The sequence below is a fragment of the Mobula birostris genome, chromosome 17 (genome assembly GCF_030028105.1).
Source record: "Mobula birostris isolate sMobBir1 chromosome 17, sMobBir1.hap1, whole genome shotgun sequence".
Taxonomy (NCBI): Eukaryota; Metazoa; Chordata; class Chondrichthyes; order Myliobatiformes; family Myliobatidae; genus Mobula; species Mobula birostris.
Window position 1 is genome coordinate 46,385,674 of NC_092386.1, and position 144,179 is coordinate 46,529,852.

Consider the following 144,179-nt stretch of genomic DNA (forward strand, 5'->3'; position numbering starts at 1 on the left):
GAGCTTTACAGCACATGTGGGGATTATAAACATTATTCAATGCCAAAGCCTCAGATGGAGTTTAGCAAAGCACGCAAGCAATATGTAATAAGGGAGTTATGTTTGAGCTTTTATTTTTAAGGGTATACCTACTGATTTGAAAAAAAAATTGTTTATAAATGTGGAAACCATTTTGAAACCTGATGTCTTTGTTACATCAACCCAGTCACTAGAAGATACAACTTGGACCACTGCGTTACTATTTGGTACACAGTTTTATGTAATGCCAGTTTGACTGAGGTGATATTGGGCATTTATGAATTATTTTCATCAGTATAAAGTTAAAGCTATTTTGACATGTGCAGTAAATAGTTGAGCCAGTGATTGAACTGGGAACATCAATCCTTCAGGGCAAAAAGAGATTTTCATTTTAGACAATTCTGTATTGTGTTGGGATGTAAAGACCTTGACTTGTGTGTAGAAGAATAATTCAGGAGAAACTTCAAATGGTAAACTGGAGAAAATGTAATGGTCCAGAACTAATTGCCTTTGCAGAGTAGAGGCAGGTTCAAAGCAAATTTTATTTCTGCTTAAATTACAGGGCTTTTTGGAGTGGATTGATTGAATGCCGTGTTAAAACAGTGCAGCTAATGCAAAGTTCAGTACTTCAAGATGCACCAAAGTTAATCTACAAGGGGTGTGTAATAACAGAGATTTTAATACTTCTGGTGAATTGTTCACTCATAACCTTGAGTGTATTCTCTTCATTCAGTAACCACAGCTCCTAGTTTTTTTTTCTGGAATAAGATTTCACTCACATTCTTTAAATGAATAACAACTATTACCTGTAAGGTTTATTTATATACTGCATACATATTATTCTGTACAAAAGTGGTATATAGTCTCTTAATTCCAGTTTTGCATTGCAACAGCTCAGTTACACAAACCAGAGAAAAGATATTTCCAGTTTAAAAATACCCTCCACCCAAAAGCTGTAAAATAAAAATAAAATGCTGGATCAAGGTTGTAAGACCATCACAAGCAGACAAAATACCATGAGTTTGCCAGGCTCTGAAGTTATTTGACATGGAAGAAAAACACCACATCTGACTGCTACAAATTGATGTCTAGTACTGTATTTCTTTAGCTGTAGAATACAAGCTTTTTGTAATGCTACAAATAATACTTGACCAATGCTGTTACGGTACTGTAGCAAATAAACTGCACATTTTAATTCACAGAACATAATTATTTTTTAGCTGAGCAAGATCCATTCTAAGGTCACAAAAAATTAAAACCAGACTCAAAATACAGCTTATCCATGCGTATAAAAATATTATTCTTGTACCCCAATTTGGGTCAAATTTTTATTACATCTCTCCCCTGACAGCATTCCCATTCCTCCAACTCAACTCTACCCCACAAGGTAGAACATGTCTAGTTGTAACTGATTACAAGGCCACTTGACTTTCCAGATTTTGTAATTTAATTCCCTTAACATTTAATATTTTAAGATAGTGATCATTTTTACCATTTTGTCTTGTAATGCATAATTAGTAGTTTGACAGCTAGCAAATTGAACAATTTTAAATCTTTTAACTTTTAAAACCCAAAGTTTAGCATTATTTTTCTTGCCACGGCTGGTGATCTACATGGAAGAGGGATCAAGGTGTTTGTAGCTAGATCAGTGAGTTTTAATGAACATTTTGTAAAAAAAAAATAAAGTTAACACAAAGCAAGGAAAACTGTTCCATCTGGACTTCACTGGCTCTGGTGCACACCTTGGTCTGAAATTAATCTGGTATTTTTGAAATGTATTTATTTTTGGAAGGGGAAACAATAAAGGATCAAATTAGCAACTTTTGTAGTTGTAATTTTTTGATTTAATTCAAACTTCCTTCAATAGCTAGATCCTTACTTTACCATGATCTAGAAAACAACTAAAATGAAAATTGGCATGAGGATTTCGGTTTGCAGCTTGCTACCTGGGTGCTGCAGAAGCCTGACTTTAACCAGGAACTCAAGTACAAATATTGTACTAAAGGCCTTGTTTGCAGTCAAAAATGCTTTTTTTTATTCCTTCCCTTTTGCAGTAGCTTGCAGATGTCTTTCTCTACTGACCATTGCCATAATTAATTATTTCTCAAGAAGATATTCAAGTCTGTTATTTTGTCCAAGTTCAAGAATCCTTCTGAATGAAGTTATGCTGCTCTCCAACAAATTCTAAGTTCCATACACAATACAGGGAAATTGTATTTTCCAGGCTCCTCTTCAAATTTCCGAAGGTGTTACTTTAGAATGAACGTTAACGAAGCAATGGTACTTTAGTACTAATACTGGAGTGACTTAAAACAAATTTAAAGAAAAGTTAGTGGATAATTAAACTTTTAATATAACAGAACAAGTTCAACAAAGTGACTTTTCATCACACAGCTCAATCTTCCAATATACTAACATGTACTGGTTGAAATCGTTCAGGCTAAAATGTGAAATGCACAAGGAAAGTAGTAGTTGATGGGTGCAAAAGCAGGCCACATAGCTCAGGAAACATCTACTATTCACGGAGATCATGATTGTGTGACTAACTCCATATACTTTTAACAGCTGTACTTAACAAATGTCATTGAGATTAACGTAACAGTATCATCTGTATCTTAAAGATTTACAAACTGCCTTTGCTCTTAAATGACCCAATTTTATCCTTTAGCTTTAATTTTGGATGAATTGTTTCTTTAACTATATCAGATTGAAGTTTTTAAAATTTGTTTTTTTAAAAGTCTCAAAAATTCAAAAAATTAAATCACTTGGTAAACCTAGTGCTCTTGCAAACTATAAAAGATTGTGGGACACTTTTTTGGGGAGGACCAGTCGCTGATCTGATTATACCATTGTATTGTAGTTAGATAGTCTATACATAATCCAGGTATGTAATGGATGTGTTGAAACAAGTGGTGCAGTGGCAAGAGGTTCCTTAGTGTTGTCATAGTTAGGGCTGGTAGTGGGGATAAACTCCCATCGCAAATTAAATGCTCCCAGTGGTGTGCATCTCAACTAGCCTCTGATGATCAAGTCCAGCTCATGGCCTTCGCTTGGGGGTTTAGCTATTAAGCCCGCTGGAATAGTTTCCCGTTTCTACTAACAAAAGGGGCAAATATAGGTTACTAATGCCTTAAAACCAGTTATTTCATGCAGATGGGGCTTGCCAGCTGTGACTGGAAGCTTATCTAAGAGAAGGAAAACTGGCCTCAAACCTCTGCTGCTATACCCACTGATGGGAAGGCTTCGGGAGTAAACCCCAAGGATAAATCCAGACCTGCAGTCTGATGTTGAGTTCAACATCGTCACAGGAGTTGCCAGACACTGCTAGTGCCAAAATATATCCGCCTCATGTTCCTTTGGATTCATCAACTGCGGGAAGAGCGGGTAGCCTCCTGTGTGGGCAACAGCTTGCTCCCCCATCATACTGCCCTGGCTTGCATATCATGGACAACTAGGATGCAATATCTGTGGTCGACCCTGGCCAATGGAGGGCCTCAATGGCAAGGGGAACAAATCAACATCTCGTCTGATGTATCGGAACAAGTTATGAACTCAAAAATGGCAGAAATAATTTGAAATATGAATATTTAAACTCCTTGTTAAAATACAACATGAGTCTTTGTGAATTGATCAATTATTTGGTGTAAGACAAGCTGAAAACACAACTTAAGTACTTAATATAAAAATGAATTTAAATGAAAGGTGAGGGCTGATTATATTAAAGGCCAGGAAATTGTTTTTGACATGCGGACACGTCTAATGGCTTGAGAGAAAATCTGATTTATCTAAGTCCTAAATGGCCAACAGCTATCCCGACACTGATCCTGGATCTAGGTTCTCCAGCTAGAAGAAGCTACTTGTAATCATCTATTTTAGTTAAAATGTGTGAGAAGCTTACAGACTATCCAAACCATGGCTCTGACTGCATACCCCACTTGTACTCTGGGTCATTGCACTCAAATTCCAGACTAATAAGTAAGCCAGGTGCCATTTTCACTTCCAAACATTTGTATGCTGAATTATGATTGTTCTACTGTAATGTGAATGAATATTGTTTATATCTGCTAGGCTATTTAATCTTAGTTTCACACTACTTTCCGGCTCATTACATTTGTTCAAACAAGCTTCTCTATCTGCATTTCAACTATAGTTGAAAAATGAAGTTTATTTGAAAACCAATTTTTAAATATTTTGAGGAGGCAACTTTTTTCAGGGATTAAAGTTTAAATATGTTCCTGTCAAATTATGGACGCCTTCAGTGGTGGAGATTAACAGACATATTCTAGAGGGAAAAAAATCCAAACTATATTCAGATAGTACACAAATTCAAGGCATTATGCAAGGAAGGGGAACAAGTTGCCTGTGTTTTTAAATACAGATTGTTGGGATTGTGGTAATCTCAGGATTGCTACCTGTGCTAGGTGCCAGTGAGGGTAGGAATAGGATGCTCTGGAGGAGGAACAAGTGGCTGAGGAACTGGTGTAGGGGGCAGGGTTTCAGATTTCAGGATCATTGGGACCTCTTCTGGGGCAGGTGGGACCTGTACAAGAGAGACGGGTTACACTTGAACCACAGGAGGACCAATACCCTTTCAGGGAGGTTTGTTAGTGCTATTGGGGAGGCTTTAAACTAGATTTGCAGGGGGATGGGAACCAGAGTGCCAGAGCTGACAATGTGGCTTGGGTGAAAATAAATGATGTTGAAAGTTTAAGCAAATCCGCTGATAGAAAGGTTGTGAGTGGTGGTAAAAATCTTCTGAGGTGTATATATTTCAATGCTAGGAGTATTGCGGGGAAGGCGGATGAGTTGAGGGCGTGGATTGACACGTGGAATTATGATGTTGTAGCAATTAGTGAAACTTGGCTACAGGAGAGGCAGGACTGGCAGCTTAATATTCCAGGGTTCTGATGTTTCAGCTGTGATCGAGGCAGAGGAATGAAAGGTGGGGGAGTAGCATTGCTTGTTAGGGAAAATATTACAGCAGTGCTCAGGCAGGACAGATTAGAGGGCTTGTCTACTGAGTCCTTATGGGTGGAGCTGACAAACAGGAAAGGTATGGCCACATTAGTGGGATTGTACTACAGACCACCCAATAGTCAACGAGACTTGGAAGAGCAAATCTGCAGAGAGATAGCAGGCAACTGCAGGAAACAAAGTTGTGGTGGTAGGGGATTTTAATTTTCCATACATTGATTGGGACTCCCATACTGTTAGGGGTCTAGATGGTTTAGAGTTTGTAAAATGTGTTCAGGAAAGTGTTCTAAATCAATATATAGAGGGACCAACTAGAGGGGATGCAATATTGGATCTCCTGTTAGGTAACGAATTAGGGCAAGTGACAGAAGTCTGTGTAGGGGAGCACTTTGGTTCCAGTGATCATAACACCATTAGTTTCAATTTGATCATGGACAAGGATAGATCTGGTCCTAGGGTTGAGGTTCTGAACTGGAAGGCGGCCAAATTTGAAGAGATGAGAAAGGATCTAAAAAGCGTGGATTGGGACAGGTTGTTCTCTGGCAAAGATGTGATTGGTAGGTGAGAAGCCTTCAAAGGGGAAATTTTGAGAGTGCAGAGTTTGTATGTTCCTGTCAGGATTAAAGACAAATTGAATAGGAATAAGGAACCTTGGTTCTCAAGGGATATTGCAACTCTGATAAGAAGAGGGAGTTGTATGAAATGTATAGGAAACGGGGTAAATCAGGTGCTTGAGGAGTATAAGAAGTGCAAGAAAATACTTAAGAAAGAAATCAGGAGGGCTAAAAGAAGACATGAGGTTGCCTTGGCAGTCAAAGTGAAGGATAATCCAAAGAGCTTTTACAAGTATATTAAGAGCAAAAGGATTGTAAGGGATAAAATTGGTCCTCTTGAAGATCAGAGTGGTCGGCTTTGTGCGGAACCAAAGGAAATGGGGGAGATCTTAAATAGGTTTTTTGCGTCTGTATTTACTAAGGAAGCTGGCATGAAATCTATGGAATTGAGGGAATCAAGTAGTGAGACCATGGAAACTGTACAGATTGAAAAGGAGGAGGTGCTTGCTATCTTGAGGAAAATTAAAGTGGATAAATCCCCAGGACCTGACAGAATGTTCCCTCGGACCTTGAAGGAGACTAGTGTTGAAATTGCGGGGGCCCTGGCAGAAATATTTAAAATGTCGCTGTCTACGGGTGAAGTGCCGGAGGATTGGAGAGTGGCTCATGTTGTTCCGTTGTTTAAAAAAGGACCGAAAAGTAATCCAGGAAATTATAGGCCGGTGAGTTTAACGTCAGTAGTAGGTAAGTTATTGGAGGGAGTACTAAGAGACAGAATCTACAAGCATTTGGATAGACGGGCTTATTAGAGCGAGTCAACATGGCTTTGTGCGTGGTAGGTCATGTTTGACCAATCTGTTGGAGTTTTTCGAGGAGGTTACCAGGAAAGTGGATGAAGGGAAGGCAGTGGATATTGTCTACATGGACTTCAGTAAGGCCTTTGACAAGGTCCCGCATGGGAGGTTAGTTAGGAAAATTCAGTCACTAGGTATACCTGGAGAGGTGGTAAATTGGATTAGACATTGGCTCGATGGAAGAAGCCAGAGAGTGGTGATAGAGAATTGCTTCTCTGAGTGGAGGCCTGTGACTAGTGGTGTGCCACAGGGATCAGTGCTGGGTCCATTGTTATTTGTCATCTATATCAATGATCTGGATGATAATGTGGTAAATTGGATCAGCAAGTTTGCTGATGATACAAAGATTGGAGGTGTAGTAGACAGTGAGGAAGGTTTTCAGAGCCTGCAGAGGGACTTGGACCAGCTGGAAAAATGGGCTGAAAAATGGCTATGTAGCACTGAAAGGTCCCATCAACCTCAAATTATGGATGGGAGGTTATGTTGGAACTTTACAAAACACTGGTTAGACCAGATTTGAGTATTGTGTGTAGTTCTGATCTTTATACTATAGGAAGCGGGTGGTTGTATTGGAAAGAGTGTGGAGGAGATTCACTGGCATGTTGCAGAAGTACTGTTATGTGGAGCTTGTTTCCATGGAGCAAAGGAGGTGTCCTGCTGGAGATACAGACCAGGTACACAATCAATTCCCTACCCCTTCCTAAAGCTTAATCTTTTGTTTCCTTCGCAGTCTTGACAAGGGGTACGTGGGTACGTGGCCTGCAACCTTAACTTTTGTTGTTATTCCCCTAGAAGCAGCCTGACCACCTGAACTGAATAGCTTTTGCTATTTGTTTTTGGTTTTCACCAGATTCTTGCCCCCACTCCCCTCCCCAGTGGTAAGCAGATTTAAATCAAAATACAGTACAGGTTTAAGATGGGAGGAGAGTTTTATAGGGAATTTGAGGAGAAAGGTTGTTCAAACAAGAGTGATTGATATATGGAACTTGCTGCAGAGGAGATGGTGGAGTAAGACACAATCACTATATTTGAAATGTATAGAAAGGCAAGTCATAGAAGGACATGGACCCCAATGCAGGCAAATTGGATTGATGTTGATGGGCAAAAGATGGGAATAAATACGGTGGACTGAAAAGCATATCTGTGACGCAACTCCTTGACTGACTAATTTAAAACACATTATTTACCTCATCCAGAACCTGCTCAATCCAGTACACAGTCAGATAGAGTACTTATTAATTGTCCATCTGACTTCATAGCTGACATCAATAAGCACCTTCTCAAACTCATGCTTCCTCAATCATGCTTTTGCTTAATTTCTGATTAAAAACAGTGCTAAATATTTTCTTTATTGTATTAAAGACATTAATTTTGCCTTACCTCCTTAAATTACTGTTTGTCGCCATGGATCTGGTTGTGCGTTTGCTTGCAAGGCTGACGCCAGCAATGGCACATGGTTTAGAAGCCGGCTTACAACTCTGTTTGCTAGACTGCAGTATTATCCTACAGATATTTGCAATTAAAATGATATTTCTTTTTAAAATGCACTTTATAAAACTCACCATATAAAAACAGATTACCTAGTTTAAGCTTATCACTACTGGCAAATGTAGCCTCTTATCAGATAATCTTTTTGTCCTATCCATCGTCCCCTCATTGCCTTTGAAATTTAACCAACTTGATTGCTCTTTCTACATATGCTTCCCAACCTGCAGAGTTTCAGCATGTTCAGTTTTAATGTCAGATTTCCAGCACCTGTGCATTTTAATTTTGAAAAGAAATGATTTGTATTCACATGCAACTTCATCTTTAGTGTCTAAGAGTGAAAGATGTTTATAATTTTGTTTTGTCCTGAACCTTATGCCATTGCAACTTGACAAATCAATATAATAATGAGCAAGCTGATGTAATTTTTTTTAATCTTAATTTGAGTTAACATTCATTAAGTCAGATGCCCTTTAAATATTTCATTTCATTTGGACATCTTTGAATACCAATTTTAGAATCATTAGTAACAATGCACTCCAGTTCTCCCTTCTGCTCCAGCCTTTGTTTGTAGAAAGGGAGGAGGGGTAGAAGGAAGAATGGTAGTTATAATTTTCACAACCACTATGCCTGCTATCAAACAGTGACAGAAGATTTTTTTTAAATATTACACACAGCTTTCAGCTGAGATTACAATCAACTGAATCATTACTGCCACACCAAAAGGTAAAACTGCTTAGTGTTTAAATCCATACAGTAGGACTGAATGGACGAGCATTTGCTTCAAGGAGTATAACATCGTGCACTTTCTGTTACATCAAAATTTGTTCAATTATCCATGGCCCACCACTTACAGTGCAGTGCTGTGTCATTTGTTATATCAATTTTGGTCTTTTCAATTTCAACATACTGCTCATGTTATTTGAAAATTTAACTGTGGCAGCTGACCATTAGTCTGGATTATGGCTGACATGTTGGACACCTCACCTAGGCTGTACCAACCATTTGTGGCTGCAGTTGAGGTTAATGTTCCTGTGTTATGGCCATCCAATAAAGCAGAGTGCTCTTTGAGAGGTGACCAGACCTCAAACAGTGGAGCCTGGGCTCTAGATCACTGACAGTCATCGCTGCCAAAGACCTTTTAATGTTTTTTTAAAAAATGAAATTGATTTATTTTAAAGCTCATTTAATTGAAAATATCAATGCTAATTAAAGATAAAGGGAAAAAATGTGTCTATCCACATCATTAACCCCATTCAAATGGATGGAACCACATCAGCTATGTCAAAAGCATCTCACTGTATCTGGCTCCACCACTCCATTTGCCTGAACTTCAGTCTGGATTTGATGTTGAGGAATGTGCTGATTTGTATAACACTGTTATATGGTGGTTCTTGGTGCATGACCAAGGCCATTATTTTACTAACTTATAATAATTATAATATAGCTAGGCTATCTAACACTTAGTACTGTAATAATTTTATGTAGTGCACTGTACTGTTGCAAAAAAATCAAGTGATTTGATGATAAACTGAGTCTGATATTGGTCGCTATTGTCAACTGAGAGAGGGAAGGGGGAAGGGATAAGGAGAGGGATAGGAGTGGCCTGCACCAGGGAAATGTTCTGTAATGATCAATAAACCAATTGCTTAGATTCAAGTGACCTTGCCTGGTGTCTCAGGGCTGGGAATGTCTGCACCCATCCCACCACCCCGCATCCCCAAACTGGTGCTCTACCCTCGCCATTCTCAACATCCTCTGCTCCCACCAGATTTACAAACTTGCTCTCCACTGCATGTTGACAAACACAGTACTGTGCAAAAGTCTTAGACACCCCAGCTATATACGTATTCCTAAAATGTTTGCACAGTACTGCAATTCAGCCTGTTGTAATTTATTACATTCTAATTTTCACTCTGCAGGATATTTAGTTCATCTTTAATTTAAAGAAAACTGAACTTTAACTGAACGCTAGCTATAAGGCTGTAATAACATAAATTTTCAAATCGCTAATCTTGAAATAACTTTTACTGGCTCAGGGCACAATTATCAAATTACATACTATGCAAAAGTAATTTGACTAAATACAAATCAGAATTTACACAACTCATTTAAAAACTTAACTACCACAATTAAAAGCTACTCCAAAAAGAAAAGAGATTTACCTGAATGCCTGCGATGATGATCTCGTGTGCATTTTGTTCTCCTCCAATCTAAAGTAAATAATTCAACATTAATTCATTAGGCAAGTGATTGATTCTAATACATTTTGTTAGCATGATAGCTCTCATCTTGAAGGAATATCACTGCTAATGGTATAAGGCAAGCAGTCAAAAGTGAGTATGTATATTGGAGATGATAGAGTGACAGTCTAATAAGGTGAAACTGAGGATTAGATTAGAATGAAACAATTCACCGTTTGTACATTTTAACAGTCATTCATTATATCACATCAAAAGTGCAACAATCTCAAAAAAGTGGAATATCTGCTGCCCTTCATTACAAAATTGATTTCTGAAATTGAAGTTTAGCAGTTAAGTGATCCAAAAATGGATATCAATTACCAACTTTTGAAGGCACTACACGTAGTATACATTATCAAAGAATATACATATAGATCAGTATGAATAAGAAATAACCACAGTGGATTCCAGTTAATTGGGCCATTAGTTAATCGGGGCAGCTGCTAATTTGGAACAACTCAAAAAACAAAATCCAAATCGAGGAAATAGTCGGATTCCCTTCGTTTATGTGGGACACTATGCCGCTTAATTGGGATAGGAGACTTGCTGAACAGTTTTTAACTAATGTCAGTTGTGTGCACTTTTGTGGGCATTAGACACTACACCATACTTAGAGTGAACAGTTGTGTACGCTGTGTTATGTTATCCATTTGGGCCAATGGACACTGATTCTAAAAGCAATGATTTTTGATCATTTTGTTTTTTTATATTTTGACTTTAAAAATTTTCAGATCTTTGCCAAGATACTATGAAAAGATTTAACACTAGCTAAAAAAAAAAATTACTCTAGGTGTTGGTGCTGATTTTGGTCATTTACAGTCAAAAGAACACAAGTGTACATGTGATAAATTCCTCTGATAACTACTAGAAACACAGTTTTATTGTACTGTAGTAGTATTAGTGGTGTTTAATTTGTTCTGTATTTTATTTAAAAATTTGTTACTCAGTTAAATGCTAGTTTTTCTTTTCTGTATCTTTAACTTTTTATGAAACTTTGGCTAATTGAGGCAGCTGCTTAATTAGGCCAAAATGTACTGGTCCTGACACGTCCCAATTAACCGGAATCCACTGTACTCTTAAAGTTTACAAAATTTAGTTGCAGAGCTGTCCAACACTAGATAAAACCAGGGAATCGTCTGCAGCAATAAAAGTTTAAAGAACAGTAAAATTAAGTACTAGAAAACAGACTGTTTTTTTGGATTATGAAGTGCAACACAAAACTTAACCAAATAAGAGAATGCACTGTTTATGGAGAGCAAGAAAAAATTAACAACTAATCTTGGCTGATTTTATGCTTCAATGAAACGTTTGGTTTGATAACCCAACACCACCAGAAATCTGCCTCAGGATTGAAGAGTAACCAGTACAACCTACTGGCTTGAGAGTGAAACTCTGAACAGTATGCTGCATTCAGGTTGTTCTTAACACAACAAAAGAACAACAGAAGCCATTGAAGCCGATTAATATATACTGATCTGGGACCATAAATTTATGTAGGAACTGTTTCTATATTTTATACTTCTTTTTACTTAGAGATGCAGTATAGTAACAGGCCCTTCCAGCCCAACAAGCCTGCACCATCCAATTACACCTATGTGACCAATTAACCCACTAACCCGCATATCTTTGGAATGTGGAAGGAAGTGCACACGTATGGGGGGAAATAAACAAACTCCTTTCAGATAGTAGTGAACATGAACCTCGTCGCTGGTGCTGCATTAGTGTTATGCCACCCACTGGGTTACCATGCCACCTCCTAAATAACATACCTGTGGACTGGAAGAACTTAAGGACAAACTAACCAGTCAGTCAAGTCCGTTCTGCTTATAATACCAATTTGTCAAATGTAGTTTCTTGAAATGAGCAGTCGGTGTGCAGTCTAATTTCCCAATTAAACTTGGGCTGCCATTGCCTTATATTATTCTAGTGCTCTAAACTATATACTGTAATTCAATTTTCCAGATGTTCTGGAAAGGGTCTTTTAAACTGTAACAGTACAAACTGATCTATGATTCTGTTCAGTGAGTGGAATGTTAATGTTGAAATGAGAATTGTAGTGGAAACTGTAGTGGGAAGTATGCATTGAGCAAAGATTGCAAGAAAAGTTAGAAATTCCATGAACCTGAAAAAAGATGAGGAACATTTTAAATGAAATCTATAGATGTGTAAGAAGAAAATGAAGTAGATCAGAACTGAAACAGGTAGGCCTCTGGAGGGGGCTGGGAAGATGACTGATGAATTTGTAAGATGTGGGTAAGTTTTGTGAAGTCTAAGAATTTAAATTTTGATTATATGGTACAAAATCTTCTCTTTATGCCCGATCAGAATAAATTATTGCACTTCAAAGTAACTTGTTTACACTATTTTGAAATATAATGTAAACATTCTCAATGGGAATATGCATTTTGTGTACTATACTTAAATGTTATGTTTCTCTGTAGTTTTCTAAAACAGAAGAGTCTATAACTTTTCTCAACTTACAGTAGAGCTTCTGAATAATAGTTTGAGTAAAGCTCTTTCTGCTGCCGATCTCTCACTCCAACACCATGGCTTACTTCCTAAGTCACTTCATTACCCCTTCCCCCATCTACTTTAGATCAGAGAACAAAGTGACCAGAGCGCCCTTTCTACACGTTCGTTTCTGTCATGTAATGATGCTGAAAAATTAATTCACACCATTATATCAAATAGTCTGGCGTTCCAAAGCAATGTATTGATAAACTTCAACTCATTAAGAATGCTGCTGCTAGACTTTTAACCAAAACCACAATGAGAGAATATATCACTCCCATCCTAGCCACTCTGCTTTGGCTTCCTGTATCTTTTGGAATAGATTTTAAAGTTCTTTCTTGTTTTTAAAGCTCTTAGTGGTCTGGGACCACAGAATCATTTTCGTTTTATAATCCTGGTCAAGCTATCCGGTCTCTTAAATTTAAACAATCTCCCTCAAAAGATAAATAGCATTGTCAGCTTTTTGAGCTACGCTCCTAAACTGTGGTATTCAATACCTAAAACAATAAGGGGATGCAGACTCAGTTAACACTTAAACACCAGCTCAAAATCTATTTATTTAATCTTGTGTTTAACTAACATCTTTTTGTCTTTTATTTTCCTGTTTGTAATTTTATCCCATTGTAAAGCATTTTGAATTCCATCTATATGAAAACTACTCTAAAAATAAAGTTATTACTACTTCACTGCAAAGGGCATTACATAAAGTGTAGAGTTCCTTTTGCAAAATACTGAAACCACATTTATATTGAAAGCTCAGACATGTTCAGTATTCTGTCTACTTTGATTATTTATAAAAAAGTTTTCTTTTTTCTCTTTTCCATTCTTGACAGACTAGCACAAATCAAAACCATGGCAGCACATTCTGAAGTAACAGAGAAAGTGTAATTTGATGAGAAAGAAATAAGATGTGGGAGTGGGGGTAAACAAAAAAAAGGAGCCTCAAGAAAAACACATACTAAATACAGAAAGAAATAGTCTACATTCTGCAAAGTGTAGGTACCAACTCAGACAAATATATCTCTAGAAACGAACATACTCACAAATACCAGAACATACACACAATTTGATACAATGGAGAATTTGGTGTAGACATGGGAGGTAAATAATAACATGGCACATCATATGAACAAGGATGATGATAACCTGTGCTCCCAAAAACATGAAGCTGTACTGTAGCTCTCTGCAGGGAAATCTGGCGTGGAGTGTTAACCAAATAACAATGGCACTAACAAACAACGTGGCTCAGGAGGATGCTGATGGAAAGGCAAGAATGTAGGAGTTAAGAAATTAGAGCAATATGTAGAACTGCAACTGTATTAGAAGAGCCTACATGGCCTTTTCCAAATTTCTTGACCATTCTGTTGACTTCTGATGAAGGATCTTTGACCTTAAAACATTACTCTGTTTCCCTTTCCTTTCACTAGAACAGGTTAATGCTTTCAGTATTATTTTCATTTCAGAATTGCAGCATCTACAGATTATCCTAGATGTTTTGTTGCCTCCTGGTGCCAAGGTGAGAAACAGTAATTTGCTATCCATGGGATTAAGACCAATTAATGGTGCAGAGCTTGTAACCCAATGCTGCAGCTAAAGACAGACATGATTTAGCATGATTAACATGATGATTTTAATAGATTAGTAAAAGCACACAGGTGGTGTAAGCTTTATGATGGGACGTGAGCTTCCTGTGGTGAGAATGGGAACTTTTACAGGGAAATGTAGATTAAGGTACATTTACAAATACAAGGATAACAAATGTTCAGCTTTAAGTTAAAAAGGGAAAATACTATTTTTAAAATGCAATATAAAATCAATTAAAATTGAAGATCTAGGTCTATATTGACATTTTGTACTGACGATTACTCAATTCTCTTTTCTCTGTACCACGTTTGTCCCATGCTTTCTTCAGTTCTTTTTTTTGTGGTAAAAACCATCTTCCTTTCACCTTCCATCTATCCTTTCAGTATTTCATCCTCTCAGTGTATGTCCAATCTTGACCTTTTGATATCAAATAACCCTTTTATTTGTTCACTTTACCTTCTTTATTTTTCCCCAAATCTACACTCCAGTGCTTTCTGGAAGACAGGCACCACACTTTCTTTGACATTTGTCTGCCAGGAATATGCACGATCACATTCTATTTAGAAAACTTTTCTAATCAGTTCTTAATTTGGTTATCTAGTCAATAAATCTCTCACCTATTAAATGTATCTGAAATAATTGAAATCCTACTTCCCACCTATTTAACGTAACTCATAACTTCAATAATACAGAAGCTATTTAGTCTGTTTCACTAGAACCATCACTTACCCCATTATTAAAATATTCAATCTTCCGCTTGTATCTGTAGCAACATCCAACAATTTGATATTACACCTTGACCTTCATTCAGAAATTTATTATTGCAGCATTCAGCTATTTGGAAACTTGAAGTTTATCTGCACAACTAAACTTCCAGCAGGTCTCTCTTCAATCCTCAACAAAATTTCACTGTTACTTCAGTAGAATCAAAGAATGCTGAACCAAGATCTTAAAAGCAAATCTATGATCTCCAAATTTCAAATCTATTTCTTTACAGGCATCAAGAAAAAGTTGAGCATAAACTCAATAATTTTAAATAGGATATATGGCCTACAGCTGACTATCAAATATGTTGTAGATATTTAGTACTTTGGCATTTACTAAAAAAATCTGAAAGAAACTGAATTTTAAATAGCAACATTATGTTTGTAAGAATCAGTATTATGAGGAGGAAGTTGCTGAGATTCTCAGAATTATATTTTCAAGGATTAATGGTGAGGTCTAATGGAACACTGAGACGTGATCTACAAGTTGTAATTAAACAATATTACACTTTTAGAAAAAAGACAATCGTTATAGTACTGCATGGAAAATAAAATTGCAAACATTGATTGGCAAGAGGACTGCTGTTACCACAATACTTAAACTGATAGGCAAACATACTGTGATGTACATAATAAAACTTACAATTGAGAAGATAGTATTTTGTCTAGTAGATACAACAGAGTGCAAAGGAAGATTAGAGTTCTGACAAAGGAATGACTCTTCAGCTCATCACAGCTGTTGGATGGGCAAAGGTTTTGTTTTTGAGAAAGCGCTAGAAATTCACTCATAAACAGACATGCTAAAAGCAGTACTGTCTGAGGAAGTTATGACCATTTTTTCCTGCAATGATTTCTTTGTCCAAATACAGTCCTTATGGCTGTACTCAAACATGGAACACATTGTTTTCCATATCACTGCACATTAAGCTCACCCCACAAGCCTTGCAAATCGCAGTTGTGTATCCAAATCCCACCCTAATGCACGTGTGGATTCCAGCTATTGGAGACAAACTGGATCAGTCAAAGAGTTATTGTGGGATAAACTACTTTGAAGCTTTTCACTGAACCCTGTGGAGTAACAGAAAACCCAAAAATCCAGGAGAACAGCCTATCGCTATGTCTGCTATTCTTAAACAATGGCATGGCTACGACAAAAGATGGGCATTGCTCAAGTAGAAGAGGATGAAAACCTTGCTTCTTGATAAGAATTAGAGATGTATCTAATACAACAGCAACTAGAAAAACTATAGGCCAGAAAAGCTCAAGTCCAAATTAATTTGGAGGTTATCAACTCAGGAAGGCTGTAGTCTAAGCTGGAGTGAAGTTCTGACAGAAGATGATCAGCCCCTATTGCCACAGCCTTTGGAATTGTTAGGTACTTGACATAGTGGAGGGTCAATGAGAATTGTGGTTCCCTGCAAATCGTTCGGGGATTTGCTACGTGAGCACCAGCCCTCGTGCCCTCTTCCTTTGGCAGATCTGGTCCCTCTCCAGCTCTTCAGCAGAATCACCCAAAGTGCAACATAAAATAAATAAATGATTGTACATCTCATTCAAATTTAAAACACCCAAAGAGATCGCAACTGGAAAAATGATGGAGTTTAGCACAAGTTATTTTGTAGCTTGGATCCCATTCCCACGGACTCTAGCAGCTTCAAAACGCAAGGACAACCACCACATTGCTTAACATAACACAACTGAGAAGGATAATACTGCAGATGTTAGAAATCTGGAATCAGAACGTGCTGGAGATACCAAGCAGCATTAATGAGCATCTTCAGCATTTTAGTAAAAGTGATACAATTCCAGCAAAGGGGAATTACAAAATGATCACTGCACAAGGGCCGATATCATCCATGCACCACCACTGACATTGTCCTACCCAAAGGTGCTTAATGTGGTAGGTGCATGCAGCTCAATTTTGTACCCAAAATATAAGCTTACCGCATGTGATGCACTCCCTAAAACATTGCAATTCATTTCTGTGACAGGTAAAAATACTGAATGACATCCCAATATTTTTTTGTTGGATGACTTTAGGAATTACTTTTACAGGCAACAATTTAAAATTTTGCCATAAGGGATAACAGAGAGGTACTTTCAAGTAACATATTCCCAGGTTAAATTTACCTACATAATATTCAAGACTCATAATTATTATAATTTGCTTCCTCGTTTCTGCTATAAAAAATAACTTGTAGTCCCTAGTAAGATTTTTAAAAGAAACACAATATTTCTGTTTGAGCTACCTATTTCTTTTCTTGGTAAGGTGCCACATTCCAATTACATAACCTAAAAGAGAACAATAATAAAGCAGACAAATACAAACACAAGCTTCGTGAATCAGATCTTCCCATCATCAGCAGCAAGCAGCAGATGTCATATGGCATGCAGACGGTGATTAATTTCAAATACTGTACTGTTTTTATTATCTGGGTTAGATTTGCATACCACTAAACCTCCAGTACAGTACTAAATAGTGCAATTGGTTTCACTGGTCAGAAATAACTACTGATGCATTTGAAACTTTGTGCAATTTATGCAATTACTATGCTCCAGTTTTAACATGCAATTAAAGAACGAGTTAGCGCAGGAATTCAACCATTACAATGGAGCATTTGCTAAGAAGAACTCTACAGTAAGTGATGTAATTAAGTTAATGACTGTTAGTAGAGGGTACTAAATACATGTACATGCACACATACATTACTTACTAAAAAACAAGGCAATGACTTAATTTAATTAACTAGTGAAGGTAGGTTCTAGTAGCTATAAAACCTAATAAACAAAGCATATTACACTTTCACATAATTTAAGAAATAGTGATAATAGATTTTAGCATGCACTGGAAGAAACTTGGAAAATGGAATGCATTGTCCAGTGATTATTTTTTTTGTTTTTTTAAAAAAAAAGAAATGGAAGTGGCACACTTACAGTGCTACCTGCCTGGGTCCTGAAGGGTACTAGTTTTCTAACCCATCTAGACAGATTAGCAGGATGGGAGAAGGGTAGGCACAAACCATCCACCAGATGACAATGCTACACACTGTAGATACCAGCATAGCTAGGAGCCATCTAGAAGGGGAAAAGAGATGAATAAAAATGCAAATGGAAGAGCAGAAAATTTAAGCTAAAATGCCATAGGCAAAATAACTGCAGTAAAGCTATTATTTCTGAAACAAAAAAATGCAAGCAAGTGCCATGCAGAATGTAGAAAGTATTTGATAACATTTGATAATATGACATGCTGATATTTCGCAGACCTCCGTGTACAAAGTAGGAACCAGTTTTCAAAGACCATTGTAGTGATAAACTAAAAAACCTCTTTATATCATTGAGTTAAGTTCTTTAAAAAAAAAACAAAATCTGTGGTGTAAGTGTTTGAATCTGCTGTTGTTAAGATAGTAATATATTAATTTGGGCTGCTCCCCAGTTCCTATGCTCAAGGATATAGCTTTAAGGTGAACCTTTCAAACACTGGCCCATAAAATAGAACAAAACAACAATAATGATAAAACACATATGAAAATGAAAATTCCTGCAAAATACAAGTTGCCCTTCTAATATCCTGAATGGGGCATGGGTACATTCGTCTGTTCAAAAGTACTAACTCCCTGAGTTTTGTGACAGTTTGGAAGAGGACAAGGTAACTGGGGAGTCATAATGAGCTGTACCCAGGAAGGCATGACTGAGTACACGAAAGTACAAAGCATGTGAGGAATTTTCAGGGCTTCCCAGTATTCACAATAGGGATGATGCAGTATTCCTGAAAATGTTAAAAGGGGGCCTTTACTAGACGATAATCATCCAGGTGACCGATTACTTGGGCTTTGCACAGTGAATAGACAGGAGGAGATGAAGGAAATCCACTGGCTGCTATAATGGCTGCAGAAGACAGTGTAAGGAGCAATTATTTTAACTGCACTAAGTCAGGACACAGGGCCTGATACTGTCCTTGTGAAAAAGTAGAGGAAAGGAAAATAAGTTCACAACATAATGAAAGATTGTAGTAATCTCAGACACAAAATAATTGACAGTATTTGCATAAAAGGACTCCATTCATATACTGACTTCCTCAATGAGGATGTTGTCTGTACTGAAGTTAAAATTATATTTACACTTTTAAATACTGTATTAAATTCTGGATGCTTAAGGTAAATGTTGTGTGAACTTTAAAAGTCAAAAGCAGAGTAGTTCCATATTTATGACACAGAAAAAGTCTATTTTATTCCACTGAGTTTCTGCCAGCTCTCAAAGCAATCCCTTTTCCCACCAATTTCCCTGCAACCCCTTCTCCTCACGATCCAATCTCTGGATTCTAACTCTCACCTACATTAGGAGTAATTTGTAGTGGACAATTAAGCTACCATGCAATAGGTCTTTGGAATACGGAAGCAAAATTGGAGCCCTTGGCGAAAATCCATGTAATACAGGGGAAAAGTGCTTATTCCACACAGCTTGAAACTGAGTCACTGGTGCTGTGAGGCAAAGCTGGTGAAATTTATTCTTTACATACTGCTGTGAGATGCTGGTTGAAATTCTGCCAAAAAAGATAAGCCTACAGGGATGTTTTATTATATTTACAAAACCGATTTCAAGCTCAACTTGTTTAAGTTTTAACTGAACCTTTTTCTTACAATGAAACAATTAAACCTGTGAGTTCTTAGGTGGAGTCAAAGTAGATAAATGATTTTTTTTTAAAACTAAGTCTTGAGAATGATCAAGTTATGATAGCAACTAAATTGAAAATAGTTTCTGGATATTACAGTGTACGTGTGCAAATATTCCTGTTCTCAAGATGGTTCTATAACTAGCAACTCTTTTGAGTGGAGCTCATTGATTGATGTCAATCACCAAGTATTCCCATTTAGGACTACTACAGCTGAAATTCAGAGTCAGAGCCACAGATACTTCAGTCTGTCAAGGATTGACAGACCACAGATGCAGACTCAGATCATGAGTGCAGTAGTGCCCCTCTAAGAAAACTGAAGTGGGGAAGGTGCACTGGGCTACAGGTACGATTGAAACACAGAGGCTTTAGACCTGCACTCCCAGCTATCTTGCTGGCAAATGTACCATCTTTGGAAAATAAAAATGAAGACCTCAGAGCAAGATTACAGTACCTAAGGGACATCAGGAACTAATGTGTACTTAGCTTCATGGAAACGTGGCTAATCCCCACCACTTTGGATTCAGCGATGGCTTCAGCATTCACTGTAAAGACAGATCAGTTGAGTCTTTCCAAGGTAGAGGAAAGGGGATTCTGCTTCATGATTAATTTATCGCAGTGCACAGACGTGATGGTTCTGTCTCAGTTCTTCTCAACCCGACCTGGAACATCTGGTGGTCATAGGTCATCCATTTTATCTGCAAGGGAATTTTCCGCCATTGTCCTGGTAGCCTTCTACATTCCATCCTCAGGCCAACATCAGGCAGGTATGGACGAGCTGAGCACCATGATCAGCAGTCACGAAACAGTGCACCCTGATGCATTCCCTGTCATTGCATAGGAATTTCAACCAAGCCAGCTTGAAAAAGTCTCTAACCAATTACAAACAACATTTTATCTGTGGAACCAGAGGAGTCAACACACTTGACCATGGTTACACCCCATCATGAATGCTTACCATGCCAATCCATGCTCGCACTTTGGTAAGTCTGATCACCTGGCTGTACTTCTACTCCTGGCATATCAACAGAGACTAAAGACTGCAGATTCAGTGTGAAGACCAAGAAGGTATGGTCAAGGGAGACAGAGGAGATCTTTCATAATTGGTTTAAGTCAGTGGACCGGACAATATTCAGGAATTCATCTTTGAATCTGAATGAATACACCACAGTTGTCAACGACTTCATCAAGACCTGTGTGAATGAGGGTATGCCTTCAAAAACACACCAGAGATATGCAAACCAAAATCTGCGGATGAACCGGAGATCTGTAGTTCTGCTAAGAGCTAGATCTGTGTCATTTGAGACTGGCAATCCAGAACTATTCAAGAAATCCAAGTACGACCTACAGAAGGTAATTTTAAGAGTGAAAGAACAATTCCAATTGAAGTTAGAGATGGGATCGGATGCATGTCAGCACTGGCAGGGTTTGCAGGCCATTACTTCCTACAAAGTGAAACCTAACATCATGAATGGTGGTGATGCTTCACTCCCAGATGAGCTTTTCATCTTTTATGCATGCTTTGAAAGGGTGAATTAAACTACACCTGTGCGAATTCCTGCAGCATCTGGTGACCCTGTAATCTCTATCTTGGAAGCTCAGGTCAGGACATCTTTCATAAGCATGAAACCTTGCAAAAAATCGGGCCCTGATGGTGTATCTGGTAGGGCGCCGAAAACCTGTGCCAACCAACTGGTGGGAGTGTTCAAGGATACCTTCAACCTTTCACTGTTGGATTCGGAGGTTCCCACCTGCTTCAAAGGTGCAATAATTATACCAGAACCCAAGAAAGGTGAGCTGCCTCAAAAATCTATGGTCCAGATGCACACACACATCTACTGTGATGAAGTGCTTCAAGAGGTTGGTCATGGCCAGGATCAAGTCCTGCCTAAGCAAGGACCTGGACCCACTGCAATTTTCCTGTCACCACAATTATATCTACAGAGGATGCAATCTCACCAGCTCTCCACTGGCCTTGGATCACCTTGTCAGGCTGCTGTTTATTGGTTACAGCTCAGTACAAATCAACAAGCTCCAAAACCAGGGCCCTTGCATCTCCCTCTGCAACAGAATCCTTGATTTCCTCATCGGGAGACCACTGTCAGTGCAGATTAGAAGTAACATCTCCTCTTCACTGACAATCAACACAGGTGCATGCTCAGCCCACTGCTCTACTCTCTCTTCACTCATGGTGGTGCAACCAGGCACAGCTCAAACACCACCTATAAATTTGCTGATGACACATCTGTTCTTAGCAGAATTTCAAATGGTGACAAGGAGGCAAAAAGGAGTGAGACTGATCACCTGGTTGAGTGGTGTCGCAACAACCTTGCACTCAATATCAGGAAGACCAAAGGATTGATTGTGGACTTAAGGAATAGGAAGTTAAGGAAACACACACCAGTCCTCATCAAGGGATCGTCAGTGGTAAGGGTGAGTAGTTTCAAGTTCCTGGGTGTCAATATCTCTGAACATCTATCCTGGGCCTGATATTTTGACGTAATTACAAAAAAGGCATGTCAGTGGCTATATTTCATTTGGAGTTTCAGGAGAATTGGTATGTCACCAAAGACTTTTGCAAATTTCAACAGTTGTACCTGGAGAGCATTCTAACTGTTTGCATCACCATTGGGTATAGAGGGGCCACTGCACAGGACTGGAAAAAGCTGCAGGAGATTGCAAACTCAACCAGCTCCATCATGGGCACTAGCACGGAGGATATCTTCAAAATGCAATGCCTTAAAAAGGTGGCATCTATCATTAAGGATCCCCATCACCCAGGACATGCCCTCTTCTCATTGCTAACATCAAAGTACAGAAGCCTGAATACGAACACTCAATGTTTTGGGAACAGCTTCTTCCCCACTGCCACAGATTTCTGATTGGACAATGAATCCATGAACATTACCTCACTATCTTTAGCTCTATTTTTGCACTACTTACACATCTTACTGTTATTTATATTTTTTGTTGTTATGTATTACGATGTAATGCTGCCACAAGACAATATTTTACAACATATACCAGTGATAGTAAACCTGATTCCAATCAATTCAAATGCAATTGTTTGTGAGGAAGCCAACAAGCCAGTGGAAAGGCATGGGAAATGCACAGAACAAGTCTCAGACGTGTAGATATTTGAGAACAGCACATGTTCAACAGCAACAGCTCAAATTTATGGTGCAACTGTAATGAAAACCAATTTCCCTCGGGATTAATAAAGTATGACTATGTTGAAGCAACTTAGGTAGATAGACAAGATAGATCAGACAGCAATTTAAAGAATAATATTTAAATTGGGGATATAAGACTGAACTTTCTTAAAACTTGCCTGTCCAATCATATGGTTTGTTTATAAAAAATAGAAATATGGACAAAGGCACAATATATCAGGCATTTCTGAAATTTAAATAATCACAGACAACAATGCTAGTAATTTAGTATTTTAAAGAAAATGTAAATAGTGTATTGCACCAGGATGCTTTTCTCGCATTCCTGAGTAAGAGCACAGCAGCATCTTCAATCAAATGATCTTAATCATACAGATTATTCCAGCAAATGCTTAGTTTCCAAATTTATTTTTAAAAGCAATTAAATTTGTCTGTTGAATTTTTATTATTTTTAGGAAAGGATTAAGAAAGGTTAATGACAAAATGTAAATACTAGATAATCTGAAATGAAAACAAAGTGCTGAAAACACAGCAGGTCAGGCAGCATCTGCAATAAGAGAAGGAGAATTAATGCTTTGGGTCAGAGATCCTCTAAGAACTGAGAAAGAGAAAATCAAGTTACTTTTAAATTGCAAAGAAGGTGGAGGGAGGGATAGATAGGACAAAAGGAATATTTGGGATAGAGATACAAAGGAATAAAATGTCTGGTTGTTAGGTGCAGACAGAGTTAGAATATGCAAAATGCTGGGCTGTCACACATGGGTATCAGATCAAACTATGCTAAAAGGTGTGAGAAAACCTGAGCCTATTGAAAAATGGATGGCCTACAGCAGAATTGGCAAACAAGAGGAAGTCAGTTACCAGAGGATGTCAAATTCAATAACAGAGTCTAGAACAGTGGTCCCCAACCTCTAGCTTGTTTATTTCGGCTTTTTTCTTAAAGATGTGCTGGGTGCGCTCTGGCTACTGCTGCAGCCCTGCACGCTTTGCAGCCTGGTATTGGTCCACGGCTCGGAGGTTGGGGACCACTGGTCTAGAAAACTACAACATGCTTTGACAGAAGACGAGATGCTGCTCCTCAAAATTGCATTGGGCCAGTGCGGGTCACACACAGATAGGTCAAAGTGAAAACAAGATAGGGAATTAAAAGTGGCAAGAAACAGGAAGATCAAGATAGCCCCTGCGGACTGATCTCAGGTGCACTGCAAAGTGCAAAGATGACCACAAGTTGAAAACCAAATGTAACACAATGCACTGGTAGATATGCAAGTGAATCACTGCTTCACCTGGAAAGATTGATTTGGATCTGTGGATTATGGCAAGGGAAGAGGTCAAAGGACAGGTGTTGTATGCTTGGAATATTGTCAGCAATTTTGGGCCCCTTACCTAAGAAAAGATGTGCTGGCATTAAAGATGGTCCAGAGGAGATTCACAAGACTGTTTCTGGGAATGAAAAGGTTAATGCCTGAGGAGCATTTGATGGCTCAGGGCCTGTAGTCACTGGAGTATAGAAGAATGAGGAGGGATCTCATTGAAACCTATCGAATATTGAAAAGCTTAGACAGAGCGACTGTGGAAAGTATGTTTCCTTTTGTGGGTGAGTCTAGGAGAGGGTACAGCCTCAGAATAGAGGGATGCGAATTTAGAACAGAGATGAGAAGGATGTTCTTTTGCCAGAGGGTGATAAATTTGGAATTCATTACCACAGAAAGTTGTGGAGGCCAAGGAATTGAGAATATTTGAAGCAGAGGTTGATAGGTTCTTGATCAGTCAGGGCGTCAAGGGTTATGGGGTTGAGAAATAAGTCAGCCATAGTTAATTCAGAAACAAAGGTTCTGAACTTAAAGAGGGGTAACTTTGAAGGTATGAGACGTGAATTAGCTAAGATAGACTGGCAAATGACACTTAAAGGATTGATGGTGGATATGCAATGGCAAGCATTTAAAGGTTGCATGGATGAACTACAACAATTGTTCATCCCAGTTTGGCAAAAGAATAAATCAAGGAAGGTAGTGCACCCGTGGCTGACAAGAGAAATTAGGGATAGTATCAATTCCAAAGAAGAAGCATACAAATTAGCCAGAGAAAGTGGCTCACCTGAGGACTGGGAGAAATTCAGAGTTCAGCAGAGGAGGACAAAGGGCTTAATTAGGAAGGGGAAAAAAGATTATGACAGAAAACTGCCAGGGAACATAAAAACTGACTGTAAAAGCTTTTATAGATATGTAAAAAGGAAAAGACTGGTAAAGACAAATGTAGGTCCCCTACAGACAGAAACAGGTGAATTGATTATGGGGAGCAAGGACATGGCAGACCAATTGAATAATTACTTTGGTTCTGTCTTCACTAAGGAGGACATAAATAATCTTCCAGAAATAGTAGGGGACAGAGGGTCCAGTGAGATGGAGGAACTGAGTGAAATACATGTTAGTAGGGAAGTGGTATTAGGTAAATTGAAGGGATTGAAGGCAGATAAATCCCCAGGGCCAGATGGTCTGCATCCTAGAGTGCTTAAGGAAGTAGCCCAAGAAATAGTGGATGCATTAGTGATAATTTTTCAAAACTCGTTAGATTCTGGACTAGTTCCTGAGGATTGGAGGGTGGCTAATGTAACCCCACTTTTTAAAAAAGGAGGGAGAGAGAAACTGGGGAATTATAGACCAGTTAGCCTAACGTCGGTGGTGGGGAAACTGCTGGAGTCAGTTATCAAAGATGTGATAACAGCACATTTGGAAAGCGGTGAAATCATCAGACAAAGTCAGCATGGATTTGTGAAAGGAAAATCATGTCTGACGAATCTCATAGAATTTTTTGAGGATGTAACTAGTAGAGTGGATAGGGGAGAACCAGTGGATGTGGTATATTTGGATTTTCAAAAGGCTTTTGACAAGGTCCCACACAGGAGATTAGTGTGCAAACTTAAAGCACACGGTATTGGGGGTAAGGTATTGATGTGGATAGAGAATTGGTTAGCAGACAGGAAGCAAAGAGTGGGAATAAACGGGACCTTTTCAGAATGGCAGGCAGTGACTAGTGGGGTACCGCAAGGCTCAGTGCTGGGACCCCAGTTGTTAACAATATATATTAATGACTTGGATGAGGGAATTAAATGCAGCTTCTCCAAGTTTGCGGATGACACGAAGCTGGGTGGCAGTGTTAGCTGTGAGGAGGATGCTAAGAGGATGCAGAGTGACTTGGATAGGTTGGGTAAGTGGGCAAATTCATGGCAGATGCAATTTAATGTGGATAAATGTGAAGTTATCCACTTTGGTGGCAAAGATAGGAAAACAGATTATTATCTGAATGGTGGCCGATTAGGAAAAGGGGAGGTGCAACGAGACCTGGGTGTCATTATACACCAGTCATTGAAAGTGGGCATGCAGGTACAGCAGGCGGTGAAAAAGGCGAATGGTATGCTGGCATTTATAGCGAGAGGATTCGAGTACAGGAGCAGGGAGGTACTACTGCAGTTGTACAAGGCCTTGGTGAGACCACACCCGGAGTATTGTGTGCAGTTTTGGTCCCCTAATCTGAGGAAAGACATCCTTGCCATAGAGGGAGTACAAAGAAGGTTCACCAGATTGATTCCTGGGATGGCAGGACTTTCATATGAAGAAAGACTGGATGAACTGGGCTTGTACTCGTTGGAATTTAGAAGATTGAGGGGGGATCTGATTGAAACGGATAAAATCCTAAAGGGATTGGACAGGCTAGATGCAGGAAGATTGTTCCCGATGTTGGGGAAGTCCAGAACAAGGGGTCACAGTTCGAAGATAAAGGGGAAGCCTTTTAGGACCGAGATTAGGAAAAACTTCTTCACACAGAGAGTGGTGAATCTGTGGAATTGTCTGCCACAGGAAACAGTTGAGGCCAGTTCATTGGCTATATTTAAGAGGGAGTTAGACATGGCCCTTGTGGCTACGGGGGTCAGGGGGTATGGAGGGAAGGCTGGGGCGGGGTTCTGAGTTGGATGATCAGCCATGATCATAATAAATGGCGGTGCAGGCTCGAAGGGCCAAATGGCCTACTCCAGCACCTATTTTCTATGTTTCTATGTTTCTATACTATATTTGATGGGCCCATGGCCCAGTTCTGCTCCTATATCTTATGCTCTTATGATGAAATAATTTAGATGGAAAGATGTGATGATAGCTAAGAGAGAGAGGAAAAAAGAGATAACCGTTTAAAAGCATCAAGGCACTGAAATACATTCGATGGAGGAAGTGACTTTAAAATAATCAAGACACAGTTAAAACACAAGGCTACCTTTGAAACAAATAACAATAATACAAATCATAGACTTAGTTGGGGACAGCTGGAGGGTTTGGAGAGGTGATACTTGCAATAATCATTTGAGGGGTGGCTATATTTGAAAAAAAGCACTATTAAAACTTGTATGTCCATTTTTCCAATGAGGTAATTTGGTCATATTTAATTGAGAAATTAAGGAAACAAGCATATGATCCAGAAATAGCTAAACAACACTGCTGTTAACAGATTTTGAGTTTTACACAAATGGCAATGATGTCCAAAATAAGATACACCCTGGTCCCACAATATCACTTCAGGAATAATGAACCAATACATCATTTAGAGTATCCAATTTGATCTATTTTCTCTAGTTAGGCATTAATTGCAAAAGTCTTTTTGCACCTTTGCCATGAATTCTTAATGTGCTTACTGAAAGACCCAAGCTAGAAAGTGCACAAAAACAAAAACAAGCACACAATTCCTGATCAGCGCTTGCACGAATGTTACTGCTGTAGCTGATGAGTGCAATAGATTTGTTATACTGAAGGCAAACTCTGCATGCTTGTAATAAAGCTTCTCAATTCCAGCTTGCTCCTGACTGCTATTGTTTATGTTCTACAACATGCTCTATGTTGATAATGTGGAATTTGTACTACTTTTTCCCCCAAATTTAATCATTTTTGGAGTTTGAACAACAATGACAAGGGCAGCATTTATTACCCACTGCTAACTACCCTGGAGAAATTGCCAGCAAAGCATCTGAAACCCTTTTCCTCTGGTGATAAGGTCATGGGTTTGAAAGGTATGGTCAGAATGCCCTAAATGGCCATTTGTGGATGATATACAGAGTTGTCACTGTGTGCAGTAAATTATTGTTCAGAGTACCAATCAAATGGACATTTTATTTTGATTTATGTTAAATTCCTAGTGTTCTTGGAACTGCACTTATCCATAAAGATGAAGAATTTTCCAGCATTCTTGTGAAATGCACGTTATAGGTTATGGAACAGATTCAGCTGTCAGTACATGAATCACTTCCCATATTATACCAAGTCTCCAAATTGCTCTTGTAGACAAAGTATTTCTGCAATTGTTCTGCTTGAGTTTCTAGTCAGTGGTAACTGCACTCCACTCTCCCAAAGATGCTGATGGTGGGAGGCACAGAGATACAGTAAAGCTATTAAATGCCATGGGCAGAATATCAATTGCCATCATCAACCCATGTCTGAATGTTATCCAAGTCTAGCTATACTCAGATGTTCTTGTGACTACTTCATTTGCTGAGGAGTTGCAAATACAACTGTGTATTATGCAATCACAAGCATACAACTCCACTGCCCATCTTGTGATGAACAAAAGTGACTGATGAAGCAATTGAAAGCGATTGTGCCCAGGAAACTGCCCCAAGGACATCCTGAGGCTACAAGGTCTGCAATAACCTCAGTTACTCTTGATGATGCTCCTTTCATGCCCATTGAGTTCAGTTTTATCAAGGCTTCTCAATGAATACTGAATTGCTCTCACTTCACCTCTGGAATTTACCCCTATAGTCCTCGTTTAGACTGAAACTGTAATGTGATTTGGAACTTGTTCTTTGTAAAGAAGATTCTTTTGAAATCTTACTTGATTTATGACTATATTGGGCATATGAACCCTAGTTTTCTTTAAGCCTTCACAGTTAAGAGCCATTACTTCTAGCAAACCCCATCATGATTTTAAATACAAAAGCAAACCATTCCTGAGCCTTGCATTCCCAAGAAATAAAAACTTCCAACCTATAAAAGGTCTTTACTAATGGCTCTAACATCTCTGGTATCAGCCTTATTAATTTTAGTTCTGTTCCTATCCTTTCTCTAAGATGAAGATCAGAATCATCCATACCAAAATTTTAAACACGACTTGGCACAAATAGAAGTGTACAACCACTTATTAATCTCACAGAGAATAATCTCTCCCCTTGGTTTCCTCTGCCAAGAGTAGTATTTTGCAAATTATTAACTGATGATTTTTGTTTGGTATTTTCCAGCTGCTACTTTCTAAATGAAGCAACCAACTGCCTGGATCACCAAATTCACATGTGTACTACCAAGAAAAATTGAGGGTTGATATCTCTTCTTGTCTTAACTTCTTGTGTAAAAAGAATTGTACCTTGCCAACATTAGTACAAGAATTGTATACAGAACTATCAAATTGTGCAATAAGGACAAGATTATAAAGCAAAATAACTGAAGTTACAGAAACCTTATGTCAAATACACCTTCACCAGAAAATGAAAATCCAAATTGTAGTAACATGAGAAATACAAACATTAGACTACACATACCATGAGAAATTCTGCAGCGCTGGAAATCCAAAGCACCACATACAAAATGCTGGAGGAACTCAGCAGGTCAGGCAGCATCTATGGAAGTGAATAAACAGTCGACTTTTTGGGCTGAGACCCTTCTTCAAGACTGGAAAGGGTTGGGGGGTAAGAGGACATAATAAAAGGTTGGGGGAGTGGAAGGAGGACAGCTAGAAGGTTATAGTTGAAGTCAGGTGGGTAGGAACTGTAAAGAACTGGAGAGGAGGGATCTGGTCGGACAGGAGAGCAGACCACAGGAGAAAGGGAAGGCTGAAGGGGCCTCCTTCCCTACAGATTACATATGTTTCATGAATCAGAAAGACAAAGAGAACTGTCGAACATCTGGAGAAATGAGCCAGACACTTATCTGGGGAGTTCAGGGATGGGTGGTCTTGGATCAGGAGCTTACCACCTTAAATTTGGGCTAAGGGGGCAATAGGGAAGGGAAATGCCTTGGAAATGGAGGATCAGTGATGCTACTTGTGCTTGGAGGCGGGTTTGGAGACAGCTTGTGTAGGGTAGATGAGGATGGAGTGACGGAGAGATGAGAGTCAGTGCTCATGTTGGGGGCAGTGGACAGTGAGAAGGAGATGAATATGGTCAGGTATGGGGAGCAAAGCATTAAGGGGGAAAAAAAAAACAAATTGCAGATTCAGGGTTGCTGGTAGATAGATTGTTTTATTGTATGCCAAGGGTTAATTTGGTCAACTTTTTCACTTAATCTTAAAGCTTGCACTTGTCTTGTGAGTGCTCAGTGACTTGTGTCCCCTTGGAAACAAGAGGTGACCCATCAACACATTTCTCTGCAAAACTCCTATATATATATATATATATATATATATATACACACACACACACACACACACACACACACACACACACACACACACAGAGTATAATACTGCTGAAATTGGACCATCCCCAACAATAACATGCCACAAGAATCACCACTATTAATTTATTCAAATCGTTTGAATAATCCAAGCTAAAACACATACAAAATTCTTTTTTCTGGAAATAGTTACACTCTTAATAACTTCAGCTTGGTCATTTCAAAATCCAAACCAAATGTATCATTTGTAAAGTTTAACTTATGGATTCACATAAAATATATCAAAATATGTGTTGAGGTTTAAAGCTATACTATCATAAGAACATAAGAAATAGGAGCAGGAGTCGGCCATCTGGCCCATAGAACCTGCCCCGCCATTCAGTAAGATAGTGGCTGATCTGGCCATGGACTCATCTCCACCTACCTGCCTCTTCCCCATAACCCTTAATTCCCCTACTATGCAAAAATCTATCCAAGCTTGTCTTAAATATATTTACTGAGGTGGCCTCCACTGCTTCATTGGACAGAGAATTCCACAGATTGACCCCACTCTCTGGGAAAAGCAGTTCCTCCTCATCTCCAGCCTAAGTCAACAGCCCTGAATCTTGAGGCTACGTCCCCTAGTTCTAGTCTCACCTGCTAGTGGAAACAACTTTCCTGTCTCTATCTTATCTATCCCTTTCATAATTTTATGTTTGTATAACTTCTATATGTTTATATTAATTTTAAATATTTATATGTTTGCCCTTTACTCTTAGATGTACAGTAGGTTCCTGCAGATGTGCTCTTTTTGGCAAACATATGGGTGACCCAGAATTTTACCTGCCTACCCATCAGCACACCCCCAAGCAACATGAACCATGTATCAGCAGAGAAGGGTTTCCCTCCACGTCTGGAAACAGTTATTTCTGTCTGGTGGAATAAATATTTAACATAACATAATGGTAATCAATTGCTTCCTCTCTTTTGATACAAAGCTAAAAGTCTAAGCCTGATGTTTGATCACAAATTACACATCTCTCTCGATATTAACAACTGTACATCTATTTGAAGCTAAAGCTCTCTTCTACTGCATTATACCAGAATTAATTGGTCTACCATTCATTCAGACAAGAACAGTGGAGGTTACAGACTTCGTGTAGGGAAGATTCTGCAAAATGTTCAATAGTTTTAGAGAAGGATTTGGCATTATGTGTACTCAGAAATAAGCAAAATTAAGAATCCCAGGAACAATACAGAAAAAGGCTTTACAACTGAAGGGAAGGCAATTATGTACTCTTGTTATAAAGTTTTTGTAAGAATAATTTCCTGAAATAAATTATTTTCAATTTAAGTACTCATGTTTATGATTTGGCCAAATAAATAATTTAAATTACAAACCTCGATCCACAAATTCCACTTAGTGTATATTATCTATGAAGTTCTTTGGGATATTTGTTAAAAGTGTTAAGGTTATACAGGTACTTTTGTTTGTTACATGACTAAGTATAAGCTGGTTTAAACTCAAATATTACTGAAATTTGAGAACTTTGCTCAAATATGGGAATTAAAAAACACAGCTTTAAGTTTTATTATAAGATACATGATCTAAATCAATGCAAATTGAAAATAGCTTAGACACCAAAATGAAAATTATTCATTTAGGAGCTCACCAATTCCTTCTGTTTCCACATAGATTCCCCCTGTTGTCCCTAAAAGACCTTACGTTTACTCATTTACTCTTTTGCCCTAACATACTTAAGCAGCACCTTTTGATTTACCTTAATCCTGAGTGCCAGTGATTTTTTTGTGATCCCTTCTTAATTTTGCCTCCCTCCCTGCGCTTCTATGTTTTTGGCAGACTTCACTCATCATCAGTATACCTGTTTGCTTCTATTTTTCTCTTTACCCAACTCTCAATATACCTTGACATACAGGGTTCCTTATACTTTTTAACCTGTCTTTTACCCTCACAACAAGTGTTAATCTTTAGTTCTTGCCATTTCTCCTTTGAAAACATACCTGCAGGCAGGTGCTCCCAATCTGCCTTTGCCAAGTCCTCCCCTATGTTAATCAAATTAGTATTACCTAAATAGAAAATCTGTATTACTGTACCATTCCTATACTTTCCCATAAGAACTTTTAAAATATATGACATTATGGTCACTAACTCCAAAATGTTAACCTACCTACGCTCCCTCCACTTGACCAGCTACATTCCCAAGATGAGATTCAGTAATATTCCTTCCTTCATTGGTTTATCAATATACTATTTCAAAAAGCTCCCTTACACACACCTTAAAAATCCACCCCCTCTGAGCCTTTTGCCCAAGCACACTACGACTCCCCCAGTAAAATAACCCTATTGTTATTACATCTCTCCGATATGTACCTTCATATCTGTTTCTTTATCTGCTGTTGACTGTTGGGAGATCAGTAATAACATCCCAGCAACACAACAAAGGCATCAATAGAATGGATGTGGAAAGGATATTTCCTATGGTGGGGGAGTCTAGGACCAGAGGACACAGCGTCAGAATCGAGGGGCGTCCATTTAGAACAGGGATGAGAAGGAATTTCTTTAGGCAGAAGTGATGAATCTGTGGAATTCGCTGCCACGGGCAGTTCTGGAAACCAAGTCATTGGGTATATTTAAGGCAGAGATTGAAAGGTTCATGATTAGTCAGGGCATGAAGGATTATGGGGAAAAGGCAGGAGATTGGGGCTGAAGGGGAAAATGGATCAGTCATGATGGAATGGCAGAGCAGACTTGACAGGCCAGATGGCCTAATTCTGCTCTTATACCTAATGGACAATACCATCTTGCTTCTACTCTCTACCCATAGGGTCTCGTTTCAGGAGCCTTCTAGAATATCCTCCCTCTGTACACAGGTAATGCAAATCTGATCAACTCTGTACCTGTTCCCCTTTTACTCTGTCCTTCCTTGCCTGAAAATTCTATATCCTGGGATATTGAGTTGCCAGCCCTATCTGTCCTTCAACCATCTCTCAGTGATGGCAGCAGTATCATGGATTCTTATGTTTATTAAAGCATTGAGTTCATCTACTTTACTGGTGATATTTACTGTACTAAATCGACTCAATTGAGCTTTGAATTCCCTATGTGCACTCAAGTTTTCTGCCAGTTGGACTATTTCTCATCTAGATAATTGAACCTTTCCATCTGAACGCCTACTGTGAGCCCTCTTCCCCTGTCATCTCAGGTTAAACCTTCCTCAAGAACACCAACAAATGTCCCAGCAAGGAGTTAGTTTCACTTTGGTTAAAATGCAACCTGTCCTGCCTGTACAGGTCCCACTTCTCCTGGAAATAGTCCTACTGATTCAGGAATCTAAAACCCTGCACCACCCGTTCGTCTGACCTATCCTTCTCTTCCTATACTCACTAGCATGTGACACTGGAAGCAACGCAGAGAGAGTCCTGCTCTTTCAATGGCTGTCCAGTTCCCTAAACTGCCGGCAGGGTCAGGCATGTGATGAGACATTTTCTACCTGTCTGATGCCAACTTTACCAATGAAGAATGACAGCATCCAGGAAATAAAAAAAAAATCTGCTCACTTGGGATTTGAAACTTTAAATATTACTTAGTTATTTATTTTCTCCGTCACCAGCACACTGCCATCACAAAATGCAAAATTCATTAATGCTTCCTCAACTGCATTTCCCCAAGCCCACAGTCTCTGAGGACAAAGCATCTGGAAGATGACCATCTCCAGGCCAAAGTTCAATTAACATTTCATTTCGACTTGGAAAGATAACCACTCATTCTTCATCATTGGTGGGTCAAAAGCCAGAAACCTCCCATCTAATAGCCCTGTTGGAATTTAGGAAAGGAGTTGCCTACCACTTTCAAGAACAATTAATGATAGGCAGTAAATGCTGATCTTGTCAGCAATGCCCATAGTTAAGTTATTTAATAACCATATAGGAGATTGTCTTTATTATCTATCCCAAATATGTTCTGTAATACTGAATATCAAAAGCCATATACTCCTAAAATGAAAAATGTACAAGTTCCTCCCTTGCATATGCTTACATGAAATGCAATTACCTTCCAGTGATTTTACTCCAAATTATATTCTTTGATTTAAGAGAAATCTACTCAACTGTGAGGCAAATGATCTACTTCTGCGATTTTTTTGGGACAATACACCAACTAGGGCTTAGATAGAGAATCATGGTGAAGTTGCTTCTATGTGACCAAGGAAACTAATCCTTGTCATCAAGGTTGAACTCAGCTGAATTACTAATCAAAACGTTGAAATTGGGATATTTGTACAGAAGACAAATCAATAATAAGGCAGTGCTTGCAAAAGACTTTCGTCACAACACTAAAACACCATGTACATTCACAATCAAACACAATTCAGCCAGTATGCTCACAAAAACATTTCTAAGTATATACTGGTAGCATCAAAAGGTTTTATTTCATCCATTTCATCTCTCATACCAAAAATATTTTTCACTTTAGTGGGTTCAATAACGCTTTCACCAAGAACAACATTTTGAATGCAGGCCCTAAAAAATATCATTGAATCAATAGGTTGATGTTGTTAATTTAGTAAATTACTTCCATTCAAGTTGTCCACTAAATTTTTCAAATGACAATTCTGGCACAATCTTGAGCCAAAGTAATAAAGTTGATTGCAAGTCTGAGCCATGGATGGTATATCTTTTTAATTCATGCACAACTGAACATTTATGAAAACTAGGAAAACAAGAAATACAGAAAAATCAGAAACATGCTTTTATGAGAATAAAACGAGAGAACAGTGCAAGTAATAAAAGGATCTTAGAGACAAAGAAATCAGAATGGGGAAAACACTGAGTTACTTAACAAATATCCTCATGGTAGATGATTCAATAAACATGCCAGAAATACAGTGTGTTTATTGAAAATTAATGGTTAAATGAAAAAACAATGTTTAAATGTGCATGTGGCCTACTCCTTTGAGTTCTAGGTGCAGAGATAGTGAACAGAATTCTCTTGCCAGTAGAGAAAGATTAGTAAATGTTGCCATTTGGTCAGATTGGATATAGTAGTACATTAAATCTCAGCATTCTGGCACAGGAGGTGTTTACAAAGGCAAATAGGGCATTAATCATTATTCCAGAGGGACTGGAGAAGGGGAGTAAATAATAGTTTATGATTTTAATGAAGACCAACAAACCAAGTATTAACAACCAGTTTTTATCTCCATGAAGCAAGAGCAAACATTTTTAACCCAAGGTAGTGTAGTGTATATTTTTAATATTTCAGAGAAGGAAGAGGTAACATAGTTGAACACTACAGCATTCTGTTTGGGGGCAACAATACTCTGGTCTGCTATAATCAATAGCTGTTTTCTCTGACCAAAGAGTCTAAAATTGAAGGGCATAACCTCATAAATGGTTGACCATTTAGTTACTCAGCTTTTCTTGTTAATTCTCATTTAACAACTCTACTGCAATAACCACATCTAAATGATACAGTGGGTTAGTGTGCAGTTCTCCCACCTCAGATTAGGCCTTCTCGACTCAGGCTATTGGGATGAAACTTTGTACCTCACTTTGTTTCTCAGGGAACCACATGAAACTCTTCTCGGCAAGCCCCTGTACAACTCCGAACAGTGCAATGTCACCCAAAAAAAAATCTCAGTCAAACTGGCATTCATCTGAAGGCTGCAACAATGACTGAAGGGAGTCACATTGACAGCCATTGTAAAATTGTGAAGTTCTTGATACTGTCCCTAAGGCACACAAATGGGCCACAAAGAAGGGTTGTTTACTTTGCAGCTTTTTGTATTTTTTGTTTCAGGAGTGTATGACATGGGTGTTAATTATCTACAATTGAGGTGTTTTCCACTCTCCAGAAACGTGATTTCTTTATCTGGATCTAAAAGTATTTCTTGCTCAAGTCATCAAGTGCAAACCTCCAATTTTGACAGACCTAATATCCCTACAAAGATACTCACTTTAATGATCCAGTGTTTACAGCTCTAGCTGGTCTTCTGCTTTTCAACACCCTGAGCTTATCGCCTTGTGTCATTTCATTTTTATTAGGGTAATGATCATCATTGTCATTATCATTGTACTGCAGAGAAAGGAGAAATTAAAAATCAGAACATTTAATAGGAAATGTCACATTAATTACCATTACAAAAGACCAGAAAATCACAATCTTATCAGGGTAGAAGCCCACAAATGTCATTTCCTATTGACATTATACATGACTAAAATAATTTACCATTTTTAAACCTAATAACTTAAAAGTGCAAAATTGATTCTTGATTAAAATCTGCAACCATCAGCGTTTTACATACAAATTACAGAAAAAGATATAGTCATATGCCTTGCCGCTTCAGTTTCCTAGCTAAAGCTCTCAGTAACACATACAAAATACTGGAGAAACTCAGCAGGTCAGGTAGCATCTATGGAGTGGAATAAACAAAGTTTCAGGCCAAGACCCTTCACCCAGACTGCAAGTGGGGGGGGGGCGCGGGGGAGAAGGGTTACAAGCTAGCAAGTGATATGTGAAGCCAGATGGGTGGGAAGGGGCAATGACGAGAGAAGTCAGAAAAGGTGAAGTGCTGAAGGGCTGAAAAAGAGCGGATCTGATAGGAGACGAGAGTGGACAAGATGAGAAGGGGAAGGAGGAGGGGCACCAGGAGGAAGTGATAGGCAAGTGAAGAGGTAAAAGGGACTCAGATGGAAGAATGGAAGAAGAGAGAAGGGGGAGGGGAAAATTAATATTCACGCCATCAAACTGGACGCTACCCAGATGGAATATGAGGTGTTGCTCCTCCAACCTGAGAGTGGCCTCAGCGGGCATTTGCACTTTATTCATTACTCGGAAACAACACACAGAGTGAATTTAAAAGGTTATAAATGTTATATAATGAAGATTAAAAAGATTTAGCCTGACTTTGAATTTATTTTATCCTCTTCAACACAGTTTAGTGGTGCTCAATATTTCTGGCTAGCCCATAATGAAGCACATACCTCTGCCTCAGTCAGAGGGATTCTAAAGCACTCAATCAAGTCTCACTTATTCATCACTCCAAAGCTACCCAATTCTCTATTCCCAAATTGAAAATTCTTATTTACCCATTTAAGCCCCTCCATCTATTCCCTCATGCCCACCCCTAACCTCCCTCAAGCACATCTCTCTTATCCTCTGTTCCTCTGGCTTGGCCTTTAAAATTTTCCATTTTGTTTTGCTCTACCTGTGGATGCAAACTCCAATTTAATTCTTAAATTCTTGTACCTCCTTACTTCTCTATCCGTCCATCCATACTTTGCTCTTGGCTCAGCCTGAATTGCGTTAAATGTATTTCCAAGACACCTGGGACCTACATTAGATCAAAATGCAGTACAGAAACTAATTTGTTATTGGAAATGAAACTCGGACACTGACTTGATTTCAACTCAGCACTGGGTGCATGCGGTACACCTTGTGCCCTCTGTTGGCAGCTCCCATGAAGTATCAGCAGGAGCCATGCACAAGATTGTGGTCCCAATTTTCCAATATCCTTGCAGAAGCCATATGTTTCCTGGTTAGAGCACCTCTCAATCAATTGGACTAAATTTCTTAGCAGAGACAGTGTTGATTCTAAATTCTGGTCAACAGTGCTGAGCATATTTGAGGCAACATCTAGATGAATCCTAAGATTGAACAGCACACCAATCCTTCTAAACAGCCTTGTCAATTATAACATTAATGCAAGCAATACCACCATAATAACTTCCTTTTCTGTTGGTTACCAATTATCAAAATACTTTCAAACCATGAAAGAATTATATTTTTTTTTTTTAAGTGAAAATTGTGTAATAACTATCCCCTTCTTCCACTTACCATACCAATTCAGGTGTCTTTAAGGTGGAAAAACATCAGAAGCATTGTCAAAAACAGCTGTCACAAGGGAGTATCAGGAATGATGTCAAAGAGGTACATGTTATAATCACTCTTAGAGGAGGAGAGAGAGGAAGATAGGCAGGAGGACAAAGGACAGAATTCCAGTAGGACACAACAACAAAAGGATCTGAATCACTGCCACACCATTTTGCTTTTAGGAACACTTAGAAGGGTGATTTCACCATTGTTTAGAAAAAGTTGTTCAGTAACATGAAGTAATTAAGTAATATTGTGAACATGATTTTATATGCAGCTTTAGTACAGTATGATTGTAAAGTGTTGAGCTTTAATGAACAAATTGATATAAACAAGATTAACATTATTCAACGATTGGAGCTGCCACAGGACATCGAAGGGCTGGGCCCTGTGAAACAGTTTCTCAAACATTTCACTAATGTAGTATATTTGTGGATGAAAGATAAATAATGTTGACAAACAGTAAATGAGTGTACTGAATTGCCTTGTACAGTGAATGAACACAATAACATGCCTCAACTATTATGAATACAGTATACTTAGGAAAATTCTCATTATCCGACTGAATGCCCTTTCAAAAAAGCAGCTGGCTAGTTGTGAGGAAGGTCCATCATTCCTGTATGATTTAAACACTGGAGATGCGCACACTGCTGTCAGGACAGCTACTCAGTCTGAATCCATTCTGCAAGAGCCGGGATAAGCTGCAGAGGTATTTGTCCAAAACAGTTACACGACACAGGACTGTGTGATGTAGGGTCTGTACTCAGGACACACACTAAGACAAATATTATTTGTTGCTGGGAAACCTACAGTACTACGAAAATAGCCTGTGGTTTGCTGGAAACTCATTAGCGTTCCAGACTGCACACTGGCATGCTCAAAAGTCTGAAATACACTAAAGATGGGGGGAACTACTACAAGGGCTCCATACAGAAGGGCTACAATTTAAGTCTCTCCTACCACTGTAGATGAAGACTGCATTAAAACCCTAAAATAATTTGCTTTAGCGTGGTAAGTGAATGAGAACTGTTGAATGTTACTGCTAAGTAAAGGGAATGACATGACTTATTTCAAAATGTGTTTTATTCTCAATGTAATGGTCAAATCTTGTTCCAATTTTTTTTTTTAAACATACCATGTGACTTTCTTGTTCATCACACATCCTATTCTGGTCATCACTGATGGAAATGTCATCAACTCCAGAAAGGATCCTAGTAACGCCAACCTTCTCTCTTCCATTCATCTGTTCTTTAACTTTTGCACGGAACAGGTCACCCTGGGTCCACAGGCTAACTTGTTTCCTGCCAAACATAACAAACAATTTAAAGCAAGGATGTCAAGTACAGGGGACTGTAAAAGGTTCTTCATTTGTTCTACATCTCTTATTTCAGAAACTACCCAGAATATTTATCTTTCTTCTGACAAGATGCCAAGTCTTATTTCCTGTGCTCCCCGTTAAACTGAAATTATATGTAATTGTTTTACATGCCACCATTGATTAGTAGAATTTAATATATTCAGTTTTCCATGCATTCCTATTAGCTTTCAAACAACTGACAGAAAAACGCTAATATCAAGCCGTCTGACGCCAACAGTTTTCTTACAAAAAAGACCTTTACCTAGATATTAGAATTTGTATTGATAGCTATTCTCCAAACCACAAAAATCTAGTTTCACAATGAACAATTTGCACAGAATACCATGTTTTTCATATATGCCATTTTTCCTACCTTTCTCCCCCCAGTTTTTCTGTGGGATCCTGTGCACTTTATTCTCCTTGTCACAAATATAAAGAAAACATGTCATGAGAATAAAGAACAAGTGCACAGGACCCAAATGAAAATCTGAAAAAAAAAGAATGATCTTTTTTACTGATGATCTTTGGGGGTTTGGGTAATGTATCAATGATATAATGAAATAAACTTTAAACAATAATCCAAAATCAGAATGCTATGATGCTGAAAATAAAACCAGAAACTCCTGAGTATTTCCAATATTTTCAGTTTTATTTTAAACTTTGTTGAAGTGCTGAGTTTAATTGAGGCATCTCCATTTTATTCACTGATACTTCACACATCATTCATGAAAGCAGATGAAGATGCTGACTGACCTTCAGACTAAGCACAGAGGCATAACTAGCAGAGCAAGAAGCAGCTCCAGTGATTGGGATTCAGTCCTGTCCTCCAGCACTGCTTATGTGAAGCTTGCAGAAACTCCATGTAACACCATGAGTTTGCTCCTGTTTCATTCCACACCCAATAGCAAATTGGTGGGTTAATCAGCAACTGTAAACTACCCGAGGTGATTACAGTAATAGAGATTGAAACTGATCAGAGTGTGAGGAGGATAAAATGGGATTAGTTTAACTGAGCACTTGATGGTTTGAAGGGACTGTTTTTATGTTTTGTGATTGGTAAACTTTACATTGTCACATTAAGATGCTCCAAAGGGAAAGTTACTTTTGTAATGGAATTTTTCAGCTTTAGTATATTTTAATTTGAAGCTGATGATTTGAGCTGCAGACAGCGAATGGTATACTCTACGTGGAAAATGAACATTTGTAGTAAATCAAGGAGGGACTGATGCTGATCCTTACCCAGTTCTTACCTTTCACGTATTTGTTCTTCATTGGGTGGGAGGAGAGGGGGTGGTCTTCATAAATCAGAAACAATAATTATGGAGATAGTGAACAACTGAAAAGAAATGTGTGTGACCTTCACTGTCCAAGGACCATGTGTCGCATAAGAATCTTTCAAATCTATTACTTAGTACAATCCAATAAAGGAGGCAACTCTTTGGCTCTCCAGTTCTGATGCGGTAACAGGCCCCTGACCCCTTCAGAAGTAATTGGTAAGAACAGATTAAGGACTTTGACCTGCTTTCTAACATTCTCTTCTCCCTCTAGAACTTTTCCCACCAGCAAATTTCGTGGTATGGAAGCTCTTCTCAAGATCTATAATCTTAAGCTTGTATTCACCTTCTCAATGCACAATACCAACATGATGGCACTATATTTAAAAAAGCCATTAATTTTAACATTTGCAAATAAAGATCAAATACATATTGGGAAACTAAAAGCAAAACAATGCAGAACTCAGAGATAAAACGTACAGTAAAACACTAGCAATAATCAGCAGCTCAGGTCCACCAGTGCTGCCTGACCTGTTGAACTTTTCCAACAATTTCAAAGCAGAGATCAGCTATGGCTGAAAAACATGTTTAACATTAGTTGCTAATAAGATTGGCATTTACTCACTCTTCTAAAAAGTGCTGCTGAGGTCCTATAACTGATCCTGGTCGACATATTCTGATCCAGGCAATGGCTTCTGCTGCTGTTAATCTGTAGTGCTTCATGATATAACATGCTATAAGAGTACCAGTTCGACCTAAGCCAGCTAAAACATTTCAAAGAAGTTACAAGTCATTTTTTTGTGTCTGAAAACTTAAAAATGTATTAAGTATGCAGAATTTGCTAAAAGGCTTTAACTAGAAAAAAAAATTCAGTTCATAAAAAATTGACTACTTCTCATGTTTCTTAAAGCCAAAGTACAAAATGGAACATCCATTGCTGCAAGTGCCATGCTCCATTATGATCTAACCATGCTGCAGAATTGGGAGATACACACAGTGGCTACTTTATTAGGTACCTCTGTACACCTGCTCGTTAATGCAATTATATAATCAGCCAATCCTGTGGCGGCAACTCAATGCACAAGAGCACGCATCATGGTCAGGAGGCTAGACTTTAGATGGTCGCTCACTATGCACCAGCACTGAAGGGTGGGAATGATGTCCCAGTCAGGTTGCCTGTTTTACTCTGGACATCGACCTTCTTGGAGATGCACTCAAACACAAGACCATAAGGCATAGGAGCAGAATTAGACCATGTGTCCCACCATCTGCTCCACCATTCAATCATGACTGTTCCTTTTTCCCCTCCTCAGTCCCACTTCCTGGCCTTCTCCCCATAACCTTTGATGTCATGTCCAATCAAGAACCTATCAAGCTCTGCCTTAAATACACCCAATGACCTGCCCTCCACAGCTGCCTGTGGTAACAAATTCCACAAATTCACCACCCCCTGGCTGAGGAAATTTCTCCACATCTCTGTTTTAAATGGACACTCCAATTCTGAGGCTGTGCCCTCTTGTCCTAGACTCCCCCACCATGGGAAACATCCTTTCCACATCTACTCTGTCTAAGCCTTCCAATATTCAAAAGGTTTCAATGAGATACCCCCATCTTTCTAAATTCCAGTGAGTACAGACGCAGAACTATCAAGCCTTCCTCATAGATAACCCTCTCATTTCAAGAATCATCCTTGTGAACCTCCTCTGGACCCTCTCCAATGCCAGCACATCTTTTCTTAGATGAGGAGCCAAAAACTGTTCACCATACTCAAGGTGAGGCCTCACTAGTGCCTTATAAAGCCTCAGCATCACATCCCTGCTCTTGTATTCTAGACCTCTTGAAATGAATGCTAACATTGCATTTGCCTTCCTTACCACCAACTCTCCCTGCAAGTTAACTTTTAGGATGTTCTGCACAAGGACTCCCAAGTCCCTTTGCATCTCAGATTTTTGGATTTTATCACCATTTAGAAAATAGTCATTTATTTCTACTACCAAAGTACAAGACTATGCATTTTCCAACATTGTATTTCTTTCTTGCCCATTCTCCTAATCTAAGTCCTTCTGCAACCTTCCTGTTTCCTCAACACTACCTGCCCCTCCACCAACCTTCATATCATCTGCAAACTTGGCAACAAAGCTATCTATTCCATCATCTAAATCACTGAGATACAGCACAAAAAGAAGCAGTCTCAACACCGACCCCTGCAGAACACCACTGGTCACTGGCAGCCAACCAGAAAAGGATCCTTTTATTCCTACTCATTGCCTCCTATCAATCAGCCAATGCTCTAACCATGTTAGTAACTTTCCTGTAATACCATGGGCTCTTAACTTGGTAAGCAGCCTCATGTGTGGCACCTTGTCAAAGGCCTTCTGAAAGTCCAAATATACAACATCTATTGCATCCCTTTTATTTATCCTACTTGAAATCTCCTCAAAGAATTCCAACAGGATTGTCAGGCAAGGTTTTCCCTTAAGGAAACCATGTAGACTTTGTCCTGTCTTATCCTGTGTCACCAAGTACTGCATAACTTCATCCTTAACAACTGACTACAACACTGAAATCAGGCTATCTGGTCTGTAATTTCCTTTCTGCTGCCTTCCTTAAAGAGTGGAGTGGTATTTGCAATTTTCCAGTCCTCTGGCACCATGCCAGAGTCCAATGATTTTTGAAAGATGCCTCCACAATCTCTACTGCTAGCTCTTTCAGAACCCTAGGGTGCAGTTCATCTGGTCTGGGTGACTTATGTACCCTTGGGTCTTTCAGCTTTTTGAGCACCTTCTCCCTTGTCATAGTAATTGCATTCATTTCTCTTCCCTCACACCCTTCACATCAGGCACACTGCTAGTATCTTCCACAGTGAAGACTGACTCAAAATTCTCATTTATTTCATCTGCCATTTCCTCATCCCAGTTATTATTTCTCCGGCCTCATTTTCTCGCAGTTCTATATCCAAGAATGTAAGGAAGGAGCATCCTATCACACTCCTGACGTGTCTGATGGATAGTGGAAAGACTCTGGAGAGTGAAGAACTGAAAGTAACAACCACTGTCGCTAATATTTTAAAATGTCAGAAGTTGCATTTTTCAACTAGAATACATTATCCAAACGTCAAGGAATAGAAAATACACTTTGCCCAATCAGTGTTGTGAAAGATGAAGAATCCTAATCATGACCCTCCACTGGTCCAGATTTAATTTCAGATGTTGATTAGTCTCTACTTGTGCTTATATGTAAACACTTAAGTTTTCCTTTACAAAATTCTTTTTAAGTAAATATGCTACGATATTAATGCCATTATCAACACTGTAAATGTTAATGAGGAACCATACCTTTACAGTGCACAGCAACAATACCCTTTGCATTCTCACAGATACTCAAGAACTTTTTGACTATAGTATCACTAGGGGTACTCCCATCCACAAAGAAGAGATCATAGTGGTCAAAACGAGCATCTGTGAATCGCTTGGCATCATACATTTTCTTATTCAAACGAATAATTGTGGTGACGTTGTGTTTTCGAAAGTACTGGAAATAGGCCTCTGGAGCATGCAGAGGGTAGCCTAATTCAATAAGGAAGAGAAATGATATGTTGATTAAGTTTGACAACTTTTAAAATGATTCCAGGCGCAACACTAGTACACTTAAAAATTGCTAACAATACAAAGCTTCTACATTCTGATAAAGTACTTGGAAAAAATGGCCTTTAATCTTACAATAACAATTTATGCAACAAACAGTCACCAGCTATTTCACTGAATATACTTAAGTAGTAGATGGACAGATTTCTAGATGTAAAACATCAAGGGATATAGGGTGAAAGCAAGTTATGGTATTTTGATAAAGGATCATTTGTGACTGCACCAAGTGAAGTAGCTGTCTGAAAGGGAGTACTCCTGCTTCTTTTTAATTCTTTTATCTCTGCAAACTGTTCAAGCCTTGTTTACAAAGACTCTGCAAATTTAGAACACAAATCAACCACTTTCTATAAGTAATAATTTTTATCTCTTCATTAAAGTCCCTTGCAGAAAACTTTTCAATCAAATCTTTCACAATTTCTGCCTCTCATTTGAACTCAGAAGGAAGTTACGACAGCAGTTATGTGTTTCTGGCTTGCTTCAGAAGCAGCAATTTGGAAATGTGTTTGGTGTGCAGGACCTCCCTCTCAGTGAGGCCTCAGGACTAAATCAGTGAACATGGAAAAGCACTGTTACACCTGGAATGGAATGTTATCAATGATCTCAATGTGGTTAACAATCTTCGGAAAATATGGGGAGTAAATTCAACATCAGTAACTTGTTCGTTGACAATATAGGTGTGGGTGGCAAAAAAAAATGAGCTAGACGAGATTTTGGGAGAACATCAAGTCTTAAAAGAGGAGGAGGAACTTGGGGAGAATCCAGAGCAAATGGCCTAGGTAGCTGAGAGCAGGACTTTGAGTTGTTGGGAGACCTGCAATATTCAAGAAGCTAGATTTAAGAATGCAGAGTGCAAAAGTGATGCTACTGCAGGGCTGAGAGAGAACAGAAAGGTAAGGAGCAAAGAGGCGATGAAATTATTTAAATGTAGGAAGGAGAATTGCCAGCTCTAAGCACTGGAGGTAGTGGTGGATGAGAGAGTTGTCAAAAGAAAATATAAAACATTAATTATGGGGTGATGGGTGAGCTGGACTTATCATTTTTGACTCTTAAATGGGTAGCAGAGTTTGAATTTAGAGGAAAGGAGGCCAAAAAGTAGGACTTTCTACAGTCGAGCCTGGAAATATGGATGAGGTTCTCCCCAGGATGATGTAGAAGTGAAATACATGATGTTCAACACTTAAAGATTACAATCCTCTGAATAAAATTCTGAGCTCTAGGAATATACCTGCTGCTAGGATAACATTCAAAGTTTCATGAACACTGGCTATTCTTCAATTTTTTTTTCCTCCAAAGCGACGTTTGAAATGCAGATCAGTATTTTTCCACACAAATGGATTGGATTGCAGTGGAGGATGTTTGCAATCCTACAGGAGTGGTGATGATGGAGGAGGAAACTATCAGTTACCAACAACGTGAAGGCTAATTGCTGAGAAACATGGAGGTGCACTCAGCTTCTTTAACAGGGATGGTACGAAAATTTACAGCAGCTGGAATCCACAAAGTGAGACTATATGTCCAGTGCAAAGTCAGCTGATTTAAACAATGCAGTGCTTGCTGCATAAGATCATGCTTAGTTGAAAAGTCACTGTATTCATCTTAAAGTTTGCATCTGTGATCTTAGTAGGAGTGTAAAAAATATTTTTGTAACAGAGCTCAGTAAGTCAGCAACCATGAAGTTCTGATGAAGAGTCTCAGCCCAAAACGTTGACTCTTTAATCCTCTCCAAAGATGCTGCCTGACCTGCTGAGTTCCTCCAGCATTTTGTGTCAGATACAAGAGACTTACAAGTATGGGAGTGTTCAAATGATAGATTTGCTGCTCCAATGCAAGAACAGAGCAACTAGTATAGATGGGGGAGAATTAAACACCAAAGATGGGAATAAACTACATTCAAAATTCAAGTATTATTATGCTTCCAGCATAATCTTGAAGATCCAATTATCTATTTGGTTCTTGGAGATGAAAAGAGAGATTCCTCACCCTCCCTATGATCAAAATTATTCAACTAACTTAAAAGATTACCAGCAGAAAAAAACATGTTTGACATATTCCTTAAATAATTTATATTAAACCAAAGTTAATAGAGATATTTATTTTTAAATAGGGTGCAAAAGATGATGTTGCAGCAACAGTTTAGGTAAAATATTCAGGAATAAAGCTAAAAGGGGAAGGGGAAGGGGAGGAACTGGAAACAAAAGGGTAGGGTTCTGGATGACAATGTAAAGACTATGCATTAGCTTACAGAACTAAGTAGATTTAAACACAAGGGGTAAGAGTTTCAAATTTGAAGAACTTCGGGACAAAGTCAGTGATGTCAGTTAAATAGTGACTGGTGTATAAGATTTGGTGCCTTAATTTAATGAAAGTGGTGGAGATTTGGATGAGATGAATATTTACCAAAAGTGATAGATTCATGGCCACTCAGGAGAGCAATAAACAGAGTTACATCAAAGTTTTAAAATATTTACAATATTTAAACAAGCTTATCATCTGAACAAATCTAAATCAATAGATTAATGTTGCATGAACCACTACACTACATGCTCTTTCATCTAACCCCATGAACAATTTATTCTGTCCTTATCCAGCACATACTTAACATGTAGTGCACCTCAGTTAATACTTGCATCAAATAAAATACCACCATAGCATCTTGAAATTAAAAATCATTGGACAAATATTACAGGGATATCTCGAGCATTATTTAATAATTGAGTACCACATTCAAGGCTGAGCAGTGACGTGATTCAACACCTACCATTTTCTACTTTGCTCTTTGGATGTGGTCCACTGAAGGCCAAGAACTTGCTGGGAATAATCCAGTTAAAATCTCCGTTTTCTGCCCTCTGCAATGAAGTTAAAGGCAGTTATTTATTCATGAAAGTTTGTTAGTCTTGAGGTAAATCCATCAGAAAAAGTAATCTCCTAATACAATAAAAAAACACTAACCTCATAATGTTCATATTCATCTACGTCAAATGTATTAAAATTGAAGAAATCATATTGCACAGCCTAAAAAAAAGTGTACGTTAACAGATTAATAGTTAATTCTAGCAGTGTAACAAGTAAATTAACTGCTTCCTGAAATCTGCATTGAATTTGATATTTGTCAGTTTGTATAGATACCAATTCGTATTTCCATTTCAGTACAAATTTCAGATGCACTTCATGCACAGAGCAGTGAATTCCTGAAGTAAATATTTTGGGAGGATAATTGAGGTGAACCTTTGGAATGCACTCAAAATAGTGCTACTTGATAGCAATGGGAGGAAATAAGAATATTTCAAGGATGAGTCATCAATTTTATTTTGAGTTTTTAACTGATGTGCAAAGTCTAGGTTGACAAAAGCTTCTTCAAACCATTATTAACGAGGTTCATTATTAAACCTTGCGTGACAATCAATGAAAAAGCAAAATGCCATGTTAGTTATTGATTCAGCATCTTACCTTACTAACAGCAAGTAAACAATCCAGAACTGTTAGCTTATATGTGCACGTGCCAAATGAGGCATCTCTGTAATAAGAAACATGTTAAGCTAATCAAAAAGTGAACAAGTCATATTTCTTCTATAAACAAACAGTATGTTGCATAATATTCATAGTCAGCGATTGATATCTGGAGCTTCTGTTTTTAAACCCATTCATGCCTGCAATATGACATTTAAGCATTTTGTTCACCTGGAACTATCATTTCATTTCTTTACTAATCCTGACACATTTGCTACTCTAAAATTGATCTAATCACTACTGTGTACGAACTGAAAAAAAAACATTGCAAAGATACCACAGTTTTCATTTCTACAGATTTTTAGTGACTACGGAAGCTTTACAAATTTGCAACTTCAGTTTCTGTAGAAGCCACACATAATGACTAGTATTTCAATATTAAACCAAGATTACTTGAGTTTTTCTGCTTATAACCTAATGCAATCTCAAAGACCACCAAGCAAGGAACACCTGAACATGTACGACTAATTACAAAGAAGAAACATGGATATATATAAAAACTTATCACTCATCATTTGGACATCTTCACACATATTATCTTTATCTCCAACTTTCAGCTAGAAATCTGCAATCTGGCACATATTTCCACTCAATGCTAATCAATACAACTCTAGGGTGCTGTGTGTGGACACTCCCATCAAAATCACTCCTGAGTTGTAAAGTTCAGGAACTGGAACAGAATGATAGTATAACTTAACCTGCATATCACTGTAGTAATATAATCTGTGCTCCCTGTGTCTGGTCTTGTGATGTGTGTGCATTTCCATGCAAGTACATTTAGCTTTATCTTTTATTGTGCTTATCTGTATTCCTCATATACAGTTCTGTGCAAATGTCTTAGGCAACCTAGATTTTTTATATAAATTTTGTTTTAGATGTTTATTTTTTATCTTCTGCATTAGTGTCAGTAGTAAAGAGTAAATTTTTGATTTCCAAACATACATTGTCTAAAAAATTAAATGTTAGAGTTTTTTTGTATTTCGCTAAAAAAAGTAACATTAAGTAATAGACCACTTTTCAAATAAAACCTTGATTACTTTGTAGGTATATAGCCCAGTGTATGATTAAACAAGATAACAAACAGGTGCTAATGATGAATGACATATTGAGTTAAATGAACTGAACTGATTAACTGAAAATGAAAAGGATGGAGAAGAAATTGAACTGGGCAAAGGACCAACAAATTAAAATGTAAGGGTGCGGTAGATGTGACAGGTTAACCTTCAAATAATCAATTCTTACACCGGGGCAAGAGTGAGCATAGTAATGAGACACAAGATGGTCATCCTGCATCAGCAAGGTCTCTCCCAAGCAGAAATTTTGCAGCAGGCAGGAGTTTCAAGATGTGCTGTGCAAGCTCTTCTTAAGAAGCACAAAGAAACAGGCAAGGTTGAGGACCAGAAATGCAGGGGTCAGCCAGGGAAACTGAGTGCAGCAGACAAGAGCGACATCAAACTCATGTCCCTTCTAAACCAGAAATCCAGCACTCCTATCAGCTCTGAACTCGCAGAAACTACTGGAACTCAAGTACACCCCACTGTCTGGAGAAGCCTTATCAGAAGTGATCTTAATGGAAGAGCCAAAAAGCCAAGCAACTCACCTACGCACAAAACACAAGGATTGGGGTGTTGAACAATGGCAGCACATACTCCGAACTGACAAGTCAAAATTTGAAATATTTGGCTCAAACAGGAGGTAGTTTGTAGAAGAGCTGGAGAGTGCTACATGGATAAGTGCAGCCAGCAGTAAAACATGGCAGAGGGTCCCTGTAGGTTTGGGACTGCATTTCTGAAAATGGTGTTGGTGATCTGATCAGAATTAATGGAATCCCCAATGCTGAGAAGTATAAGCAGATTCTCATCCATCATGAATACCATCAAGGAGGGGTCTGATGGGTCCTAACTATATTCTGCAGCAGAACAATGACTACAAACACACAGCCAAGGTCATAAAGAACTATCTTCAGTGAAAAGAACAAGGAGTTCTGCAATAGATGGTATGACGTCAACAGAGCCCTGATCTCAACATCATTGAGGCTGTCTGGGATTACCTAGAGAGACAGATGCAAGCAAGGCAGCCATAGTCTGCTGAAGAACTGTGGCAAGTTCTCCAAGATGCCTAAAACAACCTATAAGCAAAATTTCTTTTACAACTGCACAACAGTATACCTAAGAAAATGGATGCAGTTTTAAAGGCAAAGGTTTCAATAGGTACATTTAATGTCAGAGAAATTTAAGCAATATACATCCCGAAATTCTTTTTCCACCTGTAAATGGTGCTTACATTAAATATTGATTATAGTTTTTTTTAACTGTTTACTGCTCTTTATAGTAGTTTTTTTGATATTTAGAAACTTTTCATTATTTTTGAATGCATTTCACTTTACAGATTTATTTTTACATGTGCCTAAGACTTTTGCACAGCACTATACATTCTATGCAACTGGAGCTGCCATTAGGACACTATTCTCTCAGCACTGGTGACAGCACACTACTGGAAGCAAGTGTGTCAAGATTAAGGGGACTGTGGATATATGGTACACTTAGCTGTGCCCCATTATTACTGAGCTGCAGTTTTGTTTTGCAAGTTAAGACTAGCTTGATCAAAAATGGTAGGTGTATTTCAGTGCCGGATTAACCTAGTAGCAAAAGTAGCATATGCTACAGGCCCTGCACTAAATGCTTGCAAGCTGCAGTCCGGTGAAATCAGCATCTCACCATATTCTCACGACGATCTGGCAATGCTGTTGTTTTCATGTCGGGGGGGGGGGCTGCATGCTGCATGGTATGTGTGTGCAGGCGTGTGTTGGCTCCTTGCTGTGTCGTGGTGACCTTTGTGCTATCTCCCACACTCCCAAGCCGCTGCAGCGTGCACTGTTACGCTGCTGGAGGGTGCGACGCTGACTTTGACTGTGCGCTATGTTTTGCCCTCTGGACCAGCTTTGTGAGGTTTTTAGATATGGAAGGTCATAGTGCTGAACAGCTCACTCAAAGTTTACTTGACTTTTTAAAGGAAAATGACATTGATATAAAAGACTGCCATGGTCAAAGTTATGACAATGCCAGCAACATGAGTGGCAAGTATAGTGGCTTACAAGCACGAATTAAAGAGCTGAATGAGTTTGCGGATTACATTCCATGTTTTGCACATTCACTAAATTTGGTTGGAAAATATGCTGTTGAATGTTGTCAAGAAGCATTAATTTTCTTTCAATTTGTAGAAAGCCCGTACACATTTTTTTCTGCTTCTACTTATCGGTGGGATCTCCTTTCTGCTGCATTATCTGATGGTGGTGCTCATTTGCCCATTGTGAAAAGAATGTCAGATACCAGGTGGTCAGCTGGTGCAGATGCAACAAAAGCACTTTTACACAGCTTTTCTGCAATAAAACAAGTCTTGGATGACATTTCAAGTAAGAAGGCAGAGTGTCGACAATAGGCTTGTGGACTACTTTCAACCATGATAAAGCTGGAAACAGGAATAATGGTCATATTGTGGGATCAAGCATTACAGCATTTTCAAATGACCAGTGCTTCTTTGCGATCTTCTGGCCAAGACTTGAACACAGCTTGTGCAGTCTATGAATCTTTGCATGGATATACAATAGACAATAGGTGCAGGAGTAGGCCATTCGGCCCTTCGAGCCAGCACCGCCATTCACTGTGATCATCCACAATCAGTACCCCGTTCCTGCCTTCTCCCCATATCCCTTGACTCCACTATCATTAAGAGCTCTATCTAACTCTTTCTTGAAAGCATCCAGAGAATTGGCCTCCACTGCCTTCTGAGGCAGAGCATTCCACCAGATCCACAACTTTCTGGGTGAAAAAGTTTTTCCTTAACTCCGTTCTACATGGCCTACCCCTTATTCTCAAATTGTGGCCTCTGGTTATGGACTCCCCCAACATCAGGAATATGTTTCCTGCCTCTAGCGTGTCCAATCCCTTAATAACCTTATATGTTTCAATCAGATCTCCTTTTATCCTTTTAAATTCCAGTATATTCAAGCTATGTGGTCTACTTTTTCAAACACTGAGCAAAAAGCCAAGGATCTAAGTGTGAAGATTATCAACAACAAACTCGAAGAAAACACAAGCAAAATTACGCGTATGATGATTTCAGTGGTTCCAGCACTCTTGATCCACTTGTTGAATCTCAAATGCCTTCTCAGAAGATTAAAAGCCAAACATTTCTTGCCATTATTGACAGCTTGCTTTCTGCCCTGTCAAAAAGGCAGAAAGCTTATCTAAAGGCAAATCGTGTTTTTGGATTCCTTCATCAGTTACAGTCGTTTATATCTGAAGAGATCGTAAAGAGGTCATCAAATCTTATTAAATCAGATCTGGAAGAAAGTCTTGATGAAGAATTTGTGCAGTTTACTGAACTGTCGAAAACTGATCTTGCTTCTCATATTGGCACCAAACAAGACCTTGTAGAGTTACAGTTGTACCGTTTGATAACTGACAATTCTTTGGAGTCATGTTTTCTAAATGTAGAAAACACCTTGTGCATCTATTTGTCACTCATGGTTACCAAATGCAGTGGAGAATGCTCATTTTCAAAACTGAAAAGGATTAAAAATGAACTAAGGAGCACCATGGGTCAAAACAGATTGAACAATCTCAGTCTAATGAGCACTGAACATGAACTTCCGTGTGAAATAGACACTTCCAGTATCATCAACAAATTTGCTCATGCCAAATCTAGAAAATGTAACTTTTAAATTGTAATTTTGTACTTTTCACATTTGAAATTGATACCTACATGTAAGTAATACTATTACTGAAGTGTCAGACATTTGTCATTATCTGGCTGTACTGTATAGCAAATGAAAAAATTGAATTACTTTACTATGCAAGTAAATAATTTATGTTTTAATACTTATGTGCATTTTTTAAATTTAGAGCCCCTTTATAACATATGCTACAGGCCCTGCACTAGCTTAATCCGGCCCTGGTGTATTTGGACCATAAAGAACCTCCACACAGAAATAACTGATCCAGCAATGACTTCCAGACATGGAGTGAATTTCTGTAGAAGTCCTTCACTTATCTACAAGGTACGACCACTGAAGACACTAATGAAATTGATCCTCAATAACTCTGATCATTGCCCATTTTGTTGTAATGTGGCTGAACGGTTGATTTGCAAAACATCAACACTGCTATGTAATCCCTCTTCTTTCCTTTACTCTAATTGTTTCCCCAATTGAAAAGCAAATTCTAAAAAGTATCCTCCTACAAATTTAATATTGCATGCCCAACAGCATTCAATAAAAGAGAAATAATATTTAGATGTCTGGAATTATTTACAAAGTTGTTAAATCTAAAATAAGGTTAAAAATGACTCACTTTGGATATGGTTCAAACTCCCTATGGGCGGAAGTTCCCACTTGCTTCAAAAAGGCAACAATTATACCTGTGTCTAAGAAGAATAATGTGAGCTGCCTTAATGAATATCGCCCGGCAGCACTCACATCTACAGTGATAAAATGCTTTGAGAGTTTGGTCATGACTAGACTCAGCTCCTGCCTCAGCAAGGACCTGGACCAACTGCAATTTGCCTATTGCCACAATAGGTCAACGGCAGATGCAATCTCAATGGCTCTTCACACGGCCTTACACCACCTGGGCAACACAAACACCTATGTCAGAATGCTGTTCGTTGAGGATAGCTCAGCATTTAACACCATCATTCCCACAATCCTGATTGAGAAGTTACAGAACCTGGGCCTCTGTACCTCCCTTGGCAATTGGATCCTCAACTTCCTAACCGGAAGACCACAATCTGTGCGGATTAGTGATAATATCTCCTCCTCACTGACGATCAAAACTGGTGCGCCTCAGGGGTATGTGCTTGGCCCCCTGCTCTACTCTCTATATACACGTGACTGTGTGGCTAGGCTTAGCTCAAATACCATCTATAAATTTGCTGATGATACAACCACAATCTCAGATGGAGAGGAGAGGGCGTACAGGAGCGAGATATACCAACTAGTGGAGTGGTGTCGCAGCAACAACCTGGCATTCAACGTCAGTAAGATGAAAAAGCTGATTCTGGACTTCAGGAAGGGCAAGACAAAGGAAAACACACCAATCCTCCTAGAGGGATCAGAAGTGGAGAGAGTGAGCAGTTTCAAGTTCCCGGGTGTCAAGATCTCTTGAGGATCTAACCTGGTCCCAACATATCAATGCAGTTATAAAGAAGGAAATACAACGACATTAGGAGTTCGAAGAGATTTGGTATGTCAACAAATACACTCAAAAACTTCTATAAATGTACCATGGGGAGCATCTGACAGGCTGCATCACTGTCTAGTATTGCGGGGGTGGCTACTGCACAGGACCGAAAGAAGCTGCAGAGGGTTGTGAATTTAGTCAGCTCCATCTTGGGTACTAGCCTACAAAGTACCCAGGACATCTTCAAGGAGCGGTATCTCAGAAAGACACAATCCATTATTAAGGACCTCCAGCACCCAGGGCATGCCCTTTTCTCACTGTTACCATCGGGAAGGAGGTACAGAGACCTGAAGGCACACACTCAGCAGTTCAGGAACAGCTTCTTCCCCTCTGCCATCCGATTTCTGAACAGACATTGAACCCGTGAACTCTACCTCACTTTAATATACAGTACACTATTTCTGTTTTTTGCATGATTTTAATCTATTCAATATACATATACTGTAAACTTATTTTTTCTTATTTTACCTTTGTTTCTTCTTCTTCTATATTATGTATTGCATTGCATTGAACTGCTGCTGCTAATTTAACAAATTTCACGAAAAATGCCGACGATAATAAACCTGATTCTGATTTGAAAGATACAACTGGCAGCTACCGTACATACTTGTTCAGCTACAAAAACTATGAAACAGCATGTAGGGGTTACTTGAAAACAAACCAAAACAGCCGAGGACTAAGCCAGCTCAATCAACGTGCTTCCAAATAATGAATTTCCAATTCAAAAAAGTATGTTTGATTCTATTATGTTTTGTAACTTCAAAACATTAAACTAATTCAAGAAAGATGCAGGGGGTCTGAAAACAGGGGTGTAACTTCGATTTTACTTTTAGCAAGATGCATACATATCATGTGGTAGCATGATGATGTATGAAATGTATTTATGCATATAACCCATAACAAAGTATTTAAATGAACAAGAATGCTTAATCAACCAGTGTACATACAAGATTACTTATAAAAATAGAAAAAAAGATTACCAAAATATTATTGAAATATTAAATATTCAACACTCCTCCCTGCTTAGCTATAAACTGCAATTCAATAGAGAATGCGTTTCAACTACATACACAATATATTATCTAATGTAACTACTATGTACAGACATCCACAACGTAGCAAATTTTAAATTGTCCCATTCAGGCTTAAAGGTTTAATCACGGTGGAGAACTTCCTACTCTTGTGGGATAACATCATTCCTAACAAGGGGGAACACTCTGCTTGGCAGGTGAGACTTGTGTCTGTGAAAACAATCTCAGGTTCTGGGGCATCCGCCGTGATGATTGTAGGAGGTTGACTCAGACCACAGGAAGTTGTTCTGACAGCTCTGGACACCTTCTTCTCCTTTTCTCTCTTTGGATCTACTTCAGTCTGTTTCTTTTTCTTTCTCACATTCCTTCTCTCTTTTGCACTATTCTTTACCTCCATCTCTTCCCTCCTTTTTCTTCTTCTAGTTCGTGGATCTTGATCTTGGGAAGGTCCATTTACTTCACTGGAGTATTCTCTTATTAATCCTTCTATTGCTCCCCTTAAGATCTGATCTCTTCTCTTGGTATCCTCATCCACAACATCATCTGATGAACCCTCTGTTTACGTATCTCCATTAACTCCTTTCTTTATTGCCTTCCATTCATCCAGCTGGGCTTTGGTCTTTGCATCTAGTTTTACAAGCAACTTTTTGTTTCTCACTTGAAGTTCATGCATTAACCTTAATGCACGCAGAGTAGAGTCTGGTTTTTTATATTTGCAAAAGCTGAATGCTTGCAACTTTCCTGAAGCTCCTTGGACTCTCTTTCAGCTTAAGAGCAAGCCATATTTCGCAGGTAACTGCCTGATTAACATAACAGAAGCTTTCTTGGATACATTGCCTACGAAAACTATTGTAGTCATACCACTGGTTTCGACACTTTTACACTTCTGAGAAACATGGTTCTTCCATGGTCCAATCTGCTTTCCAATCAGAGGTTTGTCCTTTGTTGTGCAACGGTTCATGGTGTAAGGCAGGGGTCCCCAGCCACCCGGCTGCAGACTGGTACCAGGCCGCAAAGCATGCGCTACCGGGCCGCAAAGCATGCGCTACCGGGCCGCGAGGAAACGATATAATTTGGCGATATGAGTCAGCTGCATAGTCATAGTCGTACTTTATTAACCCCGGGGGAAATTGGTTTTCGTTACAGTTGCTCCATAAATAATAAATAGTAATAGAACCATAAATAGTTAAATAGTAATATGTAAATTATGCCAGTAAATTATGAAATAAGTCCAGGATCAACCTATTGGCTCAGGATGTCTGCTCCTCCCAGTGAGAAGTTGTAAAGTTTGATGGCCACAGGCAGGAATGACTTCCTATAACGCTCTGTGTTGCATCTTGGTGGAATGAGACTCTGGCTGAATGTACTCCTGTGCCCACCCAGTACATTATGTAGTGGATGGGAGACATTGACCAAGATGGCATGCAACTTAGACAGCATCCTCTTTTCAGACACCACCGTGAGAGAGTCCAGTTCCATCCCCACAACATCACTGGCCTTACGAATGAGTTTGTTGAATCTGTTGGTGTCTGCCACCCTCAGCCTGCTGCCCCAGCACACAACAGCAAACATGATAGCACTGGCCACCACAGACTTGTAGAACATCGCCAGCATCATCTGGCAGATGTTAAAGGTCCTCAGTCTCCTCAGGAAATAGAGACGGCTCTGGCCCTTCTTGTAGGCAGCCTCAGTGTTCTTTGACCAGTGTTCTTTGGCATCTTTCCTCATTCCCTGACACACCCACTGTTGAGCTTGAACGCATGCAAGGTCATTACCCGCACGTCCTCCATGTCAGCGCGGGAAGGAGATCAACTCCTCGAGCTTGCAAATGACGGCGGGCTGAAAAGTATGTTTGACATAACATCTGTACCGGCATTCCGGATCAAAGTCAAGGCTAAATATCCTGAGACAGCCACGAAAGCACCGAAAACGTTGCTTCCATTTCCAACATATCTTTGCAATGAATGCAACGAAAACTAAATTGCGTAATAGACTGGACATAAGGAACCCCCTTCGAGTATTGCTGACTCCCATCACCCCTCGTTAGGAGCACCTTGTTGCAGGGAACAATTATTCAGCCCAGGGCTCCCACCGATTCAGCGATATTGGTGTGTTGCAATGATTTTATATGTTCATATGGAGAAAATATGTGCTGTGTGTTTAATATCCAAACGTTACTTAAAATGTTATGATGCTATTGACTTACAAGTGACTTAACAATTACAGGACGGAAACAGGCCATTTCTGCCCTTCTAGTCCGTGCCGAACGCCTAGTCTCACCTAGTCCCACCGACTTGCACTCAGCCCATAACCCTCCATTCCTTTCCTGTCCATATACCTATCCATGTTTTTTTTTTAAATGATAATATCGAACCTGCCTCTACCATTTCTACTGGAAGTTCGTTCAACACTTACTTCAAGCTCCGCTGTCCTCCCCCGGTAATTGACTTATCACTATATTCATGCGAGGAAAATATGCGCTATGTGTTTAATATTAAATTCATTAGAGAAACCCTTTAGACACGAAATTGAAAGTATTAACCACCTATCACCTATATTCCGGTCGCGATTAACACCCCCGCCCCCCCAACAGAATCGCCAAAAAACATTTGTACAAAAAAATAGGCACGTACACGCATGCGCAAGTCATGCATGCGCACTGGTGCCCGCGCAAGGCTTCGTGGTCATTGTAGTTTTTTTCTCGGGGTAATCCCAACGTATTTGACTGCTACTCTTGTCCGTTGGCAACCCTTCACCCCCACCCCCGGGTCGGCCGGTCCACAAGAACATTGTCAATATTAAACTGGTCCGCAGTGCAAAAAAGGTTGGGGACCCCTGGTGTAAGGCATGGAGACAGTTGTGACATCCTACAATACCTTTCTTAATTCGCTTTCGTATGGCTTCATAGCAGGAAATGTGGCATGCAAATGGTTGATGGATCTCCAATCTAGTTATAGTCGTCTCAGCCAATCATGTCCCCACAATGCTGGTCCTTCTGTTTTTACCACATACAAGGTCAATGTGGCTTGTTGGTTGTTCACAGTTACAAATGGTTTTTCCCGCAGGAATTACCTTCTCTCCAGTACAAGTTCTTAAATTGGATATCTGTAGGTTTCAGTTTGTTATCTTTGAAATGCCTCTCAAACTCATTTTGTGGAATGACTGGAACAGCTGAACCAGTATCTAATTCCATCTTAATTAATTTTCCATTCACTTCTGGCATAAGCCAAATTGCTTGCCTATTGCTAATTTTCACACTGTAAATCTCAAGGCTACACACTCCTGCATCACTCTCACTATTATCAGACTTTTGACCAACAGCATGCAGATTAATACTCGTTTTGAAACTGCAACTTGACTTTCTAGGTTTTTCTCTTCCCGGAGCAGTCCATTTATTTTTATCTGCCCAACGTGCTCTTTGTATCTGTCCTACTTCATTGCATTTTCTGCAAGTTTCGCCTTTAAATCTACATTTGTTTGGCATATGTGAGCGCCTGTCAACAGTAACACAATTTGTTTGACCAGGCCAGATGTAATTTTGTTCACGCTCAGTTTCATTGCTGACTGCAACTCAAAAGCATCTCTGTTTTTCCCCATTGAAACATCAATTTCAATTGCTCTTTTGAATTCAAGTTGTGCTTCAGTTAGAAGCAGTTTCTGAATGCTTCCTTGTAATATTCCACAAACTAAATGACCTCTCAGTGCATCATTAAATCCATCACTGAACTGACAATGCTCAATCTCTTCAATTCAGACACGTACACTGAAATAGGGTATCCCTCCCTTTTCACTCCGCTTATGAAATCCAAAGCATTCTGCAATCAACAATGGTTTGAATTCTAGATGTTCCTGCACTACTTTCACAATAACAGCAAAGCTAACTGTGGCTGGTTTGGTTGAAACAGTTAAACTTCCGAGCAAACTGTATGCCTTTAAACCTAATAAACCCAGCAAAATTGGTGCTTGCTTCTCATTGGTTATTTCATTTGCTTCAAAATACTGTTCCAATAGCTCAGTATACATGAGCCAATTATCCCTTTGTATAATCATGTTTGTCAATCTTTCTAATGTAACCAGCCATTTCAGATTTTTTAATGATTATAATCACCCAGCACTCACTCTTTATGAACCCCAAATTCTTCCATTTACTGACTTTAAAAAATTGATCATGTCTCTCTTTCTGAATACTGTCTCTCCACATGCTGGGCTGCACTAAGCTGTTGTTGGTTTATTAGGAATGTCTCGCTGGCTCTAAAGGGTTTGCACCAACTCGTGTTCGTTTGAAAAATAACAAGTCACCAATGTTATGTTTTGTAACTTCAAAACTTTAAACTAATTCAAAGGAAGATGCAAGGAGTCTGAAAATACAGGTGTAGCTTTGAGTTTACTTTTCGTGAAACACGCATGTATCATGTGGTAGTTTGATGACATATGCAATTAACATATAACCCATAATGAATCATTTAAGTGAACAAGAATGCTCAATATAAATATACACACACACACACAAGATTATATTAAAATATCATTGAAATATTAAATACACAATATATCCTTTGTGATGATTCCAGCAAAGACAAACAATTTTAAAGTGATAAAAAGAAATTAATGAAAGTAAATTAGTGGTATAGTGATCATAGCATTCAAATGAGCGTAACTAAGCATTCTAATTAGAGATATAACTATGCGCTACTACAATACAGACAGAAAATAGATACATGGCTCTGAAGCAGCATTCATCTACAAGTGTTTAGCAAGATGATCTCAGTATTATTCTTGTTTTTGTTGACAAATCCCAGATTTTCAATCCCATATTAAAAGGTTGGTAACAGAAGCATCCAATCTTCGTGAGCCAAAGGAAACTGCACCAGCAATTTACCTCTCTTTCTCTGATGGCAGTGAGCCAAAGTAATAGTCGCTACTGAAGTGTAGCATTTCATACTACTAAATGTTTTATTTGCACATTTATGAGATGATTCCTGATCAGGACTGTAAACTATTTAGTATCCATCTCAAAAAATGGAATTAAAGACAGTTACCTGAAGGATTGATATACATTATTCCCTCCTACCAATAATCGGTAGGTTTCCTCTGGAGACTTCTTCAGGTAGATTACCTAAAGGAAACAAGATTAAGCACATGAAATTTTCAAAATACATTTGCAGCAATTTTAGTGACATTTCAATTACAAAGTCAAATTCACACATATAAATTTCTATTCTTCGGTTATGCCTTCTGAAGTAAATTAAAATTAGCATTCTTTTCAGACTGTAAATTAGAATGTAAATTAAATCTGTAAGAGAACCCCTTTCGGAATATACAACAGCTAAGCACATTTATAAACTGGCTGAAGATCACTACGATTAGAATACCACGGAAATAATATTATCCTATGTGGACTGTAATGAATAAAAAAGTTCTATTATGTTCGGGCTTCATAATATATGATCAGTCTAGTATCATTCACCGCAGATCAATAATAAAGTCAATAAAAAGCGTAAGTAAATCTATCTTAATTGAAATTAAGTTTGTGATAGTGGGGGCTTAACATTCTTGCAGTGTGATTTAATTTCCTACTGTAGAGTGATTTGCTAACCATTCCATCATGGTACCTACCATAAAAGGCAGATAGATTGCAGAGTAAAATGCACGAACTAAATAAAGGCTTAGATGAAAGCTAAAAATAAACGAGTACATAAGTGTTTTTATTCTTCTGACGCACACTTTATAATCAAAGTCTTTCAAATTCCTGAAGGGCCAGTTAAGAGCTAAAATACAAAACTTTCCATTAATTAATGTTTAAATCATTCCTTATACAAATATAGGACAAAATTCTAGTTTGCTCCAACTAGGAATTGCTGTGTTTAATCACAAATGTCAGTTACTCCCATAAGCACCTGATTTTTTCAAAAGGAACACACAACAGAACAAATATGAAAATGATCAGAATACAGGTCTTCAAACAAATTCAATCCCCTAATGTGAAGAACACAAGTTCTCTGGCAGCAGATTATGACAAAATACTTCGCTATATGAATGCAAACAATAATCTAGTGTTGAATAGGAGTCCCTGAAAATGCTCTCGTCTCACAGTGATCTAACTGATTTCTTTGTTTATTTTAGCAGTTCTACCACAAGCCATGAATTATCAACAGCAAAATTACTGTTGTCTCTATTGACAGAGTGATCCAGAAATATTAATTCACACTATTGGCTATAGCATTCAAACAGTTGTAGCCTCTGCATTTTACAGCTACTTAAGTTCAACATTTTATACCTGCAACATTACTCATCTAAAATTAAAGCTGACAGTAATGACCCACTAGAGGGTAGTTTGTCTGCAAGGTCAACATCATGGTCCAGCAGTCCTGATTGAGCCTAATCCAGTGGTGTACTAAAAATAATTTGCACCATGTGAAATTCCACTTTGGAGTCTCTGGATTCCAACACTTTGTTCATAATTCACTTCGTAGCATATTATTTGTGTTTTATTCTCATGGACTATCACCAGAGTGCAGTCCTCTGTCCTGAGGTCACTGAGTACCTCTCACATTAGAAGAGCAAGGTTCTGAGAGCATATTAGTTTTAGTAGGGGCAAACACGCATAAACAGAAGAGTTATGCAATACCAGACATCCCACTTCTCCCGGAAGTGCCGGTAGTCTCCTGCATATTAATAGTGGCTCCCTGATGCCCGCAAATTATATACAATATCACGGAAATCAATTTTTTTGAGAGCGAGCGAGCGAAAGCAAGAGAGCGTGCCAGAGACAGAGAGCACAAGAGTGCGTGAGAGAGAAAGCAAGAGAGCAAGAGAGCGCACGAAAGCGAGAAAGTGCGCGCGAGGGAGAGATTGCGAGAAAGCAAGCGAGAGCGCGAGAAAGCAAGTGAAAGAGCACGAGCGACTGCGAGCGAGAGAGCGTGAGAGAGAAAGCAAGGAGCGCGAGAGACAGCAAGAGAGCATGAGGGAGAGAAAGCAAGAGAGCGCGAGAGAGCACGCGAGAGACAGAGAACAGTACGCGAGAGAGAAAGAGCGCACAAGAGAAAGCGAGAAAGCAAGAGAGCGCACGAAAGAAAGTGAGAGAAAGAGTGCGTGCGAGAGATCGCGAGAAAGCAAGTGAAAGAGCGCCAGCATCTGCAAGTGAGAGAGAGAGAGAGAGAGAGAGAGAGAGAGAGAAAGGAAGAAAGAAAGAGCGCCATGGCAGAGAGTTCCAAAAAAAAAAGAAAATATAAAATGTACGTCACCCTCAGACTACAGTAAAGTGTAACCCTGCGTAATAGGGGTCAAAAATAATGACAGTGTCGCTCGCTGCACTGTTTGCAACAGTGACATTTCTATTGCCCATGGTGGGTTAAGACTGTAAAGGACATGTTGAGGTGAGATTAACAGGTGTCATTCGTTCATTAGCATAGCTAACATTATTTAAACTAGCTGGCTAGCTGCTAAGGAGCTACTCTATTGCAGACATCCCACCTCTCCCGGAAGTTCCGGGAGTCTCCCACAAATTGATGGTGCTACTTCCCTGAAATGAGTTTTTTGCAGGGTGGGATGTCTGCAATACTGCTATTTGTTTTCTCCTACAATATCCATTCCACAATATTAATAAAGCTATTTTGTCACAAATGTGTCATTACAGATAGAGCATGCCCAACATAATATACAGAATAATATCTCTATGAATGTTATAGCTTTTAGCAATATCTTGGTGTTTCCAGCACTTTATTCCACTCATATCCCCTTTCCCAGTTAATCAAGTAAATAACCTCCTTCATTTCACCCAGATTACCTATTTCTACCTCAATTCTTCTTCCGTCTTCAGGCTTAACTTCCTTAACAGTTTCAAAGTAGCATCATTTATACACTTCAATTTTCCAGAAAATCAACATCAAATCAGACCATACGGAAGGCTGCTGCCACAATGTTATTGACTTGTCAATACGATGGAGAAACAATGTTTAGCTTCTGACTATAAAGCAGAACGATATGTCAAGTTTAAAGCACTGATGAACTACTGAGCCACAACTAACCTCAAAGTAATAACAAGTTTAGTCACTTTAGCTAAAGTTATTAAAATATATGCCGGTATTATTTCAGATATTTAGAATTTTAATCAGTAAGTGCAGGAAAGAAAGTTCTGCGAAGAAAAAACATCTATTTTAACTGATACAAAATGCTAATCAGAAAAGGAAATCGTGTTTAACTTGGTGGAACTGCAGTTATCGATGTTCTACTGTTAAACACAGGAATATTGAAAAAGAATAGAAACTTTCTGCATAAAATAACTTGCTTAATCCAAAGTTAGAGAGACACAGAGAAATACAGCATGAAAACAAGGCACTTTTGACCACTGGGCCTGTACTAACCAAGTTATCGTTAAGGAATACACCAACTGTTTATTTTTTTTGTTTTGCAGGAAAACCTAACTGAAGTAATTACATAATGTGAAACTTGAGGATATTGTTAGTAGGCAGAATTGAAAAGAAGGGCAGCAGGTTTGATAATAAATGACAAATCTGAGACAACAGGAAGAAATGAGGAAATGAACTTGGTTCACAAAGTTAAACCAGTTAGGGTAGAAATAAGGAATAACAATAAGGAGAAAACACCTTTGGAAGCAATCTATTGACAGTAGGCTATTCTGTTGAACAGACCAAAAACTGAGAAGTAATGCAGGCAATACAACAGCAATGACGGACTTTAATCATCATAAAGACTGGCCAAGTCAGACAACAAATATCATCTCCAAAAGATGAATACAAGAATGTATTTGAACTACTTCCCCAAAACAATACAGTGTGTATCCAGCTTGCAAAGGTAAAAGTTTCTCTCTTGGGCGGGGGGGGGGTGGAGGGGGAGAGAATTGGAGGTCGGTGTCTGAGCAGAAGACTGGTGTGTCGTGAGAGATGGAAGATCTAAGGCTGTGTGCCCAGTGACCTGAGATCTTTGGGCACAGAGCTCGGAAAAAGCGATGCAACGGACTTCTAACATCATAAACCAGGGAGTCATTTGTTATGTCTTCCCTCTCACTGTGAAACAGAGACTCTTCTTTCTCCCTTATTAGGGAGAGGGGGGGAGAGAGGGGGGGGAGAGGGAGGGGGGGAGAGAGGGGGGGGAGAGGGAGGGGGGGAGAGGGAGGGGGGGAGAGGGAGGGGGAGGGGGAGGGGGAGGGGGAGGGGGAGGGGGAGGGGGAGGGGGAGGGGGAGGGGGAGGGGGAGGGGGAGGGGGAGAGGGAGGGGGAGAGGGAGGGGGAGAGGGAGGGGGAGAGGGAGGGGGAGAGGGAGGGGGAGAGGGAGAGGGAGAGGGAGAGGGAGAGGGAGAGGGAGAGGGAGAGGGAGAGGGAGAGAGAGAGAGGGAGAGAGAGAGAGAGAGAGGGAGAGAGAGAGAGAGAGAGAGAGAGATATTGTGGTATGTTGAATGCCGGGTGAACAATGTAGTCTTTGGAGTACTGTACTGCAAGTCTGTGCCTTTGCTGTTGACTTGCTCATGCTTGAGTGCTCGGTGGTGGGTGCAGATGCTTTTTTAAAAATGACCGGTGGGGGGGGGGACGGGGGAATTGTTGCTTGCAGCCGCTTACGGGAGGGAGGGGAGCTGGGGGGGAATTTGGGGATCTAACATTTAACTGTCATTCATTCTTTGGGGCACTCCTCTGTTTTCATGATTGGTTGCGAAGAAAAAGCATTTCAGGATGTATATTGAATACATTTCTCTGACATTAAATGTACCTTTGAAGATTGACCCATAAGGTTGCATAACTAGGTTACAAGCATAAACTAGCAAGAAATGTAATAACAGATAGAGAAAGCTACAAAGAAAAACAGTAACAAAAATAGTGCTGACTCAGAAAGTGAGGCATGGTGATATATGGGGATATTTTGTGTATGCCTGACATAAATTGACATGGAAAGTAGTAAATAAGCAAGAAGCAAATGAGAATAAGAAACTTAAAATAATGATTACTAGAGCAAAGGTTTCCAGGAAACCAGTATGATTAAGGGCCGTCAAATCCCTGGGTCTGCATCCTAGGATTCAAAAAATATATCTGCAAAGATAGTCGATGTATTGGCTGTTATCTTCCTAAATTCCCAGATTCTGGAAAGGTTCCAGTTGCTCATAAAAATGTCAATCTGACTTTTCTATATTAAAAAGGGGGGGGGAGGGATTATATGGGTTAATTAGCCTGTTGCTGTGTCTGTGCAGATATATTTTTATGCATGATAATGGGGCACATTGATGAGGTTTTATCATTCTGCACCTTTCAATGCAGCTTTATCTAATGGATTTACATCTAGCAAATTATCTGAGGATTTAGAATGGATAAAGGATAGCCAATGAACATAGTGAACTTGAACTTCAAAAATGCATTCAATGAAAATATTGTGCAAAATACTAATGCAAATAATTAAAAATAATTTTCAAAACTGTAGAAAATAAATTGTGAGGAGGTCAAAATGTTGTAAGGGATAAAATCAAGACAGAAGAATTTTGCTGCAATTCTATACCCCAGTCAGCTATGGGCATGACATCTTTTCATTAAAATTTAAAGCACTGTAACATGCTTTCATTCTCAGCCTTCATGCCATTGTTACTGTAAAGGCTGCCAAATAACAGAAACCTTATTTTCCATTTCCTACATTGATGTTATTCCAACCATAAATCAGTTTCTCATGTTCTATCTTGCCTTCATACAACCTATTCTGCTTAACTCTGTCATACAATTATCCCTGCAAATTCTCAACTATTTAAGCTTATGGTACCTCATTTTACTATGATGAAAAAAAAAATCACCATTCCAATATTCCTCTCTATTACTCTTGTCTGACTATGTGCCAACTTTGCTTTTCTATTTCATTTAGTATTCAGTTCATCCCATTTCCTATCTAAGTTTAATCAGTTTCATACACTTTAAATATAATTCTTTCAAATGTATATTCTATCACAGTATTTTATAATTTTTTTAAATAGATAAATTTACTGTTGATTTTCCAAGCTGCCAGCAAGTAAAATTAAATTGTCTGGACTCTGAAACCAACTAGTCCTGGACGCCGGCTGTAACCTACTTTAAAACTATCATTATTGAATGTCCTCAGAAGAATGCAGATTTGGCAGCTAGAAAATTGCTGTGCTCACTTTTTCTCATCTAGTGCTAACAACATTTTGCATTGATCCATTTCAATTAAAAATGTTCTGCTTTTTCAGTAGAACGACTGGTTGTGTTTGGGGCTTTTTTAATTTGTTTTGGTCTTAATGGTCCTAACTCCACAATCAGCACAGGGTCATCATAACCAAGCTTGATCCTATCCTCACCATAAGAATCATTCCCATTTGGTATCAAACCTCTTCCACGTAAGTGGTACAGCAATAATGCAACAACTTTCCAAAATTTTCATAAATAAAAATAAAGTTTGCAATTAATTTCTTTAAATAAGTTGTGTTTAACAATGGCTACTCTGAACATTTGGGTACCTCATTAACAGTGTCTTTCAACAATGCTATTCTAAACTTTCTTTGCTTGCTTATGTATTTACTTATTGACATTCAGTGTGGAGTAGGCCTTCCAGCCCAGCGTTCCCCCAATTTAATCCTCGCCTAATCACGGGACAATTTACAATGACTAATTAATCTACCAACTGGAATGTGGGAGGAAACTGGAGCATTGAGAGGAAACCCGCGTGGTCACGGGCAGAACATACAAATTCCTTACAGGCAGCAGCCTTGGGTCCTTTGTTAATTCCATTTCGTTCTTGCTTTCCAAGACCACAAATTAATGCATTGAAAATCCCCAAGAACAATACTGGTTGCAACTTCACAAGTTTTCTTCAAATGCTTCACAAAATCAACATCAAATATAAATATTCATCTCAGGACAGGATTCCAACCACACTTCCCTCTCCCCACCCACCATCAGACATGTATATGTATGGATATTATAATTATGAACAATATAATGGATTAGACAATAGAGAATAAAAAGGGTCTTGGAATAATTTTGGTGTTCCATGCCAAATTACATTTGTAATGAACTCAAGACAAATGCCAGCAGAGAAATTATAATGGGACTCAGAGTTTACATTGAAAATTTAGATAAGAACCAAACTGTCTGCCTTTAATATTTTCCCTGCCCATCTCAGGCACTAAAGCTCAATAGTTAGATATGGCTCATTGCATGTTATTTAAACTCAGCTAAGAGAAGAGAGCCAGTTGAGGAAACAATAGAAAAGTTGTCAAATTTTTACATGTAATACAAGCAAAAATTGTAACTTACATTCCTATACATGACATAGGAATATAAAGAATTATTAACTAATTTAACATAGTGAACTTAGAACACTAAAGAACTTGACAGTGAAAAGCATTTAACTCAAATGTCTGAGACTTGGAAGAAGTAATAGAGGAAATTGCTACTGAAAAAGGATATGAAAGTCTTGGTATTAAATATTGACTAAACTCTAGTTTATTTGACAATTGGGAATACAGACTTTCCTTCAGCACTCAAGGAGTTTGCATAGTGGTTTCTAAGCATGTCATCCTAACGTGTACTGGTCTTTGTTGAGCAGAGGGAAACTAAAAGCAGGAGCTTTAGCCATCATTTTCCATTTCCCCCTGACTACAGGCCTGGCTCTGGTGGACTAAAGCACTGGTATCGTGGCACTGTTGTTTAAATAAAGTAAATAAATACAATTTTAGCCAAATTGTATGCAAAAATTTTGAGGGTCAGTTTAAACCATTAATTGCAAAGAGAATTATTTCAATAGGCTCTGTTCTAAATTTAAAATGGGTTACTACTAGATTAGGAATTAAGGCAGTACTTTTGTTATCATAGAGGCTGGGCTTTTTTGACAATGCTAGTTTTTCTATCAAAATGAGAAACTATGAACAGAATGGCTAAATAATGAAACAATATTTCCATTAAAGACTGTGACCACACAAATTGCAAAGGTCCCTTTTTAATCTCTTTCAGCTGAACAAAGCAGCAGTTTCTATTTCCTATCATTAAGTTTGATTAATATGCCTTTCCATGCCATATGTATCTTTAAGTTTTTTCTATCTCTATTTCTCTTATCATCTTTTTTCAGTAAAATATACAATCATTGTTTTTAACATGCCCGTTAACGTAGCCCAGCATGTGAAGCCAGTTCCAACGGATGGGGCGAATGAGATCAGCAACAAGACCCAATGGCCAAGAAGGTGGTGTTGCAAGGACATAGCAAGGCATAGAAGGCGTCATGGCTGTCCACTGCAGCCGAGGAAGTCTCCAGTCATGACGATTTTTTGTACCATTGGACCAAGATTTTTGAGGCTGACAGAATGAACTGCCCAGTGTAACAGCTTTAAAACTCCTCCCGCACAGGTTTTGACATCACTGTTGGAAATGATAGACAACAACATACCAGAACATGATTTCTATTGAAATTCAAACCACAAGCTCCAACGTGCTCTAAGTTTGGAGTGAGAAGATGGGTCATTGCAAGGGTGTGCAAGTGGGATAAAGAAAAACAATGTTGGTTCTCACCCTGCTCTTTCATGGTTTACTTGTTATATTCTAACAATATCCATGAAGGTCATTAATGAAAACAAATTGTTTGGAATTATGACAGTATTACATATTCCTCAGTATTATATTTCCCTCCAGAAGTCCTAATTCAGACAAGTAGAGCACACGTAGTTCATTGAAAGCTCTATAGTATCTCTATACAAGAATGATTACAGGGGGAAAAAAAATCCAGGAATGAGCGGGTTTTACTGTATGAGGAACATCTGGCATCTCTTGGGTTGTATTCCCTGGAGTTCAGGAGAATGAAGGGGGATCTCATAGAAACATTCCAGACTTTAAAAGGCCTGAACAGATTAGATATGGCAGTTATTTCCCATGGTAGGGGAGTCCAGGACAGGAGGGCATGACTTCAGGATTGAAAGATGTCCATTTAGAACAGAGATGCAGGGAAATTACTTTAGTCAGAGGGTGGTAAATCTGTAGAATTTATTACCACGAGGGGCTGTGGAGGCCAAGTCATTGGGTGTATTTAAAGCAGAGATAGATAGGTTCTTGATTAGCCAAGGCATCAAAAGGTATGGGGAGAAGACAGGAGAGAGGGGGTGACTGGAGGAATTGGATCAGCCCATGTTTGAATGGCAGAATAGACTCGATGGGCTGAATGGCCTACTTCTGCTCCTATATCTTATGGTCTTATATTTGGAGCTCAAAGCCCAGAAAATAAAAATCATTAGATGGAAGAGGATGAAGGAGCAGGAAGATTTAGCAAGCTCTCGAGGCTAAAACTCAACCATGAGCATTTAAACCTCTTGGCTACTGGTCTTCTAATCTTATTTTTGATTAAGTGAAAATAATTTAAAATACATCTTTAAAAGATTTATATTAGTGTCGGGATAACATCACAGAATATGCTAGGATGTAAATGTCATCACGAAATTAATCGTTCAGATGTGGGTAACTTAAGCAAGTACACCAAAACAACTCATGTTTGTTCAGAAATGCCACTGGTACTCATTCAATAGCCTACTAAAGTTCAGCACCCAAAGACCTCGGATTACATGATGCAGAAAATAAAGAATTAGTTTGTTAGGTAAAAATGCAGACTATTCCATTGAATGCTGGCAATAATGGTTTTTTTTCCCCTCTATGATTATAATCAGAGACTAGTTCAACAAACACTCCATTCTTCTTCAGAAGAATTATTCCTTTCTATTGGAAAACACACAACTCGACACTTATTAGCATTCATCCCTCATTCACATCAGAACAACCAGTTATACGCATATATCTTTAGGCTGAATAAGTGATTACCCTTAAAACACGCTTATTTTACCTGCCTGAATACAACTATCATATTTTAATTAACTTTGCAAGGCACAGAATATCTAACACAAGCATTCCACAAATTATCTGATCATCCATTTTAGAGAAATCAAAACACTTACTGAAAAGGACCCAATGAGGACTGCTGAATTTGCCTGTTTCTTCTGATCACTTCCTGTGTAGTGAACAATTTTTTTCCTTCCCAAGGTAAAAGACTATAAACACAAAAAACACAAAGTGAATTATTATGCATGGTCATAATCTCCAACAAGAAAATATTAGGAGTATGTTTGCTTCCTGTTGATGTATTTAGTAATTTTATTAAAAGCTTGACTAAAATGCTTTAATCTCCTGCGTGCTACAATACCCCAGCAACAGGTGATGGTGCCTCACAATTCCAAGGATCTTGCCATTAGATTCGGTCTCTGTGTATTTACATAATCTCCCTGTGCCCCAGGTTTCCCTTCGGACCTCTGGCTTCCTTCCACATGCTAGATGGTAGGAGCACTTTAAATTGGCATTTGTATATCTCCCTGACAGGAAAAGGAGATGAGAACAATGGAAAATAGCTTTAGTGTACATGGGAGCTTGATGGCTCACATGTGTGTAGTGGATGGTAAGGAAGCAAGCCAGTGCCAATCATCAAAAGTAAATGAAATTTGATCAGAGCAAATACTTGAATTCTTAATGTCAAACAGTTTCTCAATTTCTTTACATAAACTTTCACGTCTCGGTTTAAATTAGAAACTCATGTAAACCTTTCCTTAGTCCCATCAGTGCTCTCCCACCCCACCAGTGGTGCTAAGCATGACCTGAGAGAACCTTATGTTTCTACAAAGTAACACATGTGAGTTTCTAATGTAAATAGGAATTGGCAATGATCATGGAGATAAAGACACATTGAATAAATGGGAAGTTGAATAAACCAGAAGTTGCTTGTGTGTTGGTAAGTTACAGCACTTCCTAATGTGACCTCCCTCTTGCACGTGCAAACTGACCACTCTACTCCTGTTCCTACGTCTTCCGCTCCTTACCCCCCCCCCATCATGTTCTTGCTTCAGTTACCATTTTTTTACGGAATACAATGGGAGGTGGAAAGCTTATGAAAGCTAACATCAATAGCTGGGAACTGGAAGTGAAACAGGGGATGCCAGCACAAATACATCTTCCTTTCCATTCCCACTTCATCATGCTTTCGTCCATCACTACTTCTGTGTGTTTGATTTTTTTTAAACTCAACAAATATCCAAGATACATAGAATGTCTACATTTAATGCTATTGTAGAATATACCACCTTTTAAAAAGTTTAAAACTCTTAATTTGGACATAAATTTCAGTTACCAAGGTAAGTTTTTGGGTACATGGAAAACATTGTGATAACACAGTGGCAAAATAACAATTTATCATAAATTCTCATGACCAATTACATAAGAAATAGAACCAATCAGCCATGTGCTTCAGTTCATTGCCAATTCCTAGCTCATTTCCCATACATTCCCCTTATTCTATACTTCTCTTAGTACCTTAAAATCTCTTGATCTCAGCCACAAAGATTCAATGACTAAGCTTTCACCAATCCAGGAGATAGAGAATTTCAACAATTTACAGCTCTGCATGAAGAAATCCCTCCCATCTCGGTTCTAAATAACTGACTCTTCCCTTGTGACTTGGTCCCTAGACAAACTCTCCAGTTAGGTAAACAGCTTCTGCTTTTACAATACAGTTCAGATGTTGATATCTCAAGGAGATCACCTCATTAATTCCCATCAGTATCAGCTAACCTTATTCAAACATTTTACAGAGAACAATAACCTTATCTCCACAATCATACAGTCATACACATGCAAACAGGCCAGTCACCACACTGAACACAGATCAGCCATCAATCTCCCACTTGGTTTTAATCCTCCACTGATCCCATTTTATCCTCATTACATTCCCATCAAGTCCCTCCACCCAATATTCTACCTGCACACTAGAGACAACAGTGGGCAATTAACCTACTACTTTATCAATTTAGTGAATCTATGCTGACCAAAAGCGGACACAGAAATCCAGAGAAAGCTGATAGTGGGCATTCAGCCATCAATTTTTATTATGAATCCATTCCAAATATCTATTGCCATTCAAACATAAGAACTAAACTGGTTTTGAAATAAAATAGTCCAATTTACAAATCACTTTTGACTGGTCTAAGTGCTTATAGGAGATGAGTTGGGGCACAGGCAGATTTAATGCAACTAGCATTTATTTTTGGAAAATTGAGGATCATTACTGGGTGACATCAAAACAAGTCCTGCACTTCTCAATATCACTGGTTCAAACACCAGTTAAGGTTTAACCTTCGAATGAAGTTAATAATTAACTCAATTTGTTCTGTGCAGTGTTAAACTAATGTGACCTGTACTCCACTTACATGCAATCACAGCCACACCTCCGTGCCCCCACCCCAGCCTACCACCGTGGACATTGTTGGTACCATTTAGTTTGATGTCAACAAATGTAGACCCTTCTGACAAATTTTAAATGGTAGGATCAGCTTTAAGGTAATAGCATCAATCCACAGTTATGATACTACACATCTATTTAATTCCTTCCTTCACATAAGCTTAGTGGTAGATCAATAAAAGAATCCATCAACTAGAGACAACCTTCTTTTGATCATTCTCCCTCAAATACACAGCAATGTACAAAGTGTACTTTCTCAAGCAATCGTTCTCCAAACCAAGCACCAGAACAGAAACTAAGAATATAGCGCAAAACCAATTAAACTATATTCCACCTTTTATTTGGTACTACAGAATACAAAAATTGAGTTGTATCAACATTTAGTTGATACTTAATGTCATCGGTCATCAACCATGAAAGGATATAGTCTGACATTCTCTGTGCTCACTCTATAATTACGTTTTAGTTATAGAGTTCAATTCGTGATCATATAACTAGTCCATTTCCTGAAAACTGGTTATAGAAACATTATCTAAACTTGCCGCTGTGCAGTAATATCACAGATCTTTTCCCTGCACATGAAGCAATTACGCTCCAACCACAAAGATAAACAGGAAATCACTCTATAATAATAACCACTATATGTGGGCCTGGAGGAGCACTTGCTGCATTAACTTTAGAAATCGTGTCAAGTTAGCTGGAATTTTTGAAAAATAGACTGCTATCCCAGAGTTCTCTGAAAGTGGGATATTGTTTTGCTTTATCTGCATCTCGTTGCAATGACGTGTGACAATAAATCACAATTGGAAACATTGGAACGTTATCCTAATGTACATCTTCAATGTTTAGGTGATCCAGGCTCTATATCTTCAATTGATGGTAATTTTGCTGCCTTTATCAAAGAACATTAAGTGTGGAAATTAATTAAGCAAACTAGGTACTTCAGTTTTATTTGACTTTTAAATGTTAGAAAAGACCCTAAAAACAAAAAAAAAGCCTTTTTCATGTGATTAATATCTGATCATCTCAAGTTATTAAGTAATGAAGTGGATAATAGGCAAGGATGGGATCAGATTTGGCTTGATCTTAGCTGTCATTATCATCCTCTTCCAGTACAATTGCTAAAAATAGCCATTCTGATTAAAAGTCAACAGGTCCACATAATTACCAGAGATGCAGAAGTCTAAACAACTTCTCACCTAATCAACAATCTGAGGACAATTGTATTCTGCTGCTGGAGTTTTACAGGAGTCAGTTGCAGGAGCAGAAAACTTTTAGACTGGAAACTTGCATCCTAAACCTACACCAATTTAATCTGGCATTGTAGGCCTCAATAGAATGGATCTGGGGAGGAGGTTTCCAATGCTGGCGAAGTCTAAGGCTACGCCCACACTAGACCAGATAATTTTGAAAACGCCGGTTTCGCGTAAAAACAACAGGCATCCACACTAGGCGTTTTTGAAAATACCTCTGTCCACATTAAAACGGATATTTGGGCCAATCTCCTCCTACTGGGCATGCGCAGCACACACAGAAACAAGCGAAGAGGAAACGGTATACTTGGTGCGCGTTTGTCCAGTTACAGACTAGAAAAACTTAAAAGGAAATTGCCAACCAAAAGACTTGGGGTGTGTTTGTCCAGTTACAGACTAGAAAAACTTAAAAGGAAATTGCCAAACAAAAGACTTGGTGCGCGTTTGTCCAGAAACATTTCCTACAGCCATAGTCTCTTCATCGATGAAAGGGACGACAGCTACAACTAAATGCAGTAAGGCTTGAAACTGGGCAAAAGTGAAATTTGTTGTTACCTCATTTGTTTGCCTTTACTTTTGCCATGTCTTTGTGTATTATTTTGCTGTATTTAACATGTGCAATAAAACAAGTTACTGGGCAAAAGTGACAATTGCATCTATTGAATGTTTGCACAAGCAATACATTAATAAAGCACCTTGTAAAATGTATAAAACATGTCTGCATCAGTGTTATCTTGTATTTCCATACAATGTTACATTAGGCTGTTACACATCTATTGTCAGATATTGTTGTGGTGTTGGAGGTTGCGTTCAAGAAAACAATGAAATGCTGCGCTGCCGCCACCATTTGTTCCGGCACGTCATGACAGTGGTTTTAAAAATAGCCGGTTACCCCGTACACACTACGCCGGATATTAGGTGTTTTCAGGTTTATTCACTCTGGAGAGCATTTCTGAAAAGCTCCGTTTTCGGGGGAGGAAAACGCTGTTTCAGTGTGGACGGAGGGTCAAAACGAAGAGAAAAAGCTTCGGTTACAGATTTATCCGGTCTAGTGTGGGCGCAGCCTGAGATCAGAGGACACAGTCTCAGAATAGAGGGACATCCTTTTAGAATGGACATGAGGAGGAATTTCTTCAGCCAGAGAATGTTGAGTCTGTGGAATTCATTACCACAGGTGGTTGTGGAGACCAAGTCTCTGGGTATGTTTAAGGCAGAGGTTGAGAGGAAAATGGATCAGCCATGATGAAATGGTGGAGCAGGCTTGATGGACCAAATGGTCTAATTCTGCTCCTATATCTTATGGTCTTATACTAGGTCCTTTGAATTCAGTGGGATGGAGTGGGCTGGACACAAGCACACGTAGAGTGTGTCTATTTATTTATTTAATTGAGCCCCGTTTAAAGGATTCAATTGTTCAGATATTTTCTGGTAATTGTTGTTTTCATAAATTAAAGTTAATAATATTTGAAACAGTCCTTGTTCTGTGCTATGTTTTACCATTCAGCCAGGTGCCAGCTTCCTAGAGGAAGACCACAAAGGGCATTTTGCAGGAACAACAGCATTTAAGGACAGGTGACTGGTGAGCTCCAGGTTTGTGATGGAAGCTTGTGTTTTAAACTTAGCTTTCCTCTTTCCCCTCCCCCCCCCACCAGCTGCTGCAAAGTAGACCACTTCACTGGTAACCTGATAGCTAATTTCAATGCAGCCACAGGAAAACCAAAACCATCATAACATGCAAAACTTTACCCTTGTAGTAAAATAAATGCAATCCAGACAAAAACTTCGGAATTAATGAAATACCAGTTCAAAATGTAACACAAACAATATACTTGCAGAGCCTTCTTATAAATCAAAGTGCAATAATTTATGGATAAATTAACAAAAATAGTTCAACACAAAATTATAAATGTAAGATGACATTACATAAGAAAAACAAGAGATTTTATGAGTGGCAATTGGTAAACTGAATTCAGTACAGGAAGAACAAATGTAAATAAAGTTATATTCAATTAAGCCAAAGAAGAATATTTTTTAATGGTGAGGAACAATGGAGAAACAAATGATTTGGGTGGTCACATAGGCAGATCATTAAGCTGACTGGCAGCTGAAATCAGCACATCCTTTCTTTTCACGCACCCCCCCCCCCCCCCCCCCCGCCACAAGACTGAATTTCAAAGATAAATGTTGCCCTTTCTTTATACAAAGCTGTATCCAAACCTTATCTGGAGAACTGCATTTAAGTCTTTTTGAGAACTATGTATCAAGAAAAATAAATTTCCCTTTTAGCATGTGCGATAAAGACTGCTTAGTCTTGAACAGTTTAAAATATGAGAACAGGCTGAATTAACAAAGCTTGGAGCCATTATGTTTGGATGATCAAGGTACTCTTTGATCTAATTGTGGTGGTTAAAAAAGGTATTCATTAGATTCCCTCAGGTGAAAGACTAGAGAAGAAAGCAGCAAAATCTTAGAATTAGCACTTTCAATGGCCATGCAATGAATTTAGGCAGTACTTTTCAACACACAAAGGGAACTGGTAATCTGAAATCTGTAATAATGCTGTGGATCCTTGGTTAATATCCATGTTCTATAAAAATTATGATTACTTGTTAGAATGAATGGGGGAAATGCATTGCCTAGAGCAGACTTTATTATGGTGGTGAAGCATTTCAAAGGGAAGTATAAATGAGCTCACAAATTGAAAGAGACTATGGTCTTTACTAATGGATACTGGAATGAATATGTAACTGCAAGGCAACATAACATTCCACACTTTGGAAATATAGTTAAAAAATCACTCTATTATGCAGTGAATGATATGTAGACAAATGCTGGTACGAAGAAGTACACATGCAACTTTTTAGGTCTTGTAGTAATATAGCTGTCATCCACAAACAGTAAGATAATGGATACCTGGATATCGGGCAATTGCTCATACTTGTGGAATACATTCTAATAAAGCAACAATGGCTTCAACAGAAAGAGAGAGAAATCACCAAGACATTTCCAAACAAAAAAGGATATAAAATTACAGGAATAAGCAGTTACTTTAATGATATTAATGCCAAGATCCTGGCCCATGATTTGAATCAATTGCTTGATACATAAACAAACAATTAAAGGACAGAATAACATTTCAACACAATTTGAAAACCCTTCCTGATTTACAAATCAAGATTCTACAGGCCTAAGTGCAGAGAAGTAGCATCTTCGGAGGATTTCATCACAGAATTTACTCAGAAGTTAATCTTTAATTTTCTCACATCACTGAAAAGAGATGTTGACTGAATCACTTATGCAATCTGCTCAAAATGATCAGGCTATGCGACAATCATGTTTAGATTTCCTAACTACAGGGAATTTTACAATTTAATTTATTACAATTATCATTTTTTCCTCAGAATGTCAGTCGGCATCCTGAGTATTTTCTGTGAAAACCAAAGCACCACAAAATAACATTTTTAGTAATAACACTTGTGTCAGCACTGAGCAACCGTTTTACTTCCACTGCAATATAACATTGCTGCCAGACTTCTGTCCTTTATAGATTTTTCACAAAGAGCCATTAGGAAATGCATTTAATTTTTCAAACACTCTTTCCTAACAAAGAGTAAAGAATGTAAGGCAATTAGTTTCAAAGGAAACTGATGGAATGTAGGCAGTGTTTGTCTTTATCCTGATGCACTCTCCCCAGTTGGAAACATCTGTATGTTGATTTCAATATTCATGCTAATTCAGAACAATGGTAAAATTATAATAATTAGAGCAATTTAGATTTACTATTTGGCAGGAGTTCAAAATGTTTGCAAAGGGTATTCTCCCACACAGTGTGTTGGTGCTTGAATCGATATCAAAAAAACAGAGAGTACCACCACTAAAGTAATTTTTTTGGAAGGTGAATGAAAAAGAAAAAAAAAATCATCTTGGAATCAAAGTGAAATATCTTGGGGGAGGAAAATAGAAATCATTCTCACCCTAAGCACTATTGCAGATTCGATAATTACATATTAAATTGCAGGACAGAGATCCATTTTTCTTTGGGCCAACATACCTCACACTGCATCTCATAATAAGCAATTTAAAACAGCAGAATTAAAGCAGTCTGGTTTTTGTGTCCTACTCCACCATTCATTATGATCACTGAACACAAAATTGTGAGGAGCATAGAGTAAGTAACTTTCCCTAAACCAGGAGATGTCTAGTGAGCACAGGGATTTCTGTTCTTGATGGCATACCTGAAGCTACACTGACATATAACATCCTTTAAGCTTTCAATAAAATTGCTTATTTGTGAATGGATTTTGAACAATTCCAGACATTTATAACAACTTAAAACAGAACCATCACAGCTTGTAAACCACAAGGGAAAGGTACAGGCAGCATTCCAGATCATCACTTTGAATCAGTTTCAGCTCCACATCTCAACATTGAAAAGCCTCGGTTTGAGGTCTAGATTTGAAGCTAAAGTAAATACTGTATCCTTACGTTTAAATTGTTGCTTGTTTTGTCTATTTGGTTTTTATATCCCTTTAATGTTAAATTTTTAGCTATGCATTTTGTCACCTTCCAATGTGCAAGAAAACTGTAAGAAAAAACAGGATTTAATTGAATGCAAAAGCTTAAATTAATTCAAAACTAATTCTAACACAGCCAGTGTTGGAAATCCAGAAACAAAAATATAGAGTAGCTGTAAATGCTAGGAGTATCCAATGTCTGTGAAGAGAGAAAATTATTTAACATTTCAGGTTGATGAGGAAAGACCACCTGACTGAAATGTTAACTGTTTACCGCTCCAGAGATGCTACCTGATCTGCTGAATATGCTCAAAATGCCATACTGGCAAAAGCAACAACACATACTCTATCACAAACAAGAGAGAATCTGCAGATGCTGGAAATCTAAGCAACACAAACAAAACGGAACACAGCATCTATGGAAAAAAGTACAGACCTCTGGCAGGTCTGCCGAAGGCTCTCGGCCCGAAACATCGACTACTTTTCTCCATAGATGCTGCCTGGCCTGCTGAGTTCTACCAGCATTTTGTGTGTGTAACACATGCTCTATCACTGTCCCTACTCCCATTTGTTGTTGTTGTTGTTGTTGTTGAGTGCTGTCGAGTCATTGACTCATGGCGACCCTATGGATAGTGTAGTTCTCCATAGGGTTTTTGTGGCAAGATACAGAAGTAGATTGCCAGGCCTTTCTTCTGCACAGATACTGCTGCTGTCCAGGTTAGGACCTGGTCAGATTCAAACTCAGGACCATCTGCCTCGAAGTCTGGTGCTGATGCCACTACACACTGGCTGGCTCCATTTACACCATTTAATTTTGCACCACCACCATCTTCAATGGGACCATAAGACAGGAGAAGAATTAGGCCATTTGGCCCATCAAGTCTGCTCCACCATTTAATCAGGGCTGATTCTTTATTCCCCTTGTCAGCCCCACTCCCCTACCACCAAACGCATCTTTACTTAACATCAACCCCTGCCCCACCACTTTCCAATTTCCATGATTTCTCTCTCCATGATTCCCTGTCTATTCAACCCTGCCCGTTCACCTCTCTCCTAGCACTTAACCCTCACCTCCATTTATGGCGCCAAACAGTCCTTCTAGGCCAGGCAACGCTTCACCTGCAAATCTGTTCGAGTCATCTACTGTATCCAGTGCTCCCGATGTGGCCTCTTCTACATTGGTGAGACCCAACATAGATTGGGGGACCATTTTTTGGAGCACCTTCACTCCACCCACAAAAAGCAGGATCTCCCAGTGGCCAATCATTTTAATTCCTATCCCCATTCCTGTTCTGACATGTTGGTCCATAGCTTCCTCTTCTGCCACGATGAGGCCACTCTCAGGTTGGAGGGGCAACACCTCATATTCAGTCTAGGTAACCTTCAACCTGATGGCATAAAAATCAATTTCTACAACTATTGGTAATATTTCCCCCCTCCCCTTTCCTGCTTTTTCAATTCCCCACTCAGGCCTCCTACTCCTTCTCATCTGCCTATCACTCCTCCCCAGTGCCCCTCCGTCTTCCTTTTTTCCCTACTGTCCACTCTCCTCCCTTATCAGATTCCTTGTTCTCCATACCATTACCTTTTTCTACCCATCACCTCCCAGCTCCTTACTTCATTGCCCTCTCCCCCACCCAGCTGGTTTCACCTGTCACCTTCTGGCTTGTCCTCCTGCCCCTCTCCCCACTTTCTTATTCTGACAACTTCCTCCTTCCTTTCTCTGCTTTGAATTAATACTACAATCAAGTTTCCACAACCTTTATGAGTAGGGAATTCCAAAAACTCGCCACTCTCTTGAGTGAGGATATTTCGAACTGTGTATTTCAAACCTTATTCTGAAACTGTGCCACCAGATACTGCATTCCTAAGCCAAAGGAAACATCCTTCCTACACCTAGCTGTGTGTTTCAATAAGATCTCTCTTATTTCAATATGATCTCCTCTGGAGGCTGTGGAAATGAGCGAGGTCCTCAATGAATACTTCTCTTCGGTATTCACCAATGAGAGAGAACTTGATGATGGCGAGGACAATATGAGTGAGGTTGATGTTCTGGAGCATGCTGATATTAAGGGAGAGGAGGTGTTGGAGTTGTTAAAATACATTAGGACAGATAAGTCCCCGGGGCCCGACGGAATATTCCCCAGGCTGCCCCACGAGGCGAGAGAAGAGATTGCTGAGCCTCTGGCTAGGATCTTTATGTCCTCGTTGTCCACGGGAATGGTACTGGAGGATTGGAGGAAGGCGAATGTTGTTCCCTTGTTCAAAAAGGTAGTAGGGATAGTCCGGGTAATTATAGACCAGTGAGCCTTATGTCTGTGGTGGGAAAGCTGTTGGAAAAGATTCTTAGAGATAGGATCTATAGGCATTTAGAGAATCATGGTCTGATCAGGGACAGTCAGCATGGCTTTGTGAAGGGCAGATCATGTCTAACAAGCCTGATAGAGTTCTTTGAGGAGGTGACCAGGCATATAGATGAGGGTAGTGCAGTGGATGTGATCTATATGGATTTTAGTAAGGCATTTGACAAGGTTCCACACGGTAGGCTTATTCAGAAAGTTAGAAGGCATGGGATCCAGGGAAGTTTGGCCAAGTGGATTCAGAATTGGCTTGCCTGCAGAAGGCAGAGGGTGGTGGTGGAGGGAGTACATTCAGATTGAAGGATTGTGACTAGTGGTGTCCCACAAGGATCTGTTCTGGGACCTCTACTTTTCGTGATTTTTATTAACGACCTGGATGTGGGGGTAGAAGGGTGGGTTGGCAAGTTTGCAGATGACTCAAAGGTTGGTGGTGTTGTAGATAGTGTAGAGGATTGTCAAAGATTGCAGAGGGACATTGATAGGATGCAGAAGTGGACTGAGAAGTGGCAGATAGAGTTCAACCCAGAGAAATGTGAGGTGGTACACTTTGGAAGGACAAACTCCAAGGCAGAGTACAAAGTAAATGGCAGGATACTTGGTAGTGTGGAGGAGCAGAGGGATCTGGGGGTACATGTCCACAGATCCCTGAAAGTTGCCTCACAGGTGGATGGGGTAGTTAAGAAAGCTTATGGGGTGTTAGTTTTCATAAGTCGAGGGATAGAGTTTAAGAGTTGCGATGTAATGATGCAGCTCTATAAAACTCTGGTTAGGCCACACTTGGAGTACTGTGTCCAGCTCTGGTCATCTCACTATAGGAAGGATGTGGAAGCATTGGCTAAGGATACAGAGGAGATTTACCAGGATGCTGCCTGGTTTAGAAAGTATGCATTATGATCAGAGATTAAAGGAGCTAGGGCTTTACTCTTTGGAGAGAAGGAGGATGAGAGGAGACATGATAGAGGTGTACAAGATAATAAGAGGAATAGATAGAGTGGATAGCCAGCGCCTCTTCCCCAGGGCACCACTGCTCAATACAAGAGGACATGGCTTTAAGGTAAGGGGTGGGAAGTTCAAGGGGGATATTAGAGGAAGGTTTTTTACTCAGAGAGTGGTTGGTGCGTGGAATGCACTGCCTGAGTCAGTGGTGGAGGCAGATACACTAGTGAAGTTTAAGAGACTACTAGACAGGTATATGGAGGAATCTAAGGTGGGGGCTTATATGGGAGGCAGGGTTTGAGGGTCGGCACAACATTGTGGGCCGAAGGGCCTGTACTGTGCTGTACTATTCTATGTTCTATACTCTCCTGAACTCTAAAGAATACATTCCCATGAAGCTGGCAAATCAATTTTCAAATAGACTGATCTACAAAGAATCTTGTGTCTCCGATGCGTGAAACAATTCAAATGCTTGTCATGATTTCTGCTACAATTATACACAACAAATCATGGGTGCTACAGTATCAATACTTGCCAAAGATACAACTGCAGGAAGAACTGATTTGGATTTGCAAGTTTTCATTATAAATATTTATAATGAAATTGCCAATGGAAACACAAGAATAAAACGACGACAGTTTTTTTTTAGATGGATGATTGATATTTACACCTCCATGACCAGATGCTAGATCCTTTACTTCTCTTTTTTTCAAGATTAACTTTGTCATACGTACATTGAAATATACAGTGAAAGTGTGTGTGTCGGACCAGCACAGTCTGAGAATATGCTCAAGGTAGCCCGCAAGTGTTGCCATGCTTCTGATGCTAACTTAGCACGCCCATTTAATAACTCTCACCGGTATGTCTTTCGAATGTGGGAGGAAACCTACATGGTCACAGGGAGAACATACGAACTCCCCATAGGACAGCGGTGGGAATTGAACTCCTGGTGCTGTAAAGCATTGTGCTAAGCTGCTAAGCTACCACATCACCCCCTCACATCCTACTGAGGCACTCACCTCACCTCAAAAATTATGGGCCTGAACCCCATATACAATGTCACAGGAGTTCAGTGAATCTATCTTACATTGAACTAAGATATCAAAGCTTCACAAATGTTGATTAAAGTCCACATTCCAACACTCTATGGCTGCAATGTAATTTTCATAGAAAAAATACAGATTTTTTTTTGATAACCACTGCTCAGAACAAAAAAAAAAATTCAATTTTTGTTTCTGGAATACTTCATGCTAAGATTTATCTTGCAAATCTCTGCAGGAAGTCTCTTGAATTTGTACTTTGCATTGTCGAGGATCCCTCCCTTCCACCCCACAATCTCCTTGACCCTCTACCATCAAACAGGAGGTACTGTAGCATCAGGACAAGGACTGTTAGGATAGGAAACAGCTTCTTCCCCCAGGCTGTGAGACTACTGAGCTCCCTGCCACCACCCAGGTCCGATCCCGTATGAAGTGAGAGTAGGATTATACTGTTTATTTTTGAACTTGTGTTGAAAAAGAACCAAGGCTAAATTGTAAGTCTTCTGGAATATATGTAATTATTTGTTAATTTATTTGTGGTAGTAACACGTAATGCAGTGTATGTGAGTTATATGTACAGTTAATTGGACCATCGGTTAATTGGGGCAACTGTTTATTTGGGACAATTCGTAAAGAACAAAATAAAAATAAACAGGATTCCCTTTGTTTATTTGGGACACAATTCCACTTAATTTGTGCAGGAAACTGTTGCCGAACAGTTTCTAACTACCATTGGACCAGTGCATTTGCACGGCCATTAGACACCTTTTTGTGCTTAGAACATCGTCGTCGTAGCTATCCCTCGAGGTCGAGGATGATGGTCTTAGAATGATCAGTTTTTTTTTAAAAAGGCATGAGTTACTTGTGTTTGCGTTCAAAAAGCAGTGATTTTTTTTCACTGATATTTGATGAGAAATAAGCAGCAAGACAAGTTGGAACTGTTTGGCTCACCGCAGTTTCAAGCATTCAGGCTTGGAGATGCCAGAAATGGCCGGGAGTGAAATTGAAATGATTTTACTACTTCAACAAGAATTACGAAAGTATCTACAATCATCCTAAATGTTACAATTAAAATGCAGATTTCGAGGATGCAATCGTCAACAGCACTGTATGAAGGCATTATCTATACTAGATGTCTACTGATTTTATTCATTAACAGTCAAAGAACACAGCAGATGAATACCTTTGTCAATAACTATTATGAACTAATACACAGCTTTATAATAATCTAGTGGTATTGGGAGTGTTCCAGTTTGTTCTGTACTTCACTTAACTACTTAAATGTTACTCAGTTAAACGGCAGTTTGTCTTTTTTTTTTCCTTTCAACGATTTCCATGAAACTTCGGTTAATTAGGGCAGTCACTTAATTGGGCCAAAACGTACTGTCCCAATGTGTTCAAATTAACTGGAATCCACTGACTGTGTTGTGCACCTTGATCTGGAAGAATGTTGTTTCATTTGGCGGCGTATGGTTGAATGACAATAAATCTGAACTTGAACATTATTTTCCTAGTTCCGCAATCATCTGGATACAGCATCTCCAGGATTAAGGAAGAATTACGTTTCTAGAAAATTATCTATGCCATGATATTCCATAATATAACCCCCTTTTTACTCCAATCGAACCCCACGTTACAAGTGGAGCTGTGTTCCTCCAATAAATGGTCTACAGACAACGATATTCTGTGTTGTTAGAAGCAGAAGAGAAAAAGGTTGTTTCTTTTAATTATTATAAATTGATGTTACATTGTTCACTGAAGTACAAGTATCTTGACTGTTACAAAGAAAATCCCTTAAATGGCCTCCTGCTGTGAACCAATTTACATTCTTGTCTCCACTAACAGTTCAGTTATCTGTATACATTTTGAAATGAAAATGCCTTAATTCAATGAGCAATTTTTCTCGTGGATCTAAATGTTTTTGGTAGTTTGTGAATTAACTGAAATGCGTGCCATAATGCCGGGCACATGGCTTACTGAAATAAGAGCTCTCCACTTTTCTAGTATTTTGTTTAGAAACACTTTTGAACCGAAAAATATTTACCTTAAGTTTTTTGTTTAGCTTGCAGCAGTATCTGTACAACATGGCCATGTTCAGAGGTCCAAAATCTGCATAGAAACTAGAAAACAAACACGGACATTCAAAAAAAAAGGCAGGTAAATAGTTAAATTAATTTCTAAAGGAACTTTATTCATTATACATATACACACACAAAGTAAGAATAGTGTAACAAAAACCCCTTTACGTTAATAGCCTTTATACTACTGTAAAGTGTTAAATCACGATGGCATTATGACTAAATACTTCATTGCATCCTAACAATGGACAAGGTGGGCCACACCACTTTGAAAATGTAATAACCATTAAGTTTAACTAGATGCATGAATCCAGCTTGCATTAAAAAAATGACAGTTCATTTCATTACTGAAACAGAAATCTTCAACGTACTATTGTAATTTTAAAACATTTCCGCTTGTATTTAAACTTTAACAAAACATCGACTTGGCGGTCATCAAGAATTGGTCTAACAAATCTAGAGACAAGCAGGAGTAACTAAATAGGTTGTGGGACACATTTACAAAAGTTTACCGAAAATTAAACGTGAGATGTCTAAAATTAACTCACTTTTCATACACAAGTTCATCATCAACGCTAAAATAGTGCGTGTTCGCGGTGTTTTTGGGTTTATGTCGCAGAATAGCAAAATACAGACGATCTGAAACACAAACATTAAAAATATAATAAATACAATTTCCCGTGATGGCTTAGGGATCCCACCATTGTAAGTGCATGTTTCCCCCCCCCCCACCCCCAAGTAGAGTGTAAGCAGTCGTTCAGACGCATTGCGATAGGCTGCTGCCAAACTCCCGGCCATTTAAAATTTAAAACCGCCACACCTTAAATGTTTCGTCGAGTTTACAGAGAGTTCATGGTGGCAGAAAAGTCAATCCAACATATTTAAAACTATATCAAACTATAGAATAATTTCCCACCTTTTATAAACTCTGCCGCATTAAGAAGCTCCTCTCCATCCGCCATTCCCCAATTTCGAGAGAGAGAGGAAAAAAAACCGAAACAAAACTCAAGAAAAGCTACTGACTGTGGAGTTCAAATCCCGTCAGACGAGCTCAAAAAAAGAGGAAAACGGTGATAATACGCAAGGAACTCGTCCAAGGTCAACATTGATGGTACTTCATCCTATAGGATAAAAATGCAACACAATCTGTCGTAGTACAGGGGGGAAAAGATAAAAGACAGGTATTTGGTTAAAATCGCCCCATCAACGTTGAAGTCCAAAAGTCAAACTGTTTTTACACTCCTTCCTGTCAATCAGTGGTGAGCCCGCCCCTGTTTGGGGGAAGTGTCATCTGATTGACACTTGATTGCAACAGTGTATGAACTCGCCTATTGGAACTGAGCCCTGATGGTTGCCAAAGGAAACCATATTTCGTCACCAATCCGGTCTGCCTTCGTTCTGTTAGCTCTGCGAGCCCCAGCGGCTGCACCGACAACGCCGGGCAAGTTCCCTGTGGAGTGTGCAAAGGGAACGTAAAAAATTTAACCCGTTTTATTTTAAACAGATTGCAGCATCAGAATTGACGATTAAAGCCTGTTCACATTTAACAACAATTGGCCCTAGAGAAGCGACAAAATTGTTGGCTGAAGGTGAAGGGTTGTCTTTCAAGTTGAGGGAATTTATAAAGTGCCATCCCTATGGTTCAATACTGGAATCACTGCCAATTTTTTAATATATTAATCTCCCGAGAATGAATACGCAGAACATAAATTCAACATTTACAAAGTATAAAACCTTTTGAAAACATCAACATTGTTAGAGGCCTCTTGAGTTTGCTCTAATAAGTAAAATCAAGGACGTTCCGCTATTCTTATTCCCTTAGATTGTCTGAGAGTCCTGAAGTCTATTGTTCAATATTGAGTATATTCAGTTACTTTCTTTAGTGATAGAGGTTAAACAAACATCCAAAGAGTGTATGCAACACACATCAAAGTTGCTGATGAATGCAGCAGGCCAGGCAGCATCTCTAGGAAGATGTTCAAATCTCTTTCTAGCTCTTCTTTCAGTTAGTCCTGACGAAGGGTCTTGGCCCGAAACGTCGACTGTCCCTCTTCCTAGAGATGCTGCCTGGCCTGCTGCGTTTACCAGCAACTTTGATGTGTGTTGCTTGAAATTCCAGCATCTGCAGAATTCCTCGTGTTTGCGTCCAAAGAGTGTATAATCGCCTATACTCACTGTTGTATAGCAATTAGATTGCTTAGTTCTAGACCCCCTAAAATTTGATGATCTACCAACGTTCTCAATGCCAATGAGTAAATGCCAATTCTTGCCCTTCTTTCCTTTATAAGGCAACCTCCCCATTCCAGGAGGCACTCAGCAGGCCATGCAGCATCTATGGAAAAGAGTAAGTAGTCGATGTTTCAGGCCAAGATCCTGCTGAAAAGTCTCTGCCCGAAACGTTGACTATTTGCTCTTTTCCATGGATGTTGCCTGGACTGCTGAGTTCCTCCAGTATTTTGTGTGTGTTGTTAAGTGGAAGCAGTGCAGCCTACATTCAAAATGAGAATGTTCTTTGCTGGGGAAACCAAAATAATACATGGTGTTTGAGGTGTAGTGTAGCCAAAGCACTGTATAGATATAGCAAAATGTCCTTTCTCTTATACTTCAGTCCCTTATAATAAAGGCCAAAATATGATTCATGTTCTTAATTGCTGTACTTTTGTTAACTTTTTGTTTTGCATGCTGGCACTCCCACATGCCTCTATAGATCCACATTTCTCAGTGTTGCTGCTTGCATTTCATGTCTAATGGCTTACATGCGTGGGTATGAACTAATTAAGATAATTTATATTGGAAACTTTGCAATCTAGGCACAAAGGACCCAATTAACTTTAACACTTGAGTTTCAGATTGGATGCAGCGTACTAAAATATTGGACGATGAAAAATAGCCTTAGTTCAAGATTTGGAAGCTGGCAACAAAGTAATAATTGGAAACAAATAGGACACTTTATTAGCTATTTCCTTAACCTAATAAAGTGGCCACTGTATGTCCATGGTCTTCTGTTACCGTAGCCCATCCATTTCAAGGCTCCACATGTATGTTCAGAGGTGCTCTTCTGCACACCACTGTTGTAACGCATGGTTATGAGAGTTTTTGTCACCTTCCTATCAACTCGAACCAGTTTGGCCGTTCTCTAAGCTCTCATTAACAAGGCATTTTCACCTACAAAACTCCTGTTCACAATGTTCTTCTTTTGGTTTTTCACACCATTCTCTGTAAGTTCTAAAGACTGTTGTGCATGGAAATCACAGGGGATCTGCAGTTTCTGAAATACTCAAACCAGCCGTCTGGCACCAACAATCATTCCATGGTCAAAGTCGCGTAGATCACGTTTCTTTCCCCCATTCTGATGTTCGGTCTGAACAACAACTGAACCTCTTGGCCATGTCTTCATGCATTTATGCATTGAGCTGGCTGATTAGATATTGCATTAACGAGTAGGTATACTGGTGTACCACTGAGTGTATAATCCAGTGAAGAACAAAGGGTCAACAGCTTGTTACCTTGAACATTTTTGTCACTGCTTTAGTGAGGTCTTTTAATTCTAAAGAGCACAATATAATTGTGTCTTTGAGTTATGTATCATTTAAATTTAACTGAGTGAAGTATCAAGAAATTTTGAAAATAAGTGGTAGTGTTCTCAAATCACAGCTCTAACAAGCAAAACAAAATCAAGCTTGTGATAGGATCACCATGGGATAAACTCAGGTTAGGACATCCAAAAATATTAAATAATTACAAGGAAGTCCAATATACATTGTATAATACAAGTCCAATTTGTGAAATACTATTACAAAAGTATATATAAAAATTATAAAAGGTAAAATGTCAGAGGATTAACTGGATTCCTATATTTAAATTGAACTAAACCAGTCTAGGGAACTGCAGACCAATTAACTTAACATCAGCAATAGAAAAGATAATGGAATTATTGCTCAGAGTTTAATAGAAAGAAACATTGAAACTGAAATTATGTTGGGGAGTTAGAATAAATCTATAAAGTGATTGTGTTTAGCCAAGATGCTTTGATCCTATAGAGTATAATCAGAAATGGCAGATACAGAAATAACATATTTGTTATTTTAAAACATTGTCGTTAATATAACATATAGTAGACACTTAAAGTTAAGAAAGAATTAGTTTGGATACGAGTAATGAAATAGCAAAAATTAATACCAAACTCTAAATAAAGTCATGGAGTTGAAGGTATTATGTCTAATAAAAGGTAAGGATATGGTATTCCTTTAAAATTGCTGTTGGAACAACTAGTATAAATATTTGGAATTAGGAATCAAAATATCAAAATCTGCAGACAGTACCAATTTGTAAAATTTGTGGGAAAGGGGGAAGTTGGAGTATAATTCATACAGAGGAGGATTGCAGTAAATTACAGGAAACATAGAACATAGGATCGTACAGCACAGTACAGGCCCTTCGACCCACAATGTTGTGCCGACCCTCAAACCCTGCCTCCCATATAAGCCCCCACCTTAAATTCCTCTATATACCTGTCTAGTAGTATCTTAAACTTCATTAGTGTATCTGCCTCCACCACTGACACAGGCAGTGCATTCCACACACCAACCACTCTCTGAGTAAAAAACCTTCCTCTAATATCCCCCTTGAACTTCCCACCCCTTACCTTAAAGCCATGTCCTCTTGTACTGAGCAGCGGTGCCCTGGGGAAGAGGCGCTGGCTATCCACTCTATCTATTCCTCTTATTATCTTGTACACCTCTATCATGTCTCCTCTCATCCTCCTTCTCTCCAAAGAGTAAAGCCCTAGCTCCCTTAATCTCTGATCATAATGCATACTCTCTAAACCAGGCAGCATCCTGGTAAATCTCCTCTGTACCCTTTCCAATGCTTCCACATCCTTCCTATAGTGAGGTGACCAGAACTGGACACAGTACTCCAAGTGTGGCCTAACCAGAGTTTTATAGAGCTGCATCATTACATTGCGACTCTTAAACTCTATCCCTCAACTTATGAAAGCTAACACCCCATAAGCTTTCTTAACTACCCTATCCACCTGTGAGGCAACTTTCAGGGATCTGTGGACATGTACCCCCAGATCCCTCTGCTCCTCCACACTACCAAGTATCCTGCCAGTTACTTTGTACTCTGCCTTGGAGTTTGTCCTTCCAAAGTGTACCACCTCACACTTCTCCGGGTTGAACTCCATCTGCCACTTCTCAGCCCACTTCTGCATCCTATCAATGTCTCTCTGCAATCTTTGAGAATCCTCTACACTATCTACAACACCACCAACCTTTGTGTCGTCTGCAAACTTGCCAACCCACCCTTCTACCCCCACATCCAGGTCGTTAATAAAAATCATGAAAAGTAGAGGTCCCAGAACAGATCTTTGTGGGACTCCACTAGTCACAATCCTCCAATCTGAATGTACTCCCTCCACCATGACCCTCTGCCTTCTGCAGGCAAGCCATTAATAAATTTGGATAGTGAGTGATAATAGGACATGATCTTAAATTTAGGTAGGTGTTACATATTACATTTCAGTATTTGGAATAAGGAAGCCACATTGCTCCTTTTAAAAATAAGTATGTGAATACAGGTGTGAAAATCAGCCATGATCACAGTGAATGGTGGTGCTGGCTCGAAGGGCCGAATGGCCTACTCCTGCACCTATTGTCTATTGAGTGGGTAGAGAAGCAACAAGTGAGGTGATGGATGCAAACGCACTAAACAAAATGCAGCATTTGAAGGCCATTTTAAAAGATAATAGAATTTAAAAGTAATGATGTGCAGAACATTAACTTGGCATCTTGCACTACTATGAAGTCTTTTTCTTTATACTCTTTTCAAAACTCGTAGTACTAGACTTTTAAGAAAATCGATAAATTCATCTAGCTCTTTTCTGTCCAGTACTAGGTGATTTGATAGTGGGCTCAGATAGATAGAGAGGTGCTTCCACTTGTGGGGAGTTCAAATACAAATACATCATTAATAATGAATCTAATAGGACATTGTATTTAAATCTCTTTAAAATAGCTAGAAATTTTAAATAAAAATAGTAAATGTTGGGGCTACTCAGAAAATTATATTGGCTGTACAATTAGAGCTTTGAAATAACAGAAATACAACAAACCGGTTTTCTGGCAAATAAAATTAAATGGACAGCCGGAGAGATTAACTGCAGCTGACCAACACTGCAGTGTTTGCCCTGTGAAAATGTGGTCTTTCTGAAGGCACTTCCAGTTGAATGAAGTAATTAGAAAAATATGGTACGCTTACTCAGAAAAAGTAAAAAGGCAAGCAGCAAAATATATTATGAACAATCATACTGTGATTAAGGGAATTATTAATTTAAGGCTGCAATACCAATTTAATGATGAGTACGACTGGATCATAAAAAAGCTGCATTATTTGCACATGTTATATATTAATTGTCAGCCCTATTTAAATCCGTTCAAGGCTTCATTTTTTTTGTCACTTTATGAATTTGTCTCAGCTCTGTCAAGTTCCTTCCACCCCAGAGCTTGCTTGTTCCTTTTATGTACATGTGTATCGAAGGACACAGACTTTACAGGCCCTTAAACACTGATGGTTATTCTGAGTATAGTATTAATGAATGGCATAATAGCAATAAAGCTGCTGCGTCACAGCTCCAGTGACTGGGTTTGACCTAGACTTCCAGTGCCATCTGCAGAGTTTGCACATGCTGTCTGTGTCAGCGTAGGTTTCTTGTACGTGCTTTGATTTTCTCCTGCATTCCAAAATCCAAAATTTACAGTCGGGTAGGTGAATAGACCTAAATAAATTGCCCCTTGTATGCTGACTTAATGGTAGAATCCGGAGGTTTTGAGGGGAATGTGGGGATAATAAAATGGCTTGTGAATGATTAATGTAAAAATGAGCACTTTATAGTTCACATGGACTAAGGAGGGCCAAAGAGTCTGTTTCCAGGCTATATGTCTCTGTCAAATTGTAAAATTAGTGTTGAGTTATTTAACTTTTCAATAAATAGACTTTTACAGTGCATTATTGTCTTCTACTTGCTCCTCTATTTAAAATTTACAAATTCCTTTTCAGTGTTCGGTATGTTACACAAAATATATTATTTCTAGTTTTCCAGAATGACACCAACAATAGCCTCATGGTAGCTGGAATAATGCCGAAGAACAAAATACACACAAAACATTCATTTATTGATAACATACACATACAGATGAGGAGCATCATCTTCCATAGAAAATTAGTTTGTTGTCATGTATAATGTACCTGTATGTTCAAAAATATAATGACCAACGATGGTAACAGCTTTGGCTGTTTGTCACTGGTTAGAGGTTGTAAATTGAAATCATATGCCGGAGACACAGGCTTAAAGTCTAGGCTGAGACTCCAGTACTTTTCTGTGCTACCCGGTCTGAGATCTATTTTATAAATGAGGTATTAAACTTAGACTCTTTCTATTTAAAGCAAATGTTAAATGACTATTTTGATGGAAAATACGGGGATTCCTGTGGTGTTCTAGTCAAAACTTGTCTCAATAAGCATCACAAGAATTAAATATTTGATAAATTGCACATTGATATTTGTGGGATCCAGTTGTGTGGAAATTTGCAACTAGGTTGCTCCTGCAAAGCTTTATTGACTACAGTGCTCTCTACATGTTGATGTTTTAAAAGTTGCTAAAAAAGCTTTGAATTTACTTTAACAATGTTGTGAATATCAGAAATGGGTCACACTATTGAAGCCATTTGTTCAACTCATCACCATTTTCACTCATAGGGTAGGACAACAAAATTTTAGAGCTTCTAAAGTCAAAATTTAAAATACTTTCGAACACAATATGGTTAGAATTCCTTACATGTATTCTAATTCTTCTAATGAGGCCATTCTGAGACAATTCATTGTTCTTTTCTATTTTTGAAAACTCTCAAATTTGTTGAACATAATTTTGCTTGCTTTAAAAGTGAGATTAGTGGTTTGGGCAGTGAAAAAATATTTACAACAAAAAAAAATAGCTTAACTTTTTAGGATGGTGAAGAAAATGTATGTGGTAATGAATATTTATCAAATCATCTGCTTCTCCTCCTCCAAAACCACTACAAACTCACATTCTTTCAAGATTGTTTTATGTCATTTCCAGTACACAAGTGTAAAGGAAAACAAAATAATTGTTACTCCAGACCCAATACAGCACAAAAACACGAGATCAAATAACACAAAAATTTAAAAAGCACAATAAATATAAATGCATAAGAATAGCTTATATATAGTGGGTGGAGGTGTTGATCAGCCTTACTTATTGGGTAAGTAACTGTTTCTGATTCTGATGATAATGCAGTGGATGCTAAGTAGCCTCCTCCATAATGGGAGTGGGACAAACAGTTTATGATCAGGGTTGGTGGGATCCTTCATGATCGTACTGGCCCCTTTCGGGGTGGGTGTGTGTGTCTTTGATGGCGGATAGGCTGGTGCTGGTGAAGCATTGGGGAGTTTGGACTACCCATTACAGCAGCTTCCTGTCTGCCGCAGTGCAGTTTCCACACTATGCAGTGATGCAGCATGTTAGGATGCTCACCACCGCTCATTTGTAGAAGGACGTGAGTGTAGATGTGCATAGTCCAGCTCTCTTCTGCCTCCTCAGACCGCAGAAGCATGGTGAGCTTTCCTGATTGTGTAGGATGAGTTCTAAAATTAAGTGAAAATTCACTCTATGGTCCGCTTATCTACAAAGACTCTGCTATCAAAGTCATGGTCGAGGTATAACATTGGCATGTATCAACACTTGGGTTATTCTTAATGCTGATCAGCAGCAATGTTCTAAATAGACAGCGGCTCAATACAAACCAGGACTTAATTAGTATTTAATTCTGCTAAGTCAGCAGCATTCTGAAAGTAACACTATTGTCACTGCTAACAGATCTTATCTAAATATACTGTAAATGGATTGAAACCTTGTAGAGACAATGATGGGTTAAAACAGTGGATAACCATAAGATATGTATATTTTACAATCATTGCAAGATTAATTGTATACTATTCTTTATTCTTTTGTTCCCTCTATTTTATAATTTTTTTAATATTCCTAATTCTGTCCATTTTATGCTATTGATTCTAAGAACATATTCTCACTGTGTAATAGCCCACACGTTGTAGAAAATTTTTGGCACAGTGGGAGATGTGCTATCAGATTATTTTGGTTTGGGAACCTTTCCAGTAATTTCTGCAGGACCCGAGGTCCAATACACTGGGGCTACTCAGTGGCGTTTACAAGCACAGTTTAAACACCATGTAATTGTCAAGTGTGTGAAGGAAATTATCAAGAAAGTCAGGGACTGGGGTTGGAGAAAGGGGTCAGGGTGAAAAGATACCCTATAGTCCACATTACACCTTGGAGAGTTGGGTTGGGGGCAGAATCATTGGCAATGGATTGGGGAGTTGCCCAAAAATAAAGCTATTGAGTGGCAAGTTTAGTAGGGGAAGGTGCTAAGTTTAAAAAAATGGGGGTTGGGGGCTGTGGCAGGCGTTGCTAGAAGGGAAAAAAAGTAGTAAGAACGGGAAACACCCACTCTACATTACACAGCTTGTGAATAAATATGACTGATTTAGCTTATAAGCATTGCTTGATGGCGGACACCTCACATAATATTCCTTCAAGATGAGCTATTTATGAACATAAGATTAGAAGTCACAGGAGCAGAATTAGGCCATTCAGCCCATCAAGTCTGCTTCACCATTCCATCCTGCTGATCCTGGATCCCACTCAACTCCATACACTTGCCTTCTTGCCATATCCTTTGATGCCCCGAACGTACCAAGAACAACTCTGGGTGAAATTATTGGGGAAAATGCCCAAATAGAGTTGTGGATTCTAGTGTGAAATAGTTTTCAACAAAATGCAGTTTTTTTTAATACAGTGCGTCAACAGAGTTGTTGTGCAGAAGGAGTCACTCTGCATTGTTTTATATCATTATTATATCGAAATCTGTTCAAGTAACTAAAGTATATCCTCATTTCAAATGTGCATTTTCTCCATTGTTTCAGCCTGCTCTTATCCCATTAAATTCTGTTCTTTCCAAGTTGACCCCATCCTTTCTCAAATAAGCCATTTCTTTTTCATTGACATCCATGACTCTTTTGGATTCCCTCCACCACTTCAACAGTTTTCAATTCCATGGTTCATTTTAACCATGGTCGTATAATCCCTGTATATCTCTATCCCACACCAAGTAGGCAGAGGGCCTCCTGCTTCTTCTGTGAACGGAGGCTTCCCCTCCACCAACCACGATAGTCATTCACCTGACTGAACCTTTCTTCACATTAAACAACCTGTCAAACTACACTCACTTTCTTCAGAATGAAAGGTATTGCTATAAGCACTCACATTGGCCCACGTTGCACATGTCTTTCTGTGGGATATGTGGGACAGCCTTTCAGCCCTACATGCTGAAGGTCCACTCCCTTTACTCTTTTCCAAGTGTATCAGTGACTGCATTAGCATTGCTTCCTGCACAGTAGATTCGGTTAATTGGGACACATCAGGACCAGTACACTTTGGCCCAGTTAAGCAGCTGCCCCAATTAGCTGAAGTATTTTGTAAATAGTTAAAAACGTACAAAAAAAACTACAATTTAATTGAGTAACAAATTATGTATTTAAATGAAACAAAGAACAAATTAGAACACAACAATACTACTACAGTACTATAAAACTCTAGTTCCTAATGGTTATCTTTGGAGGATTTCATCCAGTGTACTCTGCTGTGTTCTTTTGATGGACTGTAAATGAACATATTAACACCTAATGCAGATAATGGACTGCCTTCATAAAATGCCTTCAACAATTGTAAATCTTCTTTCTAAATCTTCTTTTTCATTGTAACATTCAAGATGATTGGCAATACCTTTAAATTCCTAACTTGTTGAAGTAAGAAAAATGTTTCATTTTCACTCAAGCCTTTTCTGGGATCTCCAAGCCTGAATGATTGAAACTGCAGTAAGCAAAATAGTTCCGAATTGTCTTGCTGCTTATTTCTCATCAAATATCAGTGACAAAGATCATTGTTTTTGAATGCAAACGCATGCAACAAATGCAATTTAAAACTATTCACTCTAATCGCGGTATAGTATCCAACGGCCACACGTGCACACAACTAATGAGAGTTAGAAACTTCAACAATAGTCTGCTGACCTAGTTAATTTGCATATTGTCCCAAGGAATCCAGCTAATTTCTTGAATAGTTTTTGTTCTTTTAAGGGTTGCCCCAAGTAAGCATCTGCCCTGATTAGCTGATGGTCCAATTAACCCGAGCCCACTGTGCTTGAAAATTTCACCACTTCTGCTGCCGATCTCCTCCCTACTCTCCCCTTGGTATGGTTCAAGTTTGACCCTTTCCTCTTCCCTTAGTGGATCTATTTCATGAGACAGATGAACCAGAACATCTATTACAAGACTGCAGACTTCCTGTGTTATCTTGACTGTACTTCCCAACTGTAATGACTGTTGTCTTCTCCCATCTATTCCATTACATTCGCTCCACTGATGAGATATTCTATACGGATGCCTCTGAAAAGTCATCTTTCTTTCTGAAATGTGTCTTTCTCTCTATCATGGTGGACAGGGCTCTTCACAGCATTTCATCTGTTTCCCACATTTCTGCTCATATACCTTCATTTCCTACACTGAGCAAGAACAGAGTTCCCCATTTATTGCCTTCCACTCCACCAGCCTCTGCAATCAAAGGATTATGCTTCTCAATTTCGGATGGCTTCCACAAAATTCCAACACCAAACATCATATTCACAACTCTTTGAGCATTTTGAAGGCATCATTTTCTTCCTGATTCTATAAACGGCTCTTCTATCCCCATCAATTACTCCCCAACTAATGGCATTTTTCCATGCAATCACGGGAGATGCACCTCTTTCCTTCCTACCATCCAGGGACCTAAACCATCTTTCTATAAGAAACAGCCATTCTCTTCTAGCTGTTTGCAATGTGGCCTCCTACACTGGAGAAGCCAAACATAGATTAAGTGAATATTTTACCCCAACACCCATATTTTAGTCAGCAGCTGAGACCCTGAACTTTCAGCTGCCTACCACTTTAATTCCCCATTTCAATCCTACTCTACAGCCTTGTGTGTTACAATGTGGCAAATGCAAGCTTAATGAACAGCACCTAGTCTTCAGTTTGGGCAGATTGAAGCTTTTTGGGCTCAATATCAAATTCTCCAACTTTAAGTAACTCACTTTTTCTTCATTATTGTGTCAGCAATGACCAATTTTTGCTTCAATTTAATTTTATTCTATTTGATAAGCTAGGCCTGTTGGGGCATGAGCAAGAAACTAACATAATCTGATCCTAATTGCCATACTAATTACAGCAATAACTTACATGGTCTCACTTGGTAGCTGGGATATTCCACCATGTTCTACCTATTCTTTCCCAATCTCTCTTGCTACCTAAAACTAAACTGTTTCCTACTTTTCTCAATTCTGATAAAGGGTCCTAGATTTGAAACAATTTTTCTGGGCAGCACAGAGGATGTGCCACACCCAAAGCATGAATCTTGCCCTTTCAAATGCCGGCTGTCCTAGTAGGCATTTCCACTATTTTCTAATATATTTTCGAATCCCGCTTTATTTTTGGCCTTTTTTTTCCTCTCTCAGGTAACACCTGTACTACATTCAGACTAAAAGTAGCAGAGAGATCTTCCATTTTAAGATGGCGCTGCTGAAGGCAAGTGACAACATACTGGTGGTTACCAAAATAAGGAATACAACTAAATACTTTATTAATAACCCTTTTCCGGTTTAAAAAAATACTATGGTTAATAATCACCGCAAACAATGGAGAGGTGAAGGCAAGGCTGAGTTGAGCATGTGTGGTGCACGGCGAAGCCAAGGCAAGGTCAAGACAAATCCGAAGCAAAGTTGGAATGAGGTCGAGGCATGTTCGAGGCCCGTCCACCTAAATCGAGGGTGAAGTTTGACTGATCTAAGCACCAGGCCGATTTAGAAAGTTTGGGTACAGGCTGAAATGTGGTGGCAGGGTCCAAGCCCAGGGGTCATGTATCGACGCACAGGGCCCGGTCCTAGAGCGAGGAACAGTCTGATGATCAGACGACTTAAACGCTGGACCAGATAGATTGAGAAGACAGGGTGTTGGGACCGGAGATGAGGGTCGGGTGGGTTCTGCTTGCTGCTTTGTGATATTTACTCTGCTTTTCACTGCACTGAGGCTGAGGCCTGCTTCAGCTTCTCTGGGCTTCATGTCTGAGGACTCGCTTTAGGTCGAAATGCGATTTGCTTACTTTTATTGCTTGCTTTTTTATTTGTTTTTTTTCCCCATCTGCACATTGGGTGCTTGTCATTCTTCTTTTTATGGGTTCTTTGGGGTTTCTTTGTTTAGTGGCCGCCTGTATGGAGAAGAGTCTATAACGCACACATACTTTGATAATAAATGTACTTTGAACTTTGAAATCTAAAGGCAAACTCCATTCTGACTGAAGAAGGAAATCTCAGAAAATTCCTTTGGTTTCAGATCAATACTATCAACATCAATACTGAAATCAGGTGATAGAAGCATTATCAGAAATATTTTAGTCACAAATAATAGCTATTCTCTGTATCTGAAAGTGTGTTATTTAGGCAGCTCTCATTGATGAAATGATCAAAATGATCAAGTACTGGGAGTTAAAAGCAAATGGTGTCCTCTATTATTGTAACCACAGTACAATCAAATGTATTATTGCAATTAGACTGGTATAATTCAATTACATATTAAACAATTTCAGATATAAACAGATACTCAACTGTTATTTAGGTTCTCTGTAAGATGATGTGCTAAGCAAAGTATGGACAGAAAGTGCTAAACATCTTAAAGCCTTAATTGTTCCTTAAAATCCAATTTGCACAATATGCTTAGGGTGGTAGTTCAAATAAATTGGAGATGAGTGTATCAATACATTAGAAATGTTTAAATATCTTAATTTCAAATATGAAGTCATCAATTGTTATTTCTACAGAGATATTGACTGAGGATAAAATTGGTCACAACCTTTGAGTTCTATTTCCCATGGTTCTACAACATCACTGAATGACAGTGCTGACTCAGATAATTCAAAGCTGTGCCTTTGTACCAAATCTTGTCTCAATCTTTGTTGCTGCAATACTTCACCTTTCCTCTAACACTAGAGTGGAGTTAATCCAAAGGTTGAGTGGAAATCTGTTTGATGTTTGTGTCTCTGTTTCAGAATTCAGATCACTACTTTATCTGTCAAGTTACTTACTTAGTCCAAAAAAATTGTTGATTATTTCACCAAAGCGTACTGCCATGTTTACTTTCTAGTTAGCAATAATGCCCCTTATACTAAGTATCCTGGAGGAAAGGGTGTTTCACCAAATTGTCTGCACATGCCTACTGAGATCCATACCTCAGGAGTCACTTTTCAGCAAGGACAGAAATGGATGACAAAATTCACCACAGTCTCAAATTATTCCACTAACGAAGAAGAAGCGTGTTTTGTAGCCCAAGATCTCAAACCTTAATACCAAGCTTAAAGTCTACTGAGCAGCAGTGGATCTTCTCCTATGCAGCCTGTTGAATATTCAGAGATGTGGACTACATACCACAGGCATCTTGAAGCACTGGAGAAGTATGCTGTTGTGGATTCTCTGTATTCACAGACAGCTGTGCACTCCAGTAGTAGCCCCCACTTCTCAGTGAATACCCTAAGCACAGAATGACTGATAAGGGTAGTTGGGTTGGGGGAGGACTCTTCCAAATGCCTGTTGTTAACTTATACACTATTTCGAGCTCTAACATGGCATTGATTTCTAGGAGGACAGGAAAAAAAAACACTTCAGAGATGTCTTCTAAGTCTCCTTGAAAAGGTAACATCGAATATTACATCACAGTACAGGCCCCTTGGCCCACGATGTTGTGCTGACCAATATTCTCATTAACACTGGTCCATGTCCACTCAAACCAGCAAAGAAGCTTTCAGGGAGGCAATAGTTCCTCTGATGTGGAAAGAGCAGATAACCATCGTAACTTGGCCACCTCATCAAACCTTACCTGCCCCATCTGTGGCAGAGGAAACCTCGACATCTCAGAACCTAGAGATTAAAGTGGAAGCACCTTGCAGTGTTATAGGTATCTTTAAATGGAAGTAGTGTTTGCTTTAGGAAAGCAAAACTACATTTTGAGATAGAAAATAACCATGGTAATTAGTGAAATTTTTCTAGTTAACCTAGAATTTACAATGATCTGACCAATTACAACACATGACCTGGAGGGGCCTTCTCAGATTAGGGTTTGAGTTAATAAAGGTTTATATTAAAAAAAAACACATCCTTGTGAGAATAACATAATATACTCTGAAGATAGTTTTGTTAGAAAATTATTATGCAGTATTCCCATTAGTGTGTGTCTTGTACTCAAGTGATTATAAGGTAACATGATGAATTGAATGGAGAGTGGTTTAAATAAAGTAGATTAAAAAAGAATTGTCCATTTGGTGAAATTAGCAGGAAACACATTCAGGCAGAAAAGAGGATAAGGAAGAATTATACACATCTAGAGTTCAGTACAAGGTTTCTCCACCTCATTAAAGTAATTCAAAAGAGTCATCGGGTTAATAATTTAGGGTTGTATACAGCACCCTCTAATGGTGTACTACCTACTGCCAATTCAAAGCAGCATTGCAATCGCAGTATGGTCAATGAATAAAGAATATAAACAGGCATGGTACCCTTCATCTGATAGTTTTGTTCAAAATTGATAAACAATAGCTTACGCATTATGTGATGTGTAGTATATTTGATACTCGTGACAGCATGTAACACAAGGTTCCTAAATTAGGACCTATGCCCTTGAAGGTAATCGACTGGCATGGTTGCAGATTTGGATAATGGGCAAAAAATGGAGACGTTGGTCTTTTTGAGGTTGGGAAGGTGGATCTAGTAAAGGTACCACTGCTCACAGCCTCCCAAATAATATCTGAGCTTTCTGATGATACAAAGCTGGTGATGGCATGAGTTGTGAGTAGACTTCAGGAGGAAACAGACAGCCTAAGTGAATGGGTGGGAACATGGCAGATGGAATATAATATAACATAAACAGTCAAAGAGTCATAGAGAATTACACTATGAAAATGTGTCCCTTGACCCACTGTGTCCATGCCAATCACCAAGTAGCTATCCACACTAATCCCACCTTCTGCACTTGCCCACAGCCCTTAATACCCTGGCACTTCAAGGCTCATCTAAATGCTTTTGCAAAATCAAAATGAGTCGCAGGTTTAATATCACTGGCATATGCCATGAAATCTGTTGTTTGTGGCAGCAGTAAAATAAATTAAATAAACAGTGTAAAATGAGAAAGGAAAAAAATACTGAGGAAACGTCCATTCAGAAATCCGATGGTAGATGGAAAGAAGCTGTTAATAAAATGCTGAGTGTGTGTCTTCAGGCTCCTGTACTCGCTCCTTGATTGTAGCAATGAGAAGAGGACATGTCCTGGGTGAAGGGGATCCTTAACGATGGATGCTGCCTTTTTAAATGTTGTAAGTATCTACTTCCATCACTGTTTAGGTAGAACTTTCCAGATTTCAATTGCTCTTTTGGTGCAGTAACAAAATCTTCAAACCCCTTTAAATATCTTACCCCTTACCTTAAACCCATGTCTGCTGCAAGGGAAAGGTTTTTTTTTACTATGACCCTCATAACTTTGTATACCTCAGACAAGTCCCTTTTCAGTTTCTCTGCTCCAAGTATAATAAATCAATTCTATCCAGTTTCTCTTTGTAGATGAATCAGTTCATTACAGGCTTCCCATCAAAAAGACAACTTCCAATCTTCTACTTCCTATCACCAAACTGATTTCAGATGCAGTTTGCAAAAATGTCATGAATGCCATGGGTTCTTACATTTTGTCCAGTCTTTTGTCCTTATCAAATGCTGAATTAAGTAAATTAATTCCATCAAATGCACTGCACTCATTGACATATCGAGTCACCCCTTGCAAAACATTGGTCACACAGGATTTCCCCTTAGCCAAGGTATGCTTTAACTGATCCATCCCCACTTCTTCAAGTGCAGATTAATCCTAACCTTTGGAATTTTTTTCCCCTGGTACTTTCCCTTCTTCTGATGTTGGACTCAGTAGCCCTGTAATGACCAGTCTTATCCCTGCTGCTCATATTGAATAACAATACCACATTTGCTGTCCTCCAGTCATCCTGCACCTCTCCTGTGGCCAGAGAAGATTAAAAAATTTATGTCAGAGCTCCAGCAGTCTCCTCCCATGCTTTTTATAACAGTCTGAGATACATCTCCATGGGCCCCAGGGATTTCATTTAACCACGTTTAAGCTTACTAAAACATCTAATGCTTTTTCCTTCCCATGGTAATTTATTCTAGTATTTCTCAGTCTCTCTGCCAGAAATCCACTGCCCTTTTCCATAGCGCAAAATATAAAACACAGAACCATGGACATAGAAGAGTACAGCTTAGGAACAGGCCTTTTGGTCTACAATGCTGTGCTGATCTAACTACATTAGTAATCAATTGCCCAATGTCTTGTGGTCTTTGCTAAATAAGTTAATCCATTCCAGCTGCTCAATGTTCATATCCTTCCATTTCCTGCACATTCATGGGCTTGCCTGAGCCTTTTGAGTGCCTCTGTCATATCCGCCACCACCACCATCCCTAGCAGAACATTCCAAGCACCCGCCACTCACTGTTTTTAAAAAAACTTGTCCCTCGGATCTCATTTGAATTTACTCCACTCACCTTAAGCGCATGCAATCTGGTATTAAACATTTCAACCTTGGGTAAAAGGTACTCTATCTATGCACCTCATAATCTTGTCAACCTCTATCAGATCTCCCCTCAGCTTCTGCCACTCCAGAAAAAACAACCCAAGTATGTCCAACCTCTCCTAGCAACACATGTAACACCTCTAATCCAGGTTACATCCTGGTAACCCCCTTCTGCAGCCTCTCCAAAGACTTGACATCCTTCCTATAGTATAGCAACCAGAGCTGAAAGCAATACTCTAGATCTGGCCCAATTAAAGTCTGATAAACCTGCAACATAATTTCCCAGCTCCCTGACTAATAAGGCAAACATGCCATATTCTGTCTTTACTACCCTATTAACCTGTGTAACCACTCTTTCAGAGAGCTATGGACTTGGACCCCAAGATTCCTCTGCACATCAACACTGTAAAGAGTCTTACCATTAACAGTGTACTGTTTCCTTACATTTGATCTCCCAAAGTGCAACACTTCACATTTGGTTGAGTTAAACTGTTATAGGCAGAGAAATAGCAGATACGTATTTGCAACTGATCTATGTCCCTCTGTATGTAATTGACATAGCAGTTCTCTATGCCAATCACATGTCAGATGTGAACTTGCTCAAAAACAGTTGTTTCCAATTAATTCTCCATAACTCCTGCCCTTCAATACTCTTGTGCAAGGTCCATACTTATTCTTATCTCTAACTATCTTAAAACTCAAGGAGCACTGTTCGCTAACTGACAAGGCCAAGCTCATTACCCACCACTTCCTGTTGGATTATTTGATTTTAGAAATGCACCTGGACGAACCCAACAAATTCTGCCCAGTCTAAACCTTTTGCACTAAGGAGATCCCAATCTGTATTAGGGAAGTTGAAGTCACCCACTACAACAACCCTGTTGTTTTTGTATATTTCCTTAATCTGCCTGCATATCTGTTCTTCATTGTCACAGTGGCTACTGAGGGGTCTGGAGTAGAATCCCATCAGAGTGATCGCACCTTTCTTATTTTTGAGTTCTACCCATATACACTCGCTGGATGAGTCTTTCATTATGTCCACTCTGAGTGCAGTGTGATATTATTCTTGATTAATAGCGCAATTCCCCTTCTCTCTTTTAACGCTTTCTCTATCTTCTGTTAAACATCAAGACCCTGGAACATTAGCCATTCATTCCTGTCCATCTCTCAACCAAGTCTCTGTCACGACCACAACATCATAGTTCTATGTAGTGATCCATGCTTAAGTTCATTACCCTTGCCCATAACACTTGAAACTGCTCATCCCACAGTGTCTATTAACTTGCTCCTGTTCTTACTGTCTAATGACATCTACCTTCCACACAATCTCTCCACTTTCTGACCTGGTGTGCTGATTCCCATTTCCCTGGGGAAAGTAGTTTAAACCCTCTTGAGTAGCGCCAGCAAGCCTCCCAGCCAGGATGTTGGTGCACCTCCAGTAAAGGTGCAACCCAATCCTCTTGTATATATCACACCTGCCCCAGAAGAGGTTTCAACGATCTGCAAACCTGAAATTCCACTCCCTGCACCAGTTTCTCAGCCTTGCATTCATCTGTTCTGTCTTTCTATTCCTGCTCTGACTAATACATGGCACTGGGTGTAAAAGATTAGAAATATTTATTTAAGACCTCATCTACATTCCCTGGCTCCATGCACAGATTGTCACTTTGGTCTCTGGTTACCCTCTTGCCCGTATGTATTACAAAATACTTCGGATTTCCTTAATACAAGTGACATTTTGTGGCTCCTCCACACCCTATTTTAGGTATTCATCTGCATTCTGTATGGCTTTGTCTTTTCTCTGTTCCCTAAAATGCCATAACTACCTCTCTTTCTCAATCCAGTCCTCATGGTCCCTTGACATCTGGATTTTATTTAATCATATTGAAATTGGACTTCTCTTAGTTTAGGAACTTAATTTCCATTTGAACTTTGCCCCTCTTAACAACTGTAAATTTGAAATGTTATGGTCACTATCTCTGAAATACCCTCCTGTGGACACTCCCTGAATTTGTCCAGTTAGTCCCAAAGATTAGATTCAGTATTACCCTTTCTGCAGCAGGACTATGGAAAAACAGTACGTTTTAAAATGGTGAGAGACTGAAAGGTGTTAGTTGTTGAAGGCATGATCACTAACGGTTAATATATGATATACAGCAAATAATTAGGAATGCAAATGGTATGTTCGCCATTATTGCAACAGTACATGACTAAAGACATTTTACAGCAATTATAAAGGACGCCGGTGAAACTATATCTGGCTGTGTCTCCCCAATGAATTAAGACAATGTGATGAATGGAGTGTAACAAAGATTCACCAGATTTATTTCTGGGATTGGAAATGTTAGACATGGCCCTGTCCTTTTGAAGATAATTTGAGCAGACCGGGCTTATACTCTGGAGTTGAGAAGAGTGAGAGGTGATCCCAGTGAACTGTACAAAATGCTAACAGGACTTGACAGGATGAATGCAGCGATGAAGTCTTCTCTAGCTAGCTCGTCCCGAACCAGCGCAACAACTCAAAATAAGAGTTCAGACCTTCACCAGGAGCCAAGAAGAATTCTCTTCGCGAAAAATAAATCAGTAAAGCAAATAATATTGACATCTGAACACTTGTACTAAAGATCTAAGGTTATCGACCTTGTGGTCCGGACAGCAATTAAAACATTCAAACTTTGCAAATTTCTGAATGGGTTATGCATCGAGGTCACCCCATTGCGCTACCCTACTCATTACAGAGCGCACAGTGAGTTGGATGTTATTTATTAGCTTACTCGACAGGCACCATTATTTTGCATAGATTTCGTCCGTTCTCAAACTTTTAAAAATGCGACATTTATCCCTTGCATCTGAAATAATTATTCACGAAAAATTAACATTGAATACGACTGCGGAAAACTTTGGTAAAATGTTTACACGCACATGACAACTGATGATTTTCACAGCAAACATCATTATGTATGTGTATTCCACGGACGTATACTGAGCAGAATGGCGCACAATTCTTCCAAAACCATTTTCTCATTTAAACGGTGACAGTTAATGACAGATCCCATTTTAAGCCCTGGCTTTAAAATTCACAGCGCCGACTGCTTACAGCATCAACTCTTCCAGAGTTAAGTCTCATTAGTTTCTTTCCCAGAAGAAAAATAATCGCTTCCTTGGCAACATAAACAAAACAAATGACTCCCAGGCACAATTTTCAACTGCCTTGTGATCCATCTCGGTTCCTGTAATGTGCCAACGGTTGGCAGCTGTGAGATGTAGTGGAGCGGGAATATATTTTAAATGCAATAATTTGTTTTGCCTTTCAGTCAGCGACTGTTGCTTTATATTTAAATAATAATTGAGGGAAGAAAAGCGACAATAATGGATAAAGCAGTTGCCTCTCCAGAGAACTTATTTAGATTCTCATATATGCAACTGCCCGTCCATTAGCCCCGCCAGTAACAATAAGCGATGTCGCTTTTCTCTCCCCCCCCCCACTTCCCCATCCCCCCCGTACTAGCCTCACCTTGCATCCTGATGTAAACATCGCTCCCTGCCGCCGCCGCCGCCGCCGCCGCCGCCGCCTGCTGCTGCTCTTCCTCCGGCTTCTTCCTCACCGAGCGCCGCTTCGACACGCACCCTCTGCGTTTCTCGTTCTTCCTCTTCATGACGCCCGCAGCTCTCCCGCTTCACCTCAGCTGGCCACCGGCGGCGGCTCTCCATGCAGAGCCGTGGCAGGGGACACCACCGGCAAAAAAACCCCCCACCCCGCCCGGTCCCCCCCCTTTTCCCCCACCCCCCACCCCCCTCCCCACTCCGGCCGCTGATTTCCCTGCTGCAGCTCTCGGGCTCGCCGCCTCCTCCCCCCACAGCCCCAGCCTGCTGCGCTTGCTGAGTGACGTGCGGCACGGGAGGCTGGTACAAGGGCAGGGCATCGGGAAAATAATGCAAGTTGGGCAATTTCCTTCGCCTTCCATAGTGCCAAACTACACCATCAAACCCTGGCTAGCAACCGTGCTTCCCTGAAATGGATCGGCCGTCCTGAATGTGACTGCTAAAGGGCTGGCAAGCTGCTAGGACTGATGTTGGACATGTTTACTGTGAGTGCAGGCAGGAGGTAATGAATGGATTGGGTTATGAAAGTGCCCACCTGTAGTGCTGCCTCTGGCCAAAGCTGCCTGACTGGCAAGTGAAGCATTCAGATATTTCCAACACGCTGCTTACACCAGAGTCTGAAGAGTTGGAGCTAGTAACTGATAATTTTTTTTCATTAAAATTAAATAGAAAATGTAGGCCAGAGCTGAAATAGTTTTGCCTATATAAATATAGAAATATTAAAGCATTACCTATGGGGAAATATGTTTTTGTTTCATGAATTTGCCTGACTTTAGCAGACTTTCTACGTGATGTTATGAACTGGACATTCCATCATATACATGATCTGGGCACAAAAATACTACAAAAGAATACAAAATCTGCTGGTGAAGAACTATGATTTTTAACAAGCCGATATTGGGCAACCATCCCTCAAGTGCCAGCAAGGTAGTGTGACAAATTAATGGGGCAAAGTGAACAGATGTGGGTTTGCACCCCTGTCCCTGACGTCTACAATGGCTCGTGGTTAAGTTATGCCTTCATTTTAAAATGTTCACCCATGTTTTCATATTCCTCCTCTTCTGAACCCTCCGTCTCTCTAACACTTCAAGAACCATTGTTCAAAATTCCAGCCTCTAGATCTTCCCAGATTGAATTATTGAAGTACTGGCATTTCTTCTACAGTCAAGCCTGGAAATCCTTCTCTTACTCTCTGATCTTCTTTAGGTTACTTTTTGGAAGTGTCTCTTTAATTGGCCTTTGGTCACTTGCCCCAGCATCTTCTTAATTAGCAGGGCATCAATTTTTGTTTGATAATACTGTATCCCTGCGAAGTGGCTTGAGGTGATTTGCTACATTAAAAGGTGCTAGTATAAATGGAAATGAATATTGTTATAAAGAATCTAGTGCTTTCTCGGATGGAAGCCCGGGAAGAGTTTATTCGTAAGCATCATTATCATTATATTTTTCAGCTATGTGGAGATAGAAGAAATTCCAGGTGAAAAATCAGCCCATCACATACAGAAGGGTTTTTTTTAAATTCTCTGACTTTCATATGTTGGAAACATTACGAACAAAATGTTTAGCACCTTTCTGAAATTTACATTTTTTTCTGTGAAACTAGAATATGCAGGCATAATAAATGACAAGCTAATGGGACTCATAACGCACTGGGATATAGGACTGTTGCCACATAGTGTGTCTGTGTCCTATGTATATTGAAATCTGTAACAAAGTGATTCTTTACTCACAATTAGACCACAAAACTTTTGGAAGAGGGAGAAATATAGAAGGTTACGCAATCAACAAACTAACTTAAGTTCAGAGCAACAGGTAATCCACTGAAGGAACTCAGCAGGTTAAGCAGAATCTGTGGGGAAAGAATTGTCAGTGTTTTGGACCAAAACCCTGGTTTGGGAATGGAGAGGGGAGATGGGCAGTATAAAGAGAAGAGGGGCAGTGGTGAGAGAAGAGCCGGAGGTGATTGGTGGACTGAAGGGATGGGTGAAGATCGAGCCAGGAGGGGGAAGAGAGGAGTTGAGAAAAGGAGGCAGGTGGATAATAGACAGAGGCAGATGGAGCTAGGTGAAGTGAAGGCAAAGATGATGGTTGGATGGTGATAAGCAAGAACACAAAGTTCACCAGTGTTGGAATCTGAACGTAAGGAAGGTGATGATGGGAACCACTGGAACAAATTTGGGGGTGGGGGGGGAGGTATGATTTAGTACCACTAGGCAAGAATTTAGGTGGCATTTTAGAAATCTACAGCACATCACAGGCCCTTCAGCCCACATTTATATGTCATTCAAAATAGTTTGGAATGGGAATAGGAATTGAAATTAAAACATTTGGCCACGGGGAAGTTCTGCTTTTGATGGAAGGAGTGGAGGTACTTGACAAAGCGGTTCCCCAAGACAAAACTTCACCTACAAAACTGCTGGGGTCATCTATTGTGTCTGGTGCTCCCGATGCAGCGTCCTCTACTTTGGTCTTCTCGCTGGCCCAAATGTTTTAATTCCCATTCTGACATGTTGGTCCATGGGCCTCCTCTTGTGCCAAGATGAGACCACCCTCAGGGTGGAGGAGCAACACTTTATATTCCATCTAGGTAGCTTCCAACCAGGTGGCGTGAATATCGATTTCTCCTTCTAGGAAAATAAAAAATCCCTGCTCCCGTCCCTCATCTTCTATTCCGCCCTCTGGCCTTCAGTGGCCATACATGTCTTGGGTACAGGAGTAGCAGAGTGGGTGCAGATAGTAGACTTGCTGCCTGCACATCTCCAAGACACCAGGATCCTGTACGTGCGGGTGAGTTAATTGACTGCTGTAAATTGCCACTAGTGTGTACGTGAGTCTTAGAATCCAAACAAAATTAATGGGAAAGTAGGTGCTATAAAATAGGATTAGTGTAATGGGGGTACTTGATCGTTGGCACGGACCATTAGGCTGAAGATCCTGCTTCTAGATGTACGACTCTATGATTCTAATCCTCAATCATGGATTCACATCCAAGTTGCTGGTGAATGCAGCAGGCCAGGCAGCATCTCTAGGAAGAGGTACAGTCGACGTTTCGGGCCGAGACCCTTCGTCAGGGGACCCTTCATTAGCGGCAGTTGCTAATGCCCCACCTCCCCCTCGTATCCCATCCGTTATTTATTTATATACACACATTCTTTCTCTCTCTCTCTCCTTTTTCTCCCCCTGTCCCTCTCACTATACCCCTTGCCCATCCTCTGGGTTTTTCCCCCCCTCCCCTTTTTCCTTCTCCCTGGGCCTCCTGTCCCATGATCCTCTCATATCCTCTTTGCCAATCACCTGTCCAGCTCTTGGCTCCATCCCTCCCCCTCCTGTCTTCTCCTATCATTTTGGATCTCCCCCTCCCACTTTCAAATCTCTTACTAACTCTTCCTTCAGTTAGTCCTGACGAAGGGTCTCGGCCTGAAACGTCGACTGTACCTCTTCCTAGAGATGCTGCCTGACCTGCTGCGTTCATCAGCAACTTTGATGTGTGTTGCTTGAATTTCCAGCATCTGCAGAATTCCTCATGTTTACTCAATCATGGATTTGTACTTTATGCCAGAAAAACATAAATATCCAAAACCTACACAGATAATGTTTAATAAGTTGAGATATTTAATCAATGTGTTTCTCTTAGAATATGATAAATATTGTTGATGGACTTAATTTCTGCTAATAAAAATATGAGAGCTAAAGTTATTTGAAAAACTATAAGCCTGTGTTGAATAGAATGGTGTTCAGTTTTCCCTTTGTATTAATATTGTTTCAAATGTCAATGACCTCAGCCTTATTGGAAAAGTCCACAGTTTTAACTCCTGCCAGCTGCAGCAATAAGTTGATGGGTGCATGATCGGACCTATTTAAATCAAGATGTCCAAAGTGAAGTTTATCTCCTGCGGAAATAAGAATAAATCACAGATATGTTCAGCAACGTTCCTTCTCAGCTAAAATATATTGCTGTAATTCTTGAATTCGTAGAAAATAAAATACTATGCAACAATGAAATTGGAAAGACATGGAATCTTTGCTGTTGCTGTTGTGTACTAGGCTATCAGATTTTAGAAGAGCAAACAGAGTTACATAACTGGCCCAGTGATATGGAGAAGAAGTAAATCAGTATGTTTTATGACTATCATCTATTGATATCCTATTGAAAAATACAACGGATTGATAGCAGTCTGGACAAGAGGTTTCTCAGTGACAGCTGTTGTATTGACTATCCCTTATCAACTATGGCAGAGATGGCAGCATTATGACGTCTTCTCTGCTTAACTGCAGTGCTGAGGTAGAGCAACACTGCTGAAGTTGTCATCATATGAGTGAAGTGTTAAACTGAGGCCTTGTTGTTCTCTGCCAAGGGCACCAAAGATCCCATGGTATTGGAGGATTATTTTCAGAATGCTGCACAATATTTATCCCTCAATTAATATCACTAAAACATGTTTGATCTATTTGCAAGAACTGCTCTGTGCAAATTAACTTCTGTATTTTCTGCTTTACCGCAATGACTATGCTTCAAATAGAAGCTTCATTGATGGTATGCTTGGTGGGCTACAACTGTTTCCTTTATTATTTTGCCTCGTATATTAGACACGGTTACAAGGAAGAGTTATCTGATGAATTTTAGTACCAGCAAAACACAATTAAGCTGGAATCAATGCTTTGGTTTTTGAAAAGAAATTGAGGGAAGGGAGGGAATTTACATTTTGAGCATCAGTTGAAAGCTACAGTCTGTTTTAATTTCCAATACATAAACATGATTTTTAAATACAGTAGTTGATACTGTAAGAATGATTACAAGTTACTTGTCAACTCACTTGTTCCATGTAAGTAAGGAAGAATTTTTTTGTTAGCAAGTGAAAAGTTTTGTTTTGCCCTAAATAATATTCTGTAAATCTATGACATTAAAAAAATCTCTGTCAATGTATTCTTTAGAAATAATGCTGAGCTCACCTGGTCCGATGATCAAAGCTCCACCTTGCTGTCCTGGATCACCCTGAAAATCAAATACCGGGCTCTTCATTGCGTTCCACATACTCTTAAAGATTCCAGTCAATGTACTTGATTTAATGTGGGGACTCCTGACTGGTGAAAGAAATCCATGATGATTTTGAACAAAAAATGAGTATAGCTGATTCATTTATTGACAAACTAAATAAATATTAACAAATTGTGGTTAGTTAAACAAGGCCACCAGCTGGTTTCATACCTTTGTGTGTTTTTTTTACAAAAAAATGTCCACTGCTTTCCATAGTAATCCAGAGGCTAAAGGCTCTTTCTCATATTGAGCCATACACGGCAATGCAGCGTAGCCATGGGCACAACACTTTACAGTGCCAGCTTAAGAATGGAGTTCAATTCCTGCCTCTGTCTGTACGGAGAGTTTGTACATTCTTCCTGTGACCGTGTGGCTTTCCTCTTGGTGCTCTGGTTTTGTCCCAATTTCAAAGGTGTATGAGTTAGAGTTAGTAGGTTGTGGGCATGCTCTGTTGGCACCTGAGGTGTGGCAACACTTGACAACTGTATGCCCGCGTACATCCCTGAAGCAAGCGACACATTTCATTGTATGTTTTGATGTGTCAATGTACATACAAGAAATAAAGCTAACCTTTAATTAAAAACTCTCAGCTCCATACACTGTCATTCACAGGTGCTTAGTGCCCATGTAGGCCCAGCGCAGGAGCAAACAGTATCGAAGAATGGATAGTATGTAAACCATCATAGGATTGTATGAAATCAATACATTACCTACTTGATGGAATGTTTCTCCTTGTTTCATTTGTAAACTTTTATAAATGTCTCTGGTTGGATCAGTGTAAATTTCATGAGTATATCCAGTTAGTGCACAAAAACCCTACAAGCGAAATAATTATTTTAGTGAAAATGTTAAAGTGAAGAAATAACTTGTTTCTTCATGCTAGAAGCTCAGATATAAAAATGCCAGTCATACTTGATGCTGCAGTTATAAAATTAAATTCCTGGGAGCTGTTTATTGATCAAAATGGCATTTGAAGTGTTTAAGCACCAGCCATCACTTGCAGCTGAATAAGAGTTCAATTTTATCAAAGCACAATTAATGTTTTGTTTGTACTAGCAGCACCCAATTTAGACCGGAAGGATTAACATGAATAAATAAAATGAAAACTATTTAAAATTTAATCTGGCCTCATTTATCAAAGGAAAGCTTGCTGAACTAGCTTACAACTGAGTTTCTCACCCCATGGCAAACAAAAGGATATCTTTGAACAACAATGCCTTATTACTTGGGACTTGAATCACAGCAATGATCATTTAGTTTACTGAGTCACTGGCAGTATTATGCTGCAAAGCACTTTCATTCCATCTACTTCATCTCAACCCATTCATCACATCTATTTTCCTTCTTTTGCTGACTTATCTAGCTTCCTTTTACATGCATCTACTGTATGTTATACTATTCCTGACTATCAAGTACTTTACAAGAAAAATTTCAATGATATTCTGCCTACAGTATGCTACGCATTCATGCATCCCTTCAGATCTGCAAGTAATATCTTTTCGAAATACTTCTAATGATTATGAATTTAATAACAAAAAGATTTATACCTACCTGTATGTGGTCATGGGTGGATTGTCCAATGACTATTAATCTGACACCAGCATCCTTTTAAAGACAAAATAAATAATAGGGTAATCTTCATGTGAAGCTCTAGACATCTGGAGACACCAATTTGTTCTGTAATGTAACATATCAGATGCTGCCAGATCCAAACACTGCCACAACTAAATGCTAACAGAGTCCAGAAGAATTATCACTAAATACAAATAAAATGTAAAGTTATTTTCAGTTCACGTTTGACAGAGATACCAGAGAATCTATTAGTGTGAAGTAAAAAAAGAGGAGAATGCTCATTGTGAAAACTTAGATGTTCTAAATTTCTCTTTTATTTCTTTAGATTCCTCTCCCCTCATAATAGTGAGTCATATTGATATAATGCGAATTTCTTGCTAGATGGTAGTTTCAGTGAATTATGCTCTCATCATCTCACCCAGACATTCTCCATTCACTGTGGATGGCAGCAGGCAGGGTAAGCAGAAGCTGGTACTGTGGTTTTGTTCAGATCTTTCAAAAACAATTAAGTACTCAGCATTTAAGGTTTTTTTTTACAGATTTCCAGCATTTGGAATTCTTTGATGCAAAAGTAGGAATCTCTGCTGATTTTCTCCTCCCAGCCCTTAAGATAATAAAGCCAACTGCAAACACATAACCACTGCTGTAGTGTTGCTGTGGTTCGGTCATATTTACTGACTGGATACTGATGTTCAGACGTTTCTGATTCTAGGTTACAGTAGGTTACCGGCTTGTTTTAATCAGCCATCAAAGGAGCCCTATTTTTTTAACACTGGTTGACCCAAAATGGGTAAAACTCAAATACCTCTTCTTTGGCCTGCAAGTGGTAAGTTAATACAATTGACTTTATTAATGTATATTGTCTCTCTCTCTTTCTCTCTCAAAATCTATATTTTCAATGACTCTAGAAATTGCTGTTCATTTACCCATTCAGCACCAAACACATGCATTAACTTCAATCTGTTACATATTAGTTAACAAGAAATCTTGTTCTCTTGCACATTTTCCAAGTGAAAAAGATGTGTGTAAAAATTATCCCAATCCATGTGGTAATATTGAATGTAATGATTGTTCATTTAAGTTTTCTAGCTGAGAAATATATTCCCTTTCTCCCTTTTACACCCAAGCACAGATCCTATTCTCCTCAACCCTTTACCTTTTCGACCTGTTAACTCCCAGAATCTTACTTCATGCACCCCTCCCACCCACCTTCCCTCTCACTTGGTTTCACCTATCACTTGCCAGATTGTACTCCTTCCTCTCTCCCCACCTTATTCTGGCTTCTTCCCCTTCCTTTCCAGTCCTGTTAAGGATCTCAGTCGAAAATGTTGACTGTTAATTCTCCTCCATGGATGCTGCCTGACTTTCTGGGTTCCTCCAGCATTTTCTTTGTATTGCACTGGATTTTCCAGCATCTACAGAGCTTTTCGTGTTTATGATCTGTGACATATTAGGTCCCGTTATGGTTAAATGGCTGAATTGATTGATTCAGAGTCATGAATGTGAAACCTATCACACCATTTGATGAATTTAAGTGCATTTGGAATAAAAAGTTAGTACCAGTATGGTAATCATGGCATTAATGGATTGTACCAAAGTTTGTTCCAAGAACAGAATTGGCCATCTTCACCAGTTCTATTCTGCTTGTGTCTCCATTCCCACCTATGCTGTTGACTCTTAATTAGCAGCTCAGTTTGGGCAGTTGCATTAGTGATGGACAATAAATGCCAGCCTTTCAAACAATGTTCAAATCCACTGAACAGGTACAGAGAAAGAGGCTCTTGTACACTTTGGTGTCAGTGTAGTTGAACAGGGTTAGTCTGCTGAATTGACATACTCCCTCTTTCTGCTTATCACTGAGAAATTTGCAAAGTAAGAACTCGGGTTAGAGCATCCTCACCAACAATTATGTTAGTTTTACAGTCTAGGAGAAAAAAAGGAAATTTTAAATGATCTCACCTCCAGATATTTCTGTGGAATTTTTGCTAAGTCCTCCACATACTCTCTGCAGGCATAACACAGAAAATGCTGAAAAATAATGTGAAGATTTCATTAGTTTTTTTAATAACAGTGGATAATGAATGTATTAACATAACTTCAAGATCAGTTAGTTGATAACAGTGCAATTTAATATAGCTCCTTATTATACTTTCAAGAAATGTTCTTTCTTAATATATATTTGCAAAAAGTAAACAACTCAAAGCACAGCTGTATTTGGTCACTCAGCACTTTTAAAGAAAAAAAGACAGACTAACACTGCAAGTTTAAATACTTCAGAATTTGTTGGAAAATGCATATAATAAATGATAAATGCACTGTATTAATTTTCTCCTTCCTCTCAACATTTTCAAATGCCTGTGCAATTATTCTCCAGCATTTAAGAAGTTACTTGTGAACTCTGTAATGGCCGTGCTGTATCCCAGCTGAGCTCTGTCTCTGAATCGGGCCTGAAGCCATCTGCATTGCTCTGCCTCTCTTACCCTGACAAAAATCAGGATAGCTTTACTCTTCTCGTACAAACTTGGGAATGATATTTTTCTTCCATAACAGTCAACAACAAAACAGTCTTCGGCAGCCTTGATGTTGATGAGTGGAGGTGGGTAGGGTTGGCTCTTGGAGCTTCTTTTGATCTGCACAACTTGGGGAGCTCCCAGTGTGTTTTCCAGGCTGGCCGACATAGTTGTTATTTTTGGAAGAGACGTCACTACTTTTTAAACATGAACAGACCAGCCCAGTAGCTCTTATCTAATTACACTCAGAGCACTAAACACACAGAATTCATCATCAGCTTCTAAGAAAGTTTCTGAAATATATTATAAGGCTTTTCCTTTCAAATTGCTAATTAGGTGCCGAACATGAACTAATAATTTAAGACGGAAATTGTCTATTGTTTTAAAAAAATGTTATTGTTTTAGTTCTCCAGTTTCTAAGATTCTTAGAAGCCCAGTGACTTATTATACATACAAATGCCAAAGGGAATTCATACAGCTTGTACAAATAGCATGTGAAATTAATGACCAATTAACAATTAATGATCTATTTTTTGATGCTATGGCTTAATGCAAGTTTAAAGTACATTTGAGATAGCGTATTTAATTGAGCACACAGTGGTGTAACATAGTGATGCCGGAAGACTTCAGGACCTAGAAATTGTATTGCAGGTAAAACGTAACAAGCGTACTCTAATTATGTACAGGCTTCCTATGTGACAAAGTGTGATGCATTATAGGGTAAGTGCTCCACACATACGCATACACAAACCCCCTTCTAACCTCCCACCAGTTTAGACTGCAGAGGAGATTGGAAGGAGGAAGAATTCTGGGTGTAGGGAGAGACAGAGAAGATAAATTCAAGCAGGTGGGTGTTGTGGAGGAAGCCATACATAGGAAAAGAATCAGCATTGGACTAGGGCTCTGGAGATGATCAGTTCCCAGGGGATAGTCAGTCACTGAGAGAGTGTCAGTTTAAGGGATGATCTGGGAGAAAGGAATTATTGGTTGAGAGGCTGAGGAGTCGGGAATGATGGTTGGGAAATGATTAGGAAGTGATTGGGGATTTAGTTGAAAAGGTAATTGGGAGAGATGATGGAAGCCTGAGGACATTGTGGTGGTGGAGGAGAAAGGTGGATAGGAGGGTTGTGGGTGAAATTTATCAATGAGAAATTAAAGAAGTCATCTATCTGCAAAAGGTGCCTCCTGCTGATGGGCCAGGTTAGGTCATGCTCCCAAACTAATACTGAAACAGGTGTCATATGTCAGGTGAAGTGCAACAGTGAAAGCCAATACTGTTCACAAATCTCACACATGCAGTGCAATTCTGTGCAAGTATTCTAGGCTATTGGGTATTGCTCTACATTTCCATTTCTGCGTATCGTTTGTGTGGGGGACCAGTGTGGAAGATCTAGAAGTGAACTGGACAGGGGGTGCTTGATGGAGGAGGTAAACTGTGAGGTTGTGCATTCCTTCCAACACATTAAGCTGGATTTGGATTCAGATTGTTTTACTGCATGAAGTTTGCAGAGTTAGCAGTGTACACAGTGATAATATATATGATATTATCAAGCAGTGAGCACCAAACAATGGAATGGTGCAAAGTATAGCTGTGCAAACTGAGTAGTGCAACAAGAAATGGTAAAGTGACAGTAACGGAGAGAGCAGAATTAAGGGTTTGAGTACCACTGGGAAGGGGAGTCTGAGAACAGTGGGGAAGAAGCTGTTCTTGACTCTTGTCATCTGGACATTCAAGCTCCTGTATAATCAGATGAGAGAAAAGGGTACGGTCAGGGTGGCAGGCTTTTGAACAATTTTGTTAGCCTTTCCCATATGATTGCACCTTGAAGATGGACTGGATGGAAGATAGTGCCTTGCCTTTGATGGACTGGGTAGTGTTTAACACATGTATTCATGTTAGTTTGGTGTTGTCGCATGTACTAAGATACAGTGAAATGCTTTTCTTTATCGGCCATTCAGTCAGATCATGCTGCACCTAAGTATATGAGGTAGTAGAAAGAGAAGACATGATGCAGAATATAGTGTAACAGCTACAGAGAAAGTGCAGTGTAAAGCACGAGGGCTACAAAAAGGTAGATTAGGAAATTAGATTTTAGTGTATGAGATGTTCATTCAATACTCTGACAACAGTGGGATATTGAGTCTTGGTGCTGTGTGCTCTCTAGCTTCTGTATCTTCTGCCTGATAGGAGGGGGAAGAAGAGAGAATGACTAAGGTGGGAGGGTCCCTTGAGCTCGTTGGCTGCTTTCCAAAGGCAGCGGTAAGTGGAAAGCCAATTGAGGGACCGTTGGTGAATCTGTGGTAGACTGGATTCAGGAATTCAGTGCCATCCCAAAGGCTTACTTTCTCTATTTCGTGCCTTCATAGACCAGGGAATCTCAATAGTGGGTGGGGATGTTCAACTTGATCAAGGAGGTTTTGAGAACATCTTTGAATCTTGTACTTCTGTCCGTTGGGTAATTGCTTTTTCAGACTGCCGAGGCCGAGCTGGTGCATACACCCCTGACCGCTTTACTAATTGTTATGTAGACAGACTGAGAAAGACTTGTTGAAATGAAGCCAAGTACAAATCAGTAAGCGGCTTTCTTTTCAAACAATACAGTAACAGTCAAAACAGATTGTGCTTGGTCCAGTTTCTCTTACTTCCACGACAAAAGAACTCTTGTTCTTTTTATGACAAATTTGTTTTTGCCATGCCTTTTGCTGTAGATAAACTCTACCAGCGAGATATAATCACATGCATTTTTAGCTTCCTGCTCTAGGCCAAGAGGTAGTCCTCATTGCTCTTAATGAACAGGCATTAAAATATTCTGTTTTATTTTATTTTGTTAATGGAAACTTTTTGAAGCTTGGGAGTCACTTTTTTGTATGCAAGTTTATTTGTTAAAATTATTTTTAACTTTTGGGATGTCTCTGGATGGCAACCATTCAAAAGTTCCTGTTAGTACATTTAGAATTCCCCAGGGGTGTATGGGGCGCCAGGGAGGGGTAGCACCTCTGGTGGGGGATCATGTCACGTCCTTTTCAGGGCGGTTTGTCCACCTTTGGTCCCCACCTAGAACTCAGCTCTCACCTGTGGCTCCCTGTAGCTGTTTGCATGTGACAGCGGCCACATCCCGGGCAACGGCTTTGACAAGCCGGCTAAACCAGGTGAGGGTAGCCGACGGGTCTCAAACCCTCGGTGAGATAGGGAGTTGTCTATCCCAGCATGTGAAGGCAGACTCTGGCTGATTGAGCTGACGAGACCAATGGAAGGTCCAACGGTCAAGAAGGCGGTTTCTGCAAACGTTGTGGAAGGTGTAGAGCAGGATGAGACACAGAAGGTGTCCTGGTCATCCACTGCGCCTAGTCCCATCTCCAGTTGTCTCAACTCTTGTCTCGCCACTGGATCCAGATGGGAATTGGGAAGAGAGAGTGAGGCTGGTGCTGCGCAACTCTCGCTCACTTAAATCCAAATCAAGCGCTAGTCTCGACACCATCAGCCGGCTGGTGGCGCAGTGACATCAGCGCTGGACTCTGGGAGCGAAGGTTCCCCAGTTCGAATCCAGTCGAGCCGCTCCCGGGCACGCTTTCCATCCGTGCCGGGTTGAGTGTCGAGCTAGCAACTCGACCTCGTTAAAAGCATTAATGGTGTTGAGGTCTTCATCTATGATGATTGACGAACCTAATTAATAGAAATTGCAGGATTCTAATATATAGTTTTCTTTTGTAAGTTGGTCACTGTAGATCTAGTTGTGTCTCTGGGAAATATTTAATTATGTTCTGAAGGAGAAGATGGCGATGCGATGCAATGCGCAGCGACCACTCCGGTGAATGATATCTGTAATCTGTCAAGTAGGGTGCTGTGCACAATCCTGATTTGATGGAGACAGACGTGAGAGTATGGAGGAACATCTGGAGAAACTTCTGAAATGCCTTCTTCGCTGCCACTGCTACTGTGTGATCCAGAATCTCGGGAGGGGAAGGCCCCGAGTCCTTGGTTTTGCTCGTTGCTCGGCAGCTGGGACGGGGTTGAAGCGCTCAGCAGAGATGGTACTCGTGCTTGGTGCCGGAGGGCTGGTCGGAGGCTCAAAGTTTTCGGACGGACTCAGAGTTGGCTGTGGTCGGGTACTTCCAATGCATCAGCAGTTGTCGGTGCCTGGAGGTTTATGGCAGGGAGAGTTTCTCCCTTTTGCCGCCTGCTATCGGGGACTATTGGGAGTCGATTGGAACTTGGAGATTTTTTTTACCGTGCCCATGGTTTGCTCTTTATCAAATTACGGTATGGCTTTGCACTGCTGTAACTATATGTTATAATTATGTGGTCTTGTCAGTGTTAGTCTTTGGTTTGTCCTGTTTTCTGTGATATCACTCTGCAGGAACATTGTATCATTTCTTAATGCATGCATTTCTAAATGACAATAAGTAAGGACTGAGTGTCCTCATAATCTAAAAAACTTTGATTTTGGTTTGATCACATTTGTGGAGAAGACTTTTATCTTGCTGTGTAACTGGAAAAGTACTTCACCTTTTGTAGCGGTTAATGCACGAGGGGAAATGTGAAGAATGAGCAATCATCGCAAGCCTGGTAATAAATTGTAAACCTTTGGCAGGTTATCATCAAGTTCACCACAAACAATACCCCATCCAAGGAATCTAGATCCTGGTGAAACTGGTTACTAGGAGCTCTCCTGCATTCAGGAATTTGTCTACACTGCTCAATCTGCAGTTAGGACTCTCTTTAGCATAGAATGTGGAACACTACAGCACAGGAACAGGCATTTTGGCCCACAATGTTGTACCAAACCAAAAAAATTTACTCATCAGTTGGTGATGACACTGCAATGGAAACAATATTTTCCTACGGACTCCAAGAAGCACAGTGTAACTCATGTCCAGAAATGCCTGAAACAATACAAAATGGTCCAGGAAAGGTCACAATCGCATTTTACTAGTTAATAAAAATCAATTTTCAATGGTGCTATTCTAAAACACAGAAGTATGCAATCGAGATTCCTAATGATTTGGGAAACTAACGGAGAGGGCACAGCTTTAGAGTGAGAGGGAGAAAATTTAAAGGGAGATATGTGTTTTGTTTTACAAAGAGAGTGGTAGTGCCTGAAACAATTACTAAATAATTTAGTAATCAAATGGCCAATTTATCTAATCCTCTCTGCCTACACAATGTCCTTATCTTTCCATTTTCCTCACATTCATGGGCCTACCTAACATCTCTTGAGAGTCTCTAATGTATCTGTCTCTACCACCACTGCAGGCAGCGAATTCCTGGCACCACTCTCTGTGTAAACACTTGCCCCTCACATCTCCTTTGAAATTAACCCCTTTCGCCTTAAATGCATGCCCTCTGATTTTAGACATTTCAACCATGGGAAAAAGATGCAGTCTGTCTATTCTATCTGTCTCATAATCTTATAAATCTCTATCAGATCTTGCCTCGGCCACCACCGCTCCAGAGAAAACAACCTAAACTTGTCCAACCTCTTGTTATCCCATATGCTCTCTAATGCAGGCAGTATTCTGGTAAACCTCTTCTGCACCCTCTCCAAAGCCTTGACACCCTTCCTATAACGGGGCGAACAGAGCTGTATGCAATATCCAGATGTGGTCTAACTAGAGTTTTATAAAGCTGCAACACAACTTCCTGACTTTTGAAATCAATATCTCAACTAATTGATTTTATTCACAAGTAAAATATAATCATGACCATTCCTGGATCTCTTATTTATGAAATGGAAGTTATGACCTTTGTGCAGCTTCTTGACTGCTTTTCTCTAAGAAAATAAGGTTGTGTGTGAATTCACAAACAATGTTATTTAATAACATTTTTTCTGAATAAATCGATGTGGAATGTTTCCAAAACAGTTTCCTGATCTTGCACCAATTTTAGAAACAAATAAAATAACATATCATGTTATCGTGACATTTTTAACTGTCTAAAATCATACACCCTGCATAGGCATGAACTTGCTGGTTCTATGTTTAAAGGAGTTAAATTCCTCTGTTTCACCAGAAAATCTTTGAAGGAACTGAGCTTAAATGTATTTCTTTCAATTTGGAGACCATGCTATTGACAATATTCCATCGGCAGGCAATTGCCATACAAACCATTTCATGCTGTGAAGACAAGAACATGGAACATAAAACAGTACAACACAGGAACTGGCCCTTTGGCCCACGATGTATGTGCTGACCTAGGTGGCTTACTAAACTAAACCTATCTGCCTGCACATAATCCCTATACTCCTCTCCCACTCCATTCATTGCCTGTTCACGTGCTAGTCTAAATTATTCTTAAATGCCACTAAACACTGCCACAACCACTCCAGCAATTTGTTTCAGGCACAGCCACTCTCTTTGTAAAACAAAACACATATCTTCCTTTAAATTTTCTCCCTCTCACTCTAAAGCTGTGCTCTCTCCATTAGTTTCCCAAATCATTAGGAAACTCAATTGCATATTTCTGTGTTTTAGAATAGCACCATTGAAAATTGATTTAATTCGCAAATAAAATACAATCATGACCATTTTGTATTTTTTTCCGGCGTTTCTGGACATGAGTTACACTGTGCTTCTTGGAGCGCATAGGAGAATATTTTTCCCATTGCAGTGCTATCACCAGCAATCTGCCACACCATGGTTCCCTGAATCAAAGACCACAATCATCTTGTGATGGATATTCGAGGCCCAGTGGACCTCGTTCTCACGTTTGCCAAGCTCACTTTCTAAACATAGCAGCCACCACTTGTAAGATCACAAACAGTTGTAAGTAAATTTCCAACTAATATTGCTTTGTTTAGCTTTTGGTCATAAACGGGAGTCGGTCTTCAGTTCTTGAAATGTAAATTGTTGTTTCTTTCCGCGCTTGTGGCAGCCTTTAGAATTTTTGTCTGTTTTTCATGAGGCCAAGTTGCCAGCTCAACGGTCAACCCAGCACGGATGGAAAAAGTGCAAGGAGTCAGCCAGATTCGAACCCGGGACCACTCTCTTCAAACTCCAGTGTGGCTGCCACCTCACCACTGGCTGGCTAAAATGTGAGTGGCAAAATGTAATGAAGTTAAAACAAAATACTATCTATGCAGCAGATTTGCAAACAAGCTCTGTGTTCACTAGATGCTCTGACTGTAGGAAGCAGATGTAGCTCACTGTACCTGATTTATTGCTGCAATATAAGACAATGGGTTACATAATCTGGTTTGTTTCAAAACAGACAGCACTGGCTTCGTAGGAACATCAAGAAGATACAAGAGAAACATGGGGTGCACTGGAATCCATTCCTCTGGCTTCGATTTTTGCCAATTTGTTCATTTGCATCATTGGTTATACCTGTGTTTTGGAAACCTTTTATCCTTCGTGTTTTAGAATTGATTTGCATGTTGGAAATGGTTTTTAATTTGGAAATATTTAAGACTGAACTCTTCTGTGAGTTCTAAACACGTGTTAAGAATGTTGTTTGGATTTGAACGTGTATCACTGAAAATAAATGAATTGTGTTCTAAACTGCTTTGTTAGTATGAAGTATCTTCTCCTCGGTAGGGAGAAGGAACACACTGCTCAAATAGTGGGTGTTTACGATTAAACTCGCTGAGGAGAATAAACAGGGAAGTGAACTAGTATTTGAAAATTCGGTAGTTCAAATGATTCATATGGTTCCATTTATTATCAGAGAATGTGCACAGTATATAATGTGAAATCTTTGGTCTTCGCAGACATCAACGAGAAGCAGAAGAACCCCAAAAGAATGAACGACAGAAAAAAAAATTAGAACCCCGAAGTTCCTTCTCCCTCCTCCCCCGTGCAAGTAACAGCAAAGCATCAGTGCATTAACTTCCTCCCTCACCCATTTCAGCAAAAAAATGTCAGCGCCCACCACCCACCAAGCATTTGCTGCACCCCAAAGAGAGACCATGATCTGCAGTCAACAAGAACTATTGTTTACCTGACAGTTCGACATGTCACAGCTGCTCTCTCTCTCACTAACAAGGAACAGAGAGATGTCACCCATATCACAGTGAAAGGGAAGACTAACAGTCACTATTATGGTGTTTATACTGAGATTCTCCAACTTCAGAATTGCAGTATAATCTTCCTTTAGTGAGAGTACTCGTTATTATTTATATCCAATTGGGGTTAAGGTCTTCATTTGAGTTTAGAACTTCACTGTCCAGCAAACTCAATAATATCACAAACTTTCCTCAATTTTCTCTGTTCACCAAACTGTCCAAAAATGGTGGTACACTGACTCCCCACTTTCAACTCTTCAATTCTCTACTGATATCTCAATTCCACACTCCCCCCACACCTCCCCACAAAATAACCCCTGACTACATTGAGTTACAGAGTCATAGAATACTACAGCACACAGACAGGCCTATCAGCTCACCTAGATCTGATGTGCAGTGATGGCCCAAATGCAGAGAGAGCGAGAGAGAGAGAGAGATAGATAGAGAGAGATAGAGATAGAGACAGAGAGAGAGAGATAGATAGATAGAGAGATAGAGAGAGAGAGAAAGAGAGAGATATTGAGATTGAAATGGATGAACAGGTCACTGACTTTTAATAAGAGCTGTGCAGAATTAAAGGAAAACCAGCAAGTGCTTGGCGAACAGGGCCGTTAACGAAAACTCTCAAATTGAAAGCTAATGCCACCACTGCAGTTTGGATGCAGTAACTTAACACTAATTAAATACTGCTCCTTACAGAGTCAATCGAAATGGTAGTCTTCTTTCCTGGAACAAGGACGAAGGTAAGCTGGGACCAGTGACGTTGCTGTAGTTTTGGTCAAGACCTATAAAGACTGAAACAACTGGAGGGGAGTTAAATACCACCGTGATGAAACACTAACTGGCTGGAATGTGCATACGGATGGATGTGTTTGCTGACCCCATTCCACAACCCGGCTGCAAGGGTCCTCAGACACCATGGCGGTGTTCGTGGTTGTAATGGAGCCCTCTCCCCCAGTCACGGCTCCTGCGGCACCAGAGACCTCTGTCTGCTGCAAGTTCCGGAGGAGGAATTTGTCCAGAATGTCATGGACCGGAAGCCAAGAATGTCCCTGAGGACCATACACCTCCCAATCCATGAGATACTGACCAAGTGGGGAGGAGGGGTGGGGGGCGTGATAGGAGCAAGGGGGGAGGAAGTGATAGGTTTAAGCTGGGAAACATAGAACTCTAGGTGGATCAGCATTGATGATCGTAGGTGGAATCTAAGACCTTCTCCACCACAAATGGTTCCCCATACTATGAGGCCAACCTGTGGCTCTCAGCTTTCAAAGAAAGGTCTCCAGGTGCCATCTAGACTTTCTGGACTTTCTGCCCCGGCTTGAGGGGCTTCACCTGTCAGTGGAGCCAGTCAGCCTGACGCACATATTGTTTCCGAATGCACAGCTGAGAAGCCCCTGTCTCCTGCACTTGTAATGTTGGAATGATGTCAGCAGCAGGAACTCCCACATCAATCTCCTGGTCAGGAAAGAGTGGTGGCTGGACTTCCTTCTGATATTCAAAGGGAGACTTGCTGCTGGAGGGCAATTGGAAGTTACTGTGGGCGCTCTCTGCCCAAACCAGTTGGGGGCTCCAGTTTGTGGGGGTTGGAAGAGACATTTGGCACAGGGATGTACCAGCTCTTGATTCACTCTCTCGGTTTGGCTGCTAGTTTGGGGGTGTAAAGCAGAGGAGAGGCTGACCGTGACTTCCAAAAGAGGACAAGAAGCCTTCCAAAAATGGGATGTGACCTCGATCAGACACTATGTTCTGAGGGAAGCCGTGCAGCCTGAACATGTGCTGAACCTTGAGGGTGGCTGTCTCACAAGCTGCAGGAGCCTGGGGAGAGCAATGAAGCAGGCAGCCTTGGAGAACGGTCCATAACCACCAGAATGGTAGTGTTTCCATCTAACAGGGGCAGACCAGTATTGAAGTCCACCGAGTGGTGGGAGCTGGGGCGGTGAGGCACAGGCCGGAGCAGACCAGCGGGGTGCTGATGCATTATGGTCTTGTTCTGGGCATAAGTGGGACAGCCAGAGATGAAGTTGTGAACTTCCTGGAACATAAATGGCCACGAAAATTTCCTCTTTATGAAGTTCAGGGTACGTTGAATTCCTGGATGGCCAATCAGATGGGGAGAGTGATTCTGCTTCAGCACTCCAGGGCAAACAGTATTAGGGCCAAGCAGGTAGTTGGAAGATTCCCCACCTGAACCTAGATCTGATTGTTGGGCAGCCCTCACCTCTGTCTCTATTCCTTAAATCACTGGAGCAGCAATGCACGAGTGAGGTAGGATGGGCTCTGAATTGGCATTGCCCTCAGAAATGTCAAAATGGTGGGAGAGAGCATTGGCCTTGGTATTCTTGCTGCCAGGAAGGTAGGCGAGAGTGAATTAAACTGAATGAAGAATGAAGAATGAACTGAATGAACAGCGTTGATGGGAGTTAAGTCTCTTGGCGTCCTGAATGTAGGAGAAGTTCTTGTGATCTCTCCATACCAGAAAGAGATACTCTGCCCCCTCCAGCCAGTATTGCTATGCTTCCAGGGCCTTCTTGACAGCCAGAAGTTCTCAGTTCCCAACATTGTAGTTACACTCAGTAAGAGTCAAGTGATGGGAAAGAAGAGTGCAGGGTGCAGCCACTTATCCACCGAAGAGCACTGGGAGAGTACAGATCTAATCACAACATCTGATGTATCAACCTCGATGATGAATGGAGTCTGGATTTTGAAGCGATGTGGTAGTGGTGAAGCATCACCTTAGTTCTGAGAATGCTTGCTCTGCTTCATTTGTCCATGAGAATCCTGCAGAGGTCTTCTTGGTGAGTGTATTTATGGGGGCCATGACGGAACTCAAGTTTCTGATGAAGTGGCAATAAAAGTTTGAAAACCCCATGAAGCCCTTCCACCTGTTTGACTGTAGATGGTTTGAGACACTCTCTGACTGCCTGAGCTTTACATGAGTCCATTTGAAGACTGGGAGGGTCGAGGATATAGCCTGAGAACGATTCCTGCTCTTTATGGAACTCACACTTCTCTGGTTTAGCATAAAGGTTATTCTCGAGGAGTTGTCTGAGAACCTTCCAAACGTGCCGGACATGTTCCTGGTGAGAGTGGGAATTGATAAGAATGTCATCCAAATACGTAAGGCCATAAGACCTAGGAGCAGAATTAGTCCATTTGGCCCATCAAGTCTGCTCTGCCATTCAATCATGGCCGATCCTTTCACCCACCCCCCCAGCCCCACTCCCCAGCCTTCTCCCTGTAATCTTTGCTGCAGTATCCAATCAAGAACCGACCAAGCTCTGCCTTAAATAACCCAATGATCTGACCTCCACAGCTGCCTGTGGTAATAAGTTCCACAAATTCACCACCCTCTGGCTAAAGAAATTTCTCCACATCTCTGCTTTAAATGGATGCCCCTCTATCCTGAGCCTGTGCCCTCTTGTCCTAGACTCCCCCACCATGGGAAACATCCCTTCCACATCTACTCTGTTTAGGCCTTTCGATATTCGAAAGGTTTCAATTAGATCCCCCCTCATCCTTCTGATTTCCAGCGAGTACAGACCCAGAGCCATCCTTGTATGATAACCCTTTCATTCCCGGAATCATCCTGGTGAATCTCCTCTGAACCCTCTCCAAAGCCAGCGCATGTTTTCATAGATGAGAAGCCCAAAACTGTTCAGAATACTCAAGGTGAGGCCTCACCAGTGCCTGATAAAGCCTCAGCATCACATCCCAGCTCTTGTATTCTAGACTTCTTGAAATGAATGCTAACAAACTGATCCACCATCTCCAAGAGCATATCATTGACTAGGGTCTAAAAAATAGCAGGGGCATTGGCTTGACCTAAGGTCATCACAGGGTAGTCCTAGCAGCCCAAGGAGGTGTTGAATACTGCCTTCCACTCAATAAGAACCAGGTTGTAAGCATTGTGCTGACCTGCCTTGGAAAATATGGTTGCTCCTTGGAGATGTTCAAACGCAGAGACAACCAGTGGAAAGGGTAGCAGTTTTTCACCGTGATGTTGTTGAGGGGCTGATAATCAATGCAGGGATGGAGCTTAACATCCTTCTTGCTCAGAAGGAAAAGAATAGTGCCACCTGCTGGCAAGGTTGATGGGTGGATAAACCCTAAGGCCAATGCCTCCTTGATGTATTCTTCCGGGGCCGCTGTTTTAGTATGAGAGAGGGAAGAAATTCGGCCCCAGGGAAGACCAGTACTGGTTAAGAGGTCAATGGCACAATCGTATGGCCGGTGTGGAGATAGGGAGTTTGCCTTCTTCTTACTGAAGACCTCAGGAAGGTTAGCATATTCAGCCTGAGATCCAGACAGGTTCACACTAGCCACTGGCACAGGAGGGGATATGCTGACAGGGCCTTAATCTGGACCCAGACAGGTAGACAGACACGCTGGTCCCCACTCCTGGAGTGGTTTTAGGGACCAATCGATCCATGGGTTGTGTGGAGATAGGTAAGGCACCACCAGCAGTTCCGGTGAATCAACAGGATAGAACGAGAGCTGTTCTCTCTGATTGCTCTCTTGGAGGATACTGTGGAAAGGTGAATCTTGATGGTGCTTAGGGGCCGACCATCGACATTCTCTCACAAACTCTCCATCTTTGAGCCAGAGAGACATCCATGAAGCTCCCGGTTGCCTCTGAATCAATTAATACCTGAAGCTCATGGTTCTGGGACCCTCCCCATGACAAGGAAGCTGGGAATGTTATGCGATTAGGGGAAGATACCTGCAGGAAGAATTTCCCTTCCTCCTGACTTGTATCGTCTTTTACTGTGCGCTTAGGACATGTTGCCCAAAAGTGTCCTATATCGCCACAGTAGAGGCAGGAACCGGTTTTCCTGCACCGACCTCATTCCTCCTGTGCCCTATGAGCCACGGACTGTGTACTGGGTAGCGTGGAAGGGATGAAGCCAGATGGTGATCTAAGGAGTAGGACGCTCGGGGCATTCCTTCTCTGCATCACTCAGTTGCCTGGTTGTCAGTTTGAATGGCCAGATTTATCAGGACATCAAGTTGTCCTGCTCAACACGCACTGTGATCTCGTGCCAGGACCCCATCTCAACTGCAGGCATGCAGAACCTTACTGCATAGTCCCTTTCCCTTAAAGGCCCAGGAGTCAATGGTTCTGTGATCTCATGCTAGAAGATCAAAAACCCTCTTGAACTCGACTACAAATTGCTGGAATGACTGAGCTGCGAGAGAAGCTTATTCCTGTAGTACATTGAACAGGCTGAGTGGTGGTACGTCTAAGAGATTCACCATGTCAGCCGGTTTAAGTACATCTTCACTGAACTGACCTGGCTGGGCTTGGAAAGTCAGCTCACAATGGGTAATAAAAGTTCCTGGAGCCGTCGGGGCCAGCGGCGTATCTTCCTGTGGAAGACTACTCGGTTCTGGTCCAGTCACAAGAGTTGGGGCATTAGTCACCGGGGCTGATGAAACTGTTAAAGAGGGGGATGTGGGAGGTGCTGGGAGTGGGACTGACCAGGCTGAAAGCTGTCTGTCGAATTGCAGCAGTGAGAGTGGTAATGCCTGCAATTTGATTCTGGCTGTTGGTTGTAAGCAGCTGAGCTGCAGTCGTGAGAACAATATTTGCTGCCACCTGATACTGGCTGGCTTTGGTGAGTTGCTGAACTATCACTGTGAGGGCTGACACTTCTTCCTGTTGGACTGGGCTTGCCATTCTGAAAGTAGTCCTGTGGCCCCTAGTTTCTTATTTTATTTTACTTGCGGTCCCTACGAAATCTGGGATGGCTCCCTAGGTAGCCATATGGCTTATGTTGAAAATCTTGAGAACCTAGGCAACAATCCTTCGTTCTTCTCACAAAATTGAATGGTCCGTCCATTTCAGGCCTCAAAATAGGCTTCAAATTATTTGTGTATTCATCTTAATTTTGTTGAAATATTGTGATTACATTTCTAAATCTTCAGTTACTAAACAACCAGAAGGGATGAAATTGAGAATTTATGTCTCTGCTCACAAATGCGGTTCTGTGTCCTCCCACTTCTATCAAAAACTATGTTTTGAAGAAAACACCTTTGCAGGTTGAGCTGAAATGATCAAGGTTGCCAGTGTCATTTCCAGAAAAGGTAACTTTGAGTGAGTCAGCAAAGAAATCTGCTGCAAAAAGCAAACTGCTCGAGGAACCCTTTGGGTTAAACAGCATCTGTGGAAGGAAATGGTGAGTCAATGTGAAAATCGTAAAGATACTGATACTGGAAATCTGAAACACTACAGATCATTTTTCAGCATTTAATGTTTTTTTTAGTTCTGTTTTGTGTGGGTTGGCCATGAGCTGAATGAATTTGCCAACTTCTTCTGGAGTCTATGCATGTTTTCGATGTCCCCAGAGGTTAGCGGCAGATCTCATCAGTGACTCAGATATTGCTGCCTTTTTTGGAAGTGATGCTGGCAACTTCGAATGTCTGTGCTTGGAATTGAAAGAGTGCCTGAGCTGAGAACTTCCAGCTGCTGAAGTGCCTCCTCCATTCAACGTCCATCACATTGGGTGAGATAGCAGAAAACGTGCATGAGGCACAATGGATTGTAGACACTGGAATCTGGAGCAACACACAAAAGGCTTGAGGAACTTGGCAGGTTAGGCAGCTTCTATGGAGATATTTCTGGTCAACTGGAATTAACCTTCACAAATCCCCTTCACCGTGATTCTTCAAAATTTCTGTCTTTTGCCACCACTGCTGACTTTCAACAACCTCTTAAAGTTCTCATTATTCACACTTATAGTTCACGGCCAGTCTTTCTGGTATCCAGTGCTACATTTCTCTCCTGCGAAAGAACTCTTATCTAAACATTCTTCTGTGGATGGTCGAATGAGGGGATAGATAGAAATATCACAAATGTCCACTAGATGGTGCTCCCAGAGCACGTAAGAAATTCCTCTTGCCTAATCTCATGCAGTGCATTTATCGGATCAATCGAGTATGCAGTGCCTGATGGAAAATGGACTGGGCTAATCTCTGAAATCTTACCAAACCTTAATTGAATCAAATGAACAATGGTGCATATGCTGCAAAACGTGGTAAAATGACAGTCTCATGATCCATGAGGAATTCAAATCAACTCTCAGGAGTGTTGTAGGTTGGGGTTTGCAGTTTAATGAGGAATTTCTTTGTGTCAGCCTAAATAATTTGAGCGTTTTCGGCATTTTACTTGGGAGTCTGGGGCTGAGTGTGCAGTTGTGGGAGCAATGAGGACCCACAAAGACCACCTATCTCCAATATTTAAAGAGCCAATTTAAAGATGGAAATTGAGGGGGTGCTGCTTTGTGTTCTCATCATACTTGCAACAGTGAGTTTCTGTTATCAGGCAAAGAAAAGGATGCCTCACTAAATTCAGAACTGCCATGAAATACCAATCTAATTGACGTTAATGCATGTTAATGAGTCTATTGCTTCTCCTGGTAGGATTACCCAATATTTAAACATGGAAGCCCACTGGTTGGTGAGCCTGCAAGCTCTCCTCCAGATTGCAGTCCACAACTTCTCCTTGCCAAATGCACTAGAAGTTAAAATGGCCCAGTATGCTTGCCTGCTTTGGAGTTACTGGGACAATTTTCATCTAAAACCTGAAGCAAGAGAAGCAAGTTCTTCTGTTCCTGATGAATTCTAAGTTTCGGTGAAACCAGTGCAACTTTAATACAAGACGTTACGTGGAAGTGGAAGCCAGTGAAGCAGGCAGGAGGCAAGAGGAGCTGGGGTCTGAACAGGCCTAAACCGCACAAGCTTGTTTTAAACTTTCACCTTGGAATTCTCTATCTAGTGTCTCCTCTTCCAGCCACCCACTAATTCCCTAATTCAAAAGCCCTTCTGCACAACGTACAAAGCCAAAGCAAACACTCTGTCTGATTATGATTTCATTGTAGCACCCCCCAGCCAGCTTCAGGGTCGCTCAGCTCGCTGTCGTCTAGGGAGACAGCCTTCGGACCCGGCAAACTGGGTAATAGTTTGTGTGGATGCTGTGTGATGTACCCCACCCCGCTCAAATAACAGATAATACACCAGATATGATTAAATGAATTACAGTTTATAGATATTACTGGAACTATATAATTAATAGAGAATAAAATATAAAAGGAAAATAAAAGGCGCCACACTTATCAAAGTTCAATCTCCTCGTGCACAAACAGTTGGAGCTCAGGACCCTCCTTCTTCACCCTGCGATCCCCTAGGACCACCTCGACCTGCCCCCTGGGACCAACAATGGTGGTCGACCAGACGCTCCACACGAGTCCGTTTCCATCTCCTCTCCCTGCCGAACACCCTGGACCGCAGACTACTGCTCGGAGTCTGACCCTGTTAGTGGACTCACAGCAGCTGGTCCATCCTCTGTCTCTCCCTTTGCCCATCCTCTGGGCTTCCCCCCCCCTCCTTTTCCTTCTCCCTGGGCCTCCTGTCCCATGATCCTCTCATACCCCTTTTGCCAATCACCTGTCCAGCTCTTGGCTCCATCCCTGCCCCTCCTGTCTTCTCCTATCATTTTGGATCTCTCCCTCCCCCTGCTACTTTTAAATCTCTTACTAGTTCTTTCTTCAGTTAGTCCTGACGAATGGTCTCGGCCTGAAACGTCGACTGTACCTCTTCCTAGAGATGCTGCCTGGCCTGCTGCTTTCACCAGCAACTTTGATGTGTGTTGCTCTGTCTCTCTCTCCCGCTTTCTCCCCAAAAAGCTGCACATCACACTAACTTAGAGACACACAGAAAGAATAAGATCTATCCTAATTGGTTTGTTCATCCTCTTATCAGTAACAGAATCCAAACAAACTGCTAGCAGGAAGACTTTCTCAGCAGTTAACATAACAAAGAAGCTATTTTAATTAGACTATGCAGTAACATAAAAGAAGAAACCCCTTATACTCTCCTCCCACCAAATAAAGTCATGTCCTCATGACTTCTAAATAACTCACCAACCAGTCCTACAGACACAAAAACCCATCCAGATACACACAGTGACATTGCTCCTCAAACAGTGGACCTTCTGCCCGTCCACGGGCGCTACATAGGCCAACCTATCTGGGAGCTTCCTAATCCTCCGAGACCTCCGTACCCCCTCACCTAAACCCTAAAGGCTTGGACACTACTAGGGATACCTTGGGTCTGCTTGCCAACTCCTCTCTCACCCATGCCACCACTACAACTCGGAGCCCCCTGTCCCGTGTCTGGGGCCCTGCTTCTTTTCTTTCCAGGTTCTGCTGTAACCCAGGCCGTACCACCGCTGGGTTTCGATTAAATTCGGTACCGGCTCAAGGCTGCTACACACGTTCTCAGAAGTAACTCGACACGTAGGGTGCCCAGTCAATGCCCCCATGAACTCCAGGGTCATTAACCAATCATCATCTTCTGGATAATTACTGGCACTGGTACCCCAAATCTCCGGTGCCCTTGTGGTTGTCAAGGGTAAATGTTTCAGACACCGGTTGTAAAACAAACTGTACAACAACTTGACCTGTGTCCCGGCGTTGAGGATGGCTTTTGCATCGCTTCCCTCTATCCGTAACGACACCCTGGGACGTGGTCCCTCTAAGCCCTCAGGAATAGGGTCCTTTCCTTTCGGAAGTTCCTTGGTACATTGCTGGGAACGTGCTCCCCCAGAGACCCCAAGCCGTTCCCCCACTGGGCCTCCACTAAGCTTTTTTCCTCCTGATGACTTCTTCCAGGTCAACTTTCAATCTTTACACTTCATTTAAACTGTTGATAGTCATCTTCAGGTTCCTTTCAAGCGTCCGCCTCCCTTTTCCGAGATCTGTCCTCCATTTCTTCACCTCCTCGGGAGTGTAGTCAAACTCCCCTCCCTGGACTCTCGGTTCTCTGTTGGCCTTAGTCAGAACACTTCTTTGATCTTCCCCAACTTGTAAGTCTTCCAATCTTTTCTGGATCGACGTCTTGAGTTTCTGTTGATCCCTTCGAAGGTGGGTCATTGTTTCGTCTCACCGGATTAATTCATCGGTACATGACCGCAGTGTCGGCTTGGAATTCCGTTGCTCCTTCTCCACGTTGATGAGTGTGAATTCCAAGTCTGCAATGGTCATCCCACAAGTGCAGCACTCAGTCTCCAGCCAGTATTCCTGAGCACTCAGTTCAGTGGTGTAAATCCCCTCTCTCCCCTGTGTCTCATTCAGATTGACGACCTGGGTTTCCATCCCCAGGTCCACCATCGTCTGTTCCAACACCAGGAAGTTCAACTGGTATGTCGGGTCATTTTTCTCACATTGCACCAAACTCCTCCGGCCAAAAACTCCTCCACATTTGACACTTCACTTCTGTCGCCCAGGCTCAGCCACTTGCCTCAACTCATAGTCCCCCCAGGTGAAGCCAAGCTCTAGGCGGTCATCCACATACGCCAAAACTCCACACATTACTGATTTAAACAGGGCAACAACACAGCATACCACTGGATCCAATCCCGGATGAAAGCCTCCAAATGTAGCCCCCCGGCCAGCTTCAGGGTCACTTAGCTCGCTCTCGTCTAGGGAAGCAGCCCTTGGCCCCCGCCAAACTGGGTAATAGTTTGTGTGGATGCTGTGTGATGTACCCCACCCCGCCAAATAACAGATAATACACCAGATACGATTAAATGATTCACAATTTATGGATATTACTGGAACTATATAATTAATAAAGAACAAAATATAAAAGGAAAATAAAAGGTGCCACACTTATCAAAGTTCAATCTCTTCGTGCACAAAAACCGTTGGAGCTCAGGACCCTCCTTCTTCACCCTGCAATCTCCTCGGACCACCTCGACCCAACAACGGTGGTTGACCAGACGCTCCACACAAGTCCGTCTCCGTCTCCTCTCCTTGCCGAACACCCTGGACCGCGGACTACTGCTCGGGTTCCGACCCCGTTAGCGGACTCACAGCACCTGGTTCATCCTCTGTCTCTCTCTCCCGCCTTCTCCCCAAAAACACGCACATCACACTAACTTACAGACACACAGAAAGAACAACATCTATCCTAATTGGTTTGTTCATCCTCTTATCAGTAACATAATCCAAACAAACTGCTAGTGGGAGGACTTTCTCAGCAGTTAACATAACAAAGAATCCATTTCAATTATAACATAACAAAGAAGCCATTTTAATTAGATGATGCAGTAACATAAAAGAAGAAACCCCTTACATTATCAACAGGAACCTAATGAATAGGATTTACATAGAATTACATATTACACGCAACATAAAAACTGGCCATTCGGCAGAATTAGCCCATGGCATTTCTACGCTATATGCATTTCTTCCCACTCTACTTGATTTAACTCTATTAGCATTTCCTTCTATTTCTTCCTTGTGTATACTTTTTAAGCTTCCTCCTAAATGCATTTAAGCCACATGCCTCAACCACTCTATTCAATAGCAAATTCTGTATTCTGACCACTCTTTGGGCTAAGGAAATTTTCCTGAATAGAATTCCCCAATACATAGAAATATCTCCTTTACTACTACCCAGTCATAGAGTCGCATAGTGTGGAAACCGGCTCTTCAGCCCAAATGGTCCATTCAGGCCAAGATTCCCAACTAAGCTAGTCTCATTTGCCTGTATTTGTTCCATATCCTCCTAAACCTTCCCTACCCATCTACCTGTCCAAGTACCTTTTAAATCCTGTTAATTTACCTGCCTGAGCAACATCCTCTGACAGCTCATTCCATATACTGATCTCTCTCTGGGTGAGAAAGTTGCCCCTTAGATTCCTAGTAAATCTCGCCCTTCTTACCTTATATCATATCATTAAGACAGTTGTATTAAGAGTATGTTGTTCTCTTTTCCGAAGAAAAGGACTCTCACTAAATTAATCTTCCCTAATAGTTCAATTGCAGTGATACCCTTGGAAATATTCCTTTTCACATCTATTCCCATGCTTTCATGTCCTTATATGGACACTAATTAAATGCTCAGTTCTGTGTTATACAAGTTTTTAAATGTTTGACATAGACATATAGACTGTCTTGGGTTTAGAGGACTGTGTAAGTGCATTGAGAGAGAGAGGAAAGGGGTTTGTTTTAATGTTGTTTTGTTACTTGTTATTTTACATGTTGTTGTGCTCTGTGTTGTTCTGCTGAGCATCGTGGGCGTGTTACGTTAATGCTGGAATCGATGGCTACACTTGGGGGCTGCACCCAGCACATCCCTAGAACCTGTCTTTGGGTTTGCTGATGGCACAAATGATGCATTTCACTGCATGTTTTGATGTAGACTTGGATATTAATCTTGAGATTCCTGGTTTTTTACACTTGAACAAGGAAAGTTCAATAAAAATAGTAAGATCTCATTCTGTGACAGGAAGAACGGGAATTAATTTTGTGATGTTACTTCTGGCAGATAGTCTTCCCATCTTATAGAACGTAGAATACTACAGCACAGTACAGGCTCTTCGGCCCACAATGTTGGGCCGACCCTCAAACCCTGCCTCCCATATAAGCCTCCACCATAAATTCCTCCATATACCTGTCCAGTAGTCTCTTAAACTTCACTAGTGTATCTGCCTCCACCACTGACTCAGGCAGTGCATTCCATGCACCAACCACTCTCTGAGTAAAAAACCTTCTCTAATATCCCCCTTGAACTTCCCACCCCTGACCTTAAAGCCATGTTCTCTTGTATTGAGCAGTGGTGCCCTGGGGAAGAGGCGCTGGCTATCCACTCTATCTATTCCTCTTATTATCTTGTACACCTCTATCATGTCTCCTCTCATCCTCCTTCTCTCCAAAGAGTAAAGCCCTAGCTCCCTTAATCTCTGATCATAATGCATACTCTCTAAACCAGGCAGCATCCTGGTAAATCTCCTCTGTATCCTTTCCAATGCTTCCACATCCTTCCTATAGTGAGGTGACCAGAACTGGACACAGTACTCCAAGTGTGGCCTAACCAGAGTTTTATAGAGCTGCATCATTACTTCGCAACTATTAAACTCTATCCCTCGACTTACGAAAGCTAACACCCCATAAGCTTTCTTAACTACCCTATCCACCTGTGAGGCAACTTTCAGGAATCTGTGGACATGTACCCCCAGATCCCTCTGCTCCTCCACACTACCAAGTATCCTGCCATTTACTTTGTACTCTGCCTTGGAGTTTGTCCTTCCAAAGTGTACCACTTCGCACTTCTCCGGGTTGAACTCCATCTGCCACTTCTCATCCCACTTCTGCATCCTATCAATGTCTCTCTGCAATCTTTGACAATCCTCTACACTATCTACAACACCACCAACCTTTGAGTCGTCTGCAAACTTGCCAACCCACCCTTCTACCCCTACATCCAGGTGGTTAAAATAAATCTTTAAAAGTGGAGGCCCCAGAATAGATCCTTGTGGGACACCACTAGTCACAATCCTCCAATCTGAATGTACTCCCTCCACCACCACCCTCTGCCTTCTGCAGGCAAGCCAATTCTGAATCCACTTGGCCAAACTTCCCATGCCTTCTAACTTTCTGAATAAGCCTACAGTGTGGAACCTTGTCAAATGCCTTACTAAAATCCATATAGATCACATCCACTGCACTACCCTCATCAATATGCCTGGTCACCTCCTCAAAGAACTCTATCAGGCTTGTTAGACACGATCTGCCCTTCACAAAGCCATGCTGACTGTCCCTGATCAGACCATGATTCTCTAAATGCCTATAGATCCTATCTCTAAGAATCTTTTCCAATAGCGTTCCCACCACAGACGTAAGGCTCACTGGTCTATAATTACCCGGACTATCCCTACTACCTTTTTTGAACAAGGGGCAACATTCGCCTCCCTCCAATCCTCCAGTACCATTCCTGTGGACAACTAGGACATAAAGATCCTAGCCAGAGGCTCAGCAATCTCTTCTCTCGCCTCATGGAGCAGCCTGGGGAATATTCCGTCAGGCCTCGGGGACTTACCTGTCCTAATGTATTTTAACAACTCCAACACCTCCTCTCCCTTAATATCAACATGCTCCAGAACATCAACCTCACTCATATTGTCCTCACCATCATCAAGTTCCCTCTCATTGGTGAATACCGAAGAGAAGTATTCACTGAGGACCTCGCTCACTTCCACAGCCTCCAGGCACATCTTCCCACCTTTATCTCTAATCGGTCCTACCTTCACTCCTGTCATCTTTTTTCTTCTTCACATAATTGAAGAATGCTTTGGGGTCTTCCTTTACCCTACTCGCCAAGGCCTTCTCATGCCCCCTTCTTGCTCTTCTCAGCCCCTTCTTAAGCTCCTTTCTTGCTTCCCTATATTCCTCAATAGACCCATCTGATCCTTGCTTCCTAAACCTCATGTATGCAGCCTTCTTCCACCTGACTAGATTTTCCACCTCACTTGTCACCCATGGTTCCTTCACCCTACCATCCTTTATCTTCCTCACTGGGACAAATTTATCCCTAACATCCGGCAAGAGATCTCTAAACATCGACCACATGTCCATAGTACATTTCCCTGCAAAAACATCATCCCAATTCACACCCAATTTGCCTTTCACAAATTAGAAATTTTCCTGTCCTCTCTGCTTCTATCCTTTTCCATGATAATGCTAAAGGCCAGGGAGCGGTGGTCACTGTCCCCCAGATGCTCACCCACTGAGAGATCTGTGACCTGACCCAGTTCATTACCTAGTACTAGATCTAGTATGGCATTCCCCCGGTCGGCCTGTCCACATACTGTGACAGGAATCCCTCCTGGACACACTTAACAAACTCTGCCTCATCTAAACCCTTGGAACTAATCAGGTGCCAATCAATATTAGAGAAGTTAAAGTCACCCATGATAACAACCCTGTTATTTTTGCACCTTTCCAAAATCTGCCTCCCAATCTGCTCCTCTGTATCTCTGCTGCTACCAGGGGGCCTATAGAATACCCCCAATAGAGTACCTGCTCCCTTCCTGTTCCTGACTTCCACCCATATTGACTCAAAAGAGGATCCTGCTAATTACCCACCCTTTCTGTAGCTGTAATAGTATCCCTGACCAGTAGTGCCACCCCTCCTCCCCTTTTTCCGCCCTCTCTATCCCTTTTAAAGCGCTGAAATCCAGGAATATTGAGAATCCATTCCTGCCCTGGTGCCAGCCAAGTCTCTGTAATGGCCACTACATCATAATTCCATGTATGTATCCAAGCTCTCAGTTCATCACCTTTGTTCCTGATGCTTCTTGCATTAAGGTACATGCACTTTAGCCCTTCTACCTTACTACCTTTACACCGTTTATTCTGCTTCTCTTTCCTCAAAGCCTCTCTGTATGTTAGATCTGGCTTTACTCCATGCACTTCTTTCACTGCTCTATCGCTCTGGGTCCCATCCCCCTCGCAAATTAGTTTAAACCCTCCCGAATCATGCTAGCAAACCTACCTGCAAGGATATAGCTCCCCCTCGAGTTCAGTTGCAACCCATCCAATCTGTACAGGTCCCACCTTCCCCAGAAGAGATCCCAATGATCTAGAAATCTAAAACCCTGCTCCCTGCACCAACTCCTCAGCCACGCATTCAACTGCCATCTCCTCCAATTCTTACCATCACTGTCACGTAACACTGGCAGCAATCCTGAGAACGCCACCCTTGAGGTCCTGTTCTTCAGCCTTCTGCCTAGTTCCTGAAACTCACACTTCAGGACCTCATCCCTCTTCCTGCCTATGTCGTTGGTCCCAACATGTATCATGACTTCTGGTTGCTTTCCCTCTCGTACCAGGATGTCGTGCACCCGGTCAGAGACATCCCAGACCCTGGCACCCGGGAGGCAACAAACCATGTGGGTGTCCTTCTCACATCCACAAAATCTCCTGTCTGCTCCCCTGACTATAGAGGACAGTTCTCCTCTTCTCCATCCCACTCTTCTGCACCACAGGGTCAGACTCAGTGCCAGAGGCCCTGCCACCGTGGCTCACACCTGGTCAGTTGTCCCCGCCATCAGTATCCAGGACGGTAAACTTATTATTCTGGGGAATGGCTACAGGGGTGCTCTGCACTACCTGTCTGCTCACCTTCTCTTTCCCCCCTCTGACTGTCACCCAACGATCTGCTTCCGACAGCCTAGGTGTGACTACCTCCCTGTAGCTCTCATCTATGACTGCCTCATTCTCCTTTATGAGTCGAAGGTCATCCATCTGCTGCTCCAGATTCCTTACATGGTCTTGCAGATTGCCCAGCCGTATGCACTTCTGGCAGATGTGACTCTGCGGGAGAGGGGAGTTCCCCCAAGACTGCCACATCTCACATGAGAGGCACATCGCCATCTCAGAAGGCATTGTAAAGACTAACTGCGAGCAAGCTTGTCCTCCGCCTCTTCTCATCTTCTCATTGAAGCCTCTCGAGTCAAAGCCTCAAAGCTCCACTCCTTCACTGGCCCACTCACGCACTGGCCACTTTCCACTGGCTGCTTCACTTGAGCTATCCCTCTACTTATCTGTTTGAGCTTTTCAAAATGTTTGGTCACCTGACCTCAACTGCCCAATCAGCTGCTTTCTGCTGAGTCTGAGCTATTCAAATCTTGATTGTCTAATCAACAGCTTTCTGCTGATCTATTCAAATCTTGATTGACTTGATTGCACAGACCAACTGCCAAAACTGCCAGAATCTCTCAAGTCAAAGCCTCAAAGCTCCACTCCTTCACTGGCCCACTCACGCACTGGCCGCTTTCTTCATCAGTTTTAATCCAGGACTTGGTGTTTACAGCCACAGATTTAACATCCAAGGAAACCATCCAACAATCTCTTTATATTGTTAAGATTGGAGAGCTAGAACTTGTCTCAGGGTACTTCTGGGCGCAGAGTGTGGCACCCAGAAGCTGGAGCTCACTTAAAATCCAACCATAGTGGGTTAATTATAACCCATGGTCCAAGTTGGATGAGGAAGTCTGATGAGAAAGTTTTCAAACCTATTTCACATTTACATTCAATTTGTTGACTTCCAGTGAATAATCTCTTCTGCTGTGGAGATGATCAACTGGACAGTTAGGAGATGCTTGTAAGGGAGAACTTGGGAAAGTGGTTATAGAACATAGAACATAGAATAGTACAGAACAGTACAGGCCCTTCGGCCCACAATGTTGTGCCGACCCTCAAACCCCGCCTCTCATATAAGCCCCCACCTTAGATTCCTCCATATACCTGTCTAGTAGTCTCTTAAACTTCACTAGTGTATCTGCCTCCACCACTGACACAGGCAGTGCATTCCACGCACCAACCACTCTCTGAGTAAAAAACCTTCCTCTAATATCCCCCTTGAACTTCCCACCCCTTACCTTAAAGCCATGCCCTCTTGTATTGAGCAGTGGTGCCCTGGGGAAGAGGCTCTGGCTATCCACTCTATCTATTCCTCTTATTATCTTGTACACCTCTATCATGTCTCCTCTCATCCTCCTTCTCTCCAAAGAGTAAAGCCCTAGCTCCCTTAATCTCTGATCATAATGCATACTTTCTAAACCAGGCAGCATCCTGATAAATCTCCTCTGTATCCTTTCCAATGCTTCCACATCCTTCCTATAGTGAGGCAACCAGAACTGGACACAGTACTCCAAGTGTGGCCTAACCAGAGTTTTATAGAGCTGCATCATTACATCGCAACTCTTAAACTCTATCCCTTGACTTATGAAAACTAACACCCCATAAGCTTTCTTAACTACCCTATCCACCTGTGAGGCAACTTTCAGGGATCTGTGGACATGTACCCCGAGATCCCTCTGCTCCTCCACACTACCAAGTATCCTGCCATTTACTTTGTACTCTGCCTTGGAGTTTGTCCTTCCAAAGTGTACCACCTCACACTTCTCCGGGTTGAACACCATCTGCCACTTCTCAGCCCACTTATGCATCCTATCAATGTCTCTCTGCAATCTTTGACAATCCTCTACACTATCTACAACACCACCAACCTTTGTGTCATCTGCAAACTTGGCAATCCATCCTTCTACCCCCACATCCAGGTCGTTAAAAAAAAATCACGAGAAGTGGAGGTCCCAGAATAGATCCTTGTGGGACACCACTAGTCACAATCCTCCAATCTGAATGTACTTCCTCCACCACCACCCTCTGCCTTCTGCAGGCAAGCCAATTCTGAATCCACCTGGCCAAACTTCCCTGGATCCCATGCCTTCTAACTTTCTGAATAAGCCTACTGTGTGGAACCTTGTCAAATGCCTTACTAAAATCCATATAGATCACATCCACTGCACTACCCTCATCTATATGCCTGGTCACCTCCTCAAAGAACTCTATCAGACTTGTTAGACACGATCTGTCCTTCACAAAGCCATGCTAACTGTCCCTGATCAGACCATGATTCTCTAAATGCCTATAGATCCTATCTCTAAGAATCTTTTCCAATAGCTTTCCCACCACAGACGTAAGGCTCACTGGTCTATAATTACCTGGACTATCCCTACTACCTTTTTTGAACAAGGGAACAACATTCGCCTCCCTCCAATCCTCCGGTATCATTCCTGTAGACAACGAGGACATAAAGATCCTAGCCAGAGGCTCAGCAATCTCTTCTCTCATCTCGTGGAGCAGCCTGGGGAATATTCCGTCGGGCCTCGGGGACTTACCTGTCCTAATGTATTTTAACAACTCCTACACCTCCTCTCCCTTAATATCAGCATGCTCCAGAACATCAACCTCACTCATATTGTCCTCACCATCATCGTTCCCTCTCATTGGTGAATACCGAAGAGAAGTATTCATTGAGGACCTCGCTCACTTCCACAGCCTCCAGGCACATCTTCCCACCTTTATCTCTAATCGGTCCTACCTTCACTCCTGTCATCTTTTTTTTCTTCACATAATTGAAGAATGCCTTGGGGTCTTCCTTTACCCTACTCGCCAAGGCCTTCTCATGCCCCCTTCTTGCTCTTCTCAGCCCCTTCTTAAGCTCCTTTCTTGCTTCCCTATATTCCTCAATAGACCCATCTGATCCTTGCTTCCTAAACCTCATGTATGCAGCCTTCTTCCACCTGACTAGATTTTCCACCTCACTTGTCACCCATGGTTCCTTCACCCTATCATTCTTTATTTTCCTCACTGGGACAAATTTATCCCTAACATCCGGCAAGAGATCTCTAAACATTGACCACATGTCCAGAGTACATTTCCCTGCAAAAACATCATCCCAATTCACACCAGCAAGTTCTAGCCTTATAGCCTCATAATTTGCCTTTCCCCAATTAAAAATTTTCCTGTCCTCTCTGATTCTATCCTTTTCCATGATAATGCTAAAGGCCAGGGAGCGGTGGTCACTGTCCCCCAGATGCTCACCCACTGAGAGATCTGTGACCTGACCCAGTTCATTACCTAGTACTAGATCTAGTATGGCATTCCCCCTGGTCAGCCTGTCCACATACTGTGACAGGAATCCGTCCTGGACACACTTAACAAACTCTGCCCCATCTAAACCCTTGGAACTAATCAGGTGCCAATCAATATTAGGGAAGTTAAAGTCACCCATGATAACAACCCTGTTATTTTTGCACCTTTCCAAAATCTGCCTCCCAATCTGCTCCTCTGTATCTCTGCTGCTACCAGGGGGCCTATAGAATACCCCCAATAGAGTACCTGCTCCCTTCCTGTTCCTGACTTCCACCCATATTGACTCAAAAGAGGATCTTGCTACATTGCTCACCCTTTCTGTAGCTGTAATAGTATTCCTGACCAGTAATGCCACCCCTCCTCCCCTTTTTCCGCCCTCTCTATCCCTTTTAAAGTGCTGAAATCCAGGAATATTGAGAATCCATTCCTGCCCTGGTGCCAGCCAATTTTCTGTAATGGCCACTACATCATAATTCCATGTATGTATCCAAGCTCTCAGTTCATCACCTTTGTTCCTGATGCTTCTTGCATTGAGGTACACACATTTCAGCCCTTCTACCTTACTGTCTTTACATCGTTTATACTGCTTCTCTTTCCTCAAAGCCTCTCTGTATGTTAGATCTGGCTTTACTCCATGCACTTCTTTCACTGCTCTATCGCTCTGGGTCCCATCCCCCTCGCAAATTAGTTTAAACCCTCCCGAACCATGCTAGCAAACCTACCTGCAAGGATATAGCTCCCCCTCGAGTTCAGGTGCAACCCATCCAATCTGTACAGGTCCCACCTTCCCCAGAAGAGATCCCAATGATCTAGAAATCTAAAACCCTGCTCCCTGCACCAACTCCTCAGCCACGCATTCAACTGCCATCTCCTCCAATTCTTACCATCACTGTCACGTAACACTGGCAGCAATCCTGAGAATGTCACCCTTGAGGTTCTGTTCTTCAGCCTTCTGCCTAGTTCCCGAATCTTACACTTCAGGACCTCATCCCTCTTCCTGCCTATGTCGTTGGTCCCAACATGTATCACGACTTCTGGTTGCTTTCTCTCTCGTACCAGGATGTCGTGCACCCGGTCAGAGACATCCCGGACCCTGGCACCCGGGAGGAAACAAACCATGTGGGTGTCCTTCTCACGTCCACAAAATCTCCTGTCTGCTCCCCTGACTATAGAATGTCTAATGACGACAGCTCTCCTCTTCTCCGTCCCACCCTTCTGCACCACAGGGTCAGACTCAGTGCCGGAGGCCCTGCCACCGTGGCTCACACCTGGTCGGTCGTCCCCGCCAACAGTATCCAGGACGGTAAACTTATTATTCTGGGGAATGGCTACAGGGGTGCTCTGCACTACCTGTCTGCTCACCTTCGCTTTCCCCCCTCTGACTGTCACCCAACGACCTGCTTCCGATAGCCTAGGTGTGACTACCTCCCTGTAGCTCTCATCTATGACTGCCTCATTCTCCCTTATGAGTCGAAGGTCATCCAGCTGCTGCTCCAGATTCCTTACACGGTCTTGCAGATCGCCCAGCCGTATGCACTTCTGGCAGATATGACTCTGCGGGAGAGGGGAGTTCCCCCAAGACTGCCACATCTCACATGAGAGGCACATCACCGTCTCAGGAGGTATTGTAAAAACTAACTGCGAGCAAGCTTTTCCTCCACCTCTTTTCATTGAAGCCTCTCGAGTCAAAGCCTCAAAGCTCCACTCCTTCACTGGCCCACTCACGCACTGGCCGCTTTCTTCATCAGTT

At 40.4% G+C, this 144,179-nt stretch overlaps 2 protein-coding genes across 4 annotated transcripts; both read right to left on the reverse strand.

The window, feature by feature from the left end:
• Positions 1-807: 807 nt before the first annotated feature.
• LOC140211655 (dual specificity protein phosphatase CDC14A-like) lies at positions 808-106,174 on the reverse strand. Of its 3 annotated transcripts, none has more exons than XM_072281652.1 (15): positions 105,938-106,174; positions 85,169-85,259; positions 84,587-84,662; positions 70,113-70,205; positions 60,215-60,291; positions 47,846-47,912; positions 47,348-47,410; positions 47,157-47,244; positions 44,090-44,320; positions 41,380-41,518; positions 39,259-39,424; positions 36,208-36,326; positions 10,051-10,098; positions 7,781-7,903; positions 808-2,324 (listed from the first exon to the last, which is right to left on the reverse strand). In XM_072281652.1, the coding sequence occupies exons 1-15, from the start codon at positions 106,077-106,079 to the stop codon at positions 2,285-2,287; spliced, it is 1,563 nt and encodes a 520-aa protein (XP_072137753.1). In that variant the 5' UTR covers positions 106,080-106,174; the 3' UTR covers positions 808-2,284. The 3 variants fall into 3 exon arrangements, 2 of the variants coding, with proteins under 2 accessions (XP_072137753.1, XP_072137754.1); XM_072281653.1 differs by lacking the exon at positions 105,938-106,174 and adding an exon at positions 85,537-85,882; XR_011889539.1 differs by lacking the exon at positions 808-2,324 and adding an exon at positions 17,922-18,062 and having other exon boundaries at positions 7,872-7,903.
• Positions 106,175-109,494: 3,320 nt separating this feature from the next.
• Positions 109,495-115,311, reverse strand: prxl2c (peroxiredoxin like 2C). The gene is made up of 6 exons (XM_072281090.1): positions 115,114-115,311; positions 114,593-114,661; positions 112,613-112,666; positions 111,772-111,877; positions 110,977-111,108; positions 109,495-109,916 (listed from the first exon to the last, which is right to left on the reverse strand). The coding sequence occupies exons 1-6, from the start codon at positions 115,309-115,311 to the stop codon at positions 109,789-109,791; spliced, it is 687 nt and encodes a 228-aa protein (XP_072137191.1). The 3' UTR covers positions 109,495-109,788.
• Positions 115,312-144,179: the final 28,868 nt, after the last annotated feature.

Coding starts and splice junctions, on each gene's coding strand:
- LOC140211655 (XM_072281652.1), bottom strand. CDS start 106,079: ATGAAGAGGAAGAACGAGAAACGCAGAGGGTGCGTGTCGAAGCGGCGC. Junction 84,663..85,168: donor GATGAACTTGTGTATGAAAA/GTGAGTTAATTT, acceptor TTTGTTTTCTAG/TTTCTATGCAGATTTTGGAC. Junction 44,321..47,156: donor AAAGAGCAAAGTAGAAAATG/GTAGGTGTTGAA, acceptor TTATTGAATTAG/GCTACCCTCTGCATGCTCCA.
- prxl2c (XM_072281090.1), bottom strand. CDS start 115,311: ATGTCGGCCAGCCTGGAAAACACACTGGGAGCTCCCCAAGTTGTGCAG. Junction 112,667..114,592: donor TTCCACAGAAATATCTGGAG/GTGAGATCATTT, acceptor TGTCTTTAAAAG/GATGCTGGTGTCAGATTAAT. Junction 109,917..110,976: donor AGCTTTGATCATCGGACCAG/GTGAGCTCAGCA, acceptor TTATTTCCGCAG/GAGATAAACTTCACTTTGGA.